The sequence below is a fragment of the Ptychodera flava genome, chromosome 13 (genome assembly GCF_041260155.1).
Source record: "Ptychodera flava strain L36383 chromosome 13, AS_Pfla_20210202, whole genome shotgun sequence".
NCBI classification, from domain to species: Eukaryota; Metazoa; Hemichordata; class Enteropneusta; family Ptychoderidae; genus Ptychodera; species Ptychodera flava.
The window spans coordinates 20,516,932-20,649,326 of record NC_091940.1 but is presented as its reverse complement, the minus strand read 5'-3'; the positions used below and the strand labels follow the sequence as shown (position 1 = coordinate 20,649,326).

General features: G+C 37.8%; 4 protein-coding genes and 1 long non-coding RNA gene across 8 annotated transcripts; 3 read left to right on the top strand and 2 right to left on the bottom strand.

Annotated features, from left to right (window-relative positions):
• The first annotated feature begins 11,017 nt into the window (after positions 1 to 11,017).
• On the top strand, positions 11,018 to 12,550 carry LOC139147773 (uncharacterized). The gene is made up of 2 exons (XR_011555797.1): positions 11,018 to 11,244; positions 11,981 to 12,550. It is a non-coding gene; the product is annotated as an uncharacterized lncRNA (long non-coding RNA).
• A 9,832-nt stretch (positions 12,551 to 22,382) lies between these two features.
• LOC139147772 (NXPE family member 3-like) lies at positions 22,383 to 36,380 on the bottom strand. The gene is made up of 6 exons (XM_070718968.1): positions 36,308 to 36,380; positions 30,754 to 30,889; positions 29,572 to 29,804; positions 28,406 to 28,972; positions 24,722 to 24,774; positions 22,383 to 23,889 (listed from the first exon to the last, which is right to left on the bottom strand). Exons 2-6 carry the CDS (start codon positions 30,868 to 30,870, stop codon positions 23,096 to 23,098), a joined length of 1,764 nt encoding a protein of 587 aa, XP_070575069.1. The 5' UTR covers positions 30,871 to 30,889; positions 36,308 to 36,380; the 3' UTR covers positions 22,383 to 23,095.
• Positions 36,381 to 40,417: 4,037 nt separating this feature from the next.
• LOC139147770 (NXPE family member 4-like) lies at positions 40,418 to 57,378 on the top strand. Of its 2 annotated transcripts, none has more exons than XM_070718966.1 (6): positions 40,418 to 40,643; positions 43,588 to 43,732; positions 50,982 to 51,193; positions 53,725 to 54,285; positions 55,059 to 55,111; positions 55,630 to 57,378. In XM_070718966.1, exons 2-6 carry the CDS (start codon positions 43,628 to 43,630, stop codon positions 56,415 to 56,417), a joined length of 1,719 nt encoding a protein of 572 aa, XP_070575067.1. In that variant the 5' UTR covers positions 40,418 to 40,643; positions 43,588 to 43,627; the 3' UTR covers positions 56,418 to 57,378. The 2 variants fall into 2 exon arrangements, with proteins under 2 accessions (XP_070575067.1, XP_070575068.1); XM_070718967.1 differs by lacking the exon at positions 40,418 to 40,643 and adding an exon at positions 43,011 to 43,180.
• Positions 57,379 to 71,106: 13,728 nt separating this feature from the next.
• LOC139147768 (NXPE family member 4-like) lies at positions 71,107 to 89,870 on the bottom strand. Its single transcript, XM_070718962.1, has 6 exons — positions 89,651 to 89,870; positions 75,734 to 75,871; positions 74,562 to 74,797; positions 73,289 to 73,855; positions 72,778 to 72,830; positions 71,107 to 72,078 (listed from the first exon to the last, which is right to left on the bottom strand). Exons 2-6 carry the CDS (start codon positions 75,848 to 75,850, stop codon positions 71,285 to 71,287), a joined length of 1,767 nt encoding a protein of 588 aa, XP_070575063.1. The 5' UTR covers positions 75,851 to 75,871; positions 89,651 to 89,870; the 3' UTR covers positions 71,107 to 71,284.
• On the top strand, positions 88,498 to 105,636 carry LOC139147769 (NXPE family member 3-like). 3 transcript variants are annotated; one of them, XM_070718965.1, is made up of 8 exons: positions 88,498 to 88,640; positions 89,668 to 89,809; positions 90,457 to 90,497; positions 94,070 to 94,214; positions 98,289 to 98,500; positions 101,239 to 101,799; positions 102,586 to 102,638; positions 103,191 to 105,636. In XM_070718965.1, exons 4-8 carry the CDS (start codon positions 94,110 to 94,112, stop codon positions 104,000 to 104,002), a joined length of 1,743 nt encoding a protein of 580 aa, XP_070575066.1. In that variant the 5' UTR covers positions 88,498 to 88,640; positions 89,668 to 89,809; positions 90,457 to 90,497; positions 94,070 to 94,109; the 3' UTR covers positions 104,003 to 105,636. The 3 variants fall into 3 exon arrangements, with proteins under 3 accessions (XP_070575066.1, XP_070575064.1, XP_070575065.1); XM_070718963.1 differs by lacking the exon at positions 90,457 to 90,497; XM_070718964.1 differs by lacking the exon at positions 90,457 to 90,497 and having other exon boundaries at positions 88,542 to 88,640; positions 89,672 to 89,809.
• The last annotated feature ends 26,759 nt before the right edge of the window (positions 105,637 to 132,395 follow it).

The following is a 132,395-nucleotide window of genomic DNA, read 5'->3' as shown; positions in this document are numbered from 1 at the left end:
TGCAAATCAATTTGGAAGGCATTGATCTCGCCTGGCCGTGGGTAAGTGGGGGGACGTAACTCTTAATGTAATCGATGTTACACAAACAACAGTAATCCAGACACACGCGTAAAATGAAAGTAATCCTCTTATTTATTCTAATAACACGTAAAAGAAATATTAATTTACAATAGTAGTAGTGATAATAAGAAAAACACTATGTGACCCCTGTGCTTTAAGGTAGTATGCACCTCGACTTTAACGTTTGCTCAAACTTTCCTCAGTGAAACTTTCAATCATTCTCTTGTCAAATCAAGAATAAAACATCAGCAGTCACCGTACAAAGTCTAGCAGTAGAGAAACCAATTACCTGACATTTGCCGGTATCTGAAATTCAAAATGGCCGCCATTCTTGTGTTTAGTCTACAGGGGAAAATAAAATTTTCGATTTTCTAAACAAAGACGATAAAAGAAATCTCACTCCAAGAGCTTTAAAATGATACTCCACAAGAGGGAGATCAGGAAAGAATTGTAGCAAATTTGGAATCCAAATATCTATACCCGAGTTGCATTCCGGGAAAAGGGGATAAATTATTAAACCGTCTATAAACTACGGTTGCCAGGGTTACAAGTTGAAAGTAAGAGAGGACGTAAAGTCCGGTCTCAGCGCCATGGTCTGGCAAGTTCAGATCATATGTATACCAGCATATACCAGACATTAAACTCGCAAGTCAACTCAGAAAGTACTAAACTATATCGGTGTTATCGGGTGAAAGGTCATACGTGACTAGCGCGTTTTTACCACGAACTTTGTTTCACGGTATAACTTTATGAGCGAGCACTTCGCACGCCTTGTATAATTCGACGTGCAAAAAGTGGCAGTGACATATTCCTTGTGGAATTCCGACTGATTTGACATTGCGTTTGCCTACGTCACCACATAGCATGCCCTGCAAAAGTGGTAACGACACTTTTCATTGGTTCCTCAACGTCCCTGACTTCAAAGGTGTCAGGGACACCTTTGAGGTCTTCACACACGTGACTGTGTCTTTAGAAGCAGAGGTGGCTCCTACAACCGCAACAACTTTCCCCGAAATATGACGATTTGCCACATTTTCACAAAGTAAATTGAAGAAGTCTGGAAGAATTTTGTGTACAAGATGTCTGTATCAACATCCGAGAAAATATGCAAAACTCTGCGATTTATAGCTTTGTATACCTCATGGAAAAACGGTTTGGAAAGTCGATGACTTTAGCTTAAAGCATCGGTGAAAAGATGAACGTATCTGTCGCTATATTGTAGTATTTCTGCATGATAAAGGTACTGTGGATATGCTAATAAAGCCACCTCTGGAAGATGAGTGATAGCGCCCCCGCTGAGCAGAGTTGTATTCTTGATAAACTGATAGTCTGGTCCTTTGCCCCATTTTTCAGCGCTGGCTCAGTGCGCTGCGGAGCTCGTGAGCCGTCATGGGCACCAGCCCGAGAGCAGGCAACACATCTTAATCTTGCCCGTGCTAGCGTACGTTATCAATTTTGTTACCGAAAAAACACTTACGTTTGCAAAACTTGTCGTAGAGTTAAGTCAAGTCGAGACTGGCCATGGTGAAATGTTCAATTTCTTGCTCGATCTCATTGCTACATGAAGTTTCAGACCAACTTCAAATTACACCTCAAAACGAAGAAAGTGTTGTTTAAAGCTTTTCCCATACAATGTGTGTCGTCTAATTCAAGTCGAGCTAAGTTCGTGTACCTTCTCGAAGCCATTTCTATACAGAAAATAGAGAGGTTTAGTTAGCAGTGGCATACGCGTATCCGTGTTTAGGCCTACATGCGAATTCGTTGACGTTCGTTCGTGTAATTTCTTTACGAAAGAATTATTGTTATACTCCGTTCTATCATATATATATATATATATATATATATATATATATATATATATATATATATATTATATATATATATATATATATATATATATATATGGCCCGAATCGCCACCAGTGTGACGTAAACAGGACGGATAAGAAATCCAAATTACTCCTGTGCTACGTCATCAACCGGATGACACAGTGACGCTTTCGTGCACAGACCGATCTGTCGCGATCGATGCCATGCTCTCATGACATTTTAAAGAAGAGGTAATGCGATAAATTCAGACATGGAAATTTCGAGTCGCTAAAGCTTTTGTAGATTTTCAAAAATAGAATTAGTCCGTGGGCTAGAGGGGGTCTACGTGCACCCCCCACACAGGATAACAAACCTGTATTTTTCAGAAGCCTTGGGATCCCTAGAATACGAAATGGAATTTTAACAGAAAAAATATAGGGATGGAATAGCTGTTATGGTCATGTTTTGAAGGGTACCGCAAAATCACGATTTTGCAACCCAATTGCATTTTCGTCAAATCTGTCTTCTTGTAAGTCATCTGCTGAGCTTATTTTTTAACATAACCTCACTTGTTTGGTACTATTAGAAAGTCACTTTGTTCTTCTTTAAAATGACATATTGCAACATGCAATATATTCTATAGTTTTTGTGAAATATGACCAAAACTTACCCCATACCCCAAAGTTTAACATTGCAAATTACAGTAAATCTCAAATTCTACCAATTTTTTTAGCTAGGCAGAATAAAAAATGCAATGCTTTGTATAAAATTGGTTTTATTTGGTACAGGGACATGTCAGAAATATGAAATAGACTTTTAACAGAAAAATATTGGGTCTCTACAGCTGTAACAGTCATATTTTGAAGGGTACCGCAATATTACAGTGTTGCAGATTTGCATGCATTTTTGTTAAAGCTGTCTTCATATTAGTCATCTGCTGAGCTTGTTTTTGAATATAATCTAATTTGTTAGGTATCATTAGAAAGATAATTAACTAGTCTTTAAAATGACATATTGTAACATGCACTATCTTGTATAGAATTCATGAAATATGACCAAAACTTACCCCATACCCCAAAGTTTACATTGACAATTGCAGTCATAGCTAAAATCGAATTCTACCAATTTTTTAGCTAGACACAAAAAGTCTGGCCATTTTTGCTATTAAATCTGTTTTATTTGGTACAGGGATATGTCAGAAATATGAAATAGACTTTTAACAGAAAAAATATTGGGACTTTACAGCTGTAACAGTCAGATTTTGGAGGGAACCGCAATATCACAGTGTTGCAGATTTGCATGCATTTTTGTTAAATTTGTCTTCCTATAAGTCATCTGCTGAGCTTGTTTTTGAATATAATCTAACTTGTTAGGTATCATTAGAAAGATAATTAACTAGTCTTTAAATTAACATATTGTAACATGCAATATCTTGTATAGTTTGTATGAAATATGACCAAAACTTACCCCATACCCCAAAGTTTACGTTTAAAATTGCAGTCATAGCTAAAATCGAATTCTACCAATTTTTTAGCTAGACACAAAAAATCTGGCCATTTTTGCCATTAAATCTGTTTTATTTGGTACAGGGACATGTCAGAAATATGAAATAGACTTTTAACAGAAAAAATATTGGGTCTCTACAACTGTAACAGTCATATTTTGAAGGGTACCGCAATATCACAGTGTTGCAGATTTGCATGCATTTTTGTTAAACCTGTCTTCCTATAAGTCATCTGCTGAGCTTGTTTTTGAATATAATCTAATTTGTTAGGTACCATTGGAAAGGTAATTAACTAGTCTTTAAAATGACATATTGTAACATGCACTATCGTGTATAGTATTCATGAAATATGACCAAAACTTACCCATACCCCAAAGTTTACATTGACAATTGCAGTCATAGCTAAAATCAAATTCTACCAATTTTTTAGCTAGACACAAAAAGTCTGGCCATTTTTGCTATTAAATCTGTTTTATTTGGTACAGGGATATGTCAGAAATATGAAATAGACTTTTAACAGAAAAAATATTGGGACTTTACAGCTGTAACAGTCAGATTTTGGATGGAACCGCAATATCACAGTGTTGCAGATTTGCATGCATTTTTGTTAAACTTGTCTTCCTATAAGTCATCTGCTGAGCTTGTTTTTGAATATAATCTAACTTGTTAGGTATCATTAGAAAGATAATTAACTAGTCTTTAAAATGACATATTGTAACATGCAATATCTTGTATAGTTTGTATGAAATATGACCAAAACTTACCCCATACCCCAAAGTTTACGTTTAAAATTGCAGTCATAGCTAAAATCAAATTCTACCAATTTTTAGCTAGACACAAAAAATCTGGCCATTTTTGCCATTAAATCTGTTTTATTTGGTACAGGGACATGTCAGAAATATGAAATAGACTTTTAACAGAAAAAATATTGGGTCTCTACAACTGTAACAGTCATATTTTGAAGGGTACCGCAATATCACAGTGTTGCAGATTTGCATGCATTTTTGTTAAACCTGTCTTCCTATAAGTCATCTGCTGAGCTTGTTTTTGAATATAATCTAATTTGTTAGGTACCATTGGAAAGGTAATTTATTCTTCGTTAAGATAACATATTGTAACATGCAATATCTTGTACAGTATTCATGAAATATGACCAAAACTTACCCCATACCCCAAAGTTTACATTGACAATTGCAGTCATAGCTAAAATCAAATTCTACCAATTTTTTAGCTAGACACAAAAAATCTGCCCATTTTTGCTATTAAATTTGTTTTATTTGGTACAGGGACATATCAGAAATATGAAATAGACTTTTAACAGAAAAAATATTGGGACTTTACAGCTGTAACAGTCAGATTTTGGAGGGAACCGCAATATCACAGTGTTGCAGATTTGCATGCATTTTTGTTAAATTTGTCTTCCTATAAGTCATCTGCTGAGCTTGTTTTTGAATATAATCTAACTTGTTAGGTACCATTGAAAAGGTAATTTATTCTCTTTTACGATAACATATTGCAACATGCACTGTCTTGTATAGTATTCATGAAATATGACCAAAACTTACCCCATACCCCAAAGTTTACGTTGAAAATTACAAAGCAAATTACAGCGAATCTGAAACTCTACCATTTGTTTACAATTTATTAACTTTGTATACAAAGGGCAATGCCTGTATGCAACCTATGAAATCTGTGATTTTGTTAAAAAGTATGTCACAAATATGAAATTAACTTTAAACAGGAATATGATATGATTTTGTAGCCTTTTGGATCATATTTGGAAGGGTACCCAGGTATCATGGCAAATTTGTCGAAACACATACATTTCCTATATATGGGTTTCCCCCTCCAAAAATTATCCAAATGGCTACTAAATAGTATCATCTTCCCGTTAAAAGTTATTTCATACTTGTGACATACATTTGTAACAAACAAATCAGATTTCATACAAGAATTGCCTTTTGTATTATGTGTAGCAAAAAATGGAAGAATTTAAGATAATTTGCGATTTGAACTTTTGGGTATGGGGTAAAATTTGACCATATTTCAGGAAAAGTGTGAAGGCCATTGCATATTACAATATGTCATCTTGAAGACGAATAAATTGCCCTACTAATGATACCCCACAAGCCAGGTTATGTTACAAAATAAGCTCGGTAGATGACTTACAAGAAGAATAATTTAACAAAAAAGGTGCCAGTCTGCGGTACTGCAATTTTGCGTCACCCTTCAAAATATGGCTGTTACAACTATACAATCCAAATATTTTTTTGTTAAAAGTCTATTTCGCATTTCTGACATAACCCAGTACCAAATACAACAGATTTAATACCAAAATAGTGCCCTTTTTATCATGTCTAGCTAAAAATTTGTGGAATTTGATCATGTTAGCTATTACAGTCCTTTCTATATAAACCATGGGATATGGGGTAAGTTTTGGTCATATGTCATGAAAATTATACAGGATATGCTTGTTACTATATTTCATTTTAAAGGCGAGTAAATTACCTTTTTAATGATACCTAACATACCATGTTGTATTCAAAAACAAGCTCAGCAGACAACTTACAAGAAGACAGGTTTAACAAAAACTCATGCGAGTCAACTATATTGTGATTTTGTAGTATACTTCAAAAATGACTGTTACAGCTATAAAATCCCAATATTTTTTCTGTTAAAATATTACTTTATATTTCTAACATGTTTCAGTACCAAGTAAAACAGATTTAATACAAAACATTGCTGTTTTTATTGTGTGTAGGTAAAAACTCAGTAGAATTTGACGTTAGCTATGACAGTATCTTTGGATATACACTTTGGGGTACTGGGAAAGTTTTTGTCATATTTCATGAAAACTATACAAGATATTGCATATTACAATATGTCATTTAAAGCACTACTTAATTACTTTCTAATGATACCAATCAAGCCAGGTTATAATCAATAACAAGCTCAGCAGACGACTTATAGGAAGACAGATTTAACAAAAAACAATGCGGGTCAGTAATACAGAGATTTTGCTGTACCCTTAAAAATATGACTGTTACAGCTATAGAATCCCAATATTTTTTCTGTTAAAAGTCTATTTCATATTTTTAACATGTCCCAGTACCAAATAAAACAGATTTAATACAAAACATTGCCCAATTTTTTATGTCTGAGTAAAAATTGGTAGAATTTGATTTTAGCTATGACTGCAATTTTAGATGTAAACTTTAGGGTATGGGGTAAGTTTTGGTCATATTTCATACAAACTATACAAGATATTGCATGTTACAATACGTCATTTTAAAGACTAGTAAATTATCTTTTCAATCGTACCTAACAACTTACATTATATTCGATAAAAACCTCAGCAGATGACTTATAAGAAGAGAGTTTCAACAAAAATGCATGCAAGTCAGGAATATGGAGATTTTGCCGTACCTTTCAAAATATGACTGTTACAACTACAGAATTCCAATATTTTTTCTGTTAAAAGTCTATTTCATATTTCTGACATATCCCTGTACCAAATAAAACAGATTTAATAGCAAAAATGGCCAGATTTTTTGTGTCCAGCTAAAAAATTGTTAGAATTTGATTTTAGCTATGACTGCAATTTTCAATGTAAACTTTGGGTTATGGGGTAAGTTTTGGTCATATTTCATGAAAACTATACAAGATATTGCATGTTACAATATGTCATTTCAAAGACTAGTAAATTATCTTTCTAATGATACCTAACAAATGTGGTATGTTCAAAAACAAGCTCAGCAGATGACTTATAGGAAGACAAATTTAACAAAAATGCATGCAAATCTGCAACACTGTGATATTGCCGTACCTTCCAAAATCTGACTGTTACAGCTGTAAAGTCCCAATTTTTTTCTGTTAAAAGTCTATTTCATATTTCCGACATGTGTTGTACTAAATAAAACAGATTGAATAGCAAAAATGGCCAGATTTTTTGTGTCTAGCTAAAAAATTGGTAGAATTCGATTTTAGCTATGACTGCAATTGTCAATGTAAACTTTGGGGTATGGGGTAAGTTTTGGTCATATTTCATGAATACTGTACAAGATATTGCATGTTACAATATGTTATCTTAACAAAGAATAAATTATCTTTCTAATGATACCTAACAAGTTAGATTATATTCAAAAACAAGCTCAGCAGATGACTTATAGGAAGACAAATTTAACAAAAATGCATGCAAATCTGCAACACTGTGATATTGCGGTTCCCTCCAAAATCTGACTGTTACAGCTGTAAAGTCCCAATATTTTTCTGTTAAAAGTCTATTTCATATTTCTGATTTGTCCCTGTACCAAATAAAACAAATTTAATAGCAAAACGGGCAGATTTTTTGTGTCTAGCTAAAAAATTGGTAGAATTTGATTTTAGCTATGACTGCAATTGTCAATGTAAACTTTGGGGTATGGGGTAAGTTTTGGTCATATTTCATGAATACTATACAGGATAGTGCATGTTACAATATGTCATTTTAAAGACTAGTTAATTATCTTTTCAATGATACCTCACAAATTGATTATATTCAAAAACAAGCTCAGCAGATGACTAATATGAAGACAGCTTTTACAAAAATGCATGCAAATCTGCAACACTTTAATATTGCGGTTCCCTTCAAAATATGATTGTTACAGCTGTAGAGACCCAATATTTTTTCTGTTAAAAGTCTATTTCATATTTCCGACATGTCCTTGTACCAAATAAAACCAATTTCATACAAAGAATTGCATTTTTTATTCTGCCTAGCTAAAAATTGGTATAATTTGAGATTTACTGTAATTTGCAATGTTAAACTTTGGGGTATGGGGTAAGTTTTGGTCATATTTCACAAAAACTGTAGAATATATTGCATGTTGCAATATATCATCTTAAAGAAGAATAAATTGCCTTTCTAATGCTACCAAACAAGTGAGGTTATGTTAAAAAATAAGCTCAGCAGATGACTTACAAGAAGACAGATTTGACGAAAATGCAATTGGGTTGCAAAATCGTGATTTTGCGGTACCCTTTAAACATGACCATAACAGCTATTCCATCCCTATATTTTTTCTGTTAAAATTCTATTTCGTATTGTAGGGATCCCAAGGCTTCTGAAAAATACAGGTTTGTTATCCTGTGTTGGGGGTGCACGTAGACCCCCTCTAGCCCACGGCCTAAATGGGGTACCGTCACGGCTGGCGCACCAGTCTACACGGACTACGGCTAAATGTGGAACATTGAACCTGGCGATAAACCCGAAAGCTACACCTCAAGGTAAAGGGGCGTTCAGTTATTATGGCCGGAGATGGGCCGGTAAATTCTTCCTGCGCATCAGTCAAAAGAAGTGAACCCCCTACCCACTGTACCAAAAATTGATGAATCCCCCTTTTAAGATGATAAAAATTTCATGACCCCCCCCCCCCCCATTGCTTGAGTAAAGCTGCACACACAAACACCTCGGGGTATGGAGCGATAGAATCCAAAAAAGATCTTAGATTTTTTCAAATGACCTTCCTTACAAACTCACAAGGTGTTAATGCTCAGATTTCCCCTTCTGACTTGCTATAATTTTGAAATTACCCCTCAAAGGGGTTGGACAGAAATTACAGGTGGATCGCAATATTTTTGCGCAAGCGTGTGTGTACAAAATTTTGATATTTGGATTTAATTGAAAATCAGCTGTTGATAATGTTGATTCACTATACATGGTAATGTATGAGAAAACTATGTAATACTTTTTCAATGCAAAACTATATCTATGCATTTATAGATATTTGATAATTTACATAAAATATAGGGTTGTTACAACTGGTATGTGGACAAAAGATTTGACTTTAGAATTTCACCAAAAATGTTCATCCCACATCCTGAATATTTTTTCCCAATGAAAAACTTGCTATACTTGTGCATACACAGACGTTCAATAATTAACATAATTGTACATGATTAGAATATGATGGTTCAAGGTGCATATGATGTGTACAAGAAATCTGATTATGGAATTTCACTGAAATTTTTCATCCACTATGCTGGGAATCTATGAGGAAAGTATAATTTTTTTCCCAATACAAAAATAGGTTAACCTGTGTATTTATGTACTCTCGATTATCAATATTAATGTACTTGATTAGGCTAGGGTGGTAAGAAATGGTGTGTTCGCCAGAAATTGAATTTTTGAATTTTTCAAAAATGTAGATTAACTGTACATTGAAGTCTATGAGGAAACTATGAATATTTTTTCCAGTACAAAACTATCAAAATCTGTGTTTTTATAGACATTTGATAATTCATTTAAAGTACTTAGTTAGCCTAGGATGGTTAAAGGTTATATGTGTGCAAGAAAATGGATTTTTGGAATTTCATCCAAATGTTGATTCACTATACATCGGAGTCTATCAGAAAACTAAGAATTATTTCTTTACATGCTAAACTAAGTGATTTGTGCTTTTATAGATGTTTGATAATTGATACAAATGTACTTGATTCAAATAGGGTATTTGAAAGTTCAAATGTGGACAACAATTATGATACATGTATTGGAATTTCACCTAAAAGTATTATTTAACTTTTCATGGTACTAGTAGTCTCAGTACAGGTAATGTTAAATAATATCCCTGACAAACTTGCTATATCTCTAATATGTAAGTAATAGGAATTGTTCATTGCCCTCAGTGAGCTCGATTTACGATAAGACAGGCCTCAGAGGTGCCAAGTCAAGATGTTCATGTGACAGATAATTATACTTTTGTTCAGATTTTATACAGTTGAATAACTTCAGAGAATGAATTCATTCAACGCATCATTTTTATCTCCCAGAATATTTCTGAACACTGAAAATGCTATTTGACGGGACGGATACTTATGAAAATTAAGTTACCCACCCCTCTGAGCTGTTTGAAAAATACATGACCCCCCCCTTTGCAGTTTTCAAATTTGAGGTGACCCCTGGATTTTGCCGGCCCAACCCCGGCCATAATAACTGAACGCTCCCTAAGTTCAACTGAATAAACACAATATTTATCATAAGAAGAGTCTTCTTACTCTTCTTTGTCATGGATTGAGATAAATGCCATGACTTAATGAACTAAAATATTTCCCTGATACAAATGTGGGATCGTTTTACAACCTGATAACAATGTCTGGGACTAATCTTACAATTAAAGGTCTTGTGGCGCAGATGACAAATTGATCTGTTTGTGTATAAAGTGGTTGACGTCAAATACTGTTAACATTAGCCGCCACAGCAGAGAGTCAACTTATGAACGGAAACAATCGATCATCCTGCACCGCGATGTTCACCGCCGCGACGTCTACTAAGGGAGCGCAGAGTTCACTGGGCGCCCTCAGAATAGACCAACATTAGCTGTCATGATAGGGGTGGTCGTTCTTCTGATTACAAATATAAAGGACTACACATCCCAGACCGTTAATTACTTTTTAGCTTAATTGATGAGAAATCTGATAGGAAGAATTGGTTCAAGTGAAGACTGATTAAAAATAATGTTACATGAAGCAAGAAGTGGCGTTTCTGAGAATGTTTCGAACGCATCCCATGCTAGACGGTTAATGTGTCCTTACCCGAAATTTGCACAGTGGACGAATCCAATTTACCCTTTCAGGAATTCGTGCAGTCGTGACGGATGCTGTTTACAGTAAACTTCTGTGTGCGCGGTGGTCATCACATACACAAAAAGGGTCGTCCAAGTCTAAAACTCCTCGTCTAATTGCCCATGATGTCCGAAGCAGAAATCAAGGCGGTCGCTGAAGAACATGCCCGGAACTTCATGGTCGCGTACAATGCCGGACAAACCGTCGTCGAACTTTTCTCCCCTAATTGTGAAATGCTGCCGCCAGCAATGCCTGCCTCGAAGGGCCGAGAAGGTAAATATGATTAATCAAACACTTAATAAATGCACACTTATTCAACATTATTCGAATGGATCGCCATCAGTGGTACTACTTGTCCTTAGGGACTCATTTCAGTACATAAAGGTAACATGCACATCTTCCAGAGAAAATCGAAGTTGTGGCGGTCTGCAGTTGTTTGAAGGTAAAACGTAGACATTAAGACTTTGCCACGTTTTTTGTGCAAGAGGCCAAGGTTTCAGCCAAGGGCCTGTGGTTGTGCTAATGGAGCGATGGTATCTACAAGATATACGCACTGGCCTTGAAGTGAATGATACCGAGTTCACAGGTTCACAGAAGTAAAGTAGGTCATTGTCACCAAGATCACAAGTTATTCAATACAGCTCTTCTTTAGGGTAGATACATCACAAGAACGTAAACAGTAAATGGGATGCTCGTGAAAGTAACAATCTGGGGAACTGAGAGAGAGAGAGAGAGAGAGAGAGAGAGAGAGAGAGAGAGAGAGATTTCTGCGCGGGGAAAGTGGAGAAGGAAATCTAGTGGATAGCGAAGAGTAATTTGGAATTCGTATGAGGAGGCCACTAACGAACAGCTTTCTCTAAAACACACCCTGCATTTTAAATTTCTTCAAACTCGCTAAGAATAATATAATGCAACTCACAACACTGGTGGGTTCAGATTCTGGAAATCGGCTGCCCATGATTTGTTCAACATGATTTATCCAGTGACTTTCACTCGGGTTCTTACACAGGGGTCCAGAAGACGCAAGACGCGACGATGGCTCAGGGCTACGTCTCAGCCAATCTCGCCGTCGAGGAGATTGTCGTTCTCGGCGCGAATAGTTTCTACACCACGTTCCGATGCGTACTTTCCAAGAAGGATGGGTCCGAACGCCACGGGAAAGGCCTCTACGTGTGGAAGAAAACGGGTGAAAAATACCTCATCGAAGTGAATATCTGGAATTACGATGACTGATGGTGACCTTTGACCCGAATATTGTGGATCGCCGCTTGTGGTCGTCGTTCGAACAAAAGAACAGTTATCGCAGTTGTCAGTTTTGCACCAGGAACGCCGACAGGCTCGAATTGCTGGAAGGTTGAGTGAATATAAATTAGAAATGTCAGTAAAGGACAGTAGGGTTCAGCTGATAGACCTTTAGCAATGTTTTGTAGTATATATTCTAGAGAATTGATCTCCAAAATCTAGTTGTTTCATCAGGCGGAAAGTCTGAAACTGTTGTTTGGTGCTGATAGGCGTATTTTGTTATACTGTTAGTTTGTAGATTTTATGAACTGTAAAGAAGAAAAGTCCGCAAAGTGTACATTCTCTTTGTCTCCATCTTTCACACTCTCTGTATATTTGATAGTCTGTTCACCTCTTTCTCCCCTCTCCCCGCCACACACACATACACCCACGCACCCACCCTTCACCCCCACACACTTATACATAGAAACAACGACCTCTGTCGTCACTCTAGTTTTAAACCAGTTGTTGAAGCGATCACCATACCTGCCATACATCTGGTAACTCGACAACAGGCACGAAACTCAATTCAATAAAATGTGGTGATTCTAAATAGTATGTTAAAGGGCCACGACCTGTAAATATTGACTTTTTTTACTATTCTTTTAAGTCAACTGCAGTTCCTTGTTCTACTCTCCAAAGCATGTTGAAACACAATATTCAGCTTGTCAACTCAGCCTGTACACGTTGTTGAGAAATTATGAATTCTTGTCCGGACCAGACTTTACTTGTAAACAATGACAGTGCACTTTATTACACACGTACAGGCTGAGTGAGAAAATTCAATATTGTGTATCTAAACATGCTTTTAGGAGTACAACCAAAAAACTATAATCTGTCATCAAAACATAAAAATTGTGAAAAAAATCAAAAGTTACAGCTACCGGCCCTTTAAACCTCTGTACTCGCGCAATTTTCATGGCCATAGCCATTTTGCATATCTGTAGTTGCCACTCTCTCCTGTCAAAACGTACATTCTAGACGATTATCTCAAGTACTGTGAAGTCAATTCAGCTTAGTGGCCCATAGTTTTGACTCTTAGCGTATGTTAGTGATGTAGCCAGCCTTTCAGGGGCGTACTCGATATACCTTCGACGTATGTGTCAAACTGGTCATTTCATGAAACGTGATTTTTCTATTTTTTACGCTAGAGGTGATCTATGATACTTGGGAAGCGACTAGTCTTTTGAGTGACAGTGAAAACACCCAATGTTTATGTGTGATACATTAGGTTAATTGTTTTGATAAGTATGAAATATTCAGGAAGAGTTATACATATTAGTCAGCTTGCTAGTTGCTGGTGGTAGTTATGTATACCTGAACTTTTGACGCAATTTCTCCTTCTTAAGCAGTCGTTGAAAATGGACATTGTGTGTAGTACATGGGTCTCAGTTCAACAGACCTTCAGCACGATATTAAGTGTGTATTCAAAATAGTGAAATCATTCCAGATAACCAGTCCAGGCTTTTATCAATAATAGAATGAAAGAATGTTACTTTGCATATGTAAAATTGCCAAGACGGGTTTGTAATACTGCCTTCTGATTACGAAAGACTGTCAACTTGTTAATATGGTGAGGCATTCACTCATGTGGTCGTCAGCGTTTTGTCAACCATTAACTTGAAAGCGCGCCCGCTGTGGTGGCTGGCATAACTTACACGTATGAGAGACCTACTCTTATTGCACCTCGGGAGATTTATTTTCAATATTCATCTGTTCATCCTGATGTCTCGCGCAGCACTTTTTTTTAGTTCTTCCATGTGTAAATCGTTATGTAAAAATCAACTTCGTCATTCCAGGTTTTGTTAGTTTGTTGTTTGTTTGTTGTTTGTTTGTTTTATTTGAGAACAAAGTCAAAACTAACTGGCAGTGCGGTAAAGCTGACGGGAACTGAAGTGTGCCCTCCGTACAAATAGTGGATCGTTTTAGTCAATCTCATGAATTTCTCACACAACCATCTCCCGGCACCAAAGTGAGTCAGTGCAGCGTGCGGTGCTCTTGCAAGTGTACATGTACTCTGTGTGCCTCAGATCATGGCCTTTGTACCCTTCCAGACTGGCCTAATGTGGTGTCAAATCCATGCCAACATTACTACTTTATATTTTACTATTCTAAATTCCATTTTACAGTTCAACATTTCTCTCGACTTTCAGTATTATTATTCTTTATCAATTTTACAACCCGACTTTCTATAATCTCTTTTTACACTCTATATTTCTCTCGACTTTCTGTATTACTGTTCTATATTCGATTTAACAACTCAAGTTTCTATGCCTCTTTCTTCATTCTATTTTACATTCTACTACTCCAGCAGCTTCTTCATTATGTCACAGTTTCACCATTCAATGTCATGATAGTAGTATTATTTCACATTTCAACATCATTACTCCCCATTTGTTTCGCTAAATTTCATTTTACAATCTAACATGACATATTAACACTTTGATTTTCGAATTTCATGTCACACTTGTCATAAAAGTTGGATCTGATGATTACCTACATGTATTCGCACAAGAAGAATTCAATTGTGGTGAATTTTGGATTTTGCAGAATTGGAATTATTCATGTTAGGGAGACCTCTATCAATGTTGGAGTGACTTTACAGAACAACCGACTGAGACCCAGATTCCGACGCAAATCTCGCACAGATTTTCTTGCATTTGTGATCGTGTTTGTACCGTTATATGTATTTTTCACGATCGGAATAGTTGTCTTTCTGCGCGTTTTAATAACGCCTTACTTTCATACATATGTATGCTTACTGTGGAACCTGCGCATAGATCGTGATGCATCAGTCGCCTACATCAAGGTGTGGAACATGAGGGGAGACGCGGAACATGTTGGAACTTCCGCTAGGTTCATCAAACAGTAAGCTGTTCCCGTGTGCCATACCACAGACAAATATTGACAGACTGGAAACGCGGCATGCCTTTTGTTCCATGGTCGTCTCGGTGGACTATTGGCTTTTCATATTAAAATGAGCTTCAAAGGTGTTAAACTTTTTGGAGACTTTGTTTGTGGTTGAAAATTGCACGAGATTATGCGAAAAATACGACGAGATGGCATGGTACTGCCAGTCGACGTCGCGTAGCAACCATAGTTACTTTGTGAGCTCTCAGGCCAGAAACACTGCTTCACGCCAATCAAAACATAACACGCCAGCAGTTTCATAAACATGTCCTTCCTTGACGCACGTGTAAAAGATGGTATGACTGACCGTAAACCATTGAGTAAAACCAGACAGTATCGATAAAAGACTTTCAAATTTGATTCAAACACACTCATTATATATTCATAAAAATATGAGAGAAATGTTTAAAACGGCGAAACTCACTTTCCTGAAGCTCAAAACACTCCCGTTTTCGCCAGCATGTCAATTCCGCTCAGCACCACACGACAACAACAACACAAACTTTGCAGAACATACTTTCGCTTAACTATTGGCGAAAATCCGAAAATTACCGAAGGATGCATGGTCGGCACAACCTGAGGCACAGGCGACCCATAAAGTATTACTGAGATTTTCACACTGTTTTCTCTATCATTTTCTCTGCTTTCTTCATGCTCTGAATGATCGGAATAGATAAAATAAATGGTTTACATAACCTAACCTAGCCTCTGTGACTCTTTATTTAGTTTTCACTCCATTACATGGACGTATATCTCTCATACACACATGCTGTAATTAATTAGTCAACACAACTAATTATGCTAATCCATGGACTTATCAGGGATTTTACAGGTTGGTCAACATCGCGAAAGATAGGAATGGTTACGTTTTCATTAACATCACTATCTTTCCGATGTTGACCAACCTCTGATAAGTCCATGGATTAGCATAATTAGTTGTGTTGACTAATTAATTACAGCATGTGTGTATGAGAGATATACGTCCATGTAATGGAGTGTAAAATAAATAAAGAGTCACAGAGGCTAGGTTAGGTTATATAAACCATTTATTTTATTTACTCCGATCAGTCAGAGCATGAAGAAATGAGAGAAAATGATCGAGAAAACAGTGTGAAAATCTCAGTAATACTTTATGGGTGCCTGTGATCTAGCCAGGGAGTCTGACTGGCAGCCACGCTTGACTTTTTATCGACAAAACGTGTGCTTTTATCTAACAAAATTTGTATTTTTATCGCCCCAAAATTTGTTTTTATCCAACAAATTGAGCAATTTTTATTGGACAAAACAAGTGTTGTTTTATCAGACAAAAGCTGTACTGTAACAGTTATCTGACAAAGTTTGGTTTGTATTTAATTTAGGCCACACTCATCCTTTAGAGATTGAGACTATGAAAACGGGTTAAGGGTGCGAAGGCTTGGTCAGAATTCAAATGAATATATTGTTCCTGAGGTAAAATGACCCGCTATATCCCTACCAGGTTACCCTTCAAGTGACTGGTGTATCGAGGTGTATGGCTTACACAGATAAATGTCGATGACAGCACGTTAGTATGACCATCTATAGTTTCAGTTCATATTCGCTGCTCAAAAAGGCAAGTTTAAAAATCATCATAGAACTGTACAAATACGATCACAAAACAAAAGTTCGTCTTCAGAAGAGCTATGGATAAGGTTCTAAGATCTGATGAGTTCTAAGATCTGCGTCTGAATCTGTTTCTTAATCGGACTTTTTCTAAAGTCAACCCTACATCGATAGAGGTCGCTCTAACCACTGTTCGGGGAGGGGGGGGGGGGGGGGACGTGCTCTAACATGAAATTTTAAATTCTGCAAAATCCTAATTCTCCTAAATATTTCAGTGCTTTGCCTCAACAAACAAAAAAAACAAGCAAACAAGCCAAACAATAAAATCGTGTTTTAAAATGTTTGATTCGGGTCATATAGGGATACTGTTGTTGGAGAATACATCGCAAGCCCCGGTACAAATATCAGTATCTTACGGCGCAATTGCACTGTCTCTCTTATGCTTTCATACTCTCTTGCCATGGGGTTCTGCATTTCTTATCTGACTAGTAGTTGTTGTTATCTTTCTTTCGATCTGTTTACATGCGACCCAAATAAAGCAAAGTATAAACGTAAACCAAGGTTGAGATAGTTTTTGTTGTTACACTTGACGTTGTAAAAGTATAATGCTTGGGAGAGGCTAAAGTTCACAATGGCGAGAAACTAATAAATCTTCCTTTTGTTACAAATCAATGTCTTCGTCTCGCTCTGGGCCATAAGAACAATGGCTTCCTTCGTACGAATGACATGTAAGGACGTGGTTTATAAATTTGAAAACAGCGTTTTCGTTAACCTTGACAACTCTATCCTACAGAGTTGTGTACTGCATGTACTTAACCTGCTACTCAACAAATTCACACTAAAATAATTATGGAAAGAGCATTCATGGCTATTTCCTCAGAATTTGAGGACAGAGAGCATGTTTCGTGTCTCTGGCTAAATTGTTGCATTTCGGTCGAGTATTTCTGTGTGTCGCGCTGTAAACCCTGGCTAGGTTTGTGTTGGGACCGTGACCTAACGAGAAGTCTGTCCTTCTGTAACAATTAGGAACTTAAGGGGACATCCACGACATGTCGGAACTTACGCTAAGCTCACTCAACAGTAAGATGTTCCCGTGTGCCATCATATCTCGTCTTCCGGCCCACTCTAAGTATTTGTGAATGCAGCCCTATACGTGGAGGCGACGGCATGTTATTTGTATAAGTCCATATTGCTCTATGTTCCCGTGTGAGCTAATTTCCATTCTCCCTACAGAGATTGCAGCGCTGCGTGAATAATTCGAACCTAGCTAGGGACTCTCACTGGCAGCTACGCTTGACTTTTTTATTCGACAAAACGTGTGCTTTTATCCAACAAAATTGGTATTTTTATCACACATCAATTTGCGTTTTTATCCACCAAATGTGTCATTTTTATTCGACAAAACTATTGTTTTTTATCCGACAATGAAATTGTACTATTATCTGAAAAAGTTTGGTTTGTTTTTAATTTAGGCCAATCTCATCCTTCAGAGATTGAGCCTATGAAAACGGGTTCAGAGTGCAAAGGCTTGGTCAGAATAGTCCTTGAGGTAAAGTGACCCGCTATTTCTCTACCAGGTTACCCTTCAGGTGACTTGTGCACTGGGGTATATGGCTTACACAGGTAAATGTCGATGACAGCACGTTAGTACGACCATCTATAGTTTCAGTTCATATAAGTATAACCAGATATGAGCTGAATGTGCTCAAGTGTTTTACAACAAATTCATTAATAGTAGTATGCTTCACAGAACAATCAGATATCTGTTATATCACTATATGTAGCAGGTTTTATCAACTTCGCACAGTAACTCTCAGAGTTTAATCAGAAATGACAAAACTTTATTTAATATGCAAATGAGCTGTAAGTTAACTTGACACTTCTCAATGCTTCATGGGACAATTAGATATCCACCAGATCAACATTTGTAGCACGTTTCATTAAATTTAATGCTGTAATTTAAAAGTAATATCACTAATTACAAAGTTCATTAAATGTGCAAATGAGCCCTTAATTAACTTGACACTGTTCAATGTTTCATAGCACAATTAAATATTTATCAGATCAATATCTGTAGCAGGTTTCACTAAATTTGGTTTCGTAATTTCAGAGTTATATACCTAATTACAAAGTTTATTAAATATGCAAATGAGCAGATAATTAACTTCACACTAGTAAATACTTTACAATACAGTCAGACATCTGTCGGATTAGTATATGCAGCAGTTTTCATCACATTTGATGCAGTTTTTCCGGAGTTATATGACTAATTACAAAACTTCATAAAATATGCAAATGAGCTATTTATTAACTTGACATTGCCCAATGCTTCTAAACATAATTAGATATATATCAGATCAATATTTGTTGCACGTATCATCAAGTTTGGTGCAGGAATTTCAGAGTTATGTCACTAATAACAAAAGTTCATTAAATATGCAAATGAGCAGATAATTGACATGACACTCATAGTATCATCATGATGTTCTGAGATTGTCATCTCTAAAACGTTTCATGAAATTTTGTGCAGTATTATATATTGCCTGAATACATGGGTTTAGGTGCCCCAGAGCAGGGGACAATTTTCCCGACGCCAGGAGGGCAAATTGTCTCCTGCTGCGACGGCACATAAACCCATGTATTCAGGCAATAATATTTTTATTACATGCCTCTTCACAGTTAATGCTATATGACATTTAGTTACATCCAGGGCATTTTAAAACAATTTTACAATTATCGACCAGCATCAAACAGATTTTAACGAAAATCAAAATAGCAGTGCGCACATGGATATTTTACATCTAGCGTTAAGCGTCTACTTTGACGTCGAAAACATCGAAAGGCTTCACTGGCCCGGGTAACCATGGAAACCGGTCAGTACATCGTTCACCGGCCCGCTAACATCCCGGATGTTCCTATTCAAATCAATGCACTGATTTGCATTCATCTCGAGGCATGAGTAATGCTTGATATATGTCTACACTGTCATTACAGTCTCCAAAGGAAAACCACTGTACGGAAAAAAATGATATTGCATAACTTCATTACTATGCAAGCCATACTAACCAAAATCTAATCATTTCTTGCAAGTAGCATATGGTAGCTGTGTACCAAATCTGACTCGAATCTGTTCTTGCGTTTTTGAGTTATCGTGTAAACAGACTGACAGACAGATGCACACACACACACACACACACGGATAGACAGACAGACGTCGCTATGACATAAGCCCACGTGTGTGAACACGTGAGCTAAAAATCATCATAGAACTGTACAAACATGGTCACAAAAAGGACATCTGCAGAAGAGCTGTGGATAAGATTCTAAGGTCTAATAAGTTCTACGATCTGCATCTGAATCTGAGTCTCAGTCGTTTTTAGCTCACGTATTCACACACGTGAGCTAATGTCGCAGCGATATCTGTCTGACATATCATTTTTTATACAATGGTTTCCCTATGGAGACAGTAATGACAGTGTCGACATATATCGAGAAATTCTTCACAAAATTTCATGAAACTTTTCATAGATGACAATCTTAGAACATTATAATGATACTGTGAGTGTAATGTCAATTATTTCTCTAAAGTTAACCCTACATCGATGACGGTCGCTCTAACTTGAAGAATTCAAATTCTGCGGAATCCGAATTCTCCTAATTATTTCGGTGCTTTGTCTCAACAAACAAACAAACAAGCAAACAAGCGAAACAATAAAAGTCGTGTCTTAAAATGTTCAAGTTGGGTCTTATGGGGCTCTTGTTGGAGAATACATCGCAAACCCATGAACAAATATCAGTATCTATACGGCGCAATTGCGCTCTCTCTTGCCATGGAGTTCTGTATATTTTTATCTGACTAGTAGTTGTTGTTATCTTTCTTTCGACCTGTTTACTTGCAACCCAAATAAAGCAACATGTATGCGTATAACAGGGTCTGAGATAGTCTTTGTTGTCACATGAGACGTTGTAAAAACGTCATTCTCACGGATGCCGCATAATGCTTCGGAGTGGCTAAAGTTCACAGTGGCAGGAATAAATCAATCTTCATTTTGTTAAGAAGCAATGTCTCCGTCTCGCTCAAGGCCATAGGAACAATGGCTTCCTTCGTACGACTGACATGTCAGGACACGCTTTATAAATTTGAAAAAAAGCGTTTTCGTTAACCTTGACTACTCTCTCCTAGAGAGTTGTGTACTGGATGTAATTAATCTGATACTCAACAAATTCACACCAGGAAAAATAAGTGTAGATTTCATGGCTATTTCCTATGGAAGACCGGTCACGACATGCGACATGCGAGTTTTTTTTAAACTGCGACCTGGGAGTTCTTAAACTGCGACATGCGAGTTGCAAAACTAATATGACGTTTGCATACATGTCATTTCGTTCTCCTCCTAACGATGAATTACAGAGGTAGAGACGAGCTTATTTCTGCATACTTCTACAATGAATACACCGTGAGAGAAATAGCGACCACGTTAGGACTCAGACGGAAGACCGGTCACGACCTGCGACATACGACCTGCGTCTTTAACTGTGATCTGCGACCTAACCCTAACCCTAATCCTACCCTAACCCTAACCCTAACCCCTAACGCTAACTAACCCTAAGTTATGCCGTTACAATTTTTCCCTCCCTTGGCCTAACCTCCAGGGTTGAGAGCGAAGTAAGGCTTTTTACCAGAGAAAACCTAACCTCTAACCCTAACCCTAACCCCTACCCTAACCCTAACCCTAACCCCTAACCCTAACCCTTACCGCAGATCGCAGTTTTAAAAACTCGCATGTCGCATGTCGTGACCGGTCTTCCATAATTTCCTTACTACCGAACGCAATTCAGAATTTGAGAACGGAGATCACGTTTCACGTATTTGGCAGAGTTGTGCAGCTTTGTCTAGTATTTCTGAGTGTCGAACTGTAAACCCTGGCTAGGTTGTGCTGAGACCGTGAACAAACGAGAAGTCTGTGCTTGTCTAACAATAAACTCCGAAGTCAATTGACCAGTTGTTTTTGTAGCGGCTTCGTCACAAAACGACAAAGCATAGTAGCATCATTACACATCCTGTTTTCTGGAAATGTTATATCCAAAAAGTTTATGTGAGGGGAACTAAATTCTTTTAAGATTTTACCATTTGTGTTCCGGGAGTTCGCATATGTTACGTTTATGTTCGACCAAGGGTAGTTGTGTTGATACTTTGACCATAATTCAGGACATCGAGCTGTTAGTTAAATGTATAGTTTCCGGCAACCTTCCGTCACACTTTTTTCAACCAGGAACTCATTTAGGCAAAAACTTGCCAGCGTTACACCGAATGAATGCTCGAGCTCTTCCAAGCTCGAGCTCTTCCAAGCTGCACAAAACTGCTGATTACGAGCCTGAAACGGGTTACAGTATATTTGAGTATGGCCCAGTGTTTAACAGACTACATCGTGAGGGGTAAAATATTTATCACAGAAAAGAAAGTAGCAATTTATTCGACTTCAGGCTACCTTTTCTGTCGTACCGAATTATAAAAAAATGAAATTGAAAAACCAATTTTAAAAGCTTACTATCGAATTTATCACACTGGACATTTATCATAACCCTTTACTTCTGTGGAATAATATCAATAAATGACACGGTCGCCTCACAGTTTTCTTAACTAATATTATATTCATAAATACATCGAGAAGCAACTAAGGTCGACTGTAATCTATTTCGTTGATAATGTCGAAGTGTCCAAAAGAATACTAAACTCAGTGATATATAAATGTATGATGAGGGGATTATCTGAAATAAAAAACATTTATTTCTCTGTTCTACTGCATTAATTAAAATTTGTTTGAAAAGGTTGTCAATTATTTATAATTCTTTGGGGAATCGCCAAGGAAAAACATATTCTCTTCTTTCTACCTCTGAATCATTGTGTAGGTTTAGTTAATTATTACTTGAAATCGTACATATCTCGGTTTACGTTTATCATAAAAAGGAAGTGTGGGACAAATTTGAATGCTTTATTTTTCTACATGGAAGCAAGAATACATTAAGCTAAATGGTACTTAACAAATTTCAAGTCAAACATCTTTCTACGTAGGCCGCACAGTATAAATACTTCTCCTGAATTGTGAATTGATTTTTTCTTCAAAGTCAATGCAGAAAAAGCAGCATCTTTATCTTTGAAAATTAGTCAAAGTCCTATCATCGCCAAGATAGCCATGCTTTCATTGCAACCTATTATCGTTTACATGTTAACTTCACTAGTAAAATCTACATCTCGACGCTGCCAACTGGGAATGTCTTTTAAGGGAAAGTGCCTTCGAGGATCGCCCTAAAGCATTCGAGTACTAAACCACACAATTCATGCGAGACTTATTCAATCGACAAATTGTGGACAAATGTATGAAAATAGCAAGTCTGCTTGTTGGCGAATGACTGGGTCTTGTGGCATGTGAACAGTGTTTTTCGAAAAATGGGCCAAAGACATATCAAATACATTGAGGAAGCTAACGCCCATCCCCTTGAATATATCTCGCATCATGTTATTCATGTCGAACAGAATCCAGTCACTGTTGTAAATGTACGCTTCTTTCAACTTATGTTCTCTTGGATGGGAGCTTTTCACAATTACAGTTATGTCTGGACAGCGGGTTTTTAGACGAATGATTGACTGTCGCAGTCGGAGGAGTCTCTCTTCATAGGACACCTTTGTCCAATACGAGTAATGGTAACTCAGGCTAATAACGATGACGAGGTCACACGTGGTGTCTCCAATATCGTCTATTATATCACTTTCAAAGTTTTGACTCCAAAAGTCGACAACACCACTTCCGACAGTGATGGCGTGAAAGTATGAGAACAAGCTAACATTGTGAGTTGACTCGTTGGAGTATTGGCTATAGCGACCTGTTTTCTTGCTTGTAATGTTTAACGCATCGTTTACGGCTTTGTAAAGCTGCCCTATCGTCGAATCTCCAAAGAAATACACCGTTTTTTTAGTAAGGCATCTAAGGGCTTGAACAGCATTCCAGTGACGAGCCTTGCAAGCCAGAGAAGACCATTTCTTTTTGGAATACCAGAAGCCGTCTGATACTGGTATTGAGAGTTCTGGTCCGCAGGATCGAAGGGCGTCTGATGGGAGTTTTGAGTCCAAGTTTCCAACCTTCGATTCTGAAATGTTCAAAGTGATAGGCCAATGAGTAGTGGCTTGTAGCATATGACATCAAGAAGTAAAATAGAATTCCTATTTAATCGGAGCGTCAAGATAATAATCGCCTAAAATGACGGGCATACCGTAGGCGTACACCTGTTTCTTTACCTTTCGCCGACTGCAATATCAGAACAAAGGTAAAACTATCGAGTATAGCAACTAAAACAACTCACAGCAAATCAACATCTGTAAGGCACATTTTTGGAAAGGATATCTCTGATATTAAAAATTAAACACTTGTCAATATAGAACATTTTGTCGGTAAATGACAAGACCATTCGCAGCATAACCACAATACTACATCTGATTCAATTCTAAATCGAATTTGACTCAAAGTTTTACAAGTTTCCGAATGTTTGATTTCCTTGACTCTTAGACGGAACATCCGATCATTACAGTGTGCATTTTTGTAAGCACTACTTCCATGATAGTTACATATTTACTGGTTATATTGTTTTACAAGTATAGTGTTAATTGACTTTAATTAATACTAATAAGTTCTCTCATTCAAAAGACGTTTACCACAATTTATTAATCTTTTTGTAGTTAACGTTCATTTTCATCCTCACGTCTTGTTTTTACATGTTAGTTGTATATTTTATATTGATGGAAATTGATGTTCATTGTTTTTCTTTGGAAAATACAACTACAACTAATGCCGCCACGACTGTGATTTGAATATTTGTATTGTTTTATTCAATCCATTATTTAATAAGCAATGAGGCACCCACTGCAGATTACCCAATGAAGCGAAGCGGAGTAGTTGAACCATAATAATTCATTCTAGATTACCTGTTATTTTTATATTCAATGGTGATCCCACCAATGGAGTCATCAGGTAAGGCCTGCAAAAAGGATAAAGGTTAATAAAGGGAAAACCGAATGAGTCATCATTAATTGATCATGTGCGGAAAGTATTTGTCTGCTCATACGTTCTACATTTCATTGGTTGCCTTGATTCCCGAAAACAATTCGGTTAACTCCCGGCTCTCAAAGTGAAAAGATGATAAATTGAGGTATGAAATATGAATTCCAGCAACTCAAAATTGCGTTAACTTGTTATAATTTTATCTCATCGGTGAAAAATGAACCAATATTGCTGTTTGGGGAAAGAGTGAAGAAATACGATAATATCAAAGGTTAATGAAAATATGACAGACGTTTCCTTTTGAGAACAAAAGGTCAAACTGTAAAGATGACTTATAGTCCGGGGTCACTTGTCATAATTTTGGCTTCCGTGTGCATTTCGTGAAGACTCTTGTCAACATATATCATTTTGTTCCTTAAAATCTGGAGAGTCAAAAAAACATTGTTGGCATTTTTTCTTTCCACTTTGTCAAGGTCAAATTCAAGGTCATTCGTTACTCCACAAATTCCATTGATTAAGCATTGTAGTGTGTACAAAATGGCTATACTCATTGACCAGATTACTTTATAATACTTTCAGTGGTGGAAGGGAACTTCACAGCTCATAAAAGATTTATAAAACCTTATTGTTTTAGTTTTTTACCATTTTATATAAATTTATATGCAATTACAAGGATTTACTTACATTGCAGTCGTACATCTTTTTCCATGCACTGTGTTAAATAATGACACAGATCGGTTTTGACATGCACTGTGCTTGACAACTACATCATAAATTTCCCTGCATCTCGGCGTAAGCCATTCGCAGTATTACCAACTCTGGTAGTTGTAAATTCCAGACCTCTGTGCTAAATTTCACTACTGTAGACAGGATTGCTGTGCAGTTAGCAGTGTGTACTCTCTGCTTGTAGTGACAGTAAATCATCCCTTTTCCTCGCATTTCTCTCCAAGTCATATAAAACGATTTGTATTTTTTCCTAACAATTGCAGGGATTAGAGACTTGTTGCTAATAATAGGCTATATTCAAAAGCAATTTATCAAAACTAAGCCTCTGCGCTTAGAAATATAGGCTATTACCTGTGGCTTTTGAAAATCAACTCCAGTACGCACAATGTTGTACTAACCAAGACACCCATTGTTAAAATATTGATACTGAGTACGAAAAATGATTCATTAACAATGGGTTGAACCTTTATTGTGAGACACTGGAAGTCCGTAGATTATTTAGGGTTAAAAAACGACGAGATTAGTCATACACGGTGTTAGTAGTTTCTCAGAAACCGTTATTAAGGCTATTTACTCGATATTTTATTGTCACCGAATCTTAATATTTAGTGGTTGTATTTCACATATACATATTTCACATAACTGACATTACATGCAAATAACTTCGTCAAAACTTTCAGTAAAAAAGCATTTCATTCCTCCGAGAAGAGGACGTTATGCCTGATATGTCAGGAAGCACGTGGTGAGCTTGTGTCACATATCCCAATGAATATGACACAGTGCTGGAGTTGTTCACCAGAGAGGTGAAGTTTGTCATGATGTCTTTCCAAGAATATGTTCAAGACTCAAGGATGATGATTCCTCGTCCCTTCGAAATTGTGGTGCTTGTTGGCATATAGGGAATGCTATGCAAATACTTGCCACAAAGGTCTACTGCAGTGAACAAAATTGCGCTATGAAAAAGCGTTAGAGCAATGTGATTGCTCTGTATTAATAGGTTTAGCTCGTGGACGACCCTGTACACCAACTTTACCCCATCTACAATGTAAAGTGCTGGTTCATCTGAACCTAAAGTTGCTTTCACTAGATCATCAGCTAGTACACACGAAAAAAGCATGTGTTTTGTCTGTCAACAATATATATTCCTTTGGGTCCTCTCCATGAGGTTTCTTCATTCAATGCTTGGGGAAAACCACAAAAAGCAGTAAACCAAGGAAAATCAGACTTGTTAAAAGTCAGACTCAGTGGTGCAAAAGATCCAAAGGATGCTAGAGCCATGACATTAAATATCAATCACAAAAGATGTTGGACCAAAAACATTGAAAATGTATTGCGAAATTTAAACACAAATGCAGACCCATTGTGTGAGACTGGATCTGCAAATGTCGGTAATGATAAATACCACCATGCTTGCTGCAGATATCAATTGTTTCCTTGTTGGAAAGTTCTTTAGCTCAAGGTTCAGTTTTAAACCTGGGTGAAGTACATGACTCATATTTGGCAATACGTAAGGAACATGGAATTGTGAACCCATCAATTGGAAATAGGAAATTAAAGAAAATTATAACTGATCACATGAAAGTGTGGAATTTGGAAAATCTGCACGACACAGTGAACCAGAATTGGCTTTGCTAAATGCTACTAAAGATGCAGCAATACAGGGAGTTGCTGAGGAAAGTACAGAGAAAATGTAAGAAAGATGCCAATATTTGAGAAAAGCAATATCATTTTCAAGAAGTACACCAACCAAAGGCAGTCTTATCCAAGCAATTCTCAGAGCCCATTATCAAACAATGATATGGAAAATGATATCATTGCCTAACCCGACTTGCCACCTCCAGCAAACTAACAATGGAAGCTGGAGGAAAACACATTCATACCCATAGTAAGCATGCTTCCTCCTTTCCCAGAAGGTGTTGTGTATTTGATCAGATGTTGTTGTAAACAAAATATATACAAAACAAATATCTGCTCTTGCAAGACGAATGCAATGACATCACATGTACGGAAATGTGTCACTGTGAGGCTGATGAAAATTATTGTCCGAACTGTTCACCTCCTATATAACTGACACTTTTGTTGATGATTTTGATAATGATTAACAACTTAAGCATGAAAATCTTCTGTTTTCTGAAAGTCACTCATGCAGAGTTATCAAAGTTTTGAAGTTGCTGTGTGATCGTATAACTTTTATAACAAACTTTCTTCATATTAGAGATTATGGCATTAAAAGTCATTGACCTTTGACAGGAAATGTTAGAAATCTGACTTCCTGAGAATGTTGCATAAGTTTTATGAATCTGAAATTGTATACAAGATAATCATTGTGATGTTTTAATATATGGGAGCATTTCTACGGAAATTAGAAGAAATTTCATACTAATCTTCAATTGACCTTAGGTAAAGTAGTTCTATATTTTTAATACAATAACCGTTTTTTTTTCAAAAAACCTCAATGTTAATGATTGTAAGGAATAATTCACATCAAAATGCATGTTTCCAAAGCTAATATGGTTGCAAACTGGCCATAAAGTCTGTTCATGGCTAAGAGAAAACGATTTTTGTTGATTTTAAGGAAATGACCTTGAAATGACCTTCAGAGTTGTCAGAAAAAAATGCCAACAATTTTTTTTGAAAAACTTGGCCATTAAGTAAATCAATGAGCTAGGTTGGCAAAATCTTCACTAAAAACACACGGAATGACAATTGACCCCGGACTATTACTAAATATCAATTAACATTAATGCCAATTTCATGCATGGTTCATCTTTACAAATTACATAGAACATATCTAATTGTCCCAAAATAAAATGACCTTTTTAATTTTTCACTATCACTTTTGCGTACAACTACGTATCATTGAATATAAGTATTGTATTTACCTTTCGAACAAAAACTCTTCTTCATCTGAGAGAGTCTGCTTCACATACAAGGCTATCTTGGAGAGGTTGGTCAGTACTGATTGGATATCCATACACAATAAGTGCTTAGGTTCATCACACACGAACGCCGTGTTGCCTAAAGAGTTTTTATTACTATAAACGCATTTACTTTTTACTGTCTGACCTCTGAACACATAACACGTGCTTTGCTCTGCGATAGTTTCATTTTTGAACGTCCCTCTCCATTCCACACATCGTTCCTTCGGTCGATACACAGTTTCAATCCAGTTCACCGCCTCGCGAGGATGAACCAATGTTACCACGATACTGGCTGGACCTGCCCAACCAGCATAAAACTGGACTGTGTATGAACCATCGTTATGATCGATTATTCTTCCTGGTGTTGACTTTTGCAATTTTGTGTTCAACATCACAGCAAAGAAGAAGTCTCCACCCACCGTGCGGTGTCTGCCATAAGCATCATACGTTTGAATAGTTACATTCAGGATTTCACCTTTAAACACAGCTGGTGATTTCTTTCCTTTTCCTTTCCTTTGAAGAGTGATTCTGAATGAAATAACAAGTAAACTATTGTGTTAAGTGCAGGCGTATTACGATGAAGTTACAGCATAGGTAAGAATTTTGTTTTACATGCATGTAGACAAAATTGAAAGTCGGAATTTACTCAGTTAATTGAGCACCAAAAAATAACACGACATACCTGAAAATGTACATTTAAAGACCAATCAGAAGATGCAACTTATTTAAAATACTTTCTGAATAGTGACCATGCAATGTTATTCAATCTTTGGAGACGAACACACAACTCAAATACGGCAGCCGTATTTAAATACGTGTAAGGTTCCCAGTTTAATCGACCGAATCAAGTACCATGGGCTAAAACACTGACATTTTCAAGACAGTGTTGCTTAGGAACAGGAATCCAAAACACCTCTTTCCAGATTTAACGGTGTCTTTTTGGTCAGTAAATGTCAAAAGATGTAGCTAATGGGGCTTTAAGTGCACGTCCTTTGAACAAACCTCGAAGGCGAATATCTGAAGCGAGTTAACAATACATCGTGTCTGCAGGGCATGTCGAAACAAGAATACCGATATGGGCTCATATATAATACAATATTTTACCGTAGAGTAGTGTATATACATGCCTTGATTTAGCAGCAGATGTAACGGTTAGCTTTCTCAGGAATGGCGTGAAAGGTTTCCCTTTTCGTGTGTTCGTCCCGTTTTCGATGATGATATCCATCGAAAGATTATTTGGTTCACTTATAAGTTTTGGTAGTTCAGTTTTCTCAGAGTTTATGTTATTCTCAGCAACCACGCAGTTTTCATTCCGTACATTTTTAGCCGTGTTCAGCCGAAAATATTGACCGTGCCAATACTGTAGTAAGAGAAAATAACAGAGACAAGTTTAGAACAAAAAATATGGACGATACATGGTATGCCAACATCTCTTGAACTTCAATAATGGTAGCCTCAATAGGGCTATCTTGTTACCGTGACTTTGAGCAATGATACAATAATATGGAACGATCACTGTAACACAATATTTTGACGGGTAAATTATACCATGGGCCAGTAGCTATAATATTCGGTAATGTGTTCCCTATTTTTTACGTCAACTACAGTTTCTTGTTCTACTCTCCGAAACACGTTCAGAGACCTTCAGCTTGTCAACTTAACCCCTACATTCAATTTGAAACTGCATTTGTATTGTTGACAAGTGAATTCTTGTGCGGACTAGATCTCAAATGTAAACAAAGACAGTGCACTTTACAATTATATCGGTGCATTTTAAAAGTATCGACGCTGTGTTGGCAAGCTAAATAATATGCTTTAGGGTCAGAAAAAGGACAAGTAATTTACATACAAAAATATGAATAACCAAAAGATAGAGTTACAGTCCCGATAATGCAGGAAAACAATAGCTCTGATTTGAAAAAAAGCAAACAATATAAAACTTCAACTGTATAAAAATAATAACGGAAATACACTAAACGCTTGTCATTGAGGATGTTTCACTGACAATGCCTAGTTATATCACCCGTAAATATACAACGGCCTGACTACAGAAACTATATCGCAGTGAATCTATTTGAAACTCGAACATCAACAGTGTCCTACAATAGTTCTACGTTCGTCGTAAACTTGCCAGATTTTTCTCTCCCTCTACCACAATTTAATAAACCAGTCTTGGTATTCTGAACTCACTTTGTTATCTAACGTGATGCGACCAACTTCCAGATAATTAACTACAGATGCATAAACGCCGAAGCAGTTCTATAATTTCTTTTATTACACGCAATGCACATAAGCAAAGCAATACCCACCATCTCCTGGATAAGAGCCCCGAGAACGATACCGAAGATGAGTATGAGTACTCGAGAAATTTCAATTAAAGACCATGGTCGCATGATGGTTGTTCGTAGTGCCTTCACGTTCTTCATAATTATGAGTTCTTCTTACCTGCAATTACGATGGAATGACAAAGAAAACTCCCCTAGATTAAACTGAAAAATGGCTTTAATAACAGAACGAAGATATCTATCAATATTCATTGACCTTGTTTGGTCTTCGATCTTTGACCTTCATTTCGTACATGAGGAGATTGGCCGGCACAAATCGTGTATCTAAGCTAATCCCTGAACGCGGAAATCCCCCCGAGAATAAATAAACTACCGATCAAGTAGAACAAAAGATTACAATATTTGTGAAAATGACACCACCCGACGTCTCTTACATGACTTGCAGTTCAAGTCGCGTGTCGAAGACATGATTGACACCTGATAAATGCCTGATGAATAGATGTCACTAGTTCACCAGCGGCTTGGCGTTTTAGGCCCAATAAAAACTATACAATGAATCATGTGTTCCACGTCTCCGTTATTGTATCATTTCTTTTTACTATGTGCTCAGCTCGGAATGTTTGCTTCGGCTGGACATGCATTTGTTCTCACCTCGGTCACTCAAATGATTAGTGACAGCATTCCCGGCTTTGCCTTATTACAGTGATTCATATACTGTATCACTTCATACAATATTTAGACAATTTGGGGACCAATCCTGACGGGTGTAGCATGCTAGCAGGGTGCGCTTACCCATTCCGGACACCTGGTACCACCACTAACTATCAGTGGTTCAGGATGGTCCTACTTAAATTTGTAAATCTCAAATGTCCCATGGACCTGGTAATGTATTACCTTGAATGAAAATGATTATTGGACCAGTTTAATGTCATATTCCCACCAAACAACCAGAAGTCAGAAGGTTCGCAAGTCTACGGGCTTTTATACGGGATCACACCAAGCTACGCGGTCGCACCACTCGTGCTGTATTGCGGAAAAGCATTTCTTCAGGTGATCCATATTCCATTCCTACAGCGGAAATTACCGCTGCCGCTGAATCAGAATGTACGCTTTGACGTAGCTGCATGCATCAACCATGTACCACTCGATGTGACTGCCAATCTGACGAATAGTCCTAGCCTGATGGGCCAGGCGTTCGTCATGCATGGTGAAAATATTCAAGCTCGTTCATCCAATTCGAGAACCATTGATTTAATATTTACGAAAGGAAAAGAAAGATAAGATTTTATTTTACCATAACTAGTACCAAATACATTTATAGGGAGACGTAGCAGATTTAAGCCGTACTGAAATCCGTAATCTTGAACATAAGTGTACCTTATAAATAGTCAATCGCACGAGGCTGTTATGGGTCACCCACGCCATGGAGATACCAAAAGACCGGTACGCCACTATTGGCATGCACGTTTCTGACTACACTGTGGAGGAACTTGTCAAATGTGACATATTGTCAATTACTGCTCCAAAAAAGGCTAGTCACACCTGTGGTTTTCACATTTTGTTTTTATTTTAGAAGAGAAATTTTTATTTGCAATTTCGAGTTGACATGCCCAGTATACTGTTTTTTGTGTACGGAGCTGTGAAATGTCATGTCATGGACGGACGGGCGAACGCAACGAAGGGTTGAGCACTGAGACCAGCTGTTGGCTAGCAGTAGCTTATTTCTTTGTACCGTGGTGTCGGTGGAGGATATTTTAAATAAATATATATAATAATAGTATCAGTTTCTTGACCAAAACTATAAATGGGCTCCATCTGAATCTACAACGAGTCTAACCTTTTCAAAAGCCTTTGTGTCCAACTTTCGGACAATGAATTCTCGTAAGACTTCGTCGCATTGTCGTGTTACGGGTCGCTTTATCATTTCACGCATTAAGGAGGTGGATTGAAACTTCTCCTCCCATTTGCAAATACACATTCAACCCACAATTGACTCAAGAGCAAACAGTGATATTTGTAGAGCAATCCCCGATTGAAAGTCAGTTCGCACTTCAAGTAAGGTATCTTTTCATATGGAAATGATTTCGAACCTACAGCCTTTGTGCCGGGGAATCTTGGCATGTACTCCACCCTAAATTGACGTTCGTACCCTGGCACCGTCTCGTAATTTGGAAAAGGTATGCGAGTGCATCGGGACATCAAACAATAAAGTAAGTATTATTTCATACAAACATTGATGCACCAGATGGTTATCGGCACCAGTATAATTATTAATTTAAACCAAACAAGATCTCAATTTATTCACTTAATTGGTTTGCAACGTGTAACAGTTGAGTTCAAGTATTATTTCTGAAACGTAAATTGAAGACCAAGGGCTGCATTGATGTTGTGATGATATGTATTCTTTTAGTTAAATTCACATCTATCGTTTGATCGAAACTACGTCTTTTATGTGTAGTACTAAAAAGCAATATTTCGATAATATCAGAAGAAGGAGCACATGAACACCAGCACAGGAGAGAGAGGGCTTCGCTACCTCTCTTCCGTACGACAATAAATTTCTTCACGTTGGAAATAAACGGGTGTTAACTTTGAAGACTGAGAGCCTCTACGATGTTTATATATCCCGAAAACCTCTCCCATGGCTATAATCCAGATGGCAGACAATTGTAAATTGTACTACATGGTAGAGAATCTGGATTTAATGTCATTCAAAAATATCTTGTATCCGAACTTCGCAAACATTCTCGTAAAAGGTGATGAGCATCTTTGTGCATTTACTGTCAATATTGTTTGTGTGTCTGGTTTGTTTCAAATAATATTACTGATGCCGATAACATTTGGTGCATTTATCTCTATTTGAGATAGCCTGCCTTCATAACAAACCCAATAAATCTACATTATATACATGTGTCTGATATACTTTTTGTTGTTACACAAGGCATTTGAAATTCAGCTATTACACTGCAGAACACTTTTCTATTGCCTAGGTGTCCCTGTCTCCCTTACCCACTATCTCAATGCTGTAATGTGAAATTCCTTGACGGTAAACTTATCTGTTTCTACTAAAACGTCATGCTCAACGATGTTGCAACAATGATTCGGAGTAGAAAACTTCTCAATAGAGGGACATTACTGCAGGCTAAATTCATTTGGTATGAAGCAGTGGGCCTATCTCCCTCTGGGCCATAAGAACAATGGCTCCCTTCGTATAACTGGCATGTCAGGACACGCTTCATAATTTTGAACAAATGGTTTTCAGGTATTTGAACCTTATAAGAACACTATCCTACATTGTGTACATCCTGTATTTTACCTGGTACTCAGCAAATTCACATCGGTACAAATACTTTTTCAGGAATACTATATTTCATTGTTAATTCGTCTTTGTCAACGCATCTGTCACAAGCTCAACTTACATTTTCTCTCTTCTAAACCTCAGTCGTTGGATCAAGGTTGTTGAACATGACGTGATTGAAGATACAATTTCAAAGGTTTACCAATAAGATTTAGAATTTGAGATTGTAGAAAGAGTGGAATTCGAAGTTGGTGAAACTACAACCTTAAAAGATAATAGAGGCAACTTTGTGACAAAATTACAGACGATCATGACAGCTGTCTCTTATATTAATTCCCATATTGAAGACATGTAAACACTCGGATGCAGGACGTCCTAGTCCTATGAATATCAGATAAGCACGGCATTTCTTCCTCACAATGTCGTTTTCACGTGAGGAGGCCGCCATTTTGAAATGAACATCGACCCAACGACCAATAAAGACCCGCTGTGCTATTTTACATGACATAGAGGAGAAATGCTTGTGAAGAATTTGTATATTAAATATAATCGTCTGAGCAGGTAAATGTTTATTTTTTCTATAATTATCAAAGATGAAATATCCAAAAATTCTGACAAGAAAACATTTTAAGGCTTCTTAAAAAAACAGCAAAATATACTCCAAAATACAATTATGCAGATTTAACGCCAAGCTGAACAAATCTGACAAAGATCAACCCTAGAGATCTGCACACCGAATTCCAAGCAATCAGACAAGCTGATAGTGAGAAAAAATTGCGATTTCTTGACAAAAGTGGCAACATTGCCCCAAAAATACAATGTAGAAAATGTCGTCATAAATATCAACTAATCTTACTAAGATCAACCCAAGGAAATTTGTGTCAAACCTTAAAGCAATTGGACATGCCGGTTTTGAGAAGAAGGTTTTTCAATTTCAGAAAACCAGAATACATTGCCCCCAAAATATTACTATACAAATTTAACAACAATTTAAGGAAATTCTAATCAATTGAATCAAAATAAAATACTTTACTGTCCCTTAAATTTAAAAATATAATGGAAATATCTTTTTGAATTCACGGAATTGCCCCACAGTATTGCCCTCAGATTGTCAATACTAAATTAATCTACAAATGTACGTTAACAAGTCTGGATTAATTGAGAAAATCCAGAATTTATAATAGAAATAGCTGATGGCATGCAGGATTTTATAGGTACTTTTCGTTACAAGGAGAACCTTTAGTCGCCCACCTGTTCTTTCCATGGTAGCTGTGACAAAATTGGAACAGGTGTCAGTATACCTTTAAGCTTCAGTGAATCAACAGTTCTACCTGCAAGGCTGACGACTCCCGTCAATTTCATTTTGTCTTTAACAGAAATATTACCACACTAAGATATGACATTGAGTGTCAAGACGTTTTAAATACGAGAACGGTATATTAATGTCAAAATATCCCTACTAACATTTAGTCTCATAAGCGTACTAAACAGAGGTTTTCTCGGTCTGGAAATCTGCATGTGCAATTGAAAAGCTAGTAGACCAGCAACTTTAGAAAAAAGAGTTGATTATTAATGGACGACCGACGGACAAACGGACGACAGAGGACGACTATAAATCAACCTTTCTGATAAACTTCCCGTCACTGACAACAAAGCTAATAAAGTGACATTTGCCCGATGAGCACCCTTTTAAAACAGCTACATGTACTAGCATTATGACTGTGTACACATTGAGCAGTAGTTTTGACTTTATTTTGATGTATATCTTCTATCGTAAAATGACTTTAATCTGTGAAACTCAACAGAACAACCATTTATACATGCCAAGTAACAGCACATCTCTATCTTAAGGTATTATGCATATTCAATCTAGTAGGAAAAGATCAGATCTGTTACGCGAACTGAATGAAACCGTTGCCATATAATGTTTTCGTACAACCTTCTCCCCAAATAAAACTGTATGCAAGTTTAACAGTGTAGAGCCGAGATTTACGGCTGACAAAGTCCACCTGCTACTCTCCGCGTCGGCGTGTCACAAGCATAACGCATGGTACCAGACCTAGTCTGGTAGCATCCACCCTGCACTTGCTGAAATATTAAGAACATCGTTTATAGCAAGCAGAAAATCTATATTGTGATAGCATGAGCACACTGGGAATCAAATGTCGCAGAATATTTAATCGACGCCTGATTACAAGTAGATTTCTAGATCGAATCAATTTCAGACTCTGCTAAGTGGCCTTGCTTCGGTCATTTTGAAAAACTAATTGGAACCATTACCTGTTTTGGCCTTTTGTCTTTACTTCGGTTGGTCAGTCAGAATATACACCACCCCTCCCGAATCAGCTTTGACAGCAGGTGGCTTGATACAAGTGAAGTTGCTTGGTGTAGGTTTCGTAGGATCCTTTAAATATATGTATTTTTCAAAGGCAGGCCAAGCGGACAAGCATGCACCATTTAGTTGCAATATTTGTCATCAGTGATTCGGGCTAAAACTGCGGAAGTACTACCATTTGACCTTTTGGAAAGCCTGGCCCATTCAGCGGTCAGGCTTTGTGCAGCGTATGTTACAAGGTTAAGGGTTCAAAACGCCTTGTCAGATGAATTTGGTTAGACTATTACATTATTACCCAATAAAGATGAACATAGAGAACGAAACTACTCAACTGCTATGATGAAACTGGTTCCACGGAAACAATAGAAAACTCGTATTTTATTTAATCCGATGGTTTTGCTGGGAGACTGGTCAGTTTCTTCGGCGTGGGGCTAGCTGGATAAATGTGTGTTCGCCATGTTTTTATTTTGGTGATGAGCAGTTCAGAATGTTGAGGGAATGGTAACGAGGTGTAAGTATGTTGTTGATTGTAAGATACCGGCCCGTACATAGCTGTTTCTAATGGACTCAAGGATAAAAGAAAAAGTCCGATCCTATAAAACTAGCTACAGAGAGCTTCTAAAGAGATGTAATTGGAATTACGCTAAAAGGTCGCTGACTCAAGAATAGAACGAAATATATTTAAACTTCCCTTAAGAGAACGAATCCATTGATCATTATCAATTGTATAATTATATTGTGATAACGTATTTTCTTTTCTGTTTAATATAATGACCGTACCAAGCTAAGAAGTGGCAAAGCTTCAACAACAATTGTGAGAGCTCAGATCTATTACAATCCAGAGACAGACTGTCATGGGGCTGAAAGAGAGTACAGAAAAGCAAAACGACAAGGATTTGGCGTCATATTACTCTTAAGTCGGTAAAAGAATGATTAATGACTCAGTATCAGTCAGCCGTGACTTACTCAAAAGTTTTGAGGAGTGGCTTTTACTTCGGGTCAATTTAGGCCGATTTGTCACACGGCCTGTAACTAGAAAATTCAACACGATCTCTCTTTTTTGCAGGGTAGTCACCAGCAGGCGTTACTGTTAAGGTAATATGCGCCTTGAAAGTGAAAGACTTCAACTTTTGCTCAAACTCTACTAAATGACACTTTAGACCATTCTCTTACCAAAACAAGAGTTAAAATCAGGGGTTACCGTGCAAAATTTGGCACGACAAATACAAATTACCTAAAATTTGCCGATGTTTGGAATTCAAATTCAATGGAGTAAAATAAAATTTTCAATTTTTGAAAAACCAAGACCGTGAAAACTTTTCTTTAATCAAGAGCTTGAAAACGAACCCCTACAAGCGGTAGATCAGAAGAGAATCGATAAAATTAGAAAGCCCAAATTTCTTTCTCCGAGGCGCGTTCTACCGTACCTTACACCACTGATGGGGTACGGGTTTTCAATTCCACACGCCTATAAATAGACATTGGGGGGGGGGGGCTACTGTGTATGGTCTATGCTACTCTACTGTGCATGGTCAAATCATGAAAAGATAAAAGAGTTTGTTTTATAATCGAAATATCAACTGTTTTGACTTCGCAGTAATTTCGGTGTTTCCTTCCCAGCACTGAGTAGTTTGGTTATGTCTCACATTTAAAGGTGTATATGCAAAATGTGGACAATCTTAACATCCTAACTGATACCAGAGCATGTTAGTGTGGTGAAGTTAAGTACCTCCATATCTATTGACCTCAATGCTTAGCGAAGCTATTGAGCAAGTATACAGATTTGTTTACCGCCATTCTTTGCCTCATAAGCCAGCAAATGTCAAAGGTCGCAGGTTTCACCTTATGGGCGTTACTCCCATCCGCATACCATCGACTCATAGAATCACACGATCGTTGTACTCCTTCTCAGAACATAGGATCCTCAAAAATCTAATCAGTGTTCTCCCTTGCTTCAATGGAATCTGCTCCTAACTTTTTTCTCGAAAATATACGTCATCAAATCCGTGAAATATTCGAATGTCTAGAAATAAGATCCTGAGAATTTTACTCCTTTTACGTATTTTACCCTTATTAGCGCTGCTAAGTTGCTTGAGTTCTTTGGTCGGGGCGATAAGCCTCTGCATTAGTGGTCGGTGTGGACTGTTTTCTTTAAAGTACTACAAAGGGATAGAGGTGAAGTTCTAGTTAAATGACACTGATAAGGTTTGTATAATGAAAAAGGTTTAATAGGTGATGTTTGTGTAATACGTTGTGGGTTCTCATTCAATCGAGCATTAACTAAATGATGTATATCCTAGGTTTATAGCCCTGCTGGTGGCATTGTCCCGAAGCTATCTTTCTCACGGTAAAGCGGTGTAATCATTGCTTTGATAGCATTTGTGTGCGCTGTATGTTGTATGTGAGAGTGCTTCATGAACCCTATATAGCATATCGAGGGGTTGCAGTCAGAAAAGTTGTAATAAATAATTTCGATTGTTGAAACACTCTTATTCAGTGTAGGTATTTAGCCGAGCGGTTTTGACTTTGATGAGTTTAAATCCCATCGAGAATTTGCTGAATTATTTATCATAACTTCTATACCAATGTACACGTATTGTTGGCAATTATAAGTCACTGTCTAGCTGCTATGGTTTGATATTATTCATGTCATTGCATCAGGGGCATGTTTGTCCATACCATGAACTGAAAGCGTCTTCAGAGGTAAGTATATTTTTGGCTGCGAAATGTCTCTCTCTATATATATATATATATATATATATATATATATATATATATATATATATATATATATATATATATATATATATATATATATATATATATAAAAAAACAACACATACATACATACATACATACATACATACATACATACATACATACATACATACATACATACATACATACATACATACATACAAGGGCTCGAAATTAACTTTTTTCCCTGGTACCTAGTCCACTTGGACTATCATTTTCTGAAGTTAGTAGCCCAGTGATAATGGCTAGTAGCCCATGCATATTTTAGTTTAGGGATTTGTTTTCATTAACAAGAGAAGAAAAAGCTATTTTTCAAGATTCTGCCCATGAAGTGAATTTGTTAGTCATTTGATGTGAATACTTGCACACCTTTATTACCCAAAGGAAACTGGTATAATTGACGACAGTGACACTGAAACGTTTGGTGACCTATCATTGTATTGACAACCCGTTTCATTCTCAGAGTTGCATGCCAATTTTGATAGTCGTCATGGCAATGACCACCACCTTCTCAGCAGGGCTAAAAACAAACCATGGGCTTTCTGTAGTAGGGAGGAGTTTGTGATTGATACATTTTGATCATCATTGGTCATCATTTTCTTTGCCTGTCATCCAAGTACATCAGTTGAGATATTGAAACTTTGTTGCAAAGTTCCATCGTAAGGTCGTCTTTGTAATTTATAAAACAAAATCATAGCCTGGCCTTACCATGTCCAGCAGGGTTTGACTGCACTTAGCTCGTCCAAAAGTGAAAGACCGGACATGACACGCCAACTGCTGACTGAATTTCATGTCCCAAGCTTTGGTAGTCCATGTGGGCTACCATTTCACGGACTTTGGTAGCCGCGGGACTACCGCTAATTTCGAGCCATAATACATACATACATATATACATACAGACATACAGACAGACAGACACACAGACAGACAGACAGACATACAGACGTACATACATACAGACAGACATACAGACATAAAATCAATTGCATTTTGGTCAAATAAACACAAAAGTGAAAAATTTCTGGAAGGTTCATCGTGAACCGCGTGTATTACAAATACATAGTGGTACAAGGTGTCCGGAATCGGTAAGCGTACCCTGGTAGCATGTTCACACCCGTCAAGAATGGCCAAAAGTGTTAAAATCAATAGTAATTCAGTTAAGCTATGCCAATGAGTTAACACAAAATTACGATGCATAAACAATGACATCCTGGTAAACCACTCATTTGCCAACATATGACGCCTGTGTGCGTCCTGTCTGGGTTCTTTCGCTGTAAAACGCATGCGCAAGACTTGTCCAAGTCACGGGGTATTTCGTTACTGGGGCCAATCACAGTAGCTAAATGGAGTATCAGCTTCGACTGGACAAATGTAACATATTACGTACCTTTTCTTACCATCAAGGCAGCGTTACGGTCTCGGCACCGCAAGCAGCTGAATCCAAGGTTTCAAGCAAGGATTACAGACTGAATAGGCCAGCGGTGCAGCAGTAACAGTCTAAGGTATAGCAGCCGCGAGTGGAGAGTGAATTCTCCAGCTTGGGTATACACTACTTGCATTTTACAACCAGGTTACGCCCTCGATAAATTATCAAGGAGGAGGCACAAAACAGGGTCGTTGTGTTGTGGTTTGACAAGTTACTTATTATCATACCTGCGCTGACAATAAACAGGATTTACATCACCCGTGCAATGAGACCAGGTGCGCTATGTTTGAAAGCCCCACCCGCAGTTTCAACCAGGATGTAGTATTGTCCTTTTGTGGATATAAAATATTTACAAAGTTTCTTTATTCAAACTTCACTGATAATCGGACTAAAGGGGGCAGTTGCGACATTGATGAGAAAAACATCCACGACTTCGGTGAGTTGTTTTCAATTGTAATAATAATAATAATAATAATAATAATAATAATAATATTGGGGTTCTTATATAGCGCACATATCCACAAGTACATGTGATCAAGGCGCTTTACAATTATTATTACCCCTGGTCACTGGACCTAATATGATACCACTCAACTCCCTGGGGAGCAAACAACAGCTCACATGTGCAGCCAATAAGCGCAGCAGAGCTACACGCACACATAACAATCTCTGTCCTACCAGGTACCCATCACTCCTGGGTGGGGAGAAACAATGAGGAATAAAGTGCCTTGCTCAAGGACACAACACCACAGCCATGCCGGGGCTCGAACTCATTCTTTGATCGTGAGTCCACTGCCTTAGCCATTGGCCCATGATGCCTCCTTAATTGTTAAAGGCTTGTTCGACGAGACGGGCTTACAGAAATCCGCCGTTAAAATATGAGATATTTTACGACCTCATTTTACAATCTCTTCGTGAACGTGTTTTTCAGGCTAAACTATATCGAAAATACCGTTGCCTCAGGGTTTGAAGGCCTCGTTTTACGAATTCTTAATGAACGTGTGCTTTGCCAGGCCAAATTAACTTATCGAAAATACCGTTGTCTCGGGGTCATACTTGTGACTCCAAGCACCGCCGAGTTGAATTCCTTATGCGAGGAATATCCTATCTCTTTTGAATAGAGTCATAATTTGAAAAAAAAAATCGACTGGTGTAGATAGTCTGCAAGGACTCTTTCGCAGTGACATCATTCTTGTTTGTAAACATGACATGGGCTACCTATAGCTGTTTATGCTTCCCCAACTCATCGTTTAGAGTAGGTAAACGTCCGCTACCAGGCGCTGTATGTGAAAGTCGGTGGTTGGCATGGCTGTGAAAGCGCTGGTCTCTGGTAGGTCTGAATGTCGTCCGTAAATTGCAGATTTACCCTGCCAGGGAAACATTATTGGCAAAACATATGTAGATGCCTTTCTCAACGGATATGGAGATAAATCTATCAAAAACTACACCAGCCAACTCCCTTTAGCCTTTCAAGGTCGGAAAATGAGTCAATTTTTTACAGAAGACCCGAAGAAATTGTTGCAATTCCATTTAGGCTACTCTTTCTAACTTCTGTTAAAATCACATTAAATTAGCACAGGGAGATACAGTCTGATAAAAGTGGGATTTCATTTTCATAAAGTTGTAGGATTCTAGCTCGATGTGAGTGTTCAGTGTTCAGTATCGCAAAGGGGGGGGGGGGAGTACGACATAATTTTGCCCTCTAGAGCCGGAAAGCCAATGAAACAACAGTTAAATAACCACCATCGATCAACGTTTGACACACGGCATTCGTGATTGAGCTCCATTTTGAAACCAAAACACAGTCCAGTATGCTGCAACTACAGAAAGCGGGGGCTTTGAGCCCAGTCGGAAATTGTCTCTTAATCCTGGTTCGCATGTTTTAGATTTACGCATTAAACACAAGAGGTATGTATCTATCGACGTAGACCCGTTCTTCAACCATAAATATTATATCCTATCATGGAATTTTGGTGGCAAAAGCCATGTCATAACTTCCATTTTCCTACTGTCGTATACTACATTTAGGCACTCCAAGCGGCGGCTCAACTTTCGTGGTGCAGGCCATGGCGATTGCATCTGTAGCGAGAATGCAAATCAGAGTGGCGTACGCGTTCCGCGTAGTTTGCGAGACAGAATGTGCTTACCCATTTCGAAACACACACGAGGTTCATAGTATATTTTTCTATTTTTCTAAGGATTTCACTTTGTTGTGTGTATCAGTACTTGTTTTTGTCTGTCTGTGTTGTGCTGTTTGTGTTAGTTGTAGAACTTATTTTCGTTGTAGATTAGAAAATAGAAAAAAGTGAATGACTGTCTAGACAGACAAAATAACACAGGCATAAATAAATAAATGACCTATGACCTGGCGAATGCCGTGACAGGAACAAGAGGGTAGGTCGGCTTACTTTTTGTTCGCTATGTTTTCATCTCTTTTTTAATGTTCCGTATGTTTAACGCTCACCATATAATTAAAAATATACCTGCTGTTTGTGTTCGTTGTAGAATTTATTTTTGTAGTAGATTTAAAGCGTAGAAAACTGAAAAAAGTGAATGACTTTAGACGAAAGTGAGAAGTTGCGTAAACAAATAAAATGGCGTATGACCCGGTAAATCCTAAAGCAGGAACACGAGGGTAGGCCGGGATACTTTTTGTTCTTCACTTTTTCATCTTTTTTTTAATGTTCGTTATGCTAACGTTCGCCATCATGATTAAAAAGATATCTGACTTCTGATTGATTCCGGCGTGATTCAGGTGTATGGAATTACGCCAGAATTAAGGCATTTACACGGCAGAATACTAACTTGGGGCTATCAAGAAATGAATTATTTCATTTATGCACGGTTGTCCTTCCGCTTTTAGTTTTCAGGTCGAAATACCTCTCCAGGCTGAAAAACCTCTCTACGTTGTTGTCGCTTTCAATTAATCTTTACTGAGTAAATTTTACTGTGAGAGTTCTTTGTAGTTTTTCCTTGCAGTGTTAAAATGTCCTCTCGTTGTTTTGATAGATGAAACAATACTTGCACTCGTTACTATTGCAGGTCATTGGTGACATAGGACACGTCGGCTAAGAATCGCAGAATGCCAAATTCGACGACCAAAATGCCACCAAGGTCTGTATTTGAAAGGTCTCGCGTTTTCATATTGATAATAGGTGTGGTACTCGGAGCGCTAATTGAGGAAATTGTAAGTACGACTGACAGTTCGTTTATGTGCAAGCACATCGCCTTCAACAGTTTCTTTTCTTACATTTGTATCGATTTTAAATAGCGTAAATTTAGATGTTACAATTTTCTCACCTTTCTGACCCCGTTTCTTCTCTCTCATGGCTATGGTAAAATTCTGGCCGGGGGACCTTACAAGTGAGTAAGTAAGTTTAGCGAAGACATAACTGTCCATACCGCCAGCAAGCAAAGCGACGAGGTAAAAAGCGGGAATAAGATATCTTCTCTTCGCAATAATTCTCCTCTCTCTCTCTCTCTCTCTCTCTCTCTCTCTCTCTCTCTCTCTTGAAGTAGAAAGTAGGACATTTCGAATTAATGGTCTTCGTCTTGGTCAACCACCTTCGGTTTTGATGACCCACAGTACTTTTCCTTTTAAGGCCGAGAGGTGGACCTGTTGCAAAATTGCTACGAGAGCGCGAAATTGGATCATTCAATTGGACATGTACCGCGCATCATTCTACGTCGTTGGGCTTCATATCCCTACCGCGCGTCAAACGCCAGATAAGGGAGCATTCGTTATTTACGGGGAGGGGGGGGGGTTGGTGGAATTTGAGCGACAAATGAAACGTAAAAAGCGACCCCCCTCCAAATCAAATTTCTAAAATTTGACCCCCCCTCAATTCATCAATTGTAAAATGTGACCCCCGCCCCCTGAAGAAAAATTTCATCAGATTTGATTCATTAACCCTTCGCACCCTGTGGCCCCGGGCTGAAAAAGTTTCCTCACATACTAGAGAATCAACATTTTTGGTGAAATGCCAAAATCAAATTTTTTGCACACATATGAACTTGTAATCGCTCTAGTCTAATCAAGTACACTAATATCAATAATCAAGAGTACATTAATACACAGATTTACCTAGTTTTATATTGGAAAAAATTATTCATAGTTTCCATATAGACAAGATAGTGAATCAACATTTCGGTGACATTCCAAAATCAAATTCTTCCACGAACATCCACTTGTTACCACCCTAGTCTAATCAAGTAAATTAATATCAATAATCAAGCGTACATAAATACACAGATTTAACTAGTTTGTAATGGAAAAAATTATTCATAGTTTCCTCTGACAAGATAGTGAATTAACAATTCAGTGAAATTCCAAAATCAAATTTCTTGCTCACACATGCACTGGTAACTACCCTAGTCTTATCAAGTACATTAATATCAATAATCAAGAGTCTATAAATACACAGATTTAGCTAGTTTTGTATTTAAAAGAAATTATTCATAGCTTCTCATAGATTATGTATGGAGGACCTGTGTATTTTCTATTTTGCCTAGGAGTTCTTGTGTGTTATCACTGTATACCTAGGGAGTCCAAGACGGGAACTTTCCAGAGTGTTTTACGTTGCATGCTGCACTGGCACTGGAAGGTTTGAGTGTCAGCGTGTGCTTTTTAAGTCAGATATTTCTCTATTTTGAGTCTTACTCAAGTCAGCAGATATGTAAAGAAACTGGTGAGTGGCAGAGATCGAATTTTATGCGGATCGGCCGCGGACTGTTTAAACCCTACGCCATCCTCTACTTTAGTCGATGGAACGAACATTGCTCACACAAGTGAAAGCCGTGCCATATATTTGCATATACGCACTGGCACGCTAAGATGATAATATCACCACAAGTTGAAAGCTGATCTTTCTGCTGCAGCAAATTGTGTGTTAACTGTGAACTTTATTCCGTTTATGAGTTCAGTCAGATGTCTGAGATTGTCATGAGAACATTATTTATGACCGTTCCACTGAACTTTTGTCGATGCGCGGAGTTAGCAGAGGAAGATTTCAGATTAGTTCGGCATGTCCCGACCGGAAGTAAACAAAAGATCTAAGATGGCTACTCCCATGGTAGCTGAACTGGACGCTGCTTAGCAGTGAATTGCGTGTGTTGTCGCCGACTTTCATGTGCAGACATTACACGGGACTTACAATTGTGCTCATCATCGAACATTAGTTAAAGTCGCGTGTGAACTTTTTGTGTTTCCCAGCCGCGTGGTCAAGTCTGAGGTACCTCTGCGGTAACGTTAAGTTTTCCATAGAAATTGTTAAGCATTTAGAAAGGGTTTGAACAGAGTTTTGTTCTAACAGTGTGTTCGACTCCTGCCGTCGGGAGGTCGATCAGTACGGTTACTGTTACCATGGAGTAATATTTATAGTTTTGAAGTACGGTTTTACTATTTTATATGTAGACCCCGATATTTGACACAATATAGTAATATACAGAAGTTGTTTGTTACATTATATTATATATGACTGTGTGTTGGTTCTCATTTCATGCCCCATGCTGTGTAGCCCTGCGTACAGGTGTGTGCACGTGTGTTCCAGCATTATATGGCCTCTACCAAAGCCCTGCAATGGTCTTTGAACAGACTTGAGGCCTCTGCGGCCTGGATCTGGACCGCAATGAAGACTAAAGGGTCTTTTTGGCCGAAATTCTGCTCTATTTGGGCAAAATCCTTTCCCTGCCTACCTTTACCTCCTAACCAAACCCAGAAAAGATGCGATTGACTTCTCCTAACGTCCAAAACCGCTCATTTTCTGAAACATAACATACTCGACAAGTTGTTTACCCATTACATGGAGATTCCCATTTTGAATCTCGCTGCAGAGACCCCAGTTTATCTCCACAGACCGTTGCAGGGCTGTGGTGGAGGCCGTATACGCCAGGAACACACAGACCTGTACTCAGGGCTACATGCTCTGTTGCTGCTCTAGAGAGGTTAACGCCAGTCTCGGACTTGTTGGCCCTGCTAGAGAAATAAATTTGGCTGAGCTTCGGTCGGTTATTATTCTGCCGTCTCGAAACATCGGTTACTCAAGCAACATTTCGGTGAAATTCCAAAGTCAATTTTGTTTTCCATAACTCAATACAAACCTTTGTAAAATTTGACCCCCCCCTTCAATCATTGATTGTAAAATTTGACCCCCCCCTAAAAAGCGGTTTTGTAAAAGTCAACCCCCCTGATTTCCACCAATCCCCCTCCCCGTAAATAACGAATGCTCCCTAAAAACATCCTAGTGTGTTTCATATAATTTTATGCGATTGATATGGTTTTGTTGACTAAGATTTCATGATTCGAATGGAAATCAACTGAAGATATCTTCTGTCAGGCAAAGACTATTTTAATTTTCTAATTCTAGCTTTTAAAACTACAGTGTTAAGCTTAACCGTCGCAGGACTCATGATCAGTCCTTTTTTCTACGGTCCCTCTGCAGGGATCGTGATCAGTCCTAGCACTATGCAGCGGCTCTGATTGCTAACATATGCTGAGGCGCCCTCAGCGGAGCCCCGATCTGGGAAAGGTCTGTTCAGTCTCAGTTACCCAGACTGCTCTGCGAGGATCCTTTTCAAAAATCCTCGCAAGATGGCGCGATACGTTCAAGAGCGATGATCCTTGGAGCAACTGATATATGATGTAATTATCATTTTTTGAGACAAAGTGTTGGAAAATGTAGCGTCAACACTTTCAAGGTTATGTTCATAAAGTTGCTTTCGAAGTACCACCTTAATAAGGAGTGTGAACTATGTTTTTTATTCTGGACCAGTTGTATTATACTTGACTTGATCCAACACCAATAGAATCCCATACTCCAATGGACTGAGACGGAAAGTCTCACACTCGCTGGAGACAGAAATTCCCCTACTCGGGTGAGACATTTCATAACCCAATTTGATGTTGGACTATTTTTCTCGTCCCTTCAACAATTGAGAAAATTGCAGTAATCTTATTTTACCGTAGAACACATTGTCATCATTAAGTTTCTTTGATTTATATCATTCCTCTTCGAAAAACATAGTCCACATCCACTTACATACAAAGCTATACGAAACATGTTGAAACTGATGAACGTTTTCTTCTCACAACATTCGGTATTATAATTTGGCATTTCATTAGGGAAAATAAACACAACACGAATGCACAAACTCATTGAGTTTGTTGAAGTGTGTCGCCTGTCCGTGCTATAGTTCCGGTTTTATATTACGCGACCGCCTAATCGCCAAATAAGGGAGCCGTCATTATTTACGGCCTGGGAGGGGTCGGAGGAATTTCTTTAGAAACTCCAAAATTTCGAGTAACCCCCCTGCCAACCATGACGTGTTTGAGTAACCCCCTATCTGCTACAGAAATTTTGAGTGACCCCCCAAAAAAAGAAATTGGGAAAGTTAAATATCTATACAGTAAAATGGATTGTTGCTGCGACAGGCCCTGTACAGACACTGATTAAACCATGTTGTACAGGTCTGTGTTGGAAAGAGGTTCCATTGCTGTGACAGGGGCTGATGTACATGTCTGTATATAGTGCTCTGATGACATGCAGTGTTCTCCGTAGGATTTTTTCACAAGAGGGCGAAGATATTGTGTGAAAGCACCACAAGCGACCGCGCAAAGGGGGGAGGTAAGGAGGGGGGTGTTCCCCCTCCTGCCGTTGGAGCTTTTGAAAAATAGAAATTAAAATGGTGTTATTTGGTGGCACTTGGGGAGTATTTTTTTCAGATTTTTTTCTTATAAAGAACTCAAAGGAACAGAAATCTGAGACAGTATTCCAAAACTTATATTCCAGTTCACTGATTTCAATGAAGATTACATTTTTTGAAAACGAAGAAATAGCGACAGACATATATTTATTCACATTTATTATTTATTTTCCTGCAATAAAAGATGGGTTTGTTGCCAAGGCATTCCACTGGTTTTAAACTTTATAGAATCAGAATTAACTTGCTTTACACATTTCCCCGTATCGGTAACCTATACAATGTAGAATATTGCAGACGTTTCTCATGAATTTTCAGGCAAGTATATCAATCATTAATCAGGAAATACTGAAAAATGTACTCAGTACTAGCCTGTAACATTAAAGGATTGTCACGTCGAATAGCTGATCATTCTCGTCTGAAGATCACAATAACGTGAAACACATAGTGTAATGAGATTTCAGTTTCTACTTGAAACCACCTGTGATGATTATGATATATATATATATATATATATATATATATATATATATATATATATATATATATATATATATATATATATATATATATATATATATATATATATATATATATATATATATATATATATATATATATATATATATATTATATATATGTGTGTGTACATATACCGCTATGAACATACATATCTCAAGCATACATATTGCTGTTCTTTACTATTATTGTTGTATTAATTTATTTTTCACTAAATACTTCAGTACATATCAACAAAATTGAGTCGCCCCCCCTCTTTCTTGTTCTCCACTTTTGAGCAACCCCCCTTGTAGCTTTCCATTTTTTGAGTGACCCCCTCAGATTCCTCCAACCCCCCAGGCCATAAATATTGGCGGCTCCCTAACACACGCAGCTTTGGGCGCGGAGACTGCAAAGGACCAATCACCGTCCCTCCACCCAGGGAGGGACGGTGGACCAATTAATGAGCATACGTAAAACAGATTTTGCTCGCGCGACAAAACAGAGTGTGAGAGCACAGAGAAACATATAGACAGAGTGGCAACACTTGCATGCCTTTTGTTCCATGGTCGTCTCGGTAGACTATTGGCTTTTCATATTAAAATGAGCTTCAAAGGTGTTAAACTTTTGGAGGCTTTGTTTGTGGTTGATAATTACACGAGATTATGCGTAAAATACGACGAGATGGCATCGTACTGCCAGTCGCGTAGCAACCATAGTTACTTTGTGAGCTCTCAGGCCAGAAACACTGCTTCACGCCAATCAAAACATAACACGCCAGCAGTTTCATAAACATGTCCTTCCTTGACGCACGTGTAAAAGACGGTATAACTGACCGTAAACCATTGAGTAAAACCAGACAGTATCGATAAAAGACTTTCAAATTTGGTTCAAATACACTCATTATATATTCATAAAAATATGAGAGGAATTTTTAAAACGGTAAAACTCATTTTCCTGAAGCTCAAAACACTCCCGTTTTCGCCAGCACGACAATTCTGCTCAGCATCACACGACAACAACAACACAAACTTTGCCGAACATACTTTCGCTTAACAATTGGCGAAAGTCCGAAAATTACCGAAGGATTCATGGTCGGCACTCTTCGGAAAAGCGAGGCGAGAGCAACCTGAGGCGAGGCGAACATGGATGGGTTACGTAACCGCTTCACGCCTTAAACAATACCCGTTGCCACTCTATCTATCTTTCTCTATGAAACAGAGTGTGAGAGTAATAGAGCCTGCGGTTTGCATGAAACACGATATCCCCATCGAGTGTGAGAAATCAGATCAAAGGTTCTGAGTGTGTGAGACTTTTTCTCACATAAGCACAAAATGGTATAAATTCTCACTGGAAACATTGAGTGATTATTTTAAGTGTATTAGTGACTATTTTCATACGTGGCTATATATTATTCCGCGTCACTAAATATAGTACTCGATTTCTCTCAATTTACACCTACACATTTTCACGAATTCACTGCTGATACCTCAACTTCTTGGCGATATGTTCCAAGTGGCCTATGTCCACTAGTTATTTTGAAAATTTGATCGTTTTTTGTGAGTCTGTCACCAACGACGTTCAACATTATCCAAAAGCGTGACAACTCTGTCGTCTGCCACCGCACTGTGACCTACTCACTTTGTAGTTCCGGTCGGGGTGGTACTCATCGCGCAATTGGACAATATTTTGCACATTGAGCGAAAGACCATTTATTATCCCGTCAAAGCTTGTGTTACCGCTTTCGTATATGCGAATTTATACACAGTGTTTGACAATTTCTGAGATTGTGGAATCGATTTTTCTCGAACCGTCGATTCCACACTCAAAGTAGCTAAGAATGTGAGAAATAGAAGTCTTTGTTCGCAGTCATTACTAAGGAGTGACTTCGAGAGTCATGGTAACATCACATTGAAGCTATATTTTCCGTTACTGTATCTCGAAACATAATAACTAGATCATACGTCGATTGGCTCCTATGACGAATCGCTCTTGTCTTTGTCGCACAAGCTTACTCGGAGATTTTTGAGTGGGACTTCTTCAGACTGTGAAGCAGCGGCCGGATGAGAGCCACTCAGTGAGTCTGGGTAATAGATACTAAGGCTTGCTGAACCAGGAACCATTTCATGAATCACACACACACTACAGTGCGAGGCATCAGTTGTAGTTTCTTATCAACTAATATGTAGAGTTTTACATGTTTCATGAGTTTTCATCAGAATTTCCACGTTGTTTAACAGTACTGGTTTGGTCGACCGACCCAGCTGACTGTTGCTGATAGCCTCGGAAACAAGACGTGCTCGGATAGGTCCTTACAAAAGCATTTGACAAGAACTGCTGGGCCAGACATTTCAATAGATTTTCAGACTGAAGACGAGGAAATCATACTCAGAGGAAAGCCTTTCACAAGGTCCCTGAGAAAGTTTCACGTTATATCGACAGCTAAATCAAGGCAAGTATACAGCCGCAATTTACGGCCATGAGGTCGGGGGATGGACTCTACCGTATACTAAAATGGCGAACAGAAAGGGTTTACTCTGTCAAAAAAACACCACTGACGAAATCAATAGTGCAATGTCGAACCACTAGTTACCTGTTGGTACCAGGTGTCCGGAATGGGTAAGCGTATCCTGTTAGCATGCTACAAAAGTCAAGATTGAAGTAAAGTGACAAAGTAATTGTACGATAATTCAGCCAGTTACCAAATTACTGTTGTGATTCAGAGCCAGGAATAATGTCTCTCATCATCTGAATATCAGATTTTTCACATTTTGATATAATATCTCCATATCTACCATAACTTCCTAAATGATCTAGCCAACCTACTTAGTTAGAAGTGGTGAATTTTCAAAGTATCACCAAATCGTGATTTTAACGTCAAATGTTGATGTAGTATGCATCTCGAAAGTGCAAGACTTAAACTTTTGTTCATACTTTCCTCAATGAAACTTTCAGTCATTACCTTACTCAATCAAAAACAATAATCGGGGGTCATCCTGCAAATTTTGATACCAGAGAAACAAGTAATCTAAGATTTACCGATATTAAAAATTCAAAATGGGTGCCATCCCTATGTTAACTCTATGGCAAAAATGAAATTTTCGATTTTCGAAAAATTAAGCCTAGTAAAACGTTTTCTTACACCAAGAGCTTTAAAATGAACCCTCATATGTGGTATATCAGTAAAGAATTGTAAAAATTGAGAGACAGAATACCTGTCCCCAAGGCGTGTTCTACCTTAAAGGTATACAGTCACCTGTAATCTAAATATGCCCATATATGGTCAAAGGGGCGTTCCTTAGTATTCAAAATGCCCATGTGGGGGCGCTGTTTTTAAAAAGCGGCCACCCGCTTAAAATCTGTGATTGGTTAGATTTTCTCTTTCCATGGTAACTGTGGCAAAATTGGAACAGGTGATAGTATACCTTTAACCGGTATATACATCGTTTTTGGGGAGACCCTATCCGGACCCCTATCAATTCACCGCTTTCCTACTTCCTGTTTTTTTAAGCACATACTGTTTAACAATGCAATGCCTAAGGCCTGCCTTAAAACTCTTCCTGTATCATCTAGCAGTGACATGCTTTGTCGCATCTCACTGCCGGACCATACTGGCAGAGTTACAATCAGTACGGATCTAGTGTAGGTAAGCATGATGATGTTAAATGTATAAATGACCGTTTGACGAACAGCTTTGTGCATGAGATAGTGAGGTTCACGTTAAATTTGTGTTCTAGATATATAAAATAAAAAAACAATCATTTTTAAAATCAGCAAAAACTTCAGCATCGGGAGGGGCCACATCATCTCCTGGCCTCCCGAGTCTACTGTTGCAGTCATATATATATATATATATGTATGTATGTATAATCTCCTAGTATTTCGAACGAGTGTGACGTCATCCTAGCCTAGTCGTTTTCCTATTGACCCATTCATAAATGACATGCCAAATGGCGCGACTGATGAACAACTTCATAAATAAACAGCTTAATTTACCATTGAAGGGAGGGGTGTCGTTCCATCTGAGGTTCTGCGACTTTCTTATGAATATAATGCCTCTTTTTAGAAATTTGCAATGAATGTCGAACAAAGTAAAGCAAATACAGCATTTGATGCACGTTCATAGGTCGAAAGTCTTGTTGTTTTCCAATCTCTGCAAGACTTTGCCAAATTAACTTTGGTCGTTTCCCTTCGTTCAAATGAAGCTGCTGTGGTCGCAGTTATCTGTTTCGGTACAGCAGCCATTTTAAAATATTCGAAATGTCTCAAGACCAGGTCGACTGAAAGACATTGCTAAATTATTCGTTTTTTGAGCTCAGGTAAATGTTGTATAGGTTCGTCCATGGATCAACGTACAATGAGTGACATTCAAAAGTCACATCATCGTAATCTATTGAGTTGTGAGACTCACCTCAGGTATACCAGCGGGCCTTCAATTTTGCAAAATTACCACCGAGGGCGCTGTTTTGGTCTCTTGTTCAAATTTTCAATGGACTTTCCCAAACAAAATTAGATCAGTAGTACAAACTAACACTACTCATTCAATAGTCAATGAGATTTGAGTCGTTTAACGTGCTGTAGTAGGAATATTGAGCTCAACGCTACCATAGTCGCCAACGGGAAATTAATTACGGTCTTGTTAGGAAGTTGGGATACCTCATGTTGTGTATAGAACAGACCCGTTGTATTGGTCCCTATACACACATTCGCAGATGGGACGACCCCTCCCAGGCTTTCAAGCAGTGACTTTCAAGCAGTTGAATGGACCGTACATTCTTTCACGATTGTCTAAAAAGCTTTTTCATTGCTAGGTACCTGTGAGATTTACCTTCGACTGACGACTGACTGAGCATTTTTGTCGATTATTCTGTGTTCTGACAAGTTCTTTGCTTGCAAAGGTTTCCAGATTTCGACGAATCGTTTATTCGTGAGTAAATGTAATAATTTAAATCATTCATGTTACTGTCTGCTCCCTCCCTTCAGATTTTATCTCCGGGAGAATGGAAAAAACCCACCACCCGCCTTTAAAGGGCAAATCCTCAATGTGACCATTGATACCTATGATGCTTACGGGCGACAACGCACGGAGGGGGGTGATTTCTTCTTTGCCGTCATGTCCAATACAAAATTACAAAAGTCGACCGCCGGAAGAATTGTCGATCATAACAATGGTTCATACACGGTTCAGTTTTATGCTGGTTGGGCAGGTCCAGCTAGTATCGTGATAACACTGGTTCATCCTCGCGAGGCGGTGAACTGGATTGAAACTGTGTATCGACCAAAGGAACGATGCATCGACTGGAATGCGTCGTTCAAGAATCACAATACGACCGAAGAAAGCACATGTTATGTGTTTAGAGGTGCAACTTTGAAGAACAAATGTGTTTACAGCAACGAAAATGCCCTAGGGAAAACAGAATTCGTGTGTGACAGCCCAAAGCATTTGTCATGTGATGATATCAGTACGGTTAAATCTGATATGAGGACATTGGTAACATATGTGCAACACTCCCTTTCAGATGAAGAGGATTTTTTGTTTAAAAAGTGAGTGAAACATAAGAATATGTAGTATACTTAGTTATAGATATGTATGTATGTATGTGGGTAGGTATGTAGCTAGGTCTAGGTAGGTAGGTAGGTTAGTCGGTCGGTAAGTAAGTAGGTTGGTTGGTAAGTAAATAAGTAAGTCGGTAGTTGGGTTGTACTACATGTGACAGATAAAGTCTCAATAAATCTTTATTTTGTTTCAGGATGTCTTTCTTGATTGGGTACATTATTTTGATTATTGAAAATGTTAAAGCTTCGCAAATTAATTTCAAGGTTCAGAAAATAGCCAAAATAAAAGAACAGAATGCAAATTTCTGTCAAATATATTCTAGTAGTGACTTCCATCACAATATTCTAAAGTTGCATACAAACTGTGTGTCAAGATTTCCAGATGGTTTTTGTTAGAAGCTGTATATCAGATAGCAATCAAATTAGTTTTTCAGATTTCGGGGAAGGACATATTCGAGGTTTGGTTTTAATGCTTGTAATGAATTTGATAAATGTCAATTTTAGTGCAACTTACAATGTTTTACAAAATATAATTTAGTATGTTCGATTACTTTACGATATTCATCGAAATTGTGCCTTTTTGTCGCCATAAAGTTACATTAACACATTTATGATTAGCTGATTTATAATAATGTGTTATATAAATATGGTCTTTAGAATGGGTTTGCTTTCGGAAAAGCTACAAACCAAGCAATCGAATAATGTGTTTCTTCAGACACCGGCATTTCATTTCCTTTGTATTATTTCTTCTCGTTTTGCAGGCCTTACCTGATGACTCCATTGGCTGGCAGCCCAATGAAAATCGAAATAAAAGGTCAGCTTCAGGAACTTTATTAACCTTGTATTTTATAGTGGCGAGGACGATTAATACATCTTTAACAGTTACGGTGAAATTTGTGGCGCAATGCAGTCGCATTTGAAATTTTAAGGTAGAATGCGCCTCTGGGACAGATATTTGGGCTCTCAAATTTTTACAATTCTTTTTCTGATCTACCACTTGTTGGGAGGGGGGGGGGCATTTTATTTTCGAACATTTTATTTCCCCCATGGGTTACGGCCATTTTGAATTCAAATACCGTACATGTCAGGAAATTTGCTTCTCTAGTACCAAACTTTTAATTTTATTCTTGATTTGTAAAGAAAATGTCACTGAGCAAAGTTTGAGCTTAAGATAAGTCTTCACTTTCGGGGCGCATACTTACTTATTGGTTGTTAAAAGTGCCTATCGACTTTTATTATATCACTTAAAATATTATATTATATTATGTCCCTATCATGACAATCTTTAAAAACACAACCACTATGCATCATTTTGTCACTTTAAAATTTCAGAACCAAAGTCTGAGAACAAATTTGCTCGTCTTCTACCAGGTGCCTTACGACCTTGTGGACCAGATCTCCCAATGCCGATATCAGATGGTTTCTGGGAGAGCACCACGAAATGGACTTCCCTCGCCTGCATGGCACGTCACTGGAATGCCGACCAAATAATACAATGTGCTCACGGCAAGAGTTTCGTGATTATAGGGGACTCGACGACCAGACAGTGGCATGCAGCTATAACAAAAAAGTTAAAGCTGAAGCTCGAAGGGGGTAAGCTTTTACAAAGATCTGAAGGAAGCTCCCAAAACATCAGTGCGACTTTTCATTTCCACGCGGTGGTAGTCGGAAGTGCCGTGATAGATTTTTGGAAGCAGAGATTCGAGAGTGACATAATTGACAATATTACAGACAGTCAGTGTAACTCTGTCATTGTGTTAAGTGTCTCCTATCATTTCGCATCTTGGACAAAGGATTCATATGAAGAGCGGCTATTCAGAATACGTCTGGCAATTATACGTCTGAGGAAACGCTGTCAAGACATTATCATCGTGGTCAAAAGTGCCCATCCAAGAGATCATAGGGGAATGGAGGCATACATTCACAGTAGTGACTGGACACTCTATGATATGAACAGAAAGATGAGAGAGTCGTTTCGGGGTCTTGGCGTGAATTTTGTCGATATATATGACATGTCATTAGCTCACTTTGCTAAAAACAATGTCCACATGCCAGTAGACACAGTAATTCCCCAACAAGTAGACTTGCTGTTTTCATATATATGTCCGAATTTGCAGTGACAAACTTGTCATTGCAAGGAATTAAAAGCCCCTGTCCCTCAAACCAGCTTTCAATAGACATGGCAGAGTGGATAAGGGTGTCGATCAGCAAGTTTCAATATTTAGGGTCAAGTGACGACTGCTACACAGAACACCACTTGTTTCTAGCTAATCAAAAAGTAATTTCCCTGCACAGAAGAAAATAATTTCCATCTTTGTTGATTTAAGGTAGAACGCGCCTCGGGGAGGAGAAATTCGGACTCCCAAACTTTTACAATTCATTTCTGATATACCCGTTTTAAAGCTCTTGATGTAAGAAAACTTTTCCACGCTTACTTTTTCCAAATTCGAAAATGTTATTTTTCTCATTGAGTTAACACACGGATGGCGGCCATTTTGAATTTTAAATATCAGTAAATCTTTGGTTATTTGTTTCTCAATTGCCAACATTTGCAAGGTGACCCCAATTTTGATTCTTAATTTTTAATGAGAATGGTTGATAGATTCCTCCAGGAAAGTTTGAGCATTAGTTTAAGTCTTTCATTTCTGAGGCGAATACTACCTTTAAATACAATTTTAATTTGAAGGAGTCCACAACTCTAAAATTTGAAAAGTGAATCGATATTTTTTCAATAATCTTATGTGTTTACCAAATATTTTGATAATTTCAATCTTAAATGATATGGTGAATCAGCCGCGTAATCTTAAGTGATGATTAAACTGGCATATTATTGTAAAAGAATTTGTATCGGCACGAAGCATGAATGAAAATGTTGTATTGTTTAGTTATGTTCAATTGTTTTCGTTTGGCATATATATAGGAATTGTTAAATTGTTGTACTTGGGCCTCAGCCCAAGTACATTTGTTTTCATTCCGTGGGAAAAAACTCTGTAAGGTATAACCATTCCTGGCTGAGACCAGGGAGGGCAAAATGTCTTGGCTTCATCTTTCTTGGCATAATAAATGGCGTAATGATGTTAACTGAATGGAAGTGCTGCTCTCAGCCAGTCTTGAATAAGTGAGATGTGAATATTAATGCTTCTCTATCTGAGTTTTTGCCACAAAATCTTCTGAATATAATCAAAATGTGCATCGAAATGCAACAATTATTGCACCCTCCGTTTCCTAGGCGATGATGGCACGACCCTTGCTACACCCACTGGACGAGCCAAAGTGGGAGGGGTAATTTCAGTTTGGTCGAACAAGAGGGCTCGAGACCAGAATTTAACATTTAAACTCGAAACATGTTTAATCGCTGACAAGATGTGGACTAGCGTTAATCAAAGTAAAAGTGTAAGACGGAAAGGTTTTATATCCCGGACACGATGAAAAACATTACGACTGGAAACTGCACCCCCAGTTGAGAATAGTACTGCCCACAGCGATGGAGAACACTTATCCTCGAGCTGAGAAAACCAGACCATCATTTCGAAATAGAGCTGCAGATTCGAGAAGCTCGTTCAAAATAGCTAGGTACACCCCATAAAGGGGTGGTTTCGAGTTTTGAGGGCAAATTTCGCCTCCTTCATATAGAAATCGTACGTTTGTTTTTCCAGGAGAACACACCATTTGACACAAAATTTGCATGTAAAGGGGTCTCCAGTAAGCACGTGGTCAAATCTGGCATAAGAAACAATATGAAATGTTGGGTAAAGCCAGTCCAAAATAAACTGATTTGAACTTTTGTGTTGTGTAATTTATACCACTGCAGTAACATTACCTTTTTTGGACAACATCACACAATGTAATACGTTTTGAAACTGAATACTCCGACGTATTCTGTGTCTCCTTTGCTAAAAAATACGGTATTCCGATTACCATGTAAGGAGATGATGACGTCAAGACAGATTTGTAGTGCGTTTGGTCCTGGATGGTGCACGAAGTTTTGTCAAGGTAGCTTGTGTATTTATTTCCTAAATGGGAGAGATTAGGGTCGATCTAAACGAAGGCCGAAGAATGTTATGATACTCTGAGCGAGCTGAACTCTAACGCGAATGGTTGGATAATTTGGAGGATGTCTAGAATGATCTCGTGTCATTAAGATTATTTGGCGGTCAGTATTGAATTTCAACTGCGTCACAAGTTTGCGAAATGAATATTCCGTCGAACGGTCAACGAACGATACTTTAGAAATCTGGAGACATGGCACATCGCATTTTTATTTTAGTATTTTATATTTTACAAAAGATTTAAGAATCAATGATTTTGTCGAAAATTCTGAAAAAAATACAGGAAGATTTGATCGCGAACACATTTTCACTTGGGGTCAACTAGCCCTGCGTACGATGCTGTGTGTTCCGCTACAGCTAATCGCCCCGCTCGCCACAGCCCTGCAAAGACCCGTACGTAATAGGGTCGGTGACTTCAAATCTATTTTGGGACTTGACGTAAAAAGCCAAATTACTGCCGAAATTCAGCGTTCTTGGGCACAAGTCGTATCCCAGCCTACCTCAGCTACTCGATCGCTTCCAAAAATGACAGTCTTTTATTCACTTCTCGTAAATAACCGTCGATGTCGGCAACTCTCTCGCTAGCCCTGCGTACGATGCTGTGTGTTAGCTGTAGCACATAGCATCGTACGCAGGGCTAGGGTCAAATATGGGGTCGCAGCCATGTTGCCTCAAAACTTATTTCTGTCTGCACTCTAAACTCAAAATGTCGGATATGAACCTGAAAAATCTATGCAATTTTGTCAAACTTCGGCGAAATTTCAGCCTATAGACAAAATTTCATCTAGGTAAGGAACGTGACAGCTCGCCTTCTCCGGGAAGTCAAGCATCCAGCTGCCCATACACAGTTGGCAGGTTTATGAGATTGTTTTCCAGCGACGGCGGCAGACCGTACGGGGCTCTGGATATGAACATACCGCCGGTGTAGCTGTAATAACTGTTGCGTTGTTTTTAGTGCCCACGGACGAAGTCCTGGGGGAGTTACACCCGTGGCCACTTTAGTGTTGATTAAGCCTGTCTGGCATGGTGCAAGCAGAAATTCTGTTTGTATAAACGAAACAAAGTGGTGGTCGGTGTAATAAATGTACGGTTCACTATCGGCACCCCACTGTTAGGATTGAGATAACGTTCTACTAAAATGTCTCGCCTGCCCAATTCAAATCGATGACAACACTGCACTGTAGACACCCTGTAAGTCTGCACTCCGACAATGAACATCAATAACAACGGTCGCGAATATCATACGGGAAAATCCTTCAGTAAGGACGTGGGCAGCTTGATTGTTCAAAATATAAGACATTGTGGTGGCAATGTGGCATCTAGCGAGGTACCACGAGGAGCTACAAAAAACAAGCGAGCGACCGTTTTAAGATAAGCGTAGAGGGAGCCAGAAAAGTTTGGAAGAGATATACATGTATCAGTACAGGTTCCCTTCAACCGGGATGAGAAAAGTGTCGTTCATGGTTACACACATGTGAATACATGTACATGTAAAATGCTACCCCGACTGTACTTTACTCTTACCTTTCCGTACCAAGTGAAATTGGAGTATGTTTATTCACGGTTTGTAGGAAAGAAACATGGCTTAGTGCAAGTGAATGTTTATTTCGAAAGTTTTGCAGTCAAGACGGGCGATGTCTGTAATTTAATTGCTAACATTTTCAAAGTGGCATTTTCTCAATTCCCGCATCTGAACAAAGTCTGAACACGACACTTACGATACACGCGCTATAGTATCGTTGGTATTCATTCACTGCAATATTGAAATCGGCACAAAATGTGTGATATTCTGTAACACTGACTGCATTTGAAACACATACCTGAAACTAAATACTGATAGGGCAAATGCTGTGGTCAACATCATTTGTATACAGTGTATTTTATAATCACTCCGTAATTTCAGGCTAATCGGCGTGTCCATGGGGTACCATAGTAGGATCATTATCACCACTGATACATTTTCAAAGTGGCATTTTCTCAATTCCCGCATCTGAACAAAGTCTGAACACGACACTTACGATACACGCGCTATAGTATCGTTGGTATTCATTCACTGCAATATTGAAATCGGCACAAAATGTGTGATATTCTGTAACACTGACTGCATTTGAAACACATACCTGAAACTAAATACTGATAGGGCAAATGCTGTGGTCAACATCATTTGTATACAGTGTATTTTATAATCACTCCGTAATTTCAGGCTAATCGGCGTGTCCATGGGGTACGATAGTAGGATCATTATCACCACTGATACAGGGTAAAGTAACCGTTTTATCACCCTTCTGCAGACAGAATTTCTGCTTGCACCAGACAGGCTTGATCAACACTAAAGTGGCCACGGGTGTATAGGTTTGGTCATGTCAGTCCGTCCGTCCGTCCGTCCGTTCACGCAGATATCTCAGACATGCCCTGGTCAATTTCTTTCAAACTTTGCACAAGAATAGTACCCGACCCCATACAGATGCACGTCGATTTGTTTCACAATGCGATCGAATTTGGCCGTGTTAGAGGACTTTTTAGTTTACACCTCCATAGACTCCCATGTATAAGGCAGTTCTCCAATGTATAAGGCCAAGAAAAATAAAAATTTAGTTTCTCATCGTATTCATATTGCCTAAAGGATGCAGTGACACAGTTTTTGTCCCCACGGATAAAGTCCAGGGGGCTTATAGATTGGGTCATATCCGTCCGTGAGTCCATCAGTGAGTCCATCGGTTCACGCAGATATCTCAGACCTCTTTGACAAAATATCATGTGACCTTGGTGACCTTTGACCTCAAATATACATTATTGTCCATAACTCAGTAACCACAAGTGCTAAACCTTTCATATTTGGTGTGATGGGACACCTTATGACGCCACATATTGTACCTCATTAATTATGTGCATATCTAATTTTGAGCGAGCCAATAGAGTTAGAGGTCTGATTTTTGGTATATAGGGATAAATTTACAATTTGATTTGTTTGACAAAACGTCACGTGACGTCATGACCTTTGACCTCAAATATACATATTTGTCCACAACTCAGTAACCACAAGTGCTACACCCTTCATTTGGTATGATAGGACACCTTATGACACCATATATTGTACCTCATTAATTATGCGCATATCTTATTTTGAGCGAGCCAATAGAGCTAGAGGTCTGATTTTTGGTATATAGGAATAACTTAGCAATACAATTATTATGAAAAAATGTGACATGACCTCTATGACCTTTGACCTCAAATATATATATATTTGTCCACAACTCAGTAACCACAAGTGCTACACCCTTCATATTTGGTATGATGGGACACCTTATGACACCACATATTGTACCTCATTAATTATGCGCATGTCTAATTCTGATCAAGCCAATAGAGCTTGATGTCTGATTTTTGGTATATAGGGATAACTATAGGGTAGACATCTAAATATGCCCATCTAATTATTAGACATCTACCATCGAGAACAAAAAAAAAATTTGCTGTAATTTGAATATATAAGGAGTTTAAGCAATTTCACTATAAATAAAGAACCCCTGCCTCAAACTCCACAAAAGTTGCTAGACATATTTTGCCGTTGCCATGCGATTGCTTCGTTTAATAACCAGTAAATCAAATGCCTAATTGACAGGAGGAAATTCAAGACCATATTTGAATAGTAGTATATATTGTCCTCAAAATTACTCTATCTCGGCCCAAGTACTCATTGCCTTCAGCAATACTGCCTTGTTTTATTTGAAATCAATATTGATAAGTAAATAAAGAGAATTTATTCAGTAAAATTAAGTTAGACAGTAAGCATTGTGGTTAGTAGGCAATGCGGAAATCGTTCAAATCTATAGACATACCTTCGATTTTGGGTAATATTACTTATCAGTTAATAAGTGTGATAATTGCAGTGAGCTTTGGAATCCGCCACTTTGACAAAACTGTCTACTGCTGAAATGCTTACATTTCTATAATTCCAGACGATACAAACGTTTGGCTTATACTGAGAAGAAAGGTAAAGGCGTAGCCACTGGAGTGATTTGAACTGAATTGCGAAAGGTTACTCATCAGTGTTTTAATGTATTCGATTAATAGTTACGATACGTCAACTCTAACATCCGAAATGATTGGATCATCAGCGTTATCTGAAAGTTTCCACTGATAATTCCGTCTTTTCACCAACTTTCGTTGACGTAACAGTTGTGAAAAAATACCGCAATTATACGGTGTCGCTCAAATTTGATCAGAATTGGTACATACCAAAGATCAACAATAAATGTTGTTTCTATCTGTTCAGTGCAGGAAAATTCTACGTTGATGTTATGACAATGATTTCTGCACAGTACAACCAGAAAAACAACAAGAAATATTTAAACCAGAAAAATAAAGAATGACAAAAGTAAATAAGGTCTAAAACTTTAGGTACTGGAGGTCAACTTTAGAAATATGCATAGCAGAAACAGCTAGTCCCTCTTAGTTTTAGCATAGGCAGTCTTTCCCCCTCTACTGTCTATGGTTTGAGCAGGTCTGTTAATATGTCACAGTTCATAAACAATGACAGGAAATATAGAAATAACGGACGACGCGCTGACCATTAACGTTTATTTTTGGGCAAGGGCGAGAGGAAAGCCAAACATTAACGGGCGAGGCTTGCCGACCCCGTTAATTTGGCTTTCCTCGAGCCCGCGCCCACAAATAAACGTTAATGGTCAGAGCGGAGTCTGTTATTTCCATTATATTATCAGCAAACCCAAGAAAACCGTCAAAATTTCCGAAAATTTCAGGAGCGAACGACAACTGGGCCCCAGAAACTGAGCAATATGCGACGCACTGTCACGCGCGCTGTAAAAAGCTGGCAAATCCGAAGATGTTTCTGAAAAAAGTATCTCAACTTGACCTACAAGTGCTCCAGTTTATTTTGTGATTGATTATGATTTACGTTTGAGCTGTAAAGTTACGATACTTTGAGTTGTTAATCTTATTATTCATATTCACGGGCATGTAAACAAACCATAATTGTGTATTTGTGGTCAGTCACGTGGTTCAGCTCGCCCAATCAAAATGCGACGGGCAGGGCATGGTAATATAATGACTAATACACAAATGCGAGTTTAAAGTAGAACTCATACACATTCAGACTATCCACAGTCTTTAAATGGAGCTTATGGCTCTGTAATGTTTACGAGCTATGCAAATATTAATGTATAAAGCAATGAAACGCGTGACCTACGATGCATATTGGGCTCAAGCCGAATCTTTAAACACAACTGATGAAGTTTCGAATATTTTTATTAAAATGATATCACTGAAATAAATCGTACAAATTGCAACGGAGAAAGGATGTTAACATTATTAAGTAAAGAATAATTGTAAGAAAGGTTCTGTTCTGATTATTTAGTTCATATGTCAAGATTTAACTTTTCTTATTTCAGTAAAAGTACACTTTCTTTTAGGAAACATGGTTGGTTTTAGCGATGGTGAATGAATGGTCTCTTGGTCAATGTATGTGTGTATTTTGACGTGCTAACGTCCTTGAGGATTAGGAAACTGTGTTCTAATCAGTCACTGTTCGTTGGGAATAGTACGTGTTGTTACGACCACGGGAAGTCGGTAATGCAAATGGAAATGGCTGTCTAAAATTGTCTTTAGCGAAGTGGTACAATTCCAAGCGGACCCGCTGGCCGCAACAAAAGATGGTCAAATAAAGGAAACTACACCCAAGTTATTGAGAACATTTCCTTATTCTTATTGAAGAACGTCACGTAGTGACAGCAAGAAAAATAACTTTACAATATTGAAATTATTTGTATTATGAGCGTGACCAAATAACAAAACGTATTAGTTTTATCTTTTAAATAAATAACAGAAAGTGTCCACAGGCGCGACGCGGGAGCTCTCTAAACATGAAACACGCTGGTCCACAGTGCCAACTCCGTCCGGGCGCATCAGTCCAACGATAACAGCCACGTAGTAGCTCGACGCTCAAGTACAACCATCTTCGTAGAAAGTCACAGCATGAAACTCCCACCACTAGGACCTTTCCAAATAACTGTAATGTACTCACAGGAACTCTGGAATCACAACTTCCCCAGGCGTCAACAGGCACACAAAGTTTCTAGACTGCAGTCACAATTTTGGCACCAGCGGGAAAAGTCCGTAAAGTCGGCCTCGGTCTTCAAAACTGGGAAACTCAGTGGACGTGAACTTCCGACGATCCCAGCACTTGCGGAAAGTCAAAGTGACGTGGCAATGAACACGTTTATATACGACAAAAATACATTATTCATAAACACCTGGTCACGCAAATAAGCAAAAGAAAACAAAAGGAATTCAAACTATGTTACCTGGTCACTAGAAAAATGATAGAGGGCGTTTCCCTCGTAACACCTCCCCCTTAAAAAAAGAAATGTCGCCATAGTGACGTTTGTTTTGTTTCCTTTTTTAAAAGACTTAATACTTTTGCAATTAATTTTTCAAAGAATGTAGCTGCACAAGAAGATTGAAGATGACAAGTATGCTGCAAAGTTCAGCATATTAAATTCTTGACAGATCATCGGCAATAACATTCTCTTTACCATAACATACAACTTTCATGGGATATGGCTGTAGTAGTAAACTCCAATAAACTCCATTAGTGACAGTTTTCAAAATATTATAGCGCCAACACTAGATCCAATGCTTCCTTTTCCTATGGTGGCAGGCCACAGGAGGTGTTATTGATTTTTGAGTCAATTCGTAATCATCGGCACTCATGGCTGCACGATTTAAATCAAACACATTATGTTCATTTAAATGAGTTTAAATATCTAAAGGAACACGGTTTTTAAATTCCTGCATTAAAACAATTTCTCTCAAGTTTTCAAACTCTTACTCTTTCTCTTTCTGGAGAGACCTATACCTCTTATCAAACAGGAGCTCTTTTTCTCTGGCGAATTCAACATAAGTCTGTGTTGACTGCCGTTGCAAATTACGAAATTTCTGGCGATACGCTTCTGGTACTAGCTTGTACGCTGATAAATGGCTTTCTTGACAAAATCGTAATCCTGAGACTGAGCATCAGATAAAGATGAAAAAACTTCTTGGGCTTTTCCCACCAGTACACTTTGTAACAAAATGGTCCAGTAATGAACAGGCCAATTTAAACAATTCGCTACTTTCTCAAATGCCAAGAAATACGTCTCCACATCAGTTTCAGAGAATTTTGGTACAAGTTTGATATATTTGGTAACGTCAAAAGTAGGTTCGGATTTAATAACCTTTAGAATTCCTGTGGGTTCTACCTGACTTAATTGCAATTCCAGTTGCAACCTTCTGATTTCAAATTGTTCCCTTTCCTTTTCTCTCTCTGCCTGTAATATTGCTTGCTATATTAAATTACGCAACTCTTTCTCTCTTTCTAATGCAATTTTAGCCAATTCAACCTCATTGTTTGCTTCCTTTTCAGTCTCAACCCCGCCTTCAGGATAATCTAATTCAAATTCAGCAGCTAGAATTTTAAACATTTCTGCTTTGCGCATCAATGAGGAGACTTCAACTCCGACAGAATCTGCTAAACTTTTTAAGTCAGCTTTCCGCATTCCCCTTAATTCTTCAATAGTTACACTCTCTTGCGCGGTAGCCATTATCATGACAAATATCAAAACGATATAACGATAAATCCTTTTTTTGACCATCTAGTGATAAAAAAAACCAAAGTGTTTCGCAGAAATACGAGACTGGAGTTCACAAGACCCCGGACAAGCCCTCAATTTTATTTACACAATCTTCAATATGTGGAATGGGATAAGAATCTGTACGTGTTACAGAGTTAACTTTACGAAAATTTACACAGAATCTTACAGATCCGCCTGCTTTTGGCACAAGTTTGATGGGGGAGCTCCAGCTACTTTCACTGGGTTCAATAAGTTTCTGTTCTAACAGATACTGGACCTCTTCTCGTATTTGTGCTAATTTGGTTGGATTTACCCTGTATGGACTTTGTTTTATGGGTTTGATCAACGTCGTGGAATGTTAAAGCTGTACATCCGGGCTCATCAGTAAAAAGTCCCGGATAATCATTAATAAGTTTGGTGACATCTTTAGTTTTGTCAACTGACAATTGATCTAATTTCACATTTAAATCAGCTAAAATCTCAGAGTTCGACAATTTTGTATATTGAATTTCTACATTTTCTTCATTCTCTTCATTTTCACCTTGGTCAACCACAACTGTGGCACAACTTGCCTTTTGAAAGGAGGGTCCACTCTCCCTTTTATAATACCTTTTAAGTATGTTAGCATGGCACACCCGACGGACTTTACGAAGATCAGGAGTGCTAATTTTATAATTTACATCATTTAATTTCTTCTCCACTTTATAGGGACCACTAAATTTAGCTGACAATGGATCACCAATGATAGGCAGCAAAACCAACACATCATCACCCGGTCTGAATGTACGCTCTTTACTGGTTTTATCATATTGTGCCTTCATAGTTTCTTGGGTTGACTTTAAGTGTTTCTTTGCCAAACCGCAAGCTTTATAAAGTCTCTCTTTGTATGAGCTGACATAATCTAAAATATTGCTTTCATTAGATTCATTAAGAAACATGTCTTTCACAAACTTCAAAGGACCCCTAACTTCATGTCCATATATTAATTCAAATGGGCTAAAGCCGGTGGACCCATTTTTTGCATCCCTTGCAGCAAATAGCACAAATGGAATTCCTTTATCCCAGTCACTCTCACTCTCCAAACAGTAAGCCCTTAACATGTTTTTGAGAGTTTGGTGGTATCGTTCGAGGGCTCCCTGCGACTGTTGGTGATAGGCAGACGAGTTCAATTGTTTTATTCCTAGTTGATGCATCACTTCTTGAAATATACCAGACATGAAATTGCTTCCCTGATCAGATTGTATTTTTTGTGGTAATCCATATCTCGCAAAAAACTGGGCGAGAGCTTCTATTACTGCTTTCGCATTAATTTTCCTCAGAGGAAAAGCTTCTGGACATCTGGTGGATATATCCATTATAGTCAGCAAATATTGATTACCTGATTTGGTTTTCGAAAGGGGTCCGACACAATCAATTAGTATTTTCGTAAATGGCTCACCAAAGGCTGGCATTGGTATCAAAGGGACTGGCTTAATGGCAGGTTGTGGTTTTCCTATCATTTGACATGCATGGCATGTTCGACAGTACTCTACTACGTCACTACGCAATTTTTGCCAATAAAAATGGTCCATGATTCTACTCAGAGTCTTTCTTATACCTACATGTCCCGCCATGGGAACGTTGTGAGCTAATTTCAATATTTCAGAACGATAGCACTTTGGCACAACTATCTGATGTTTGACAGACTGGTGACCAAATAACAAAACGTATTAGTTTTAGCTTTTAAATAAATAACAGAAAGTGTCCACAGGTGCGACGCGAGAGCTCTCTAAACATAAAACACGCTGGTCCACAGTGCCAACTCCGTCCGGGCGCATCAGTCCAACGAGAACAGCCACGTAGTAGCTCGACGCTCAAGTACAACCATCTTCGTAGAAAGTCACAGCATGAAACTCCCACCACTAGGACCTTTCCAAATAACTGTAATGTACTCACAGGAACTCTGGAATCACAACTTCCCCAGGCGTCAACAGGCACACAAAGTTTCTAGACTTCAGTCACAATTTTGTCACCAGCGGGAAAAGTCCGTAAAGTCGGCCTCGGTCTTCAAAACTGGGAAACTCAGTGGACGTGAACTTCCGACGATCCCTGCACTTGCGGAAAGTCAAAGTGACATGGCAATGAACACGTTTATATACGACAAAAATACATTATTCATAAACACCTGGTCACGCAAATAAGCAAAAGAAAACAAAAGGAATTCAAACTATGTTACCTGGTCACTAGAAAAATGATAGAGGGCGATTCCCTCGTAACAGCGTGCGTTGGTTGAAAGTGCATAAGAGAAAACATGTACCACTCCACACTCGCCATGTTCCTTGTACGTCACTACCATTGGCCTCGGGAGAAGTCCTCGACAATAGCTGGTGTTTGTAAGCAAGGCTGGCATAGGATAGTTTGTCGTGAATGAAAAAACACAATGCATAAATCCGAAAGATTTTTCTGTAACTATCTCAAAATTATTTTCCTACCATTATTTTTCATGACGGTGACGTGCATGGTACATGTACGATCAAGGCACTTCTACAGTATATGCAAAGTCATATAATACTGAAACAACAAAGGCAGAGTACTTGTGATAAATTCTTTCATTTCAAAAGGGAAAGTCCACTTAACAAGGAGATCCGTGTGTTTAGTTTTTAAAGAACCGTGAGTAAGTAACCTTCGACGAAAGGGCGTGTCTGAGGAGTCAAGACTCAAATTCGAAATATTCTGTAAATTGGGGGGGGGGGGGTAGTAGAGTCGGGAAATGTCATTTGCAGATCCTATAGAGCAAACTTACGATCGACTTTCTGTATTACTATTCTATATTTAATTTAACAACTCAACTCAACTCGTTCGCCGCGCGCTGTAATCTAAAACCGAAGACTCAGTTTGTTGCAACTGTTTACTTTTCTAATAATAAGCACCATGTAGACTCGTCGAGCTCTGCAAGGCAAATCGGACACTCAATCAAATTCCACTGTATATAAATCATGAAAGAACTATGCAAAGATGATCAGAAAACAAAAGCCTGTCTTCAGAAGAGTTATGGTTAAGATTCTAGGATCTAATGAGTTCTACGATCTGCGTCTGAATCTGAGTCTTAGTCGGACTTTCTCTAAAGTTTTTCCTACATCGATAGAGGTCGCTCTAACATAAAGAATTCAAATTCTGCATAGTCCCAAATCTCCTTTTTTTATTCGGAGCTTTTTCTCATCAAACAAACAAAAAAACAAGCGAAACAATAAAAGTCGTGTCTTAAAATCTTCAAGTTGGGTCATATGGGGCTCTTGTTGGAGAATACATCGCAAGCCCATGAACAAATATCAATATCTATACGGCACAATTGCGCTCTCTCTTGCCTTGGAGTTCTGTCTGTATATTTTTATCTGACTAGTAGTTGTTGTTATCTTTCTTTCGATCTGTTTACTTGCGACCCAAATAAAGCAACATGTATACGTCTAACAGGGTCTGAGATAGTCTTTGTTGTTACACGAGACATTATAAAAACGTCATTATTACGGATGCCGTAAAATGCTTTGGAGTGGCTAAAGTTCACAGTGGCAGGAAACTAATAAATCTTCCTTAAGTTAGTAAGCAATGTCTTCGTTTCGCTGCCAGTCGTAAGAACAATGGCTTCCTTCGTACGACTGACATGTCAGGACTCGGTTTATAATTTTGGAACAAAAGGTTTTCGTTAATCTTGACAACTCTATCCTAGAGAGTTGTGTACTGCATATACTTATCCCGGTACTCGACAAATTTCAGTCTAAGGAAAATAATTATCGAAAGAGCTTCCATGGTTATTTCCTCACTGCCGAACACGTTTAAGAATTTGAGAACAGACAGCAAGTTTCGTGTCTTTGGCTAAATTGATGCATTTCGGCCGAGTATTTCAGTGTGTCAGACTGTAAACCCTGGCTAGGTTTGAGTTGGGACCGTGAACAAACGAGAAGTCTGTGTTTGTCTTACAAAGAAATTTTGAGGTCAATTGACCAGTGGTTTTTATATCGGCTTCGTCACAAAACGACAAAACATAGCAGAATCATTCCACATTGTGGTTTCTGGAAACGTTATATCCAAAATTTTAGGCGAGAGGAACTAAAACCTTTTAAGATTTCACCGTTTGTGTTCCGAGAGTTCGCAGAATGTTATGTTTATGTTCGACCAACGTTAGTTGTGGTTGATACCTTGATCACAATTCAGGACATCGAGCTGTTAATTAAATGTATAGTTTTCAGCAACTTTCCGTCACGCTTTTTTCAATCAGGAAGTCATTTAGGCGAAAACTTACTTGCGTTACACAGAATGAATGCTCGAACGCTTCTCAGCTGCACAAAACTGCTGATTACGAGCCTGAAACGGGTTAGAGTATGGGCCATTGTTTAACACACCACACCGTGAGGGGTAAAATATTTATCACAGAAAAGAAAGTAGCAATTCATTCCTCTTTTGCCTACCTTTTCTGTTGTACCTTATGTTTTAAAAACACTTTTGAAATTGCAAAACTAATTGTTAAAAGCTTAGTATCGAATTTGGTGTCACCGAATATTTATCGTAACCCTTCACTTCTGTTGAATAATATCAATAAATGACACGGTCGCCTCACAGTTTTCTTAACTAATATTATATTCATAAATACATCGAGGAACAACTAAGGTAGACTTTAATCAATGTCGTCGATATTGTCGACGAAAAGAATACTAAAATCACTGATATGTCAATACATGATAAGGGGATTATCTGAAATAAAAAAACAGTTTAAAAAAGTTATTTCTCTGTTCTACTGCTTTAATTAAAATTTGTTTGATAAAGGTTGTCAATTTTTTATAATTCTTTCAAAGAAGTATACAAAATTTACAAATGTAGAATCGACAATCATTGTGATGGTTTAGTTCATTATTACTTGAAATCGTACATATCTCGGTTTACACTTATCATAAAAAAGAAGTGTTGTACAAACTGGAATGTTTTATTTTTCTACATGGAAGCAACAATATATTAAGCTAAGTGGTACTTAACAAATTTCAAGTTCATACATCTTTCTACGTAGGCGGTGCAAATCTTACAAATTGTAAGCTCAGTATAATAATTCTTCTGAATTGTGAATTGATTTTTTTTCTTCGAAGTCAATACGAAAAAAAGTCCTATAATTGTCAAGATAGACATAGTTTCGCTGCAACCTATCAACGTTTACAGGGTGACTTCACTAGTAAAATCTACATCTCGACGCTGCCAAATTAGACTGTCTTTTAAGGGAAACTGCCTTCGAGGATCGCCCTAAAGCATTCGAGTACTAAACCACACAATTCATGCGAGACTTATTCAATCGACAAAGTGTGGACAAATGTATGAAAACAGCAAGTCGGCTTGTTGGCGAATGACTGGGTTTAGTGGCATGTGAACAGTGTTTTTCGAAAAATGGGCCAAAGACATATCAAATACATTGAGGAAGCTAACGCCAATCCCCTTGAATATATCTCGCATCATGTTATTCATGTCGAACAGAATCCAGTCACTGTTGTAAATGTACGCTTCTTTCGACTTATGCTCTCTTGGATGGGAGCTTTTGACAATGACAGTTACATCTGGACAGCGGTATTTTAGACGAATGATTGACTGTCGCAGTCGGAGGAGTCTCTCTTCATAGGACACCTTTGTCCAATACGAGTAGTGGTAACTCAGGCTAATAACGATGACGAGGTCACACGTGGTGTCTCCAATATCGTCTATTATATCACTTTCAAAGTTTTGACTCCAAAAGTCGACAACAACACTTCCGACAGTGATGGCGTGAAAGTATGAGAACAAGCTGACATTGTGAACTGACTCGTTGGAGTATAGGCTATAGCGACCTGTTTTCTTGCTTGTAATGTTTAACGCATCGTTTACGGCTTTGCAAAGCTGGAATATCGTCGAATCTCCAAAGAAATACACCGTCTTCTTAGTCAGGCATCTAAGGGCTTGGACAGTATTCCAATGACGAGCCTTGCAAGCCAGAGAATACCACTTCTCCTGGGAATCCCAGAAACCGTCTGATACTGGTATTGAGAGTTCTGGTCCGCAGGATCTAAGGGCATCCGATTGGAGTTTGGAGTCCAAGTTTTTAAACTTCGATTCTGAAATGTTCAAAGTGATAGCTAATATGTGGTGGCTAGCAGTATATAGCATCAAGAAGTAAAACATTTTTCTATTTTATTGGAGCTTCAAGATAAATTATCGTATAAATTAATCGTATAAATTATCGTAACAATCGAGTGTAACTAAAACAACTCGCAGCAAATCAACACCTTTATCAACATTAAACACGCATCAGCGTACTTTGTAGGTTAATGGTAACACAATTTGCAGCACCACCACAATATTACATCATTTCCGCATCGAATTGGACTCAAGTTGTAGCAGTCTCTCACTGTTTTACTTTCCTACCTTTCAGACGGCATTGCCTCTCACAAAATCTGTACAGTTTCGTGAGTAGTACTTCTAACAGGCATACATTTTACTGGTCGTAATTTCAAGCTTACTATTAATTGACTTTCTTTCAAAACACGTTTACCGCAATATATACATTATCTTGTAGTTGACGTTGATTTTCTTCCGCACTTCTTGTTTTTACATGTTGGTTGTTTATTTAACATCCATGAGATTTCATTTTCATGGCTCTTTCATTAAAAGCTACCACTTCATAATACCGTCCAAGAGTGTGACTTGAATAATTGTATTATTCTATGTAATTCAATAGGCGATGAGGTACCATTGCGGATTTTGTATTGAAGCGACGCGGAGTAGTTGAACCATAATAATTTATTCTACATTACCTGTTATGTTTATATTCAATGGAGATCCCACCAATGGGGTCATCAGGTAAGGCCTGAAAAAGGATAAATATTAACAAAGGGCAAGATGAATATGTCATCATTACTTGATCATGTGCAGAAGTATTTGTCTGCTCACATGTTCTATGATTCGTTGGTTAAATCCCAGCTCCCAAAGTGAGAAAATGATAAATTGGGGTATAAAATATGAATATCAGCAACTAAAAGGACAATATAATTTGACAAGCCTTGTGTCAACTTGTTATAATTCTGATCTCATGAACCTACATCAGGTTTTCTTTTTGGGGAAAAAGTGAAGCTATATGATAATATCAAGGATTAATTAAAATATGACGGACGTTTCCTTGAGAGAGCAAAAGGTCAAACTGTAAGGATGACTTACTAAATATAGAAATAGAACAGATCTACTTGTCTCAAAATAGGATTCTCTTTTCAATTTTAACCAACACTTTGCATACAACTACATGTCATTGAATATGAGTATTGTATTTACCTTTCGAACAAAAACTCTTCTTCATCTGAGAGAGTCTGCTTCACATACAAGGCTATCTTGGAGACGTTGGTCAGTACTGATTGGATATCCATACACGATAAGTACTTAAGTTCATCACACACGAACGCTGTGTTGCCTAAAGAGTTTTTATTACTATAAACACATTTACTTTTTACTGTCTGACCTCTGAACACATAACATGTACTTTGCTCTGTGACATTTTTATTTTTGAACGTCCCTCTCCATTCCACGCATCGTTCCTTCGGTCGATACACAGTTTCAATCCAGTTCACCGCCTCGCGAGGATGAACCAATGTTATCACGATACTTGCTGGGCCTGCCCAACCAGCATAAAACTGGACAGTATATGAACCATCGTTATGATCGATTATTTTTCCTGTCGTCGACTTTTGCAATTTTGTGTTCAACATCACAGCAAAGAAGAAATCTCGACCCACCGTGCGGTGTCTGCCATTAGCATCATAAGTTTGAATAGTTACATTTAGGATTTCACCTTTAGACACAGCTGGTGCTTTCTTTCCTTTTCCTTTCCTTTGAAGAGTGATTCTGAATGAAATGAGAAGTAAACCTTTATGGTATCATTCTTAGTAATAAGAAAACGACTGGCGTGTAATGACGAAGGGACTGTCTAGGTAATATATTTTGTTTAAGACAGACACTTGTAAAATTTGCTTGTTTTAGCACCAAAAAGTACCACGAAATACACGAAAATATCTGTAAAGCCCCATTAGCAGTATCTTTTGTATTTTCCCGATAAGACGGTTAGAAAATCAAATGCAACTTATATAAAAATGCTTACAGAAGCGTGACCACAAAATGTTATTTTAACATTGGTGACGAACGCACAACTTAGATCTTAACAACTAAATAATTTTCGATTTGCAACAACCGCCGCATATGCATACGTGTAAGTGACTGAATTTAATCGGCCGAATCAAGTACCATGGATTGGAAAACTGTCATTTTCCAAGACTATATGGCTTAAAAAGCGGAATCCAAAATATCTCTTTCAAGATTCTACGGTATTTTTGGTCAGCAGATGTTAAAAAGATGCAGCTAATAGGACTTTAAGTGCGCGTCTACTCAACACACCTGGAATGGGAATATCTTAAGCTAGTTAAGAATAAGTTGTGCCTGTAGGGGCATGTCGAAACGAGCTAGTCGATTTTATAGGGTCATATTTTTCACAATATCGTATTATCCGCACAATTTAAACAACGACATAGTACCATTGATTCCTGTATATACGTGCCTTGATTTAGCAGCAGATGTAACCCTTAGCTTTCTCAGGAACGGCGTGAAAGGTTTTCCTTTTTGTGTGTCCGTCCCGTTTTCGATGATGATATCCATCGGAACATTTCGTGGTTCAGTTAGAAGTTTTGGTAGTTCATCAGTTTTCTCAGAGTTTGTGTTTTTCTCAGCAACCACGCAGTTTTCATTCCTTACATTTTTAGCGGTGTTGAGCCGAAAATATTCACCATGCCAATACTGTAGTAAGAGAAAATAACAGAGAAAACTTTAGAATGAAAATATAGACAATACATGGTGTGCCAACATCTCTTCGTTGAACTTCAACAATGATAGCCTCGTTAGGGTTATTTTGTTACCATGACTTTGAGCAATGGCAGAGTTCTGTGGAAAGATCACTGTAACATAGTGCTTTGTCGGCTAAATTATACCAAGGGCCAGTAGCTATAATATTCGGTAAATTGCTCCTATTTTACGTCAACTGCAGTTTCTTGTTCTACTCTCCGAAGCACGTTAAGATACCTTGAATTCAGCTTGTGAACTTAGCTCCTACATCTAATATTTTAGACTGCATTTGTATTGTTGACAAGTGAATTCTGGTCCGGACAAGATCTCAAATGTAAACAATGACAGTGCACTTTACAAATATCGCTGAATTTTACATGTATCGACGCTCTGTTGGAAAGCTAAATAATATGCTTTGAGGTCAAAAAAGAGCATGTAATTTACATACAAAAATATGAATAACCAAAAGTTACAGCTACAACCCCTATAACATAGGAAACAATAGCTCCGATTTGAAAACACAGCACAATATAAAGCTTCAATTGTATAAAAATAATAACGGAAGTACACCAAACTCTTGTCAATGAGGATGTTTCACTGACAATGCCTAGTTATATCACCTGTTAATATACAACGGCCTGACAACAGAAACTATATCGCAGTGAATCTATTTGAAACTCGAACATCAACAGTGTCGTACAATAGTTCTGCGTTCGTTGTAAACTTGCCAGATTTTTCTCTCCCTCTACCACGATTTAATAAACCAGTCTTGGTATTCTGAACTCAACATTGGATGCGACGAACTTTCAGATAATTCACTACAGATGAATAAACGCCAGTTGTATTCGTTCCTTTATTTAACGCAATGCACTAAAGTAAAGCAATACCCACCATCTCCTGGACAAGAACCCCGAGAACAATACCAATGATGAGTATGAGTACTCGAGAAATTTCAAATAAAGACCATGGTCGAATGATAGTTGTTCGTAGTGCCTTCACCTTCTTCATAATTATGAGTTCATATGTCACCTGCAATTACGATGAAATGACAAAGAATTTTTTAATAGAAAAACTCCCGTAGGTTAAACTGAAAAAATGGCTTTAATACAAAAGGATCGAAGAACGAAGATATCTATCGACATTCATTGACCTTGTTTGGTCTTCGAGCTTCGACCTACGTTTTGTACTCTACCCTAAATTGATGCTCGTACCCCGACACCGTCTCGTAATTTCAAAAAGTATGCGAATGCATCGAGACATCAAACAACAATAAAGTAATATATATACAAAGATTAATGCACAAGATGGTTATTGGCAATTTAAACAAAACAAGATCTCAACTTATTCACGTAATGGTTTCGCAACGTGTAACAGTTGAGTTTAAGTATTATTTCCGACATGTAAATTGAAGACCAACAGCTGTATTGATGTTTGTGATGAGATGTATTGTTAAAAGTTAAATTCAAATCTATCGTATGATGGAAACTATGCCTTTTACGTGTCGTACAACAAAGCAATATTTCGATATTATTAGAAGAAGAAGCGCGAACACCAGCATGGGGGAGAGAGGGCTCCGCTACCATCTCTTCTGTACGACAAGTAATTTCTTCACGTAGGATATAAACGGGTGTTAACTTTGAACTTGAAGATTGAGAGCCTCTACGCTGTTTACGGATCCCGATGACTTCTCCCACGGCGATATCCCGATGGCAGAAAATTGTAAACTGTACTACATGGTAGAGAATCCGGGTTAATGCCGTTCAAACATATGTTGCTCACGGTAGAAAGGTGATTAGCATCTTTATGCATGTACTACCAATGTTGATTATGTGTCCGGTTCATTTCAATTAATTTTGCTAGAGCCGATAACCATCTGGTGCATTTATCTTTATGTGAGATAAACTGCCTTCATAACAAACCAAATAAAATAAACTGCCTTATATACACGTGTCTGAGATTCTCTTGATTGTTACACAAAGCAAGACATCGAAATTCAGCTATTACACTGCACAACACTTTTCTATTGCCTAGGTGTACCTGTTTCCCTTGCCTACTATCTCAATATTGTAATGTGAAAATTCCTTGAAGATAAACTTGTCTGTTTATAAAACGTCATGCTCAATGACGTCGCAACAAATCCTCTAAGTAGAAAACTTCTCAATAGAGGGAAATTACTGTTGGCTAAGTTTCTTTGGTATGAAGCAATGGGCCCACCTCGCTTCGGGCAATAAGAACAGTGGCTCCCTTCGTATAACTGGCATGTCATGACATGCTTCATAATTTTCAACAAATGGTTTTTCAAGTATATGAACCTTAAGAACACTATCCTACACAGTTGTGTACATCCCGTATCCTCCCCTGATACTCAGCAAATTAACACCGGTACAAATAATTTTTCAGGAATACTATTAATTTTAAATTGTTGATTCGTCTCAGTCAATGCAGCTGTCGACCTCCATGAAAAGAGGTTTTCGTAACCTATGGAGTTGTCGAGATTAATAAATAAAGTTTAAATAAATAAATAAATAAAACCTCAGTCGAGTATGAAGGATGTAGAACATGACATGATTGAAGATACAATTTCAACGTTTTACCAATAAGATTTAGAATTTGATATTATGGAAAGAACGGAGTTCCAAGTTGGTGAAACTACAACTCTGAAAGATAGTAGAGACAGTTTTTTGTGACAAAATTACAGACGACGATGTCAGCTGTCTTTTATATTAATTCCCATATTGAAGACATATAAACGCTCTGATGTAGGACGCTCTAGTCACGGAAATTTGTTCACATATGGATATCAGCTATGCACGGCATTTCTCCCGCACAATGGCATTTTCGTGAGAGGAGGCCGTGATTTTGAAAGAACAGTAAACGACCAATAAAGACCACAGGGTCCGGCGAGCAATATTCGTCTAGAAATTATGAATATGATCAATAAATGTCTTGTATTAAACTTTTTTTTCGTTATACAAGCCTTACATGTGTCTAGTGTGTGCCTATTACTTTACGCTAGCTATCTGTGGATAGTATTTCAAAGAAAACAGTCTATATCTGTTAATTGCCCTCCCTAATCCCCTTCATTAATTTGTTATGCCGATCACTGACGCGGGGACTTATCGCCCTGACCAAATACCTCGTTAGCAGCTCATAAGGTAACGAGTTATTCTGTCCTCTCTTCTAAGATCACAAGATCCAAGAACTGGAAAGACAGCTTGACTTGGCAATTGCCTTCTACCGGGAACAAACCTTCACCTCATCCACAAAGGCCACATAACTGTCCACCAGCGGTCTTACCTTGACTTTTGCAACAAATTTGGCTACAACCCCGTCCCAGAAACAAGGTGCAACCAACGGAGCTATTCATTAAAAAAGCTATTCCGGGAGCAATTTTTGAGGGCAGGGTAAATTTTACTTCTGCTTGGACATCTTTTTTAGGTGGCAGGGGAGCAAATTTTAGTTATTGTTGGGCAGGGCAGATATCGGTTGATTGTCCCGGGGACAGGGCTTTTGCGAAAAACGAGGAAAGAGGGGAAGCTATTTTTAAAACGGGGGCAGGGAAAGGTGAGCCATGGTGTTTCCGGTAGAAGGCCACTGCAGTATGTGTCTGCATGGGAATGTTAATTTTCAGGGTACATTTTTTTCACAGGGCAGGGGAACATCGACAGGTTTTTTTCAGCTCAGGGTAGGGTAGCTTATGATATCTGCAGGGGAAATGGAATAACAAATATTAAGGGGATTTTTTCCAGAGCAGGGGAAATCGGCAAGTTTTTTCCTCACAGGGAAGGGGAACTTCAAAAATTGACAGTGGGGAGGGGAAACAGGCAAAAATAAGTGGGGAGTGGGTAAAAATGAAGTTCGCTCATCCAATCTTGCTGCATATGGAAAGCAATTGCGATAATGACGAATGCGGTATTTCCCAAGCCAGTAAATGACATTCTCCCTCCCTCCTTCAGTGACACACGTTCCCCAGTCGGTAAATGACAATGGGGATACCCCCTGAGGCCTCCCACAAATATCAGATTATTGTAGCGAAGCACGGTCCGAAACAAGCAGATTTTCTCACAGAAAAACCAATTTTCGCTGGCAAGTTGCATAATGTACTCAGTAAAATGTTGCCAGATAACATGAAAAGCGACTGAGGTCGAAGTGACTAGGGCACCGGGATCGGTCTGACCACAACCAAGGACAAGAGGGTGTGAATTACTGCGGTCGAAACGGACAGGGGTCGAGGTTACCTGCTGCCCCGCCCCCTAGCTGCAGGCCTAGCTATGTTTACATAAGGCGTCCATATTTCTGAAAATCGCCAAAAGTAGGTAAGAAAGAAAGCCCCGTTACGTGAAAACGCAAGGGGTCGGTAGGGATCGGTTGACAGTTTGACACGTTTCGTACCATTAAGAGTTGAATGACACTACATATACTGGGTTGACTATACGATTTTCATTAAAAAGTCCGGGGAAAAGTGACTTCGAATATTTGACCAAACTTTACAAAGGATCAATTTTTCGATCAAAAATTCATGCGTAGAACTAATGAAAATTTATAAAAAATACCACTGCTTTGTTCATCAGGCTATAAAACGTCGTTAGCATGACAATGAGTTTACTAGAAAATACATAGTGGCACTTAACATTAGTTTGAAAATTTAACGTGTTCACCGCGGTATCGCTGGATGGCCGCCATTTTTGAATCAATGATGAAAGTGATGAATCTGGGATATCTTCGAGGGCGGCGTGCCACCCGCTTAAAATCTGTGATTGGTTAAATTTTCTCTTTCCATGGTGACTGTGGCAAAATTTGAACAGGTGACAGTATACCTTTAAGACATGCAGTTACAGTGCCGATTGATTGAGTGGACAATTAACTTATAATTTGTGTGTCCCCGCTTCATTTGTAAATTAAAGTTTTATTTATGTTTAAGTTTGAGTTTTTCACGCCTTTCACCGAAAATTCGAATTGATAATGAAAACAAATATAAGTTCTATTGAGTAGAGTAAATTTTACATGTCACCGGATGCTCCTGTCAGACCACAGGTACCATCAATGTAGCCAGCCGATAAGAGGACACTAGCGTCTGCACATGCATAAAGTCACTTGTGGACGCTCCTTTTCCCACTCCCGACTGGTTTATCGTTTGCAGCTATTTACTGCAAGGATATGATGGCTTTTTGTAGCGATTGTTTTATAAAATGTATTTTTGGGTAGATAATTGTTTTCCATATATTTTTCACGTTATTGCATTTAACATCAAAAGGACTATTTGGAAATATATAATAAAACTACGTTTTGTTCTTGGAATAGAAGTTTTAACATTACCAAATTATGTACCATGCGTAACTTGACTTCGGAAAAAAAGAAAGACATGCAATTAGCTAACTAACCATCAGAATTACAGACTCAAACAATAATATTACGTTTTCACATGAAGTAACTCATGATGCACTACATGTCACCTTTCTGAATTTATACTGGAAGAATGACAATTTTGTTCCCATCAAAAATTAGATAGAATGCCCCGCTACCGAGAACTTTGCTTGAAAAGGGACCAACATCAGCAATGATAAATCATGCTTATCATAATTGTTGCTTGACCACAGGGGGCTTAAACAGAACTGACAACGTGCACGTTTCCGTATCATATAATGTTTTATTGTGAAATTAAAAATGTCTATACACATTTCCAGAAGATTCACATGCGGCGCAGATGTCTTGCACTAACTTCAGATTCAAAGCCCGGCGATGGGGCCCAGAGAATCGCTAGATATCGCTCATTAAACCTGGTCAGTTTTTCTTACTTAGGATCACAATGATACTGTAAGCTAAAGAAAAACGTGGAGCATTTACCCGTACTGCACTATGGTCTCCAGTCCTGCCATGGCACATAGCCTGCATGGATGGACCTTGGTCCAAATAGTAGTGACATCATCTTATACGCCTGCGCAGATGTTAATTTGTCTCTTTTGTGTGTTGGCAGCCTATGTTGTTGGCAGATCACCGGCAACGCAACTTGCAACTCTCCTTCCTGTTGAAAGGTATAGCAAGCTGTAAAGGTATTTCAGATAATCGGAAACTTCCGATCACGCCACCCCTTCTTTTGTGCATTCGGGCCCAACTTACCCTCAGTCAGCCAGATGAGAAGATTTTCGGGGCAATTTGCCTACTCCTTTTTTTTTACTAGTCCGTTGCTCTGACTTTCTCCCCCATCAGCTCATAATTTTGACCCAGGACATCAAATAACCAGGGCCGATTTTGTGGCCTTCCAATGGGGTCATGGGCTCATAGTTAACTGGTCAAAAACAATCCAGACCAAAGACCGACAAATGTTGATCCCTCTCCCAATCCTCCCTGACCATCCACTCTGTCCTATATCTGCTCTCCTCTCTGCTTTCCTGTTTTGTCCATGTGATCCCACAGGCCCTGCCTTCCCTCTCCCTAGCTCCCCTTCCCGCTCCCCTGTCACTGCCTCCCACTTTACACAGCGCCTAGATTCCTTATTTAAACCTCTTCTCCCAGATGTATCTCAGTACTCTGCCCAAAGCTTTCGCCGAGGTGATGCATCCTGGTCACTTCACTGTGGTTTCCCGACAGAAATGATAAATCTGCTGGGTGACTGGCAGAGTGACTCTTTTCGTAGGTACCTTCATCCATCCCTATCCCTTCGCCTTGAATCCTCCCGCGCTTCTCTGCACGCTTACCCTACTCCCTTTAGTCTACCCCACTTTACCCCTACGGTGTTTCGGTCTTCGGGGACTTTCTTTAGTTTGAGTACATGTAGACTGTAGTGTAATTATCTTTAAAGTGGTAGTGCCAGTGGCCAAACCCAGCAGCCACAACTCTGTAAATCCAACCGCTTGCTAGCATTTTTGGGGTGGACATGGTATTCTGTAGAATATTGACTTTTGACTAGTAATAACAAAGTAACCCCTACTTGACCCAAACACCATGGTGCGTGTATGTATTTATTTCTATACCGGAGACAGCAACTTAAAACGGCAACCACATCTTTGCTAAACCTGATTTAACAGTAGTTTTGACCTTATTTTGATGTGTATATTCTATCGTAAAATGGCTAAAATTTGTGAAACTCAACAGTGTGTTTTCAACAGAAAAACAATTTATACATGCCAGGTAACAGCAAATCTCTACCTAAGGGATCGTGCAGTTTTTACGGCCGGGGGGGGGGCGGCAAAATCTTGTCGCCGGTGGTCAAAAAATATAGACCCCCCTGCATTTTTCGCGAAAAAATGATGACCCCCCTTTGTCAGACGAAAAAAATTGATGACCCCCCCCCCCCCCCCCCGCTGAAAAATAACCCAAACCCATATGTCAAATTTACCCGGACGGTTTGGATTTGAACTCCGGTACGCGGCGCACTTTATTCGTGTAGCAGAGATGCCAGTGCACAAACTTCTCAGCCATATCCATGCAAACGTCTGTTAATTAGGACGACTGTAAGGCAATTTTGAACTGCATTTCCATAGACAACTTATGTCCATGGACATTGTATAAAGTAAACTTTATTGGAGTGGTTCGCCAAAGGCAGCCCTCCGGTTAAGAGGGTCATGGGCCATTACGTAAAGTCAACTTTATTCTAGTGGGCAACCAAAGGTGGCCCGCTGGTAAAAAGAGAGTCGATCATGGCCATTGCACGAAGTAAACTTTACTGAACAGGGCCGCTGAAGGCGTCCGGCCGTTAAGATGGTCATGGGATAGTACAATAAAGTAAAGAGGGTCGATCATGGCCATTGCATGAAGTAAACCTAATTGGAGTGGGCCGCCAAAGGCCTACTCCCCGCTAAGAGGGTCATGGGTAATACATAAAGTATATTTATTGTAGTGGGCCGCCGAAGGCGGCCCGCCGGTAAAGAGGGTCGATCATAGCCATGGCATAAAGTGAACTTTATTGTAGGTATTATGTTTTTGAAAATGTGGTGACCCCCCCTTTCCTACCAGTGAAAAAGTGATGACCCCCCCTCCGGGGATTCCAATGATGACCCCCCCCCTGGATTTTGCCGCCCCCCCGGCCGTAAAAACTGAACGGTCCCTAAAGGTATCATGCATTTTCGATCTAATAAAAAAGATCACATCCGTTACGCGAGGTGAATAAAACCGGTGAAACCATATAATGATTTGTACAACCTACTCCCCAAATAAAACTGTACGCAAGTCGAACTGTGTACGGCGGACAAAGTCCACCTGCTACTCTCCGCGTCGGCGTGTCACAAGCATAACGTATGGTACCAGATCTAGTCTGGTAGCATGCTGCTCTGCACTTGCTGAAATATTAAGAACATCGTTCATAGCAAGCAGAAAATCCCTAATGTGATAGCATGAGCACTCTGGGAATCAAATGTCACAAACTATTTAGTCGATGCCCGATTACAAGTAGATTGTCAGATCGAATCAATTTCAGACTCTGCTAAGTGGCCTTGCTTCGGTCATTTTGAAACACCAATTAGGACCATTAGCTTTTAGGGGCTACTGTCCATAGTCTATGCCACTCTACTGTACATGGTCAAACCATGAAGAGACAAAAGAGATTGTTACACTTTGAAGAACATCCAAACTCTGATACCGGAGTATATCACTAATGCGACAGTCTGCTAAAGTTAAACAGCTTGGACTTAAACAGCTTGGTTGCCACACCCAGCCCCATGGACTTACAAGACACTAAAACAGTAAATAAAGTACATAGATATGAATAGCTCGAAATGTAATTTACGTATAAGAAGCTTCTTGTCAAGTTGAAAATTCATGAAAGACAGAATTCCAATTGGGATGGCATCTCACTCATTAGAAATTTGAGTTTCTGTTGTACATCAAATGAATCAAATACAGAGCACAAGTTTGTGGCTTTACAGAACAATTGATTCCTAATAACATTGTAAAGTGTAGTCAAAATAAAATGGAGCTCATCTTCTACTACATTTGGACAAAAATCACATAGTCTTTCCTCTTTAGGCATATTCGTGTAACGCCCAGTTTCAATTTTCAGAGGTAAGATACCAACCCCAATTGTGCTAAAAGTGATCTTTTTGATCTAGAAATGGGAAATCGTAAATATTTCTCCATTCCATATTCCGTCTTAAACATCAAATATGTACGCGATTTGGGCTTTTCACTCATTTGGGATGTCCAGTTACTAATATACAGCGTTTTTAATGCATCTTTAATGACAGGAATACTACAAGCCTCTAAATTGCCAAAGTTTTCCTGCAAACCAATTTCTAAAAATAAATCAAACATATCTCTAGCCCAGTTTTTATATTTTAAACTGATATCCCAAGTAAAAACTTGCTAAATCATTCGGTCATCAGGCATACTACTAATCTATTCTAGAGTCTTAGAAAGTTCAATTTATTCCTCAATAGACAGGGGTCCAACCCATATCTCCATTTATAGCAAGTATAGGGACAAATTTGTGGACGCCAAGGAAGTATCTAATCGCTGTTTTGAATTGCCTCACATTTTGAAGAAAATTGGTAGCCCAAAATTGCAGAACAGTAATCTAAAATTGGAGTAATACAAGAATGAAATAGAGTTGTAAAAGTGTTATATCTAAAATCGTTAAACATGTGCATCTTAGATATAACTGATCTTAAAGCTCTACCAGCAGCATTTGCTAGATTTTCAGCAGTCACTTCAAAATTGAAGAATTGATCCAAAACTAAACCTAAGTATTTATACTGAGAAACTACGTCAAGATTAGTACCACCAAATTGAAAAAAAAGTCTGTTTTCATTTCCCATAAGAACAATGGCTTCCTTCGCATAACTGGCATGTCAAAACGAGTTGTTCGGTCAGGGCGATAAGCCACTGCGTTAGTGATCGGTTGTAAATGCTTAATGGCAGTACGTGTATTCGCCTCGAAAAAAACACTTTTGCTCAAGTAAGGGGATGTATTCTTTGCTTTGATAGCATTTGTGTGCGGCTAAGTTTCCTTTGCATGAAGCAGTGGCTCCAGCATGTTCCGGACCATAAGAACAATGGCTTCCTTGGCATATCTGGCATGTCAAGACACGCTTCATAATTTAATGGTTTTCAGGCTCGTGAACCTTGACAACACTATGCTACAGAGTTGTGTACATCACGTTTTTTACCTGGTACTCAGCAAATTCACAATGGAAAAAATATGGCAGGGATATTTCCTCACTGCTGAACTTTAGTCTGCATCTAAGGACACACGGGCGGAATTTTTCAGATATACGATGATTTTATATGATGTTTTTTAAAATCTGCTGTATAAGAAAAAAGATGGCTTTGGAAAGCGCAGTCACTGCTCTTTATTAGAAACACCAATTTTAGCAAAAAGAATGTGTTCATAGAATAGGATAACTTTATGATGATTTTTTTGACAATTTTGAATTTTTTTACCCGAAGTACCGTGTTAACATTAGACATTAAACAATACACAACTTCCCTGGCGTCAATTTGAGTTGTGTATATCGTATGGGTACACAAAAGCTACGGGTAGGGGGTACAGCATTTTTTCCTTTCTGAAGTAAACTGGCTTGAAATGCTATATACCTTATAGTTTATAAAGCTTAGATACTGGTCTTTCCAAAATGTATAAGTTTTATTTCAAAAAATACGACTGCATAGAATTGAATGACTTAAAAATCGATGTTTCCTGGTAAATTTGGTATTTTTAACCGGAAGAAAATATGATAACTAAGGTTTTCTTCAAATAAAGCAAATCAAACAGATTTGTGGATTTTATTTACTAATTGCAATGTGCTCATCAAGGAAATAAATGTCAAAATTGGGTATTAGCTCACGTGTTCACACACGTGAGCTAATGTCGTAGCCATGTTTGTCTGTCCGCGTGTGTGCGTGCGTGTGTGTGTGTCTGTTTACACGACAACTCAAAAACGCCAGAACGGATTCAATGGTTGACAGATACTATGTGCTGATGGCAAGAACTGATTTGATTTTGGTCAGTGTGGCTTGCATATTAATGAAGTTATGAAATATCTTTTTTTCATGTAATGGTTTTTCTATGCGAACAGTAATGACAGTGTCGACATATATCAATAAATACAGCACAAGATTTCATGAAACTTTCACAGATGACAGTCTTAGAAAAGTATGATGATACTATGAGTGACATGTCAATTATCTGCTCATTTGCATATTGAATGAACTTTTGCAATCAGTGATATAACTCCGAAATTCCTGCAACAAATTTGATGATGCCTGGTACAAATATTGATCTGATAGATATCTAATTGTAGTGAGAAGCATTTGGCGGTTTCAAGTTAATAAATAAATCATTTACTTATTTAATGAAGTTTTGTAATTAGTCATTTAACTCCGAAATGGTCGCACCAAATTTGATTAAATACTGATCTGACATATATATGACTATGTTGTGAAGGATTTAGTAGTGTGAAAATAATTAAGGGTTCATTTGCATATTTGATTAAATTTGTAATTAGTGATGTAACTATAAAATTATGGCACCAAATTTGATGATACCCGCTACAAAAATTTATCTGATAGGTATCTAATTGTCGCGTGAAGCACTGAGCAGTGTCAGGTTAATAAATAGCTCATTTGCATATTCAATTAAGATTTGTAATTAGTCATATAAAATAACCACACCAAATTTGATGAAATCTGCTGCAGAGAGTGATACAATGTAAATTTGACATTACCGTGAAGCATTTAGTAGTGTTAAGTTAATTAAGGGTTCATTTGCATATATAGTGAACTTTGTAAATAGCGATATTACTCTGAAATTGATAGCATTCGTGTGCGATGTGTGTATGTGTGTGCGAGTGCTCCATGAACCCTATTTAGCATATGGAGGGGTCGCGGTCAGAAAAGTTGTAATAAATAGTTTCGATTGTTTAACCACTCTTATTCAGTGTAGGGATTTAGCTGAGCGGTTTTGACCTTGATATGTTTAAATCCCATCGAGAATTTGCTGAATTATTTATCATAACTTCTAGACCAATGTACACGTATTGTTTGCAATACCCGTACAGTAGTATAAGTCACTGTCTATACTGCTATCCTTTGATATTATTCAAGGCCATTTGCATCAGTGCATGTTTGCCTATACACTGAACCATCAACTGTACTAGAGGCGTCTTCGGAGGTACACCACTATGGAGGCTTGTCATACTGGAGGGGCCAGGGCCAAAGCAATGTATGATAATCATTTGTTAATCATTTCAATTCGTGACATTTCGCGGCCAAATGATATATCTAGGTGAAATAACCGTACCAATATATTAGGTATTTTGAGAATAACCTAATGTCCATACTCGAGTTTTTACACTGCCTTTGCCTATTTATACTGATATGTCGATTAAAATGGACGGAGGCTACTTTACACCAAAAAGACTTAAATACCAACATTAACTTGGAAATGGAAATTCAAACTTCATGGTCACTGTTTTGGCCATGAAATGATATGATTTTATAGTGACATATATATCCCTTTAAAAAATCTGCGATGATCACAAAACTGTTTCAGCTGAGTCATTTTGAAGGCATGTCTGCAGTATTATAGGATGAAGATAACAATATTGGCGTTGGTTGCCTTTCAACGACAACTCGCAGTGAGAGATATCCTTGTTTTCGTGAAAATCGTCTTCCTTCAGTGACTGTCACTGTCAATGTGTTTTTAGCTTAGGGGGACTTTTCAAAAATAATGTGTACCACCGGTAAATTGCAGTTTGTAAGCTATGTTAAAAAAAGGAACGCAGTCCTCGCTTCTAGCGTTTATGCGGCTTATGCTGGCATAAACATGTTTACTATGTAATTTGAATAGAAAAGGCTAACAACGTAAAAGAGAGTTCTGTAAAAAGAAAGCGAATCACTGTACCAGAGGAATAATTTCGACACCTTTTCATGCTCCATGAATCCATCATGAATGTCCTATCAAATACTGTTTCATCAAATTTTGCAATGTTTTGATGCATTATTTAGACAAAACATGACCTAACTTTTCGCCAAGGGCATTTGGCGAGAGATAAGCAGCATGGACCACGTGACCCACGTCGTAAGAAAGGATTTAAAATTATGGTGAAGTCACCATGGTTTAATGACCAGTTAGTAAATATCGCAGTCATGAGCGTTCGTCTTACACTATACCCTTTGATACAGCAAACACCGAGTCCGAATCATTACAAATTCATGTCAAGTAAATCAAAGTCCGAATCAAAAACCTTTATCTACGACTGAAACTTAACATGATTCCGTTCGAGGCCCTGGCCCCCTCATTATCACCGGCATAAAAAAATCGGCGTCACCAAGGGACTGTCAATTTTGTATTTTTATATTTTTTGATTCGGATGTAGCTTTACCTACACTTGGGGTATTTTAAACTTAAATTCGTTCTCCACTGCTTGATGTAAATGTTCTGCTGGGAATGTTTGAAGACTGTGAGACAATCGTGCACAATTATCGCGTGTGTTGTTTGCTGAATTAGCAACCTCAAGAATGGTACCAATTTTCATTATGACTTTCTTCTGACGGAAGTCCTTGTCTGATTCAAAACGTTTGACAATACGATTGTGACTGGCGAGGCTGTACGCCACGGTCATTCCACTCACTTTTGTACAGTGACCGTGCTTACGCCGTTCGACCATTTTCAGCTTTTGTGCCAGGTGTTGGTACAACGGAGCGTCTTTTAGTTCTATTGTACCGATGTCGAACGAAAGTCCTTGTCTGATTCAAAACGTTTGAAAATGCGATTGTGACTGGCAAGGCTACATCAGGATGCAGTGCACTCGAGTCGAATACATAGACGATGTCTCTGTTTTCTTGTGTGCTGGGATGAGGTAAGGTACGTACACAGCTGTCGCTATGTCATAAGTACGGGCCGAAAGAAAGTAGGAGTTATACTTGTAAAATATGAATTTTAGTAGCAGTCAATACTACAAGCTATAGAAGTTGAGCGAAGTCTGTACGCCACGGTCATCCACTCGTTTTTGTGGAGTGACCGTGCTTACGTCGTTCGACCATTTTCAGTTTTTATGCCTGGTGTTATTACAACGAAGCGTCTTTTGTTACAGTACCGATGTCGCATCGCAATTGCCAAGTGGCGTCAGAATTCGAAAATACCACGAAACCATAGTCCTTCGTGAAGGGACTATGATGAAAATAATATTCAATCAAACCTCAGAGGAGAAATAGTCGCGGTTTCCACACACTGCCTTGCATGCAAATGCTGTTCGAGTCGTTTGATTTTGGTATTACCGATGTCTACGGGATTCACACGGGGGATTCACACCTTCCGACCGGCTTAGCATATTAACTAACCCCGAGAATTCGGGGTTGCATACTTGGCTAGTTAGCATCGGCGAAGTTGTAATGCGTGCAGAGAAGCGCAGGAAAGATTCAAGGTGAAGGGGCTGGGATGGATGAAGGTAATTACGAAAAGAGTCACTTTGCCAGTCACCCAGCAGTTTTATCATTTCTGTTGGGAGACCACAGTGAAGTGACCAGGGTGCACCACCTCGGCGAAAGGTGTTTGCCGAGTACTGAGAGACATCTGGGACAAGAGGTTTAAGTAAGGAAGTAAGACGCTGTGTAAAGTGGGAGGCAGTGACAGGATAGCAGGAGGGGAGTTTGGTAATACATAATGAATAGAGATTATACAAGAAGCTGCCACGGCGCTGACTCACAAGGTAAAATATTAGCCATGACGGAAAGACGTATTACGGGGGATAACCCAGGCGGCTTTGCTGTCCCTGTTTTGAACTCAGTTAAAATTTAACCTCCCCATTATAGTACCGAAATGGAATGTTTTCTCGGTTTAGGTTCGACTGGACAAATGTAACATATACTACGTACCTTCTCTTCCCAACAAGGCAGCGTTACGGTCTCGACACCGCAAGCAGCTGAATCCAAGGTTTCAAGCAAGAAGTACAGACTGAATAGACCAGCGGTGCAGCAGGAACAGTCTAAGGTATAGCAGCCGCGAGTGGAGGGTTGCACGTGCAATGAGACCAGGTACGCCTTTGTTTTTTGAGCCCTACCCGCAGTCTGAACCAGGATTTAGTATTGTCCTCTTGTGGATACTTGAAGTGTGTTCTTTCATTCTGGAAGCTAGGATGTCGAAATTTGTTCAGTTGTGTTCAAGGTCGTGTTCGTATTGTGTTTACTAGATCGGATAATAGATAGATATATGTGGTCGTCAACATGTTTAAAGATGTGCGTTTCTATCAAAATGTTGTATTTTTTCTGTGATATATACTGTAAGTTGTCAGTTGTAAACTTTGTTAAAAATCATTGGTTAACGAGTAATTTTGTAATCATTAGTGTATACAATGTCATTCCGCGTCCTTTATCTAACGGTTGATTGGTATCTCACCGTTTTCTGATAGTGTTTTTCATGACTTGCCTTGGACATGAGATGTATTTTATTCTGTGTATTGATGTACATTTTGGTTTGTGCTCGTGTAATGCGACATATTATATATATAATATCTAATAATATTTATTTCTTGCTTGTAAATATAGGATTTGCATCACATTTGTGGTAAAAAATATACGTCAACATATTTGTTGACGTTATATGCATTTTTTGTTCTCTGTTTCTGTGCCGGCTTATGATGTTACCTCCTATATTTATTTTGTAATTTTATGTGTAATTTTAGTGTACACTTTTGGTCTTTAGGCATGGCACAGTGTTAGTACGGTAAGTCTCCCTTTTGAGTTTGTGTTGGCCTTTAAAAAGGCCGTTTGGTATTGTGATCCTTGTTTGGCCTATGCTTTATCCAGTATATACGTTGTTCACAACGTTTACTGTTGCTGGAACGTTGTGTTGTTTCTTGTCGATTCATACTGCCTAGGATCTTGTCTTGCTGATTTTCACTCACCACAGTCACATAGACATATGCACATACGTCCGACTTCTTCTCAGGCACATGTACACTTGTCCATGGTAGAGCTGAACAGACCACAGGTGACCGTGCACTCACGTCTTCCATCTCCAGTGCAGGTCTTTTACTGTTCGTCTTCGTGTAGTCATATGTTCTATTCGTTGTGGGAGGGAGACTACGGTTACCGATGGTGTCTCTTAACATGAAATACTAACCGTTACGTTTTCGTTATCTTGTATGTATTGAGGGTGTTGGTGGCTCTTGTTTCCGCGTTTATGTTGATTGGTTAGTTTTCTTTAAAGTCGCATTTTATTGTCTGTTAACTGAGCATTGTACTTGACTTTTATTTGTGTATTCTGATCAGTGTATTTTTGTGACTTCAGAATCTTGTGTTTTAGATTAGCGTTATTGGGTTTTGATCTGCAGAAATTTATGTTTGTATTTTCTGTGGATCGAGCTGTGTATTGCCTAATCCGTACATGATTGTTTGGACTGCTAGTGTTACGTTTATGTACATGACGATGGATACCTAAAAAGGTATTTTCGTGTATGTAAGCTGCAGAGCAGGAATAAGTAAGAGTCATAGTTACTAAAGAGAAAGCAACTCCACACATCGTTCACATACTGGTGGTTTTGCGTTTAATGTACTGTGTATATTTTCTGTTTCACTGTTTTTTGAATAGAACCCATTAGGTACGGAGAGACACAGCGGCTGTAATCTGCGTGTCAGTGCAGTCTGTACTCCATCGTGGAGAGACTGCGTAAGACACTACGATTCTGTGACCCTATATTACGGACGTTTGCCAGATTTCTTCATCAATTGCTTCAAGTTCATCTTCAGTGGCAGTTTGTATGTATTCCTATGTTGTCTCACTGGAAGTTTGTTCTTTCATTCTTGAAGTTAGGATGTCTAATTTTGTTCTACTGTGTTCAAGGTCGTGTTCGTATTGTGTTTACTAGATTGAGAGATAGATATATGTGATCGTCAACATGTTTAATTTTGTCCGTTTCTGTCAAAATGCAGGATTTTTTTTCTGTTATGTTGTCTGTTGTAATCGTTGTGTGAAATCACTGGTTGACGAGTTATTTTTGACGCTTCCTTATTAGTGTGTAGAATGTCATTCATCTTCCTTTATCTAACGGTTTGATTGGTATCTCACCGTTTTCTGATAGTGTTCTTGATCACATTCCTTAGACACAGGATGTATTTTATTCTGTGTTTTGGAAGGTGAAATTCAGGCGAATTCGAGGCTGCTATGTGTATTGATGTTCATTTTGGTTTGTGCTCGTGTAATGCGACATTTTTGTTGACGTAATATGTTTATTTTGGTCTCTATTTCTGTGCCCTCTTATGATGTTGACCCCTTCTATTATTTTGTAATATTATGTGTAATTTTAGTGTACATTTTTAGTGTTGAGGCATGGCATAGTGTTGATACGGTAACTCTCCCTTTTGAATATGTGTTGGCTTTTAAAAGGCCGTTTGGTATAGTCATCCTTGTTTGGCCCATACTGTATCCAGTTATGTATGTTGTTCACAACGTTTACTGTTGCTGTAATGTTGTTTTGTTTCTTGTCGATTCATTGTGCGGCCTAAGATCCTGTCCTGCTGTTTTTCACTCACCTATGTCTAAGGACGTCTTCCATCTCTAGTAAAGGTCTTTTACTGTTCGTCTTCGTGTAGACTTATGTTCTATTCGTTGTAGGAGAGAGTTGTGTTACCATTTGTGTCTCTTATCATGAAATACTAACCGTTACGATTTTGTTATCTTGTTTGTATTGAGGGTGGTGTTGGCTCTTGTTCCCGCCTAGATGTTGATTGGTTAGTTTTCTTTCTAGTCGCATTTTATTGGCTGTTAACTGAGCACTGTAATTGGCTGTTATTTGTGTATTCTGATCAGTGTATTTTTTGGGGATTTCAGAATCTAATGTTTTAGATTTTTATTAGCGTTATTGAGTTTTGATCTGCAGAATTCGATGTTTGTGTTTTCTGTGGATTGGGCCGTGTATTACCTAATCCGTACATGATTGTTTGGACAGTTAGTGTTACGCTTATGACTGATGAAGATAGTCTGGCAAACTTTCGAAACATAGCGTTAAAGGATCTCAGTGTCCTACGCAGTCTCTCCACTCTGGAGCACAGTCTGCACTGACACGCAGATTACAGCTGTGTCTCGCCGTGCCTAATCGGTTCTATAACAAAAAAATCACCACTATACATTAAACTCATATCAGCGATATATGAACGATGTGTGGAGTTGCTTTCCCTTCACTAGCTAAGACTCATACATATTCCTGCTCTGCAGGTTTAAGTCGAAAGCTTAAATACACGAGAATACCTCCTTAAGTATCCATCGTCATATATATAAGTGTAACACTAGCTGTCCCAACAATCATGTACGGATTAGGCACAGTTCAATCCACAGAAAATACAAACATCAATTTCTACAGAAGAAAAACTCAATAACGCTATTCTAAAACACAAGATTCTGAAATCCCAAAAATTACACCGATCAGAATACACAAATAACAGCCAATTACAGTGCTCAGTTAACAGCCATTAAAATGCGACTAGAAAGAAAACTAACCAATCAACATAAAGGCGAGAACAAGAGCCATCAACACCCTCAATACATACAAGATAACAAAAACGTAACGGCTAGTATTTCATGTTAATGAATTTAGACAAAAGTGAGCCAGTGGTATAAACAAATAAAATGAAAATGACCCGGTAAATGCTGAAACAGGAACACGAGGGTAGGCCGGGTTACTTTTTGTTCGCCGTATTTTCATCTTTTTTAATGTTCGTTATGTTTAACGCTCGCCATCATGATTAAAAATATATTTGCTGTTTGTGTTCTTTGTAGAATTTATATTCTTAGTAGATTAAAAGTGTAGAAAATAGAAAAAAGTGAATGACTTTAGACAAATTTAGCATAAACAAATCAAATGACCGGTATGTGCTGAAAAAGGAACACGAGGGTAGGTCGGGTTACTTTTTGTTCGCTATATTTTCATCTTTTTTTAAAGTCGTTATGTTTAACACTCTCCATCATGATTAAAAAGATATCTGATTTCTGATTGATGCCGGCGTTATTCCAGTACATGGAATTACTCCGGTTTTACGGCATTTACACGGCAGAATACTAACTTGGGGCTATCAAGAAATGAAATATTTCATCCATGCATGGTTGTCCTTCCGCTTTTAGTTTTTAGGTCGAAATACCTTTCCAGGTTGAAAAACCTTTTCACGTTTTTATCGCTTTCAATTAATCTGTACTGAGCACTTTTTTACAGTGAGCTTTCTTTTTAGTTTTTCCTTGCAGTGTTAAATGTCCTCTCGTTGTTTTGATAGATGAAACACTACTTTCACTCGTTACTAATGCAGGTCACTGGTGACGTAGGACACGTCGGCCAAGAATCGCAGAATGCCGAACTCGACGACCAAAACGCCACCATGGTCTATATTTGAAAGGTCTCGCGTTTTCATATTGATAATAGGTGTGGTACTCGGAGCACTAATTGAAGAAATTGTAAGTACTACTGACAGTTGGTGTATATGCCACCACATCGCCTTCAACAGTTTCGTTTCTTACATTTGTATAGACTTTAAATAGTGTAAGTTTAGACGTAACAGTTTTCTCACCTTCATGACTTCGTTTCTTCTTTCATGCCTATGGTAAAGTGCGTTGGGGACCTTACAATCGGGTATATACAAGCAAGTAGCGAGGACTTAACTGTCCATACCGCCAGCAAGCAAAGCGACGAGGTGAAAAGCAGGAATAAGACATCTTCTCTTCGCAATTATTCTTCCCTCTCTCTCTCTCTCTCTCTCTCTCTCTCTCTCTCTCTCTCTCTCTCTCAGTAGAAAGTAGGACATTTCGAATTAATGGTCTTCGTCTTGGTCAACCACCTTCGGTTTTGATGACCCACTGTACTTTACCTTTTAAGGCCGAGAGGTGGACCTGTTGCAAAATAGCTACTACGAGAGCGCAAATTTGTGTCATTCAATTGGACACATACCGCGCATCATACGCCATTTGGGCTTCATACCTCTATTACCATGCGTCAAACGCTAGCATATAAACATCCTAGTGTGTTTCGTATATTTCTATGCGATTGATGTTTTTTCTTGACTAAGATTTCATGATTCGAATGAAAATCAGCTGAAGATATCTTCTGTCAGGCAAAGATTATTTCATTTTCTATCTTTTGAAACTACAGTGTTAAGCTTAGATTATTTCATTTTCTATCTTTTGAAACTACAGTGTTGAGCTTAACCGTCGCAGGATTCATGATCAGTCCTAGCATTATGCAGCTCCGATTGCTAACATATGGTGAGGCGCCCTCAGCGGAACACCAATCTGGGAGAGGTCTGCTCAGTCTCGCTTACTCAGAATGTTCTGCGACGCTCCAATTTAAAAATCTTCGCAAGATGGCGCGCTACGTTCAAGAGCGATGATCCTTGGAGCAACTGATATATGATTAAATTATCATTTTTTGAGACAAAGTGTTGGAAAATGTTGCGTCAAGGTTATGTTCATAAAGTTGCTTTCGAAGTCGAACCTCAATAAGGAGTGTGAACTATGTTTTTTTATCCTGAATCGTACTTGACTTCATCCAAGACGAATATAATCCTTTACCCTAATGGATTGAGATGGAAAGTCTCACACGAGTTGGGGAAATTCTGTCTCACACTCGCCGGAGACGGAAATTCCAAAACTCAGGTGAGACATTCCATGGATGTGGGATTATTTTTCTCACGTCCCTTCGATAATTGGTAAAGTTGCAGTAATCTTATTTTACTATAGAACACACAATTGTCATCATTAAGCTTCTTTGATTTATATCATTCCCTCCGAAAACCATAGTGCACATCCACTCACCTACAAAGCTATACGAAACATATTTAAACTGATGAAAGGTTTCTTCTCTTGCTCTAACAATATTCAGTACTATAATTTGGCAATTTATTAGTCGAAATAAGGGACTGGTCAGTTTCTTCAGCCTGGGGGGGGCGGTGGATTCATGGGGGGGGGGTTTCACCCTGTTTTTGACTTTGGTGATAGGGGGGGTCACCATGTTTTTGAAATGCCCAATAGGGGGGGGTCAGTGTGTTTTTGAATTTTGACACAGGCTCATCATTGCCTAAAATGCTAGTGTCAGCCACAAAATTCATCATTCAGTTGTATTTTTCGGCGCGCCCTTCGGGCGCGTAACTTTAATAATCAGTCATATTTTTCAGCACGCCCAACTTTAACATATCAAGCATACATACATCAGAGATATCTGTAATTCAATATTTTCAGCGTGCTCTTCAAGCTCATTACTTTAATATATCATACATCTTTCAGCATGCCCTTCAGGTGCATGACTTTAATATACAAGGCATATATATCAGAGATATCAGGATGTTTCATATTTTTTGGCGCGCCCTTCGGGCGCCATACTTTCAGAGATATCTTGATGTTTGCTAAGTGAAAGTGTACCATTATGAAATCTGCATTTCATATGAAAAGGATGACAAATTCCTGATACTTTTCTGTTCTCTCTGTGAGAATTCAGTATGAGAAAGCAACATGCACAAATATTTCACAATATATATTTGATACAGTGACTTATTTTAGAGATAGAAATATGACAAGATATCTTTCCTTCTCATTGATGCAATTATTTTCCTTTGTTTCATAGGTTTTCTGTAGAAAGATGATTTTTTATGAACAAAATAACAGTTAAAAAGGCAGTTTTTGTCATTATTAGCTGTGCTTTTATGGTTTCAATGTTACACAAGAAAAGGTCCTCGCAGACACTGTACACATCAGATTTGGCTAAAAAAGCTCTCTATGGCTCCTCAGTAGATTTAATTGGATGGTTGGCAAGTCTTAACACCCATCAAAGTTTTTGATTCACTGCTTTTTCCTCTTTGATATTAATGATTGACATCCATTTCTGTACAACAGTTCAGGACATCTGGTTAAGCAGACAAAGTGTGAAATACATTCACAGCTCATTCAAAATACAGCTCATTCAAAATGTACTGTATTTAAACTTTAAGATTGACACTTTGAAATTCCTATCTTACAACTGACATGTCAACAATTTCACTAAAACATAGAATGACTATTTAAAATATAAATATATGTAAAATGTAAAATATAATATATATATATATATATATATATATATATATATATATATATATATATATATATATATATATATATATATAATTTATGTCCATCTTTTGTTTTACCTTTGTCGCGCCCGGGGGGGGGGGTCACCCTGTTTTAGAAATTTGGAATAGGGGGGGTCACCCTGTTTTCAAAATTTGGAATAGGGGGGGTCAGCCACTTTTTGACGTCGGCAAAAAATAATCCACCGCCCCCCCCCCCAGGCCGAAGAAACTGACCAGTCCCTAAACACAAACTATCGTGCTTCTGTCAATTTTCATGTTACAAATATGTCATCACTGGGAATGTACAAACCATTGACTGTGAAGTGTGTCGTCTGTCCGTGCTATAATTCCCGTTTTACAATACACTACCACCCATTCGTCAAATTACACAAGCAGCTTTAGGTGCGGATCATACGTCAAACGGCTTTTGCTCGCGACAAAAAAAGTGTAGAATAATAGAGCCTGTATCTCGTGTGAGACAAAATATCCCAACGAGTGTGAGAAATGTGATCCCACATGAGAATAAAATACATTAAATTCTCACAGGAAACATTGACTGACTACTCTACTTCGTGGGTATATATTATTCCGCGTCACTTATATGTCCTCGATTTTTCTTAATTCACACGGTACAAACGTACATGTATTCACTGCCGATACCTCAGTTTGTGCTCCAGACGAGATATTAATCAGGAAAAATTGGCGATATGTTCCAAGTGGCCTATGTCCACTAGTTATTTTGAAAATTTGACCGTCATTTGTGAGTCTGTCACCAACAACGTTCAACATTCAAAAGCATGACAACACTGTCGTCTCCCACCGCACTGTGGCCTCTCAATTTGTAGTTCCGGTCCGTGTGCTACTCATGCGCAATTGGACAATATTTTGCATATTGTATTTATTATCCAGTCAGAGCTCGTGTTATACATCTACCGCATCGTATATGAGAATTTATACACAGTGTTTGACGATTTCTGAGACGGTGGAATCTATTTTTCCCCGAACCGTCAATTCCACACTCAAAGTGGCTAAGAATGTGAGAAATAAAAGTCTTTGTTCACAGTCATTACTAAGGAGTGACTTCAAGAGTCGTGGTAACATCACATTGAAGCTACATTTTCCGTTACTGTATCTCGAGACATAATAGCTACATGATAGGTCAGTTGCTCCTAGGACGCATCGCTCTTGTCTTTGTCGCAACAGCTTACTCGGATATTTTTGAGTGGGATTTCTTCAGACTGTGAAGCAGCGGCCGGATGAGAGCCACTCAGTGAGTCTGGGTAACCGATACTAAGGCTTGCTGAACCAGGAACCATTTCGTTAGTCACACACATACTACAGTGCGAGGCATCAGTTGTAGTTTCTTACAAAATAATCTTTAGTGTTTTACATGTTCATGAGTTTTCATCAGGATTTTCACGTTGTTTAACAGTACTGGTTTGGTCGACCGAACCAACTGACTGTTGCTTATAGCCTCGGGAACAAGACGTGCTTGGATACGTCCTCACAAAAGCATCTGACAAGAACTGCTGGGCCAGATAGTACAATAGATTTTCAGACTGAAGATGAAGAAATCATACTCAGAGGAAAGCCATTTACGCGGTCTCTGAGAAAGTTTCACGTTATATCGACAGCTAAATCAAGGCAAGTATACAACCGCCATTTACGGACATGAGGTCGGGAGAATGGGCGGGTATATAACTAAAAAATGGCGATCAAAAAGGGAGTTACTCAAAAAACCTAACAAACAGGGAGGTCACATGAAAAATTTTAAGTGTGATAATATGACGACAAATGAAGTCCAGCAATCGTTAATATTAAAGGCAAGTAAATCACCGGGTCCAAGAAACAAAAAAACACACCATTGACAAAAGCAATAGTGCAATGTCGAACCACTAGTTACCTGTTGGTACCAGGTGTCCGGAATGGGTAAGCGTATCCGGTTAGCATGCTACAAAAGTCAAGATTGAAGAAAAGTGACAAAGTAATTGTACGGTAATTCAGCTAGTTACAAAATTACTGTTGTGATTCAGAGCCAGGAATAAAGTCTCTCATCATCTGAATATCAGATTTGTCACATTTGGATATAAGATTTGGATATCAGATTTGTCACATTTGGATATATTATCTCCATATCTACCATAGAACTTCTAAATGATCTAGCCAACCTACTTTGTTAGAAGTGATGAATTTTCAAAGTATCACCAAATCGTGATTTTAACGTCAAATGTTGAGGTAGGATGCACCTCGAAAGTGCAAGATTTAAACTTTTGCTCAAACTTTCCTCAATGAAACTTTCAGCCATTCTCTCACGAAATCAAGAATAAAAACTGGGGGCACGTGTAAATTTTGGTACTAAAGAAACAGGTGACCCAAGATTTAACGATATTTAAAATTCAAAATGGCCGCCAAATTTTCGAAGAACTAAGACCGGTAAAAAGTTTTCTTACACAAAGAGCTTTAAAATGACCCCAACAAGTGGTATATCGGAAAAGATTTGTAAAACTTTGAGAGTCCGAATACCTGCCCCCGAGGCGTGTTCTACCTTAACTGGTATATGAATCGTCATTAGGGGGAGACCCCATCCGGACCCCTACCCATTCACTGCTTTCCTGCTTCCTGGTTTTTCAAGCTCACATTGTTTAACAATGCAATGCCTAAGGCCTGCCTTAAAACTCTCCCTGTATCATCTCGCAGTGACATGCTTGTCTTTGTCGCACCTCACTGCCGGGGGATACTGGCAGAGTATAATAATATATAATCAGTACAGATCTAGTGTAGGTAAGCATGATGTTAAATGTATAAATGTACGTTTGACGAACAGCTTTTCAGTTGTGCATGGGATAGTGGAGTTCACGTTAAATTTGTGTTCTAGATATAAGAACTAATCATTTTCAAAATCAGCAAAAACTTCAGCATCGGGAGGTGGGACACTATCTCTGGCCTCCTAAGTCTTCTATTGCAGTCTGTTATGGCATAACACAGATATATATATATATATATATATATATATATATATATATATATATATATATATATATATATATATATATTCATACATACATATGTATGTATGTATGTATGGATGGATGGATGGATGGATTGATGGATGGATGGATGGATGTATGTATGATCTCGTAGTATTCAACGAGTGTGACGTCATCGAAGACTGGGGTTTCCCAAAGCATAGTGGTAGTGTCCCTCCGATTCGTTTGGCGAGGAGGGATACAGCTATGTTCGGGGAAACACAATTCATTGATGACGTCACACTAGCAATATATTTATTTTTATGGGTTTTTTTCTATGCATAATGGCGCGACTAATGAACAACTTCCTAAATAAACAGCTTATCACTGAAGGGAGGGGTCGTTCCGTCTGAGGTTCTGCGACTTTCTTTTTGATGGATATTGCCTCTTTTTAGAAATTTGCAATGAATGTCGAACAATGTAAAGCAAATTCAGCATTTGATGCATGTTCATAGGTCGAAAGTTTTGTTGTTTTCCAATCGCTGCAAGACTTAACCAAATTAACTTTGGTTGTTTCCCTTCGTTCATGTGAAGCTGCTGCAGTCGCTGTTACCTGTTTTAGTAAAGCAGCCATTTTAAAATTTTCGAAATGGCACAAGATCAGTTCGGATGACAGACAGTACCAAATTCTTTGTTTTTGGAGCTCAGGTAAAAGTTCGACCATGGACCAACCTCGCTTTATGGGAGCAGCATGAGTGACATTCAAAAATCTCCTCCTCACGCCTGAACGTGGTATAATTGAGTCGTAATCTGTTGATTTATGGAGACCCACCTATAGTATACCAGTGGGCCTTTCATTTTGCAAAATTGCCACCGATGGCGCTATTTTGGCTCCTTGTTCAAATTTTGAATGGACTTGCCCCCTTACAAAATTTGACGAGTAATACAAGCTAACCCTGCTCGTTCTCCAGTCAATGGGATTTGAATCATTGAACGTTCTACAGCAGGAATGCTTAGCTAAAAGCTATCATAGTCGCCCACGGGAAATTAATTATAGTCTTGTTAGGAAGTTGGGATATGTCATGTTGTGCATAGGATCAGACCCGTTGTATTGATCCCTATACGCATATCTAGAGATGGGATGACCCTCTCCAAGGCTTTCAAGCAGTTAATGTTCAATATGAATGGACCGTACATTCTTTTACGATTGTCTATAAAACTTTTCTATTGCTGGATACCTGTGAGATTTGCTTTCGTCTGACAACTGACTGAGCATTTTGGTTGTTGATTCTTCTGTTTTCTGACAATTTTTTTTGCCTGTCAAGGTTCCGCAATTTCGAGGAATCGTTTATCCATGAGTTCATATAATAATATTAATTTGAATCATTCATGTTACTGTCTGCTCCCTCCCTGCAGATTTTATCTCCAGGAGAATAGAAAAAATCCACCACCTGTCTTTAAAGGGCAAATTCTCAATGTGACCATTGATACCTATGATGCTTACGGCCGACACCGCACGGAGGGGGGTGATTTCTTCTTTGCTGTCATGTCCAATAACAAATTACAAAAGTCAACCGCGGGAAGAATTATCGATCATAACAATGGTTCATACACGGTTCAGTTTTATGCTGGTTGGGCAGGTCCAGCCAGTATCGTGATAACACTGGTTCATCCGCGTGAGGCAGTGAACTGGATAGAAACTGTGTATCGACCAAAGGAACGATGCATCGACTGGAATGCATCGTTCAAGAATCAGAATACGACCGAAGGAAGCACGTGTTATGTGTTTAGAGGTGCAACTGTGAAGAACAAGTGTGTTTACAGGAACGAAAATGCCTTAGGAAAAACAGAATTTGTGTGTGACAGCCCGAAGCATTTGTCATGTGATGATATCAGTACAGTTAAATCTGATGTAAGGACATTGGTAACATATGTGCAACAATCCCTTTCAGATGAAGAGGATTTTTTGTTTAAAAAGTGAGTAAAATATAAGTACATGTAGTACACTTAGTCATTGACATGTATGTATGCATGCATGTAGGTAGGTAGACAGGTAGGTTTGTCGGTAAGTAAGTAGGTAGGTTGGTAAGTAAGTAAGTAAGTAAGTAAGTAAGTAGGTAGGTAGGTAGGTAGGTAGGTGGCTTGTAGTACATGTGACAGATAAATTCTGAATGAATCTTTATTTTGTTTTAGGATGTCTCCTTTCTTGATTGGTTACATTATTTTGCCTATAGAAAATGTTAAAGCTTTACAAATTAATTTAAAGGTTCAGAAAATAGCCAATATAAAAGAGCAGAGAGCCAATTTTTAGCAAATATAGTCTAGTGTTGACTTCCATAACGATATTCTAAAGTTGCATAGAAACTGTGTTTCAAGATTCCAGATGATTTTTATTTGAAGCTGTATATCAGATAGCAATCAAATTAGTTTTTCAGATTCCGGGAAAGGGCATATTTCAGAGGTTTGGTTTAATGCTTGTAATGAATTTGATAAATGTTAATTTTAGTGCAATTTAAAATTTCTTTACAAATATAATTTAGTATCTTCAATTACTTTGCTATATTCATCGAAATTATGCCTTGTTGTTGTCATAAAGTTACATTAACACATTTATGAATAGCTGAATATTATGATAATGTGTTATATAACATGGTCTTTTGAATGGCTTTGCGTTCGGAAAAGCTACAAACCAATACTCGACTTCTGTGTTTCTTCAGACACTGGCATTTCATGTCCTTTGTATTATTTCTTCTCGTTTTGCAGGCCTTACCTGATGACTCCATTGGCTGGCAGCCCAATGAAAATCGAAATAAAAGGTCAGCTTCAGGAACTTTATTAGCCTTGTATTTTATAGTGGCGAGGACGATTAATACATCTTTAACAGTTACGGTGAAATTTGTGGCGCAATGCAGTCGCATTTGAAATTTTAAGGTAGAATGCGCCTCTGGGACAGATATTTGGGCTCTCAAATTTTTATAATTCTTTTTCTGATCTACCACTTGTTGGGGGGGGGGTGTTGCAGCTCTCAGTGTTTTTCGAAAATCGAACATTTTATTTATCCCATGGGTTACGACCACTTTGAATTCAAATAAGGGTACATGTTAGAAAATTTGCTTCTCTAGTAACAAACTTTGAATTTTATTCTTGATTTGTAAAGAAAATGACTTAAGGTGTCACTGAGCAAAGTTTGCGATTAAGATTAGTCTTTCACTTTCGAGGCGGATACTTCCTTTTTGGTCGTTAAAAGTGCCTATCGACTTTAATGATACCACTATAAATCTTATAACTCAATCATGTGTCCCTATCATGACAATCTTTAAAACAGCTCCAGAACCACTATGCATCATTTTGTCACTTTTACATTTCAGAACCAAAGTCTGAGGACAAATTTGCACGTCTTCTACCAGGTGCCTTACGACCTTGTGGACCAGATCTCCCAATACCTATATCAGATGGTTTCTGGGAGAGCACCACGAAATGGACTTCCCTCGCCTGCATGGCACGTCACTGGAATGCCGACCAAATGATACAATGTGCTCACGGCAAGAGTTTTGTGATTATAGGGGACTCGACGACCAGGCAGTGGCATGCGGCCATAACAAAAATGTTAAAGCTGAAGCTCGAAGGGGGCGGGCTTTTGCAAAGGTCTGAGGGAAGCTCTCATAACATCAGCGCGACTTTTCATTTCCACGCTGTGGCAGTCGGAAGTGCCGTGTTAGATTTTTGGAAGCAGAGATTCGAGAGTGACATAATTGACAATATTATAGATACTCAGTGTAACTCTGTTATTGTGTTAAGTATCTCATATCATTTCGCATCTTGGACAAAGGCTTCATATGAAGAGCGGCTAAACAGAATACGTCTGGCAATCACACGTCTGCGCAATCGCTGTCCAGACATTACCATCGTTGTCAAAAGTTCCCATCCAAGAGATCATAGGGGAATGGAGGCATACATTCACAGTAGTGACTGGACACTCTATGATATGAACAGAAAGATGAGAGAGTCGTTTCGGGGTCTTGGCATGAATTTTGTCGATGTATATGACATGTCATTAGCTCATTTTGCCACAAACAATGTCCACATGCCAGTAGACACAGTAATTCCACAACAAGTAGACTTGCTGTTTTCATATGTATGTCCAAATTTGCAGTTAAAACTTGTCACTTCAAAGAATTAAAAGCCCCTATCTCTCAAACCAGCTTTACTTGTTTCTAGCTAAACAGAAAGTAATTTCCATGCATAGAAGAGAAGACTTTCCGTCTTTGCTGATTTAAGGTAGAAAGCGCCTCGGGGAGGAAATATTCGGACTCCCAAACTTTTATAATTCTTTTTTGATGTACCGATTTTAAAGCTCTTGGTGTAAGAAAACTTTTCACCGGCTAACTTTTTCGAAATTTGAAATCATGTTATTTTTCTCCTAGGAGTTAACACAGGGATGGCGGCCAATTTGAAATTTAAATATCAGTATATATTTGGTTATTTGTTTCTCAATAACCAACATTTGCAAGGTGACCCCCGATTTCAGTTCTTGATTTTGAAAGCGAATGGTTGAAGGATTCCTAAAGGAAAGTTTGAGCAATAGTTCAAGTCTTTCCCTTTTGAGGCGCATAATACCTTAAAATAACATTTAAATTTGAAGGAGTCCACAATTTTAAATTTGAAAAGTAAATTAATATTTTTCAATTATTTTATGTGTTTACCAAATTTTTTGATATTTTCAATCTTAAATGATATGGTGAATCTGCCGCGTAATCTTAAGTGATAATTAAACCGGCATAGTATTGTAAAACAATTTGTATCGGCACGAACCATGAATGACAATGTTGTATTGTTTAGTTGTGTTCAATTTTTTGTTTGGCATGTATATAGGAATTGTTGAATTGTTTTATTTGAAATCAATATTGATAAGTAAATAAAGAGAATTTATTCAGTAAAATTAAGTTAGACAGTCAGCATTATGGTAGCCACTGGAGTGACTCGAACTTGATTGCGAAAGGTTACTCAGTGTTTTAACGTATTCGATTAATACTTACGATACGTCAACTCTAACATCCGAAATGATGGGATCATCAGCGTTATCTGAAAGTTTCCACTAATAGTTCCTTCCTTACGCCAACGTTCGTTGACCTAACAGTTTTGAAAAAAATGTCATATCAAGTCTGTGCAAATGTTTCGTATCATGTACACTGTATGTTCTACAGGTCTCCCATCTTATGTGCGCATAAGTTTGCTACTTGAAGGACACAGACCTAAGAAGCAATTTTAAAATGTAAAGCGTAAAAATCTAATTTTCAAGACACAGCATTATGCAAATTATTTTGCTTTCACGTAACCGTTGTATTAATGTTTTCACACTTACCTATTTGATTCCCATTTCAGCCATTTTAATTTTGCAAAGTTGAAAATAGATACACAAATGCGAATTTAAAGTAGAACTCAGACACATTCAGACTATCCAGTCTTTGAATGGAGCTTATGGTTGTCTACTGTATACGAGCTATGCAAATGTTAATGTATAAAGCAATGAAATGTGTGACCTACGATGCATATTGGGCTCAAGCCGTTACTTTAAACACAACTGATGAAGTTTTGAATATCGTTATTAAATGATATCACTGAAATACATTTTACAAATAGCGACGGAGAAAGGATGTTAACATTATTAAGTAAATAAAGAATAATTGTAACAGAGGTTCTGTTCTAATTTTTTGGTTGATTTGTCAACATTTTAACTTTTCCGATTTCAGTAAAAGTACACTTTCTTTAGGAAACATGGTTGGTTTTAGCGGTGCTGAATAAATGGTCGCTTGGCCACTGTATGTGTGTATTTTGACATGCTAACGTCTTTTAGGATTAATGAACTCTGTTCTAGTCAGTGACTGTTCGTTGGCAATAGTACGCGTGCGCTGGTTGAAAGTGCATGGGAGAAAAGATGTACCACTTCACACTCGAAATGTTCCCTGTACGTCATTACCATTGGCTTTGTGAGAAGTCATTGTCAATGATTGGTGTTTTCAAGTAAGACTGGCATAGGATAGTTTGTCATGTGTTAGAAAACACAATGCAAAAATCCAAAAGATTTTTCTGTGACTATCTCAATTTTCTTTTCTTACCATTACTTTTCATTACAGTGACGTATGTTGTGGGTTCGAACCCGATTGAAAAGTAGCCGTATATGGTACATGTACTATCAAAGCACTTCTATAGCACTCGCAAATCACAAATACAGTGGGTTTTATTAGAAATAATCCGTTCTAATTATGCTTTGTACTGCTATCAAAGTGCTTTGATTGCACCGGTATACTATCCTTAACGTAAGGTTTGCTTGCATGAACAGCTACCGATGACGCCTGTTTCAATATGGCTACGTAGACCAGCAAAGGGCCTTAAATTTTTTATTAAATCAGTAAAAATTCCGTGTAACAAGAAAAATAAAGATGCAGAATCATTGAACACTGAAACAGCCAAGGCAGAATACTTATGAGAAATTTTTTCATGTCAAAAGGGAAAGTTAACTTAACAAGGAAATTCGCGTGTTTCATTTTTAGCTAACGTGTGTAAACACGTGGGCTATTGTCATAGCGATGTCTGTCTGTCTGTCCGTGTGTGTGTGTGTGTGTGTGTGTGTGTGTGTGTGTGTGTGTGTTAGTGTGTGTGTGTGTGTGTGTGTGTGTGTGTCTGTCTGTCTGTCTGTTTACACGATAACTCAAAAACGCCTGAACGGATTCAAGTCAGATTTGGTACACAGGTACCATGTGGTACTTGCAAGAACTGATTAGATTTTGGTCAGTGTGGCTTGCATATTAATGAAGTTATGCAATATCGAATTTTTCCATACAATGGTTTCCCTATGGAGACGGTAATGACAGTGTAGACATATATCAAGAAATACTGCACAAAATTTCATGAAACTTTTCACAGATGGCAATCTAAGAACATTATGATGATACTGTGAGTGTCATGTCAATTATCTTCTCATTTGCATATTTAATGAACTTTTGTTATTAGTGAGATAACTCTGAAATTCCTGCACCAAACTTGATGATACTTGCAACAAATATTGATCTAATATATATCTAATTATAGTTAGAAGCATTAGGCAGTGTCAAGTTAATAAATAGCTCATTTGCATATTTTATGAAGGTTTGTAATTAGTCATATAACTCCGATATAACTTCACCAAATGTGATGAAATCTGCTGCAGATACTGATCCGACTGATATCTAACTGTAGTGTAAAGCATTTAGTTGTGTGAAATTAATTAAGGGTTCATTTGCATATTTAATGAACTTTGTAATTGGGTATATAACTCTGAAATTACAGCACCCAAGTCAGTGAAATTGGGTACAGATATTGTTTTGATAAATATCTAATTGTACTGCGAAGCATTTGGCAGTGTCAAGTTAACAAATAGGTCATTTGCATATTTTATGAAGTTTAGTAATTAGTGGTATAACTCCAACATAACTGCACCAAATGTGCTGAAATCTGCTGCAGATACTGATCCCACAGATATCTAATTGTGGTGTAGAGCATTTAGTTGTGTGAAGTTAATTAAGGGCTCATTTGCATATTTAATGAACTTTGTAATTAGTGATTTTACTCCAAAATTAAAGCATTAAATTTGATGAAACTTGCTACAGATGTTGATGTGATAAATATCCAATTGTACTGAGAAGCATTGAGCAGTGTCAAGTTAATAATTAGCTCGTTTGCATATTCCATGAAGTCTTATAATTAGTCATATAGCTCCGAAATAACTGCGTCAAATGTGATGAACACTGCTACACATACTGATACGACAGATATCTAACTGTGTTGTAAAGCATTTAGTAGTATAAAGTTAATAAAGGGTTCATTTGCATATTTAATAAACTTTGTAATTAGGTATATAACTCTGAAATTTCGGCACTAAAATTTGGTGAAACGTGCTACAGATATTGACTTGATAAATATTTAATTGTGCTATGAATCATTGAACAGTGTCAAGTTAATGTAGGGTTTATTTGCGTATTTAATGAACTTTGTAATAAGTGATATTACTCTAAAATTACAGCATTAAATTAAATAAAACGTGCTACAAATGTTGATCTGATGGATATCTAATTGTCCCATAAAGCATTGAGCAGTGTCAAGTTAATTGACAGCTCATTCGCATATTAAATAAAGTTTTGTAATTAGTGATCGAACTCTGAGAGTACTGTGCGAAGTTGAAAAAAAACCCTGCTACATATAGTGATAACATATATCTCATTGTTCTGTGAAGCGTACTACTATTAATGAACCTGTTGTAAAACACGTGAGCATATTCAGTTCATATCTGGTTTCAAACCGTGAGTAAGTAACCGTGAGTAAGTAACCGTCAACGAAGGGCGTGTCTAAGGAGTCAAGACTAAAATACGAAATATTCAGTAAAATTTAGGGGAGGGGCAGAATAGCCTGGAAATGTCAATCGAAGATCCTATAGAGCAAACTTTACAGGAAAGTTGACGATGCTTGTGATGGATATTGAAGATACTAAGTTAAAACATGGTTGAAAGTCATTTTCCATTTTTACTTGAGCTAAATATCAATATGCATATTAACGAACCTTCCTTATTAGGGATATCTATCTTAATTTACTCGACCAAAGTTTACGAAACTTCTATGTACACTATGATATACCATTGCCAAAGTCGGTTTTGGTGTTTTAGAATATCTAATTACTAATTTGCATATTTAACAGACATTTCTAATTGGGGATATATCTGAATCGACTTGATCAAAGTAGATAAAATGACTTTTTCTGTATTATTCATACGTGTTGAAGAATTCATTTAAAAAGAAAAATCGACACGTTATTTTTACACTGTAATGGCTAATATTTCTGAAACATTTGGCGCTTCGTTGATTGACTGTATTGTGATTTAGTAACGAATGCACGTTCGGAGCCTCTCTGACAGCAAATTTTCCAAATTCCAATGTTGCCTCCATAAAGTAATATGTATTATTTAAACCACATCCATCTACTTTTAAATGAATATTGGCAAGAGGAAATATAATATTTTGAAACATTATTTGATTTGTGCCTGCAGTTCGGGACATGGTAATTTAAACTAACAGAATAGTGAATAACAGACTATAGCCTAGTGTACATTATATGCGTAGGTATCTATCGCAGCGCTGTTTTAACTATATATAAGTTATTTCGTTTGTCATACTCGTTTATGCATACGGCATCTATTCTAACTTTTATACGAAATGAAAGTACAAGTTATCGTTTACAATATTTTACTAAATATTTAAATGCAAAAGAAGGGCTTCAAATTACTCGAATTACAAGTAAATAACGATCGCATTTGAATTGGTTCTCATGGGCTTGTTTCAGCATTCGTCATTAAAAGAAACTAATGAGTTCATGCAATGTACAAAGTAACTTTTTCACGTAATTTTCTAAGGAGTATAGCATTCTGGGTTTTTTAGATGGCCAACATAGTCTTCTTACCTGTCTGAGACGTGCAACGACTAATCAAAAATTATGAGGGCGCTCTATAAGATCGCGCAAATTTAAGGTCACCAGGTCGTGTACGTTGACGCATACCCATACTATTATTTATTTTTTATTAATTTTTTATTCGGCCTTATTAAATGAGGGTAGCGTGGTAAACTCTAGAAAGAGTTTATCTCCCCAAGGGCCCTCGAAATTACCTCAAAGTTGAAATACAAAACCACAGAAACGTTTTAAAGTACATATACAAATAACCAAGTATAACAACTGCCACATTTAACAGGCAAACAAGAAAAAATGACATTCTGCCCAATATTGTTTTAAATAACTGCTTTTAAGAGAAATAAGTGTCTCAGAAAATTTGACTTCAGCTTTCAACTTATTCCATTCCATAGCCCCCTGTACTGATCATGTGTTTTTACAAACATTCAGTTTAGCTCAAGGGAAATCAAACTTATTTTGGGTGCTAGCTCTGGTCACACGGCTATGACACTGATTGACATATTGGGATATTACCGTCATATACACCTTTCAAGGATTTAAAAACTAAACACATATTTTTGTATAAAATTCTATCAGGTAAAGACATAATATGTTATGATCTAAAGTCCATTAGTCAGATAATTATAGTTAGTGCCCATCATAACACGGAGAGTGCGTTTCTGTTATTTGAATAACTTGTATATATTTGCACTAGTTCCCCATGCACTGCAACAATAGTCTAAATGGGGAGCATATGGGCATTGTAATATGTTCGTCTAGACCATATTATACGTCCCAGTCGGGCTATACGTGAATTGACCTTTGCATAAATTGAATCTGTATTCGACGTCTAGTTCAAGTGTTGATAAACAACAATACCTAGAAGTTTCTTCTTTATAGAACCTAAAGTATTCTGACCAAGTTAACAATGAAGCACTTCGCTTTGATGTGTGATCATAAGCATGGTCTTTGTTTTGCTTGTATTTATAACCATTTTACTTTGCAAGCACCAATGTATTACTGATCCATAATCATCAATCAGAGTTTTTTCCAATTTCTGCCAGATTCTTTCCTTTTGCCAGAATTGTAGAATCATCAGTATACATTTCCATTGTGGTCTTTTACAGCTAAAGGTAAATCTTTCAGAAACAGTGTGAAAAAGGGGCCAAAGTATGCTATCATAAGGAACCCAAATAGATTTCGGTAAAGCGCTAGAAATTTGATCTTGAAAACAGACAACTTGTTTTCAATTTGAGAGATATGAATGAAACCAATTATTAGACCAGTCGGAGGCGCTCGGATGAGTAGACAGTATTCTACCTTCTGGTCTCATAAACATTAAGGAGCCGTTCCCTATATTGTTACGCGAATATCGTATTGCATCTACCGACCGTTTACTTGCCTTGCTCTGTACTGTGGACGATCAACACGATTATAAAACGCACAGTCAAAACTTACACACTACCACAATGAAACTCATTATTTTTTTCGCATAATTGCGTCTGACTACAACTGATGACTCTCAAACTAGAATTTTGCATTTTATCCTCGATATGCTGCCTTGACATTTAAGGGAACAAACTCGTTTAGAGGTAACAGTTCAAACTTCATTTCTCCTTTTGAGGGCTGTGATATTTTCAATTAAGATAATGTATCGGTTCCTCTCCAACGATTACTGTCGCGAGATGTTGACTGAATTATCAAATTCTCATAAAGTCAAGACGGTAGACGAGTAGGCAATGTTTGTATTGTAACACCAATACGTGGTCAAGTGACCAGAGGTTACCATCAAAGGAGAGAAGTCCGTCGATATTTCCCTATGCTCATTGTGAGGAAGGAAGCCGGTGATAGTTTGCGAAGATATGAAGCAGTATCGTGGTAATTAATTATTAATTTGCATATTTGATGAATTTTCGTGATTTGTGTGATATGTCTAGAAATACAATAGCAAATATCATAGGCCTTTATCTCACCATCTTGTAATAGTATGTATAAAGATATTCAGCGAGTATCTTGTCGATTGATTGCTTATTTGTATATATAAAGAATTAAACACGATGTTGGAATTAATTTGGGATAATTGGATCTGCATATCTTTCAAAATTTTCAAAAGTGTTCGGTGCCATATAGCTGAATGTTGCAATATTAAAAATTGCTCAAAAAACAAGTATGTAACTTAAGAGAAAAGCAGACGAGCTTACATTGCAGTTTAAAACGACCTTACTTCACCATCCAATTACCCCAAATTAGTTCCAATCGTGTTTTTAAAGGGGGATAAATCTAAAAAGACTACATTGAAACTTGGTACAGTTGTTGAGTTCAAAGTTCTGAAATGGTTTTGCAAAGACATTTAGCAGTGTCGTTTCTTTTAATAACTAATTTGCATATTTAATAAACTTTATTAATTAGTGTGATATTTCTAGAAATATTGCGGCTAGTTAGATGAAACTTGGTTCGGATGTTGATCTCACACTGTTGAATAGCGTGCAAAGACATTTACCAATGTCATGTCAATTTGCGTATTTCATGAATTTTCATAAGTAGGGTGCTATGTGAAGAAATACTGCATCAAATTTCATGAAACACTGTAAAGATGTTTATCTCACATCGCTTGGACAGTTTACAAGGACGTTTATCAGTATCGTGTGAATTATTTCTAATTTGCATATTCAATGAACTTTCCTAATTAGTGTGATAAGTCCAGAAATAATGTACCAAATTGATGAAACTTGGTACATATGTTAATCTCACAGTTGTGTAATAGAGTACAATGACATTAAGCAGTATCATTTCAAGTAATTGCTAATTTGCCTATGTAATAAATTTGTGTATTTAGGCTGAATGTCCAGAAGCACTGCATCAAATTTGATGAAACTTGGTACAGATGGATCTTGCAGTGTTATAATAACATTTAACAACACCCTGTCAATTAATTACTAACTGCATATTTAATGACCTTTCGTAATTAGGGTGGCAGGCCTGATAGGCTTTATGTTTTCCACCATGGTTTGAACCACCCGATGTTCTCTGTAGTAAAGTTTTATCTCCTCACACGGAAATAATGTTTGTAATCAGTGATCTATTTCTTCCATAACAGCAATAAATCTGATGACACTTTCTGCTGATTTTAATCATACAAAGATTTAACAGTCAAGAAAGGCATTCAGCAGCATCAATAGTTAATTGCAGTAAGTCACTTCTGTAATGAACATACGGGTATTTTTTATTCATATCTGGTGTTCTAATTTTTTTCATGGCGAGAACCATTACTCAGACATGCCTGGACAAGTTTCTTGCAGATTAGTTGAATTTGATATTTCAAGAGCGAGTACATGACATATCTAATTCTATCCCACGTGGTAAAAGGACATAATCCTATGCCATTCATACTAAAGTATAATTGTTTATAATTCAATCAAGGGAATCAGTCCCAGACGAGTCTTTGGTACCCACATTTCTTTTCAATGTGCATTACATTGACTTTAATTTAGTAACTTCCACTGAAAAATTTCAAATTACAAGCGGGGACCATGTCACATTAAATGACTTGTATATAATAAGAGTAATACAATGAAAAAGTTTTCGCTGTTCAAGAAACAAGAGTTGCGTACATTTTTTTAAACTTCCATTGGATTTTCCAACAAAAAATCCATTTTTATCGCTTAATGTCACGTCGATGAAACAGCGTATTTTAAAATCTCTTCGACAATTTTAATGTTTAAATGTGTTAATTTACACTAAATCGGTTCATTAATTGCGATACAGATGGGGCTTAATGGCCGACAATGAGTTTATAGTAGTTATGGTGATATCTGAAGACAATATTGATGGCATATAGCAATAGTAATGGCAGTGACAGCCATACAAAACTAAATACCTCAGTGAAATCAGATGGTTTAACGTGCCACATCCAGTCATGTACGAAAGTCGTTTTTAAAATTATGACCACGGTACAAGAAGAGTCCGATAACTTGCTATTAATATACAAAGAAAACATGGTCACCTTGCAGAGCTAAACAAAATGTAACCATGCATTTTTGGGACAATGAATTTGCATAAAGTTTGTGCGAGGTACTTGTGTACAAAATATCAAGACAATCTGGATTGAGGTTTTAGTTGTAACATTTTGACAGAGTTGACCTTTTTTATCTAATTTGAATGTTTTTTATTCAAAGATGAACAAGTTCTCATGTCCAGCCTGTGATGCATCAACACATCAAATAGGTGATGGTCGAAATAGATTTGAGTTACGGCTCTGGACATGAAAAAATGTAACATGTGGCCACCAGACCCATATGGCATCCTATCACAAAAGAGATCGATGGGCATATGTATGACGTATTTCAATTTCCTTGTACAAACTTTGAATAAAATCGGTTAAGACATGTCTAAATTAAGGCTCTAGACATGAAAAACCGTAACAAAATGACCGCCATCCGGCCATATTGCATGGTATCGTGAAACAAATCGGCATAGGTCAAAGTTCTTGTACCAACTTTGAATAAAATCAGTCCACACATGTCTGAGAAATGCTTGGTGACGGACACACGGACGCACGAACGATGGAACATGACCAAAACACCTAGTCCTTAGGACTACGTCCATGGGGAATAAAAAGAACCAGGGATATATCAAAATGTCCCCTGCTAACGGTGTCACATTTGCATACATTTTTAACCTCTTTATCGTAGTTGAAAAAAAAATTTCGATGAGTGCAATGTCATATAAAAATAGTATTTTACATTAAAGTTTATCATATTGTGTATAATAATCGCAATCATACCAATCCATAATCAAATAACACTAGGTCAAAATTTGTAAGACAATAGTTGTAAACATAGATGCAAAACAGCACAGAACAGACAGTAAATATACGGTACACAATCAAAGTCAAATTCATGAAAGAAAGATATATGGACCTCTGGCTAAAAGACCAAGAAGTGATGTCAGGTGTTTCGAAAATAGTATCTGTCACCTTAGTTCGACACAAGTTTATCATAGTGTATGTCTGCCACCTTTGTTCGGCGCGAATGGTCCTCGGCAGACGTGCATACGTAATACTAGGTCCATGCAAATTCATGGTAGAATCCACCTGCGCTCTCACTACTGAAAGTTTAAGACTTTTGCTGAAATTTCCTAAGGGAAACTTTAACCCTACCTCTTTCAAAATAAAGAATAAAAAGAGGGTCACCATTGAAATTTTGGTTATAGAGAATCAAATGACGTGAAATTAGCCGACATTTAAAATTATTCAACATGGCCGCTATTGCTATGTAAATTCTATGACAAAAATGAAATTTTCAGAAAAAACAAGAAGTTGAAAACCAAATTTACTTAATAAGTTTAAAAATCAGTTCCCATTGGCAGCATAAGAGTGAAATACTGTAAAAATGTGACTATGATAATAAGATGAAGGGTGTCATTTTGAAATTAAAAAAAATTCAGATGCTGTTGTATGTAATTATTCAACATGGCCGCTATTGCTATGTAAATTCTATGACAAAAATGAAATTTTCAGAAAAAACAAGAAGTTGAAAACCAAATTTACTTAATAAGTTTAAAAATCAGTTCCCATTGGCAGCATAAGAGTGAAATACTGTAAAAATGTGACTATGAACCGACATTCTGTACCAAAGGCGCATTCTCAGACTTTCACAAACAAATACACAGAAATGTTTCTCTTGACAATGTGCCTTATTACAATAGCTATGCTATCGGCTTGATGTGGGAATTCCGAATCTAGCCGTAAACACAAGCATATGTGAATGGCCTACACGTACGTTTTTGGTAAATGCCCAAAGAAATAGATATATTTCCCTGTGCTCGGGCGTGAGCTTGGGAATCGTTCCTCCCTGAAACTGGGACGCCAATTATCCACAGCTTTGTTTTGTTGACTCGAATTGCAATAAAGGACGCTGTACATGTATCAGACAAACAAAATTAATATTGGCATTATTTTCACATTTTTAAACAAGGTCTGCTGCCAAAAATAAACACACGATTAGAAAACGCAGATTAATTATGCTGCATGATCCCACCTACACCCACAGTGTGTGCATAGTATCATTAAAAAGTGGAGACAATTGCGAAGATCACACTTAGTGCAGTACACTTTGATAGCGTCGAATGAATGTCATTCTCACGCTACATCCTGCGTCTGGAAACTATAGCTGGGGCCTGGACAACGGGTAAACTGTACTAGATGGAGACCATATGACAGCTGTGTATATTTTCGCTCGAAAGTTCTCAATAACATTAAATCAAGACACAGAAGTATTATATGAGCGCGCGTGTACTAGCGCTATAACACTTTAAATGAACTTTTTGCACTTGGAAATTGGTATCGTTTACAGTAGTATACACTATTTCAAACTTTAAAGATCGACTAATCGTTTCGCTAATCGCTCCAATATCTACAGAAAGTTGAATATCGCCCTAAAAGCCTAAGGTGATGTCTTCTATTGTGTTTGAAACTGTGTGAACAGTGTCCAAATTTCAACGAAATCATAAGATGGACATTTGCCATTTAGGGGTTTACTGATATGACCGTCCAAATCCATGATAATTAGATGAAGGGTGTCATTTTGAAATTTAAAAAAATTCAGATGCTGTTGTATGTAATTATTCAACATGGCCGCTATTGCTATGTAAATTCTATGACAAAAATGAAATTTTCAGAAAAAACAAGAAGTTGAAAACCAAATTTACTTAATAAGTTTAAAAATCAGTTCCCATTGGCAGCATAAGAGTGAAATACTGTAAAAATGTGACTATGAACCGACATTCTGTAACAAAGGCGCATTCTCAGACTTTCACAAACAAATACACGGAAATGTTTCTATGGACAATTTGCCAAGGTCATCTCATTAAAATAGCTATGCTATCGGCTTGATGTGGGAATTCCGAATCTAGCCGTAAACATAGGCATATTTGAACGCGTACGTTTTTGGTAATTGTCCAAAGAAATAGAGATATTATTTCTTTGTGCTCGGGCATGACAATTTGAGTTCCGGACTCGTTCCTCCCGGAAATTGGGACGCCAATTATCCACAACTTTGTTTTGTTGACTTGAACAACAGTAAAGGGCGTTGTACATGTATCAGACTAACGACATTAATATTGGCATTATTTTCACATTTCTAAACAAGGCCTGCTGCCGAAAATAAACATACGATTAAAAACGCAGATTAATTACGCTGCATGATCCCACCTATATTAATGGTGTTATGTCTTTAAAAGCACTGTAGCCTTCGGAAAACTGCCTGAGTAAACGGCGGGCCGAATCATGAGTGGCGAACGTTGGCGGGAAAGGTAGGTCTAATTTTCAGGGTCTTCAGTATGTTCTTATGTTAAGTCGTATCAGCAAGTCACAGTTTTGCAAGCGATATGGAAAAATTGTATCGCATTGCATTAGGAATTGTAATAGCAGAGATCTGTCTCCCTTGACATTGGGGAACCTCTTTATGATTCAAAATGGCGACCATCCCTGAGTGAACTTTTATGATTGGAACATTATACTTCCCATTTCACATGACAAGACGGTGAAGCCTTCATTTACTTCCACACAAAGGCATTAAAGTTAGCCCATGAAAGCAGAAGACTAGACAAGTATTGCTGAAAATGGAGTAATTGTCATCGGGGTAAGACATGTCTGCATTGGGTTTGAATTAGCTCTGACAGTAGGAGACTCAAGCGCTACCTTTAGTGAGTATGGAGTATCCGTTAAGTATTTCTTATTCTCTGAGGGCAAGCTTCTATGGACAAAATACCGATTTTTCTTTTTTCCAAGGACTGATACAGGGAACAAAACACCCTGTTTTCCGTTATTTAGGGAGAAAATATATAGATATTGCCTGAGAGCCCGCCAATAGCTCTACATACAGTGTGTGCATAGTATCATTAAAAAGTGGAGACAATTGCGAAGATCACACTTAGTGCAGTACACTTTGATAGCGTCGAATGAATGTCATTCTCACGCTACATCCTGCGTCTGGAAACTATAGCTGGGGCCTGGACAACGGGTAAACTGTACTAGATGGAGACCATATGACAGCTGTGTATATTTTCGCTCGAAAGTTCTCAATAACATTAAATCAAGACACAGAAGTATTATATGAGCGCGCGTGTACTAGCGCTATAACACTTTAAATGAACTTTTTGCACTTGGAAATTGGTATTGTTTACAGTAGTATACACTATTTCAAACTTTAAAGATCGACTAATCGTTTCGCTAATCGCTCCAATATCTACAGAAAGTTGAATATCGCCCTGAAAGCCTAAGGTGATGTCTTCTATTGTGTTTGAAACTGTGTGAACAGTGTCCAAATTTCAACGAAATCATAAGATGGACATTTGCCATTTAGGGGTTTACTGATATGACCGTCCAAATCCATGATAATTAGATGAAGGGTGTCATTTTGAAATTTAAAAAAATTCAGATGCTGTTGTATGAATTTGTGAAACATGTTAAAAACCAGATTAACATATTTGCATTTTTGTGCACACTTTAGTACAAAACCAAACTCGCATTGCAGGAAGCTTCTGTTTAAGCTTTGTCGGTAAAAGTTAGGTAAGAAAAGTCTCTGTTGACTTACTAGAAAGGGAGTTTATCGGAGAAAAAGGACATGTGCTTGTATTGAGACCATATAATAATGTCTCTCAGTGAGAGTATGAAAACATAGTATAATGAAACAAGGGTTTTTGGATGTTTTGAAAAGAATGGCGGGGATCTCATAAAGTATGCCAATTTTCATCAGAGAGTTTTATATGCTGACAAATATCAATGCTTTCAACGTTTACTTTGCTGTATTGCTACATACGCCTTAGTGGTAGGCGCGAAACAGATATGTTTTCAACGGACAATGAAATGAAAATGTAAAAACACTTATGGATACACGCGACTTTTTGTCCACCACACGATGGCATAAATTCGACATTGATATTACAAAACAGGCAAGAAATGTATCAAAAACTTGACATCAACATGATTCTCAACGTGTTAACAGCAATTAAAATGTTTGATTACATTTCTTCTAAAAAATAATTTCACGAAAATGTTGGTACAACTAATCAAACTTTTTTGTACAGAACTATCAAATCTTTTTCTACTGGTAGCCTAAACGATTCATAATATACGATGATTCTCAACGTTTTAATAGCAATTAAAATGTTTTTTACATTTCCTCTGAAAACAACACCATTGTGGACCAAAATGTTTGCAAAGCTCATCAAACTTTGTTCTACACAACTATCAAGTCTTTTGCAACGGGTTAGCTAATTAGTAAAATCTATAACATTCTCTTGGAGTTCTCAAGTGAAAATTGCTTAGTCACGCAAGACAATCTCTAGTGTTCAATCCTAAGTTAAAGAGGCGTCCTGTCTGTATTTGAATCCATGTCCATGATAATTTGCTCTTACCGATTTTACAAAGAAGTCTTCAAAGTTAAAGGTGAAGCCAACAGGTTGACTTCCCCGGAAAGTTCTGTGCACACGAAGGCAATTCAACTTTTATAGACTGACCCGTTTCCATTATTCTAGAAAGCTTGCAACTGGCTAAATGATGTGTCACTCATCACCGTTTAGCAACAATAATTAAACTGCGTAATATTGATTGGCTAGAAACGTATTACAAAACGCCAAGGAGATAAATTTGAAGGATTCCTCTTCCGTATCTATAGACAACACAATTTAAAGGCAACCTGGCGGACCACACAAATACAATCTTCCAACATCATCTAAGTCTAGCAGACAGAAAAACCGGTGAGAAGTACGTGATCGAATGTGAGTAGCGCTCACTGTAAACTTTTTCATTTGTTCAGGTAAACTTGACCATGGCAAAATCGTCTTAGTATTTGACATTTAGCAGCAGTTGATAGTGATATTATATTAGAATTGTGCTGCCATGGCAGTCCTCATTCGCAGATTTTGCGATCAACCGAAGAAAATTGCAAGTCAAGCTTCGCTTTTGGTAGCATTTTTTCAAAATATGTCGGCAGAGGATTAGGACTTCTCTCTTACTCCTTGCAAGCTGGCATTGGCAGAGTGTTGGCTTCCATGGTATCTTGTTAATGATAAATCAAGGTCAAAACCCCTGAAAATGTTTTACTTTGGATCTGCCCTGTGTAATTCTGAATACTTTAACGACAAAATCTCGGTGAAACAAATGGGAGCAATCAAGCTGTCAAATGTCACAACAACATTTGAATACTTCAACAAAATCTCCTATTTTTAGAACAAGAAAAACGGCTGGCTATTTCCTGGTGTCTTTTGTTAGGATTCCCGAGAGTAGACTTTCTGGACATTGTAAATAAAACACTCGAACTTACGGGCAAATATACCAGCTTGCTTTTATATTTTGACAGATCATTTTTAGTTTACGGCCTAAATACCATGTGCTTTACGCTTTTTGACAATTACTAATTTACCGATTAATTGCAGGTTCGCTCACGTTTTGGCGCTTTCTAGGCGAACATTTACACAATCTTACTAAAGTAATCGCACATTATCTTTTCTCGATACCGTGTTGTTGATAGATTCGTGTATTTTCGAATGATATTGACCGCATAAACTTTAAAAGAACTAGTGCAGATAGCTTTAGTTCGGTTAAGGAGAATATATGGTATTTTGTCATACGAGTTGGGCCCTGCCAGCTCTATATTGATCCAGATGACGAAAACAGGAAAGTTTTACCGTTGACATAGAGCTTCTGTATCTGTGGTTGAACAAGTTTTTGGTAAAAGTTTTATGTCATATCGGTTTTTATTGCTACCCGCTATATGGTTACTAAAAAGCTATGCAATGTTGTAAATGTGTAAGACTGCATATCTTCAAAAATGTTGTTTGTTCAAATACGTTTCATACGCCTGCCATCTTAAAAAACACAAAACTACTACTTAGTAAAACGTAGAAAATAGCATTTCTTATCTCGTAAGTTCGTCAGATTTAAGTTCAACTGAGATTTTGTAACATTTATTACTTTCCCTTCAGCGGGAGAGTAACTGTTGCACTGTGATTGGTGTACACTGATGACAATGTAAATACTTTTCTACCGTGATCACTTCGTGATATCTGGCTTACGTCGACAGTATGATTGGTTTAGAACAATGCAGCTTTGAGCACTTCTGCCTTTTAGCTCCATGATGTTTTGTGCTCGTGTAGATGTGAAATTTCCTGAGCAGGTTTGCGTGAAAACAAACAACTTGTTTTCGTGACTTCCGGGAATGGTTCACGGGTGAGTCGTGATTGCAGTGACATTCATAAATGATATGTCAATCATACCAGATTTGATTGTTTTTTGCAAATAACACATTTATCGCTTTCGCTAAATATCTCAAATTATGGCAAAGAGGCGTTCTTGTCTGTAGTAAAATCCATGCCCATAATAATTTGCTCTTACCGATTAGCAGACAGTCATTTTCAAAGTCAAACGCGAAGCCAGCAGCTTTACGTCCCCGGAAAATTTTATGCACACGAACGCAATTCGACTCGTACAAGGCTGACCCGTTTCCATTATTCTAGAAAGCATGCAACTGGCTGAATGATGTGTCACTCATCACCGTTTAACAACCATAATTAGACTGCGTTAATATTGATTGGCTAGAAACGTAGTGCAAAATGCCAACTACATAACTTTGATAGATGCCTCTTCCTTATCCTTAGACAACACAATTTAAAGGCCACCCCACGGCCCACAAAAATACAATCTTCCAACATCATCTAAGTCTAGCAGTGACAAAGATCGTTTAGCATTACCTGATTAAATGTAAGTAACGCTTGCACGTAAACTCGTGTTAACATTTGACATTTAGCAGCAGTTGATAGTAATATGATATAACTATTATCTTGTCAAGACAATCCCCATTTGCAGAGTTTTCAATCAGTTGAAGAAAAGTGCAAGTCACGCTTCGCTTTGGTAGCATTTCTTCAAAATATGTCGGCAGAGGATGAGAACTTTCAGTTTACTCCTCGCACACTGTTGTTCAGATTACATGTGTTTTTGACATTATTTCCTTAACCTCATAAGAGCTCTTTGAGCCAACTTCCATTTGCGGAGTGTTGGCTTCCATGGTATCTTTGAACGATAAATCAAGGCAAACGCCCATATGATTTTTTATTTCTGATCTGCGTTGTGTTCTCTGAATACATTAAAGATAAAATATCGGTGAAACAAATGAGAGCAATCAAGCTGTCAAATGTCACAACAACATTTTGAATACTTGAACAAAATCTCCTATTTTTAGATAGGAGCAACGAAGCTGTCAGATGTCAGAACGACAGTTTAAATAGTCAAACAAACTTCACTTTTCAGACAAACAAGAAAAATGGCTATTTCCTAGTGCTGGGGTTTCCGATTGTGTAAACCTCTAGACATTGTAGATAAAATAGTCGAACTTATAGGTCAATATGTCAGCTTGTTTTTATATAAAGACATGAGATCTCGTTAGTTCACGTCTTTAATACCATGTGCTTTACGCTTCGGTGCTTGGCGAACAATTAAAAATTTACCAAGTAAATCGCACGTTCGCTTTATTTCGATATCGTGTTGTTGGTTCGTGTATTTCCAAATGATATTGGTGGCATATAATTTAAAAAACTATTGCAGATATTTTTAGTTCAGTACAAGGAAATATGGTATAGAGTTGGGCCCTGTCAGCTCTATATTGATTCTGATGACGAGAAAATGAAAGCTTTACCGGTAACGTAGATCTTCAGTTTCCGCGGTTGAACAAATGTTTGGTAAAGGTTTTATGTCAAATTCTTTTTTATTGCAGCCAATTCACTATGCCGTTGATAAAAAGCTATGCAATTTTGTAAATATGTAAAACTTCATATCTTCAAAAAATACTGTTTGCACCCCAACTAAAAGAACACAAAACTACTACTTAGTAAAACCTGGAAAATAGCATTGTTTAACTCGCCTATTCGTCAGATACACATTCAACTGAAATGTGGTAACATTAATGACTTTCCCTCCAGCGGGAGAGCTGTAGTCTGATTAGTGTAGAGTGATGACAATGTAAATACTTCTCTACTGTGATCACTTCGTGACATCTTGCTTACAGCTGCAGTCTGATTGGTTTAGACCGATACAGCTTTGAGCACTTCTGCTATTTAGCTCCATGATGTTTTGTACTCAGGAATGAAATTCCTTCAGGAGGTTTGCATGAAAAAAAAAGTTGTTTTCGTGACTCGTGATTGTGACAGTCATAAACGATATGTCAATGATACAAGATTTGATTGTATAGTTTGCAAATGAACACATTTATCTCTTTTGCTAAATATCTCAAATTATGGCAAAGAGGCGTTCTTGCCTGTAGTAAAATCCATGTCCATGATAATGTTCTCTTACCGATTGGCAAACAGTCATTTTCAAAGTCAAACGCGAAGCCAACAGCTTTACGTCCCCGGAAAATTTTATGCACACGAACGCAATTCGACTCGTACAAGGCTGACCCCCATCCATTATTCTAGAAAGCATGCAACTGGCTGAATGATCTGTCACTCATCACCGTTTAACAACCATAATTAGACTGCGTAATGTTGATTGGCAAGAAACGTAGTACAAAATGTTAACTACATAACTTTGATAGATGCTGCATCTTCCGTACCCTTAGAAAACACAATTTAAAGGTCATCCCATGGCCCGCACAAATACAATCTTCCAATATCATCTAAGTCTAGCAGTGACAAAATATCGAAGAGCAGTACCTGATTAAATTTAAGTAACACTCACATGTTAACATGTTTATTTGTTCAGGTAAACTTGACCGTGGCCAAATCGTGTTAACATTTGACATTTAGCAGCAGTTGATAGTGATATAATATAAGTATTATCTTGTCAAGACAATTCCCATTTGCAGAGCTTGAAATTAGTAAAAGAAAAGTACAAATCACGCTTCACTTTTGGTAGCATTTCTTCATAATATGTCGGCAGAGGATGAGGACTTTCATTTTACTCCTCGCACGCTGTTGTTCAGATTATTCTGTTTTTGACATAATTCCTTAACCTCATAAGAGCTCTTTTAGCCAACTTGTATCGGCAGAGTGTTTGATTTCGTGGAATCTTGGTAAGGATAAATCAAGGCAAAAGCCCCTGAAAATGGTTTACTTTGGATCTGCACTGTTGACTCTGAATACTTTGAAACAAAATATCTGTGAAATAAACGGGAGCAATGAAGCTGTCAGATGTCACAACAACAGTTTAAATAGTCAAAAAACTCTCCAAATTCAGATAAAGAAGAAAAACGGCTATTTCCTGGTGTCAGGATTTCCGATTGTGTAAACTTCTAGACATTTTAGCTAAAATAGTCGAACTTATTTGTCAATATGTCAGCTTGTTTTTATATATAGACAGGAGATCTTGTTAGTTCACGGCTTTAATACCTTGTGCTTTGCACTTAGGCGCTATATAGGCGAACAATTGCACAACCTTACCAAAGTAATCGCACATTCGCTTTGTTCGATATCGTGTTCTTGATAGATTCGTGTATTTCCGAACAATATTGGTGGCATATACTTTAAAAAACTAGTGCAGATAGGTTTAGTTCGGTTAGAAGGAAATATGGTATTTTGTCATAAGAAGTTGGCCCTGTCAGCTCTATATTGATCCTGAAGACGAGAAAATGAGAGACTTACCGTTGACGTAGAGCTTAAGTTTTTACGGTTGAATAATTGTTTGGTTTAATTTCTATGTCAAATTGGTTATTATTGCACCCCATTCACTATGCAGATACTTAAAAGCTAAACAATGTTGTAAATGTGTAAGATTTCATATCTTCAAAAATTGTTGTTTGTTCAATTCAAATATGATTCATACGCCTGCCAAGTAAAAGAACACAAACTGCTACTTCGTTAAATATTAAAAATAGCATTGATATCTCGCCGTATCATCATATATAAGTTCAACTGAGATGTGGTAATATTTATGACTTTCCCTTCAGCGGGAGAGTTGCAGTCTGATTGTTGTACACTGATGACAATGTAAATACTTTTGTGTCATGATCACTTTCTGATATTTTGCTTACAGCTACAGTATGATTGGTTTAGAACGTTGCCGCTTTGAACACTTCTGCCTGTTTTAACTCCACACACCTGTATTAATGACCTTTGACTGACAGATTACTTCATATAACTTTGGAATGATTTCAGTTTGATTTGATTGCATGGTTTTGCAATAACATAATCATCTCCTTTAACAAATATCTCTAGTTTTGGTAAAAAGGCGTTCTTGCCCGTAATAAAATCCATGTGTACGATACTTTGCTCTTACAGGTTTCGCGAACAGCCGTTTTTAAAGTCAAACGTGAAGCCAACAGCTTTACGTCCCAGGAAAAATTTGTGCACACGAACGCTATTCGACCTTTTGAGGTAGCCAAGTAGAAAGCTTGCAATTGGCTAAACGACATGCAAGTAATCATCGTTTAGAAACATTATTAGACTGCATCATGTTGATCGGCTAGAAACGTCGTACAACATAACTATGATTGAAGCCTCGTATCCTCAGACAACACAATTTAAATGCTTTCCCGCGGCCTAAAGAAATACAAACTTCCAACAGCATCTAAGTCTAGCAGTGACGCAGACCGATGAGAAGTACATGATCGAATGTAGTAACGCTCACTGTAAACTTTTTTATTTGTCCGGGTGAACTTGACCGTGGCAAAATCATCTTAGTATTTGATATTTAACATCAGTTGATGGTGATATTATGTTAGTATTGTTTTGGCACGACAGTCCAGATTCACAGTTTTGGCAATCAGTAAAGAAAATTGCAAGTAACGCTTCGCTTTTGGTAGCATTTTCATATGTCGGCAGAGAAGAAAACTTTTCTCACTCCCATGCCAGAGTTGCATGGTTCTCTTCCGATTATGATCTATTTTTGATATTTTCTTAACCTCATAAGAGCTCTTTTAGCCAACTTGCATTGGCAGAGTGTTGGCTTCCATGGTATCTTATTAACGATAAATCAAGGCTAAAGCCCCTAAAATGTTTTATTTCTGATCTGCGCTGTGTTCTCTGATAACATTAAAGACAAAATGTCTGTGAAACGAATGGGAGCAATAAAGCTGTCAGATGTCACAACAACAGTTTAAATAGTCCAACAAACTTCAATTTTCAGAGAAACAAGAAAATCGGCTATTTCCTGGTGTTAGGATTTCCGATTGTGTGAACTTTCTCCCGCTGACATGACTGGTGTAGAGTGATGACAATGTAAATACTTTTCTATGGTGATCACTTCATGATAACTTGCTTACAGCTGTAGTCTGATTGGTTTTAGAGCGATACAGCTTTGAGCACTTCTGCCTTTTAGCTTCGTGAAATTCCTTGAGCAGGTTTGCGTGAAAACAAACAACTTGCGTGGATTGTTCATGAGTGAGTCGCGATTGTGACACTCATAAATATTATGTCAATGATACTAGATTTGATTGTATTTTGCAATGAACACATTTATCTCTTTTGCTAAATATCTCTAGTAATGGCAAAGAGGCGTTCATGTGTGTAGTAAAATCCATACCCATGATAATTTGTTCTTACCGATTGGCAAACAATCATTTTCAAAGTCTAACGCGAAGCCAACAGGTTTACGTCCTCGGAAAATTTTATGCACACGAACGCAATTCGACTCGTAGAGGCTGACCCGTTTCCATTATTCTAGAAAGCTTGCAACTGGCTAAATAACGTGTCACTCATCACCGTTTAACAACATAATAAGACTGCGTAATATTGATTGGCTAGAAACGTAGTGCAAAAAGCCATCACGATAACGTTCATTATCTTAGATGCCTCTTTCGTATCCTTAGACAACACAATTTAAAGGCCACCCCACATCCCAGACAAATACAATCTTCCAACATCATCTAAGTCTAGCAGTGACAATGGTCGATGAGCAGTACCTGATTGAATGTAAATAACGCTCGCACGTAAACTTTTTATTTGTTCAGGTAAACTTGACCGTAGCCAAATCGTGTTTCGTTTACATTTGACATTTAGCAGCAGTTGGTAGTGATATAATATAAGTAATATCTTGTCAAGACAATACCAATTAGCAGAGTTTGCAATCAGACGAAGAAAAGTGCAAGTCACGCTTCGCTTTTGGTCGGTATATGTCGGTAGAGGATAAGGACTTTTCTTTCACTCCTTGCATGCTGTTGTTCAGATTACTTGACCTCATAAAGCTCTTTAAGCCAACTTGGATTGGCATTGTTGGATTCCATGATATCTCGTTATGGATAAATCAAGGCAACAGCCGCTGAAAATGTTTTACTTCGAATCTGCACTGTGTTCTCTGAATACTTTGAAAACAAAATATCTGTGAAATAAATAGGAGCAATAAAGCTGTCAGATGTCACAACAATAGTTTAAATAGTCCAACAAACTCTCCAAATTCAGATGAAGAAGAAAAACGGCTGTTTCCTGGTGTCAGGATTTGTGATTGTATAAACTTTTGGACATTTTAGATAAAATAGTCGAACTTTTAGGCTAATATGTCAGTTTGTTTTTATATAAAGACACGCGATCTCGTTAGATTACGTCTTTAAGACCATGTGCTTTACGCTTTGGTGCTGGGCGAACAATTACATTTACCAAGTGAATCGCACGTTCGCTTTATTTCGATATCGTATTGTTGGTTTGTGTATTTCCTAACGCTATTGGTGGTATAGAATCTTTAAAAATAGCGCAGATATTTTTAGTTCGGTTAGAAGGAAATATGGTATTTTGTCATAAGAGTTGGGCCCTGTCAGCTCTATATTGATTCTGATACGAAAAACTGAGAGCTCTACCGTTGACGTAGAGCTTAAGTTTTACGATTGAATAATTGTTTGGTAAAATTTTTATGTCACATTGGTTTTTATTGCAGATCATTCACTATGCAGATACTTAAAAGCTAAACGATGTTGTAAATGTGTAAGATTTCATCTCTTCAAAAATTGTTGTTTGTTCAAATACGATTCACACACCTGCTAAGTAAAAGAACACAAAACTACTACTCAGTTTAATATTAATAATAGCATTGCTTATCTCACCGGTTAGTCAGATAAGATGTGATAATATTTATGACTTTCCCTTCAGCGGGAGAGTTGCAGTCTGATTGGTGTAGAGTGATGACAATGTAAATACTTTTCTATGGTGATCACTTCGTGATATTTTGCTTACGGCTGCAGTCTGATTGGTTTTAAGAACAATGAAGCTTTGAGCACTTCTGCGTGATCAATTAGTGATGTTTTTTACTCATGTAAATGTGAAATTCCTGCTCAATGAGCAGATTTGCGTGAAAACAAACAAAGTGTTTTCGTGACTTCCATGAATTGTTCATGAGTGAGTCGTGATTGCAGTGAAATGATATATCAATGATAGTATATTTGATTCTATTTTGCAACGCATCTCTTTTGCTAGATATCTCTAGTTATTGCAAAGAGGCGTTCTTGTCTGCAGTAAAATCCATGCCCATGATAATTTATTCTTACTGGCCATTGGCAAACAGTCCTTTCAAAGTCAAACGCGAAGCCAACAGCTTTACGTCCCCCGAATAATTTATGCATACGAACGCAATTCGACTCGTACAAGGCTGACCCCCATCCATTATTCTAGAAAGCTTGCAACTGGCTAAATGATGTGTCACTCATCACCGTTTAACAACCATAATTAGACTGCGTAATATTGATTGGCAAGAAAACGTAGTGCAAAACGCCAACTACATAACTTTGATAGATGCCTCTTCCGTATCCTTAGACAACACAATTTAAAGGCCAGCCCATGGCCCACAAAAATACAATCGATGAGCATTACCTGATTAAATGTAAGTAAAGCTTGCACGTAAACTCGTGTTAACATTTGACATTTAGCAGCAGTTGATAGTAATATGATATAACTATTATCTTGTCAAGACAATCCCCATTTGCAGAGTTTGCAATCAGTTGAAGAAAAGTGCAAGTCACGCTTCGCTTTTGGTAGTATTTCTTCAAAATATGTCGGCAGAGGATGAGAACTTTTACTCCTCGCACACTGTTGTTCAGATAACATCTGTTTTTGACATTATTTCCTTAACCTCATAAGAGCTCTTTGAGCAAACTTCCATTTGCGGAGTGTTGGCTTTCATGGTATCTTTTTAACGATAAATCAAGGCAAATGCGCATATAATGTTTTATTTCTGATCTTCGTTGTGTTCTCTCCTACATTAAAGACAAAATATCGGTGAAACAAATGAGAGCAATCAAGCTGTCAAATGTCACAACAACATTTTGAATACTTGAACAAAATCTCCTATTTTTAGATAGGAGCAACGAAGCTGTCAGATGTCAGAACGACAGTTTAAATAGTCAAACAAACTTCAATTTCAGACAAAGAAGAAAAAATGGCTATTTCCTGGTGTTAGGATTTCCGATTGTGTAAACTTTCTGGACATCGTAGATAAAATAGTCGAACTTATAAGTCAATATGTCAGCTTGTTTTTTATAAAGACACGAGATCTTGTTAGTTCACGTCTTTAATACCATGTGCTTTACGCTTTGGTGCCTGGCGAATAATTAAAAATTTACCAAGTAAATCGCACGTTCGCTTTATTTCGATATCGTGTTGTTGGGTTGTGTATTTCCGAACGATATTGGTGGCATATAATTTAAAAACCTATTGCAGATATTTTTAGTTCGGTAGAAGGAAATATGGTATTTTGTCGTAGAGTTGGGCCCTGTCAGCTCTATATTGATCCTGATGACGAAATAATGAAAGCTTTACCGGTGACGTTGATCTTCAGTTTCCGCGGTTGAACAAATTTTTGGTAAAATTTTTATGTCAAATTCTTTTTTATTGCAGCCAATTCACTATGCCGTTACTAAAAAGCTTTGCAATTTTGTAAATGTGTAAAACTTCATATCTTCAAAAAATGTGTTGTGTTCAAATACGATTCATACGCACCCCAACTAAAAGAACACAAGACTACTACTTGGTAAGATCGTTGAAAAACCAATGTTTAACTCGCCTATTCGTCAGATTCACATTCAACTGAAATGTGGTAACATTTATGACTTTCCCTTCAGCGGGAGAGCTGCAGTCTGATTGGTATAGAGTGATGACAATGTAAATACTTTGTGTCGTGATCACCTCGTGATATCTTGCTTACAGCCGCAGTCTGATTGGCTCAGAGCGATACAGCTTTGAGCACTTCTGCCTTTTGCTCCATGATGTTTTGTACTCAGGAGTGAAATTCCTTGAGGAGGTTTGCATGAAAAAAATTGGTTTCGTGACTTCCGTGGATTGTTCATGAGTGAGTCGTGATTGTGACACTTATGAACGATATGTCAATGATACTAGATTTGATTGTATTTGGAATGAACACATTTATCTCTTTTGCTAAATATCTCAAGTTATGGCAAAGAGGCGTTCATGTGTGCAGTAAAATCCATGCTCATGATAATTTGTTCTTATCGATTGGCAAACAGTCATTTTCAAAGTTAAACGCGAAGCCAACAGGTTTACGTCCTCAAAATTTTATGCACACGAACGCAATTCGACTCGTAGAGGCTGACCCGTTTCCATTATTCTAGAAAGCTTGCAACTGGCTAAATGATGTGTCACTCATCACCGTTTAGCACCATAATTAGACATCGTAATATTGATTGGCTAGAAACATAGTGCAAAATGCCAACTACATAACTTTGATAGATGCCTCTTCCGTATTCTTAGACAACACAATTTAAAGGCCACCCCACGGCCCATTTTCTATAATCATCCAACATCATCTAAATCTACCAGTGACAAAGATCGTTTAGCAGTACCTGATTGAATGTAAGTAACGTTCACATGTAAACTTTTTATTTGTTTAGGTAAACCTGACCGAGGCCTAATCGTCGTAGCATTTGACATTTAGCAGCATTTGGTAGTGATATGATCAGTATCATCTTATCAAGACAATTCAAGTTTGCAGAGTTTGCAATCAGTAGAAGAAAAGTGCAAGTCACGCTTCGCTTTAGCTAGCATTTCTTCAAAATATGTCGGCAGCGACTTTTATTTTACTCCTCGCACGCTAAAATCAGATTACATCTGTTTTTGACATTATTTCTTTAATGTCTTTGACCTCATATAGCTCTTTAAGTCAACTTGCATTGGCAGTGTTGGGTTCCATGGTATCTTGTTACGGATAAATCAAGGCAAAAGCCCCTGAAAATGTTTTACTTTGGATCTACACTGTGTACTCTGAATACCTTGAAGACAAAATGTCTGTGAAACGAATGGGAGCAATAAAGCTGTCAGATGTCACAACAACAGTTTAAATAGTCCAACAAACTTCAATTTTCAGAGAAACAAGAAAATCGGCTATTTCCTGGTGTTAGGATTTCCGATTGTGTGAACTTTCTCCCGCTGACATGACTGGTGTAGAGTGATGACAATGTAAATACTTTTCTATGGTGATCACTTCATGATAACTTGCTTACAGCTGCAGTCTGATTGGTTTAGAGCGATACAGCTTTGAGCACTTCTGCCTTTTAGCTTCATGATATTTTTTACTCATATAGAAGTGAAATTCCTTGAGCAGGTTTGCGTGAAAACAAACAACTTGCCGTGGATTGTTCATGAGTGAGTCGCGATTGTGACACTCATAAATATTATGTCAATGGTACTAGATTTGATTGTATTTTGCAATGAACACATTTATCTCTTTTGCTAAATATCTCTAGTAATGGAAAAGAGGCGTTCATGTGTGTAGTAAAATCCATACCCATGATAATTTGTTCTTACCGATTGGCAAACAATCATTTTCAAAGTCTAACGCGAAGCCAACAGCTTTACGTCCCCGAATATTTAATGCACACGAACGCAATTCGACTCGTACAGGGTGACCCGTTTCCATTATTCTAGAAAGCTTGACACTGGCTGAATGACGTGTCACTCATCACCGTTTAACAACCATAATTAGACTGCGTAATATTGATTGGCAAGAAACGTAGTGCAAAATGTCATCACGATAACTTTCATGGATGCCTCTTCCGTATCCTTAGACAACACAATTTAAAGGCCACCCACGGCCCAGACAAATACAATCTTCCAACATCATCTAAGTCTAGCAGTGACAATGATCGATGAGCAGTACCTGATTGAATGTAAGTAACGCTCGCACGTAAACTTTTTATTTGTTAAGGTAAACTTGACCGTGGCCATATCGTGTTTTGTTTACATTTGACATTTAGCAGCAGTTTGTAGTGATATAATATAAGTAATATCTTGTCAAGACAATCCCCATTAGGCCGCGTTCAACAAAAATGGTGAGGGGGGGGGGCGGAGGAATCGGGATTGAAATCTTTTTTTTTCAGATCCCCCCTCAATACCTCAAAAATTTTCAAGTCCCCCCCTCGATACCCTCAAAAATTTTCAAGTCCCCCCCCCAAATTACCATATAGCCGCATATTAATTAGGAATGCACGCAGAGTAAAAAAAAACCATGTAATGTGTCGTTCTGCACGCAAACGTTCAACACTACCTCTTATCAGCAGGTTGTAGAGCCATATACCTAGGGCAAGTTCTCAAATTGATTCATTTTTAAATGCATCAGTGAACTTTTTGGATTTCTCAGTCTAAGCCGACTTGACTTTATCCAACACTGGCCTGTTCAATGGCACCAGCTGAAAAGCACACAAAATGACAATCATGAGAGAGTATGAAAATTGTGTATTCCTAGCTACGTTTAACCAAATTGTGAAAAAATGAGCACAGTGACCTACCGAGAATTTTTTTTTCAAAAGTACAAGACATATGTACAACTTAGATGCCACTTATAAAATGTTTTACAAAATTGACAATACTGGAAGGTTAAAATATTCCATGAAATTAATGTTTTAATCTCAGAAATTTTGGGTGTAATAATGGCAAATTTGATAAAAAAGAAGTGATTCCATTTAGTCACACATTTTTCCATTTAAATTAGAGTCTTTACTGTTCAAAGTTTTACTTTTGTGTTATTGGTACAATGAGATGTGAAAATTTCATTCACTGCATGAACTTGAAATGAATGGTTTTATATATTGATTTTAAGTGATTTTAGAAAAACTGACTTTTCATTGTACATTTGTATAAGATCAAGTATGGTGACCCCATCTTTTTCTCTAATATT

Excerpts from the sequence above, each read along its gene's own strand:
- LOC139147770 (XM_070718966.1), top strand. The coding sequence starts at position 43,628 with ATGCCAAATTCGACGACCAAAATGCCACCAAGGTCTGTATTTGAAAGG. Across the intron at positions 43,733-50,981 it reads GAGCGCTAATTGAGGAAATT|TACTGGTTTGGTCGACCGAC; the intron begins GTAAGTACGACT and ends GTTGTTTAACAG. Across the intron at positions 51,194-53,724 it reads ATATCGACAGCTAAATCAAG|ATTTTATCTCCGGGAGAATG; the intron begins GCAAGTATACAG and ends CCCTCCCTTCAG.
- LOC139147768 (XM_070718962.1), bottom strand. The coding sequence starts at position 75,850 with ATGAAGAAGGTGAAGGCACTACGAACAACTATCATTCGACCATGGTCT. Across the intron at positions 74,798-75,733 it reads GGGTTCTTGTCCAGGAGATG|TATTGGCATGGTGAATATTT; the intron begins GTGGGTATTGCT and ends CTCTTACTACAG. Across the intron at positions 72,831-73,288 it reads GAAGAGTTTTTGTTCGAAAG|GCCTTACCTGATGACCCCAT; the intron begins GTAAATACAATA and ends ATCCTTTTTCAG.
- LOC139147769 (XM_070718963.1), top strand. The coding sequence starts at position 94,110 with ATGCCGAACTCGACGACCAAAACGCCACCATGGTCTATATTTGAAAGG. Across the intron at positions 94,215-98,288 it reads GAGCACTAATTGAAGAAATT|TACTGGTTTGGTCGACCGAA; the intron begins GTAAGTACTACT and ends GTTGTTTAACAG. Across the intron at positions 98,501-101,238 it reads ATATCGACAGCTAAATCAAG|ATTTTATCTCCAGGAGAATA; the intron begins GCAAGTATACAA and ends CCCTCCCTGCAG.
- LOC139147772 (XM_070718968.1), bottom strand. The coding sequence starts at position 30,870 with ATGAAGAACGTGAAGGCACTACGAACAACCATCATGCGACCATGGTCT. Across the intron at positions 29,805-30,753 it reads GGGCTCTTATCCAGGAGATG|TATTGGCACGGTCAATATTT; the intron begins GTGGGTATTGCT and ends CTCTTACTACAG. Across the intron at positions 28,973-29,571 it reads ACATCTGCTGCTAAATCAAG|AATCACTCTTCAAAGGAAAG; the intron begins GCATGTATATAC and ends TATTTCATTCAG.